This window comes from Hyperolius riggenbachi, chromosome 1 (assembly GCF_040937935.1).
Source record: "Hyperolius riggenbachi isolate aHypRig1 chromosome 1, aHypRig1.pri, whole genome shotgun sequence".
In the NCBI taxonomy this organism is placed as follows: domain Eukaryota; kingdom Metazoa; phylum Chordata; class Amphibia; order Anura; family Hyperoliidae; genus Hyperolius; species Hyperolius riggenbachi.
In genome coordinates, this window is record NC_090646.1 from 480,055,659 (window position 1) to 480,199,837 (window position 144,179).

Consider the following 144,179-nt stretch of genomic DNA (forward strand, 5'->3'; position numbering starts at 1 on the left):
CACGGACCCGAATTTGAATGTACTCAAATTCGAATTTGAGTACATTCGAGCAACCCTGCCTGCCAGAGGCTTACAATCTAAAGGGTGGGGGTAGAGAGAATAGGTGCGTCTACTGAGAGGGTGCCCAGCAGAATGTATTATGTTAGTACGCGAGCATGAAAAGGTGAGTCTTGAGGGCTTGTTTGAAGGTATTAAAAGTGCGGGTGAGTCTGACGGCTTATGGGAGCGCGTTCCAGAGAGTGGGGGCAGCCCTAGTGAAGTCCTGCAATAGTGCATGGGAATGAGATATACGCGGTGCAACTAGGCGCAGGTCGTTGGAGGATCGGAGGTGGCGGGCCGGCATGTGCCTGTGGATAAGATCGGAGATGTAAGTCGGGCAGGTCCTGTGCACTAATTTGTAGGCCAAGCACCAATCAAAAATAGAAGTGGAGGAGCACTCTTCCATAAGGAGGAACCACTGCGTGCCCAAGTCTCAGACTCCAGTATCCTCAGAGTCCATATGAAGTACTGTAGAAAAAAGGCTGGCACCGCACAAAAGTAGCAAAAATAAACGATTAGCTCTTTATTAGTTCGTCATTAAAATGACAAAGCCAACTTTTTTTGACAATGTTGTCATTTTAATGACAAACTAATAAAGAGCTAATCTTTTATTTTTGCTACTTTTGTGTGGTGCCAGCCTTTTTTCTACAGTAGGCCAAGCACAGAATTTTGAAATTGATCCTAAAGCGAATAGGGAACCAGTGGAGGGCTTTACAGAGGGGAGTCATAGAGGCGCTGCGATGAGAGGAGTTTATTAGTATGGCTGCCACATTCATTATCGATTGAAGTGGGGCAATATGGTTAGAGGGAAGGCTAGAAAAAAGAGAATTGTAATACTCTAGGTGGGAGATGACAAGGGCATGGATGAGGAGTTTGGTGGTGTCAGGGGACAGGTAGGAGCTGATCCTGGAGATGTTGCAGAGGTGGAAGTTGCAAGATCAGGCAATACTTTGTGGGGTGCAAAGGAAAGTGCAAAGTCCAGGATAACACCTAGACAGCGGGCTTAGGAGGTAGGGCGGATGGTAGTGTTTTCGACAGTGATATGTATATTTGGGAGGGGTGCAGCTGTGCGGGCCGGGAATATCAGAAGCTCAGTCTTGTCGAAATTAAGCTTCAGGAATCCTGCCACCATCCAGGAGGAAATGGATGCGAGGCAGGTGGAGACTTTGTCCATGGGGGAGGAGGAGAGATCTGGGGTGTGGAGGTATATCTGGGTGTCGTCGGCATACAAGTGGTAGTTGAAGCCCATGGAAAAGATGATTTTCCCAATTGAGGCAGTGTAGAGGGCGAACAGTAAAGGTCCAAGGACGGAACCTTGGGGAACACCAACTGAAAGGGGCGTGGGAGGGGATAAAAACCATTGAAAGATGTTGTGAAAGGGCCGTTGGAGAGGTAGGAAGAGATCCAGGCTAAGGCTAGGTCCTGAATACCCATTGACTGCAGGGAGTGGAGGAGGAGGGAGTGGTCCACAGTGTCAAATGCCGAGGAGAGGTCCACGAGGAGCAGGATGGAGTATTTACCTTCGGCTTTGGCAAGGGCAAGGTCATTGACCACTTTGGTGAGGGCAGTTTCTGTAGAATGGGCTGGATGAAAATCCGATTGCAGGGGATCGAGAAGGGAGTTAAAACTGAAGAAGTGGGTCAGGCATTGGTGGGCCAGGAGTTCGAGAATTTTTGAGGCAAAGGGGAGGAGGGAGATTGGGAGATAGTTGGATGGCAGTGCGGGATCGAGTGAAGATTTCTTCAGCAAGGGAAGCACAGTGGCCTGTTTGAATACGGAGGGAAAGGTGCTGGTGGACAAGGAGAGGTTCAACAGGTGGGTGAGGACAGGGGCCAGATCAGGAAAATGTGGGCGGATGGAATCGGATGGGATCGGATCTAGGGGGCAGGAAGTGGATGGTGAAATTGCCAACACCTGGTTAACTTCCTCCACCGTGACAGGAAGGAAGGAGGTAAGGTGGGGGAAAGAAGCATGAGAAGGGTGGGGTGAGGAGGAGGGGGCTTTAAATAGCGGTAGTAATTAACAAACCATTCTCCTCCCCTGCTTACACCTCTCTGACACTGCAGCTGCAGTTGCTGTCCTTGGAAGGGTTTGGTGCTCCATATCAGTTGTTATGTATAGAGTGCTTAAGGGGGGCCAATGTAAGATTTACACCAGGGCCCCATAGCTCCTTAGCTACACCACCGTAACCGATCGCTATTGCCTTACTTCTGTTTTCATCCTAATAAAGGATATGCACCCATATTTATTTGTTTCCTTCAACTTGTGAAAGAAAATACAACAGATAATAGATGAGAAAAGGTATTTAACCCTCTCCAATCCATTTTTTTGTTCATCCACAACTTTGCCACATCCCCTCTACCCCCCCACTTTTTACTTTTTTTTCCAATAAGGGGGACGGCAAACATGGGTGATCTCACTGTGCTGCTGTGGGGGGGGGGGGGGGGCGGTTCTCTACCTCCTCATTTTAGTAAGGGGGCAGAGCCGGCATCAGCCCTTGCGCTGTAGCTCTGACCCACAGTACATGCCCGCCAGCATATCTACATGGTGCAGCGTGGTGTCGAAAGGGATCAAAGGATGCTTTCCTGGGCTAGATCCAATAGCAGCACAGTCTTAGGGGAGCTCAAATGCACCCACGTAATATTTATATCAAGTGGGGCTGGAGGTGATCAAAGTGCCAGACTTAAGCCTGGTACACACTTTAAATTATGACTGGCCAATCACTGACCCATTTTACCACCTCATTTAGTTTGACGGTTTACCTTCTACTACATGAAGGTGGTACAATGATAGGCCAATCATAATAGAAAGTGTGTATTAGGCTTTTGTCCTCCACTTTGATTATATCCAACAGCGCAGGGTCGGACTGGGACACTAAGGGCCCACCAGGAAAGTTTCAGCCTGCCCCCCCCCACACACACACACACACACGCACGCAGCATGGGATTGCCCCCATACACAAAATACGCAGCATACACAAAATAAGTAGCGGTGCTATTGACAGAGAGTGGGTCTGACCAGATAAACTTTAGATAGAATAATCAAGTATTTACATGCCTCATGATAATTCATGAAGTAGTCAAATGCCGCTAAATAAAAATATTAAGTAGTCACACACCACCAGATAAAATAATTAAGTAGCCAGGTGCCTTACAATGAACAAAAATAGTCAGGCGTGTAAAAATAATAATAATAATAATTCAGTAGCCAAATGGGCCCTGTATACATAAATGAAGTAGCATGCCAGCAGATAATTCATCAAGTAATCACATGCCATGAGATAATTCATCAAGCAGTCTCATGCCATCAGATAATTTATCAAGCAGTCTCATGCCATCAGATAATTCATCAAGTCGTCGCATGCCATCAGATAATTCATCAAGAAGTCTCATGCTATCAGATAATTCATCAAGCAGTCTCAAGCCATCAGATAATTTATCAAGCAGTCTCATGCCATCAGATAATTTATCAAGCAGTCTCATGCCATCAGATAATTTATCAAGCATTCTCATGCCATCAGATAATTCATCAAGTCGTCGCATGCCATCAGATAATTCATCAAGAAGTCTCATGCTATCAGATAATTCATCAAGCAGTCTCAAGCCATCAGATAATTCATCAAGCAGTCTCATGCCATCAGATAATTCATCAAGTCGTCGCATGCCATCAGATAATTCATCAAGCGGGCTCATGCCATCAGATAATTCATCAAGTTGTCACATGCCATCAGATAATTCATCAAGCAGTTTCATGCCATCATATAATTCATCAAGCAGTCTCATGCCATCAGATAATTCATCAAGTCGTCGCATGCCATCAGATAATTCATCAAGTCGTCTCATGCTATCAGATAATTCATCAAGCAGTCTCATGCCATCAGATAATTCATCAAACAGTCTCATGCCATCAGATAATTCATCAAGTAGTCGCATGCCATCAGATAATTCATCAAGTAATCACATGCTGCCCAACAAAAATAAAGTTGTAACAGTCAACCAGATAAAATAATTAAGCAGCCAGGTGCCTCTCAATAAACAAATTACTGTAATGGATAGCGGAGATGCCGCCGCGGAGACGGGCGGCATGGCGGCTATCTCCGCTTGTCAGCCGGCGGCTTCAGCCGCGCAGTTGCATGTTGGTGCTCTGCCTGGTCCTTCTATTGCACATAGATTGAGGGCTACGCGCGCGCGCCCCAGGCGACAGGACCTTTATGCGAATGGAAGGGGAGTCGGCTGGTCTGTCAGGTCGGCTGACTCCAAAGGCTATCTCTGATTGGCTGAGTGACTGGGGCGGCGCTGCGGAGCTTCTATGTATATATAGTGGTAGTTTGTCAGTTGCTCCGTGTCTGCTGTTGCAAATGCTAACGTGTGAGCGCTCAGACCTAGTCAGATCCCAAAGTGTGCTAGAACCAGCCGGAGCTGGTGATCCACACTTGGCCAGATTCTGTTGATGGCTTGGGGTGCTGATTCGTTGTGTTGTCTGTTGTGACCTTCTGCTTCTGTTGACTGTTCTCCTGCTTGCTGGCTCCCTGCCTCTGCTCGTCTGGTTCGTGTTGCCGACCCTGCCTGAACCTGACACTGAATCGGTCTTCTGTCTTTGTGCCTTATTTGTCCGTACGTTGCCTACTCTGCTTGTCTGACCTTTCTTACCTCACCAGTGGGCCTAGCCACTGGCGTGGGATCTGTGGCATTTCACCTGCTCCTCAGGTGAAGCCCAACTGCAGCACTGTCTGTAACACCTGCTCCTCAGGTGTCCCTTGGCTGCAGTGTAGTCTTAATCACCTGCTCCTCAGGTGATCAGCCTTAGCAGCACTGTCTGTAACACCTGCTCCTCAGGTGTCCACTAGTTGCAGTATAGTCTTAATCGCCTGCTTCTCAGGTGATCATCCTTGCAGCACAGTCAGTGGTTCCTGCTCCTCAGGTGTCCACTAGCTGCAGTACAGTCTGTATCACCTGCTCCTCAGGTGATCACTGGCTGCAGTACAGTCACCCGCTCCTCGAGAGATCTCCTCTTACTCATTACTGTTGCACCAAACACTATATCACATTGGTTGTCCTGTGTCTGGCTATACTAGCATTATTGGTGATTCTGCAGATCACCATATAATCAGGTATAGCATCTGTATTATTGGTGATACTGCAGATCACCAATAATCGGAAAATCTGTTTTGCTGACACCAATCGTTGCAATTACATAGACAGATGCCTCAAGATAAAACAATTTAGTAGCCAAGTCCACTCTGGATACATCAATGAAACAGCCATGTTCACCAAATATAAGAATTAGATAGCTATGTGCCTATAGATGTCAGTATTAAGTAGAAAAATGTGCCCCTAGATATTAGGTAGCCACAGCGGACCCCCAATTGCTGGCTGGGTGCAGGGTGCTTGCTGGGTGCTGGTTAGGGCAGTGTGCAGGCTGGTGGCAGGGACAGGGTGCAGGTTAGGGCAGTGTGCAGGATGGGTGCAGGGACAGGGTGCAGGTTAGGGCAGTGTGCAGGATGGAGCAGGGTGCAAGGACAGGGTGCTGGTTAGGGCAGTTCAGGCTGGGGCAGGGTGCTGGGGCAGGGTGCAGTGCAGGGACAGGATGCTGGGGCAGGGTGCGCTGCAGGGACAGGGTGCTGGGGCAGGGTGCGGTGAGGGACAGGGACAGGGTGCTGTGGCAGGGTGCGGTGCAGGGACAGGGTGCTGTGGCAGGGTGTGGTGCAGGGACAGGGTGCGGTGCAGGGACAGGGTGCTGTGGCAGGGTGCAGTGCAGGGACAGGGTGCTGTGTCAGGGTGCAGTGCACCCTGTCCCTGCTGGTTAGGGCAGTTCAGGCTGGGGCAGGGTGCAGGGACAGGGTGCTGGGGCAGGGTGCAGTGCTGGGACAGGGTGCTGGGACAGGGTGCTGGGGCAGGGTGCAGTGCAGGGACAGGGTGCTGTGGCAGAGTGCAGTGCAGGGACAGGGTGCTGGGACAGGGTGCGGTGCCAGGGACAGGGTGCTAGTGCCTGGTGCTGGAGCAGGGTGCAGTGCAAGTTGCTGGGGCAAGTTGCAGTGCAGGGACAGGGTGCTGGGAGAGGGTGCAGTGCAGGGACAGGGTGCTAGTGCAGGGTGCTGGGGCAGGGTGCAGTCAGGGACAGGGTGCTGGGGCAGGGTGCAGTGCAGTGACAGGGTGCTGGGGCAGGGTGCAGTGCAGGGACAGGGTGCTGGGGCAGGGTGCAGTGCAGTGCAGGAACAGGGTGCTAATGCAGGGTGCAGTGCAGGGACAGGGTCCTGGGGCAGGGTGTAGTGCAGGGACAGGGTACTGGGGCAGGGTGCAGTGCTGGGGCAGGGCGCAGTGCAGTGCAGAGACAGGGTGCTGGGGCAGGGTGCAGTGCAGGGACAGGGTGCAGTGCTGGGGCAGCATGCAGTGCAGGGACAGGGGGCAGGGTGCAGTGCAGGGACAGGGTGCAGTGCTGGGGCAGGGCGCAGTGCAGGGACAGGGTGCTGGGGCAGGGTGCGGTGCAGGGACAGGGTGCTGGGGCAGTGTGCTAGGGCAGGGTGCAGTGTTGGGGCAGGGTGCGGTACAGGGGCAGGGTACTGGGGCAGGGAGCGGTGCAGGAAAAGGATGCTGGGGCAGGGTGCAGTGCAGGGACAGGGTGCTGTGGCAGAGTGCAGTGCAGGGACAGGGTGCTGGGACAGGGTGCGGTGCCAGGGACAGGGTGCTAGTGCCTGGTGCTGGAGCAGGGTGCAGTGCAAGTTGCTGGGGCAAGTTGCAGTGCAGGGACAGGGTGCTGGGAGAGGGTGCAGTGCAGGGACAGGGTGCTGGGGCAGGGTGCAGTCAGGGACAGGGTGCTGGGGCAGGGTGCAGTGCAGTGACAGGGTGCTGGGGCAGGGTGCAGTGCAGGGACAGGGTGCTGGGGCAGGGTGCAGTGCAGTGCAGGAACAGGGTGCTAATGCAGGGTGCAGTGCAGGGACAGGGTCCTGGGGCAGGGTGTAGTGCAGGGACAGGGTACTGGGGCAGGGTGCAGTGCTGGGGCAGGGCGCAGTGCAGAGACAGGGTGCTGGGGCAGGGTGCAGTGCAGGGACAGGGTGCAGTGCTGGGGCAGCATGCAGTGCAGGGACAGGGGGCAGGGTGCAGTGCAGGGACAGGGTGCAGTGCTGGGGCAGGGTGCAGTGCAGGGACAGGGTGCTGGGGCAGGGTGCGGTGCAGGGACAGGGTGCTGGGGCAGTGTGCTAGGGCAGGGTGCAGTGTTGGGGCAGGGTGCGGTACAGGGGCAGGGTACTGGGGCAGGGAGCGGTGCAGGAAAAGGATGCTGGGGCAGGGTGCAGTGCAGGGACAGGGTGCTGGGGCAGGATGCGGTACAGGTGCAGGGACAGCGTGCTGGGGCAGGGTGCAGGGACAGGGTGCAGTTACAGACCTCAGATCTTGCGGCGACCGGTCCCCGAATCTCTTCTTAGTGAAAGACCTCACTCAGATCGCGGCGACAGCAGAGTCACAGGCCGCACACGCTATCCGCGCTCAATGTACTCCAAATGCGGAAGTGACGTCAGAGGTCAATGACGTCACTTCCACATTTGGAATCTGTTGAGTACAGATAGCGTGCGCGGCCTGTCACTTTGCTGTCTCAGCGATCTGAGGTCTGTCACAGAAGGGATTCGGGCCAGGCTGCATGGAAGGGGAGCCCACAGGTGAGGGGGGGGGGAGACTACACCCCCCTCCCCGCTGCACCTCCTTCCTGCGCTGTGCCTGTGACCCTCCTGCAGTGCTCGGGGCCCCTAGGGACCTATAAATCAAGGGCCTACCGGGTAGAATCCTGAGCTCCCGCCAGCTCAGTCTGAGCCTGCAACAGCGCTACCCATAATGGCATCCATATTTGTCCTTGTTGGACTCAGGGGCGTAGCAATAGGGGGTGCAGAGGTAGCGACCGCATCGGGGCCCTTGGGCCAGAGGGGCCCCAAAGGGACCTCCCTCAACCACAGTATTAGCTCTCTATTGGTCCTGGCTCATAATAATCACTTCTATAGATACTTTGAATAGTGGTAATCATTAACATCCCCATCCCCTTCTTGCACCTCTGACACTGTAGTTTCCATTGGCAGGTTTTGGTGCGCCGTATTAATTGTCATGTATAGAGTGCTTGGGGGGGCCCCATTGTAAAACCTGCATCGGGGCCCACAGCTCCTTAGCTACGCCTGGTTGGACTATGTCCGACTTTGGAGCTGAAGAGGAAAACACCAATGCTGGACACAGTCTGACACAAGATCTGAAAGGATGTAACATAGGATATGATATACAGGATATATAACATAAACTTTATGGATGCACGAGATCCGAATCAGCCCGATTCATCCCGCGGAGAGAATGGAAGCCGCTGAGCAGGGCGCCACCTCAGCCCCCTTCACCTTCCATTGGCTAGACATCGCTATAGTGTTTATGTGACACGCTTGTTTTAGACCAGGACACATAAGTACAATTTCATTATGCGCAAAAGCTTCTCTCTTAAGGATTTATGATGTGTGCTTTGGTTTTATGTTTCATGTTTTGAGAATTTGCTTGGGAGGAAAGTGTTGTAATGACAGCAGTTAGGCCTAGTTCACATGGCGTTTTTTGACGCAATTTATATTTCCGATTCCCGGCGATTACTTGGGCGCTGTTTTTTTTGTGAACAACTTTTATAAGCGGTTTTGCCGAGCGATTGCATTTTTTCACTTCCTGAACTCTTTGATCCGGAAAAGAATAGATACAATGGGCTCGATTCACAAAGCGGTGCTAACACAGTTAGAGAATTTAGGCGTGATAACCATTGCACCACGCTAGTTTATATCGCGCGCAAAGTCCCGCACGCAAAGCAGCGCCATTAAACTCTATGCGAAGTGCACCAGACTTTGCTAACGCAAAACTTTTGATCAGCTGTGCACTGCGCTGCTAACCCAGTTGGTGCTTAAAGGATACCCGAACTGAAATGTGACATAATGAGATAGACATGTGTATGTGCAGTGCCTAGCACACAAATAACTATGCTGTGTTCCTTTTTTTCTTTCTCTGCCTGAAAGAGTTCAATATCAGGTATGTAAGTGGCTGACTCAGTCCTGACTTAGACAGGAAGTGACTACAGTGTGACCCTCACTGATAAGAAATTCCCCTTTTTTACCTCTTTCCTGCTCTCAGAGGCCATTTTCTGCTAGGAAAGTGTTTTATAGTTGGAATTTCTTATCAGTGAGGGTCACACTGTAGTCACTTCCTGTCTGAGTCAGGACTGAGTCAGCCACTTGCATACCTTATATTTAACTCATTCAGGCAGATAAATAAAAAAAGGAACACAGCATAGTTATTTGTGTGCTAGGCACTGTACATACACATGTCTATCTCATTATGTCACATTTCAGTTCGGGTATCCTTTAAACTTATCACGCCTAAACTGTGTTTAGGCGTGATAAAGGGCTTTTCACTGTTAGCACCGCTTTGTGAATCAGGCCCAATGTATTTATTCTTAAAAACGTGAATGCAATCGCTGCACAAAGAAATTTTGTGAGCGTTTGCGGTTTTTCTATATCTTCCTTTGAGGCAAAATCGCCTTGCCTCAAAAATGGCCCATGCACCGCTTTTCTGAGCGGATTGGAATCTAACCGCAGATGTGAACTGTCTCATAGTGGTGCAAGCGCTTTCGGGCAATTTTGAAAAATCACCAGCACTTAAAAAAAGCGAAAAACGCCTCTGGTGTGAATGAGCCCTCAAAAGTCCTGCTTTTTATCCTGGTGACTGCTCTAAAAACCTATGGTCCACCTGCAAACATACAGTGGGATGCGAAAGTTTGGGCAACCTTGTTAATCATCATGATTTTCCTGTATAAATCGTTGGTTGTTACGATAAAAAATGTCAGTTAAATATATCATATAAGAGACACACACAGTGATATTTGAGAAGTGAAATTAAGTTTATTGGATTTACAGAAAGTATGCAATAATTGTTTAAACTAAATTAGGCAGGTGCATAAATGTGGGCACCACAAAAAAGAAATGAAATCAATATTTAGTAGATCCTCCTTTTGCATAAATTACAGCCTCTAAATGCTTCTGGTTGAAGGTATTTTGGACCATTCCTCTTTACAAAACATCTCTAGTTCGTTCAGGTTTGATGGCTTCCGAGCATGGACAGCTCTCTTTAACTCACACCTGTAACGATCTTGTGTCGTAGCTCAGACGTCTGATTATGTGGTGATCTGCAGAATCACCAATAATTCAGACGCTATACCAGATTATGTGTGATCTGCAGAATCACCAATAATGCCAGTATAGCAAGACAAAGAGCTGAGTGTGTGGTGTTTGGTGCAACCGTAACTTTAATAGTTTGGCGAGACCTCACCAGAGGGGCTGGTGAGGTACTATCAGGGCACCGACTGTATAACAGAGTACTACCCCAGCAAGCTGGAGATACGGCAACTGAAGAGAGAGAATCTCCCGAGGAGCGGGTGACTCAGACGGTACTGCAGGCAAGGCGTAGAAAACGCAAACAGTACTGCATTAAAGAACAACTTCACCAGCGGAGCTGGTGGAGCTGGCACCTCGCCAGTGGCGAGGGCCCACTGGTGAGTAGAGTGGTCTGACAGGCAAGGTTCGGCAACAGAGAGGTAAGTATCGGTACAGTATAGTGAGACAAGAGAGTAAACGGTAATCAGGCAGAGGTTCAGCAACAGGAAGGTACGTATCGGTACAGAATCGTGAGACAAGAGAGTGATCGGGAATCAGGCAGGTTCATGAGGTTCAGCAACAGGTAGGCAGATAGGCAAAAGTACAGGATCAGAAAGCAGGATCAGATGCAGAGAAATCGCTAAGAGTCATACACAGGAGATCAATACATAAGCAATATCCTAGTCTGGGTGTGAAGTCCTTGGCATCAACACCCGGGAACTAGTCTAAACAATACAATAGTAACAAGGTAGCAAAATCCTAGACTAAGTGTGAAATCCTTAGCATCAACACCTGGGATCTAGTATAAGGTCTGAGCGCTAACACGCAGAGTATTCAGGACAACAGACAGTGAGAGAATGAAGCCCGCAGGCTTAAGAAGCAGAGGAGATCCCACTGGCACGCCCCTCCAGAATCAGACAATTCTGGGCGCCGTGGGACTCCTCTGACGTCAGCCGACCAGCAGGTCAGCTGACGGGCTTCCTCCCCGCATAAAGGTGCTGTCTGTGCGCGCGCCCGCGTGCTAAGGTAAACTCCGGCATGGGAGAAGGCTCCGTCCTCGGCGTCCTGGACGGCAGACGGACGGATGGCCGCATGGAGGCAGCTGCGGTGGCGGTGCTGTTCGCCGCAGCTGCCTCATCTCTTACAACACCGCAGATTTTCAATTATATTCAGGTCTGGAGACTGAGATGGCCATTCCAGAACGTTGTACTTGTTCCTCTGCATGAATGCCTTAGTGGATTTTGAGCAGTATTTAGGGTCGTTGTCTTGTTGAAAGATTCAGCCCCGGCGCAGCTTCAGCTTTGTCAGTGATTCCTGGACATTGGTCTCCAGAATCTGCTGATACTGAGCAGAATCCATGCGTCCCTCAACTTTGACAAGATTCCCAGTACCTGCACTGGCCACACAGCCCCACAGCATGATGAAACCACCACCATATTTTATTGTAGATAGCAGGTGTTTTTCTTGGAATGCTGTGTTCTTTTTCCTCCATGCATAACGTCCCTTGTTTTGCCCAAATAACTCAAGTTTTAGTTTCATCAGTCCACAGCACCTTATTCCAAAATAAAGCTAGCTTGTCCAAATGTGCTTTAGCATACCTCAAGCGGCTCTGTTTGTGCTGTGGGTGGAGAAAAGGCTTCCTCTGCATCACTCTCGTATACAGCATCTCCTTGTGTAAAGTGTGCCGAATGGTTGAGCGATGCACAGTGGTTCCATCTGCAGCAAGATGATGTTGTAGGTCTTTGGTGTTGGTCTGTGGGTTGACTCTGACTATTCTCACCATTCGTCACTTCTTTGAGCCTTAACTTTAACTGAGCCTGTGGTCTTCCATTTTCTCAATATGTTCCTAAGGCCCAGTGCACACCAAAACCTCTAGCTGATCTGCAAAACGCTAGAGGTTTTTGAAGCAGATTTTCAGAGCGATTCTAGGCATGTTTAGAGAGGTTTTCTAAACATGCCTAGTGTTTTTGGGAGCATTTGTGTTTAGCAAATTACAAATATTGTTGCAGTGAAGCTGTTACTGAACAGCTAATGTAACAAAAACGCCTGGAAAACAGCTCTGATCTAGCATTTTTCAGAGCGGTTTGAGTTTTTCCTATACTTTACATTGAGGCAGAAACGCATCTGCAAAGCGCAAAAGTGCTGCAGGACCCACGTTTGCGGTTTGCTAAAAACCTCAAACCGCTGGTGTGCACCATCCCATTGAAATACATTAGCCTAGCGTTTTCACAGGTGGAAGCGGTTTGCGGAACGCTTCAAAAACCGCTCGGTGTGCACGAGGCTTAACTGTGGAAACAGACAGCTGAGACCGTTTTCTGTACCCTTCCCCTAAACCATGATGGTGAGCAATCTTTGCCTTCAGGTCATTTGAGAGTTGTTTTGAGACCCCCATGTTGCTACTCTTCAGAGAAAATCAAAAGAGGAGGGAAACTTAAAATTGACCCCCTTAAATACACTTTCTCATAATTGGATACTCCTGCGTATGTAGGTCAGGGGTCACTGAGCTTACCAAGCCAATTTGAGGTCCAATAATTAGTTCTAAAGGTTTTGGAATTAATAAAATGACAACAGTGCCCAAATGTATGCATCCAGAGCCGGATTAAGGCCAAATGGGGCCCTAAGCAGACTTCCAGATTTGGGCCCCCCTCCCTCAACCACCCTTTAAAAATGTTATTAAAATTTTACTTTATTTAAAAAAAGGATGTGTTATGTGTGTATGGGGTGATGTGCAGACAGCCCCAGTATGTAGGCAGAAAGCCCCAGTATGTGGCCAGAGAGTTCCTGTTTATAGAAAGAGAGCCCCAGTATGTGGCCAGAGGGTTCCTGTTTATAGCAAGAGAGCCCCAGTCTGTGGTCAGAGAGTTCTTGTTTGTAGCCAGTGAGACCCAGTATGTGGCCAAAGAGTTCCTGTTTGTAGCCAGAGAGCCCCAGCATGTAGCCAGAGAGCCCCAGTATACAGCCAGAGAGCCCCAGTATACAGCCAGAGAGCCCCAGTATACAGCCAGAGAGCCCCAGCATACAGCCAGAGAGCCCCAATATACAGCCAGAGAGCCCCAATATACAGCCAGGGAGTCCCAGCATACAGCCAGAGAGCCCCAGCATACAGCCAGAGAGCCCCAGTATACAGCCGGAGAGCCCCAGTATGTAGCCAGAGAGCCCCAGTATGTGGCCAAAGAGTTCCTGTTTGTAGCCAGAGAGCCCCAGCATGTAGCCAGAGAGCCCCAGCATGTAGCCAGAGAGCCCCAGCATGTAGCCAGAGAGCCCCAGCATGTAGCCAGAGAGCCCCAATATACAGCCAGAGAGCCCCAATATACAGCCAGAGAGCCCAGAATACATCCAGGTTCAGTATACAGCCAGAGAGCCCCAGTATGTGGCCAAAGAGTTCCTGTTTGTAGCCAGAGAGCCCCAGTATGTAGCCAGAGAGCCCCAGTATGTAGCCAGAGAGCCCCAGTATACAGCCAGAGAGACCCAGTATGTAGCCAGAGAGACCCAGTATGTAGCCAGAGAGTTCCTGTTTGTAGCCAGAGGGCCCCAGCATGTAGCCAGAGAGCCCCAGTATACAGCCAGAGAGCCCCAGTATACAGCCAGAGAGCCCCAGTATACAGCCAGAGAGTCCTTGTATACAGCCAGAGAGCCCCAGAATACAGCCAGATCCAGTATACAGCCAGAGAGCCCCCCCCCCTCGGAGAAGAGCAGCCAGAAGGAATGCATGCAAAGCTCACCCAGTGTGTGCAGACTCTAGCACAGGGAAGCCCTGCACTGATGTTTGAGGAAGGAAGGGAGCAAGTGTCAGCCAGCCTGCCAGCGAGAAAAAGCGCAGCTAATCTAATGGCATCCAGCAAGTGAAGGAAGGAGAACGTGCTTATTATACAGTTACACCCTGCCTGGAAAGACTCTCATCCCTCCTGCAATTCACAGCTCACCGCCTGAGATATCCTTCAACTGTACCTGCAGCCAGGGGCGTAGCAATAGGGGGTGCAGAGGTAGCCACTGCATCGGGGCCCTTGGGCCAGAGGGGCCCAAAGGGCCTTCCCTCAACTACAGTATTAGCTCTCTATTGGTCCTGTGCTCATAATAATCACTTCTATAGATGCTTTGAATAGTAGTAATCATTAACAAACTGTTCCCCATCCCCTTCTTGCACCTCTGACACTGCCAATGCCATTGGCAGGTTTTGGTGCGCCGTATCAATTGTTATGTATAGAGTACTTGGGGGGCCCCATTGTAAAACTTGCATCGGGGCCCACAGCTCCTTAGCTACGCCACTGCCTGCAGCTGAAATTTCGCTATCTCCCTGGCTGGCAGAAGTGTGACTTTAGGCTGAAGCAGGAGAAACACTGCCACCCGCACGTCATTAGAGCTCTCTCCTCACTCGCTGGCCGGGATGGAGGCGGGGCTTGCTCGGCTGGCTGATTAGTTTGCTTTCATTGGCTGAAGAGAAGTGCCAGCCGAAAAATGAAAGCTACTGACTGGAGGGAGAGAGGGAGGGGGAGGCAACACTTACTAGCTGTAGTCACAGTGTGCCCTATGCGTGCGCACGAGAGTGCACTGCGGTGGGCAAAAATCGAATCAAATGGTCATCCAAGACTCTTGGCAACCCTGGCCTGGGGCCCCAAGAAAGTGCTTGAGTTGCCTGGTCGAAAATCCGGCCCTGTATGCATCTGCTTAATTGTATTTAAACAATTATTGCACACTTTCTGCAAATCCAATAAACTTCATTTCACTTCTCAAATATCACTGGGTGTGTCTCCTATATGATATATAGGAGACACACAGACACACGCCCAGACTGGTGCTGCTGCTCTCTAAGGCTGCTCCAGACATTACATCTCATTTCTGCTACTTTAAACCTCTTAATGGAAAGACTGGACCCAGATTTCAGAGGATTCTAATGCATTAGTTCTCCAGCAACACATATAACCTTTCAGAACACCTGGATTACTTGGGATGGCAAAGATTTAACCACTTAACGACCAGTTAACGCCCATGGGCGGCGCCTGGTCGTTAGTGGTATAGCATGGACTTTCCATGCCAGTTCACGGAGGGTGCCTCCGTGAACAGTGTGCGAGCCATCGATCGCGGCTTGCACACGTAATGTAAACACGCGGGGAAGAAATCCCCGCTGTTTACATCACACGGCGCTGCTGCGCAGCAGCACCATGACGTAGATCGGCGATCCCCGGCCTCTGATTGGCCGGGGATCGCCGGCATATGATAGGCTGAAGCCTATCCTACAATGCGCAGGACGGATATCCGTCCTGCGCCACCTAAGGAAAGAAGGGGAGGGAGATAAGCGGGGAGAGGGCGGAAAACGCTGCGGAGGGGGGCTTTGAGGAGCCCCCCCCGCAACTCACTAATGGCCGGCGGCGATCAGACCCCCCCAGCAGGACATCCCCCTAGTGGGGAAAAAAGGGGGGAAGTCTGATCGCCCTGGTGTAATCCTGATCGGTGCTGCGGGCTGTAGAGCCCACGCAGCACCGATCATTAGAAATTGGGCTGGTCCTTAAAGAGACACTGAAGCGAGACTAAATCTCGCTTCAGGTCTTATATATAGCAGGGGCACGTGTGCCCCTGCTAAAACGCCGCTATCCCGCGGCTTAACGGGGGTCCCTTCACCCCCAACCCACCCCCCGCAAAAGATGGTCGGAAAATGGTCGCTGGCTGTCTCTCTTCCTGGAGGCAGGGCTAACGGCTGCAGCCCTGCCTCCCAGCGCGTCTATCAGACGCGCATCGCCGCCTCTCCCCCGCCCCTCTCAGTGAAGGAAGACTGAGAGGGGCGGGGGAGAGGCGGAGATACGCGTCTGACAGACGCGCATGGGGCAGGGCTGCGGCGGTTAGCCCTGCCCCAACCAGGAAGCGCTCCCCTGCTGCACGGAGGGGGTTTGGGGGGACAGGGACCCCCGTTAAGCCGCGCTATAGCGGCGTTTTAGCAGGGGCACACGTGCCCCTGCTATATATGAGGTCTGAAGCGAGATCTATTCTCGCTTCAGACTCTCTTTAAGTGGTTAAGCTGGATTGGATCTTCCTTGGAATCACCCACTGCTGTACACTGCACACCTTCCTTGGAATTGACCTGAGACTTTAATGACTTTCGGCCTCTTTGTGCCCGCCCTCTCCCCATCCTGTGAGTAACTTTCATCGATTATCTACAGCATCTATGCTCAATAGACTATATTTTTCTACATATGTTATATATAATATCTTCAAACTCCTAAACAAGGGACTGTGTTTTCAAATCCATGCTGTCCATCCATACATCTCTGTGTAAGGACAATTCAGTCTACACAGGCGCTTTGATCTCTGCAGGATATCAAAGCTGGAGCTGAAAAAGTTCACACCTTGACTCTAAATAGGGGCCAGGGGCGTAACTAGAACTCACGGGGCCTCCCTGCGAAACTTTGGATGGGGCCCCCTCCCGCCTTTTCTCTGTGTCTAGACTTCTCCAGCATTACTACAGTACATAGCACTTGGGTAGGGTTGGAAAGGCTGGAGGTAGAACAGGCTGTACACAAGACCATGCTGCATACTGAATAGGGACTGTCTATAAATCTTGGTCTGCCAGGATGGGGCCCCCTGTGGCTTCTGGGCCCCCCTGCAGCTGCATCCCTTGCAGGGTCTATTGTTATGCCCCTGATAGGGCCTTTCTCAGAAGGAGCCCTGAGCTGTCTCTTTTGTCCATTCTAATGTGTAAACATCAATATTCAGCAGAGACACTTCTCGCTGTATACCATCAATAAATATTTATCCAATTGACAAATCAACAATAAATCTACTTAAGTCTGTTGGAATCCTCAAAAAGACTAAAAGAGGGTCCCGAGGACGCGGGAAAAGACATTCTTCACTGCAGAACCAAAATAACTCTGTGACAAAATCTACAGAGTACACCCAGGCAACAACCCTAATAGCTCCAGCACAATCCAGCAGATATGACAGCCAGACATCTGGAGACTGTTCTCTCCTGGAGTCCTCAATCTCAGACCTCAGCTCCCAGGGTAGCCCCATCAAGATTGTCCTCTGTAACGTCAGATCGATAAACAACAAAACAGCAATCATACATGATTTAATGGAGTCTTCTGATCTGGCCTGCCTGACTGAAACCTGGCTTTTCTGAACCAGTTGGCCCCACCCTGGAGGGCGCCGTGCCAACAAACTATTCCGTGATACACTGCAACAGGAAAGAACGCAGGGGTGGAGGGATTGCACTTTGCTTCAGATCAGCTTTGAAAATCAGACCACTTACTATAGGACCTAGCAATTCATTTGAATGCTTGGGGGCACAACTTTCAGCTGAGAAAAATATAAACATATTGCTGATCTACCGCCCACCAGGAAAGGACTCGGACATCCTTAAGGAACCTGTAGATCTCCTATGCAACCTAACACTGGAACACCCCAGATGGATTGTTCTTGGAGATTTCAATACATGGGTGGATGACTCCTCTTCACAATTTGGAATAGAGCTACCTCGTGCCTTATATGAATTGGGCTTCTTCCAATCAATCACCTCTGCTACACACAAGAAAGGTCACACTCTGGACCTTATATTCCATACTGGGCTGTCAATAGCCAGTGTGGAAATTAATCCTTTTGCCTGGTCAGACCATCACACTATCCACTTCTCCCTCTCAATACCAGCTGTCAAACACCAGTTCAAGAATCAAATAAAATATCGCCGCTTAAAAGGGCTAACACCACATCATATCCGAGATAACCTTAGCTTTGATGAATTGACTGACTCCAGCTTGGACCCTGATACTCTGGTGTTTAAGTACAAGAAATGTGTGTCCTCCACCTTTGAGACCATTGCTCCTCTGTGCACCAAATATCTTACTCCACACCATCATGCACAGTGGTTTGATAACTCTATAAAAGAGCTGAAAAGACAAGGCCGAAAACTTGAAAGACTGTGGCGCAAATCCAGAAGACAAACATGCCTTAATCCTCCACTTTAAGAACTACCAAAAGGTAATTACGGGGAAAAATCACCCTTTCTATCACAAGAGATTGCAAATGCAGTTAACAAACCAGCCCAACTGTTCCGCACAGTGGAAAAACTCTGCAGCCCGGCGTGTCAAAAACTTAATGTGGATCCGAGATGAACTTTTACTCATTGCATAATTGTGTTCCTTTCCTATTGTTTATAGGGCATTCCTCAAGCCAAATACTTTTTTGTTTTTGTTTTAATACTCTAATTTCCTATAAACTAAAGAAGCCACGCCCACAGGTTTTCAGAGAGCCAAGGCACTTTCAGACAGTAGCAAGGGCTCATGGGAGCTCAGCCTGGGCAGGAGGAGGGGGAGGTATTACTAGCCAGAGATTTCAGAGGCAGAGGGGAGGAGGGAGGAGGAGGGGGATTAGGTTTTTTTGCTCAAGATGCAGATAAGCCTGCTTCTGTGTAATGTTTACAAACAACATGGCTGCTGTCATTGTATGACAGAAATAATCTATCATATTCTATTAAAGCTGTTTGCAGCTAGATTTGCTGTGTAAACTATCTAAACTTTAGATAAGATATATAGACAAGTTACTTGTTATAGTTAGTTTTTCATCTCGGATCCGCTTTAATATCCTGTCTTCAAAGGACCTCTGTGACCAATTTGCCCATTTCTTCTCAGACAAAGTCTCCGCTAAAAGGTCCGCCATCCAACTTAGAGCTGGTCCACACTAGGTCCGGAAACGTATCCGTGGCTGCGTTTTTCACACCTGATGAAAAACGGAGTCCCGGATACTAATGTTCAAAATAGCAGCCAGCCTCACCCAAGTAAAAAACAAATCCGTCTGCGTTTGCGGGGATCCGTTTTCAAAACCTGAACGGAAGGTCCGGATCTGCTGCATTTTCACGCAACGGATCAGGACCACGGATACACGCAGGGGTAGTGAAAGTAATGAGAAAACGCATCTCCAGCTCCACAGGCAAAAAACGGATGATAAAACGGATAGCCTGAGCTTTATGATTGGCCCACTAAAATCCTCCAACTCCTTCCTAATGATGGAGACGTTTTCTGTCAGGGAAAAACCTGAACGGAAACTGATGCAAAACTGATGCACTTTCATCAGTTTGCAGTACGGTGGGTACTTCCCCTGATCCGGACTGCAGTGTCCGTCCTGCAACTGGGTCTAGTGTGGACCCACTCTTACAGCATCTGAGCCTAATATAGAGCCGAAGACCATTAGCAGAGACCGTAACGTAACACCTTGGTCACTTCAAAGAAATTGATGAAGAAGTCACATCAAGCATCCTCCTTCTACAGAGGCGCTCAGTGTGGTTTTGATGCTGTTAAGCTGTATGCTCCTTTTTGATTGGCCTGATGAAGCGGGATTGAGCCCGTGAAACGCGTTGCCTATTTTTACTGTGGAGTATAAATAAAATTGTTGTTTGACTGTTGATGCCACAGTCCTTCCTTTGTTTGCTTTGTCTGCATGGATGGGATAGGCCCACCACTGCCCCATCGGTTTTAAGCTCGTTTAAGTGACTTTTATTCTATTGGCGCCTCTGGAAAGCTTCGACATATTGCTAAGTCCACCCTTGGTGGAGGGTTGTACCCATCTTCTTCCCATCTACAGAGAGCGACTTTTAATCCTGAGTGGGGTCAGGTTAATCTCCCCACCTGCCTTCACAGTGGTTACCTAATGGTAACCCTGGTCTGTGAGTATTAAATTGTTATATTACTCATTATTAATTATCATCTATACAATATTACACTATTGGGCTCTTGGTGTCCCCACTCCCTTTATCCTCCTTCACCTCCGCCAAACTACCTGTGACCTGGATCCTGGCCCAACACAGTTATTATTATTATTATTATTTATTTATATAGCACTTACATATTCCACAGCGCTTTACGAAGCACAATAAGACAACAAGAGGAACATAGATACAACTAACAAATGTACAGCAGAGTACCAAGCAGCACAAATATTGTTACAAAAACAGCAAACATTAGGAGGATGACCCTGCCCTTGCGAGCTTACAGTCTAATCATGTTAAACTGTCCCGACCTGTTTGTACCGGTATTCCTCAAAATTGTGAACTGTTCCTTACAATCAGGGATATTTCCTGCTTTACTGAAGGAAGCAATCATCAGGCCTCTCCTCAAAACACCCTCCCTGGACCCAGATGCAATGACCAGCTACAGACCTGTCTCTAACCTTCCCTTTCTGGGTAAGCTAATTAAAAAAGCTGTTGTAATAAATATCACTAGGGCAGCTGCGGCGAACGGTGCCGCCGCCACAGCTGCCTCTGCGTCTCGGTCCAGTCACACTTTCGTACCTCGGGCGTCTAGCACGCCGAGGACGGGTCTTTCTGTTTTTCGTCATGTTGCCCTAGCGCGTGCGCGCGCTCAGCGGGGCGACCTTTATGCGGCGAGGAGGCGCTTCACCTGACCCACGGGTCGCGTCTCATCATAGTTCGCCACCGCCGCTCGGGATTGGCTGGGCTCCGGGAGGCGTGCCACTGGGTCACTGCGGCTTCTTAAGCAGCTGGTCTTCACTTGCAACTTGTCTGCGGTTGCGAATACAGACGTGTTAGCGCTCAGACCTTAGACTAGTAGCCGGTGTGCTTTGATCTAGGAGGAAACCAGGGATTTCACACAAGACTAGGATTATTATTATTACTGTATACTTGATACTCTGTGTATGACTCTGCTCTTGCTTATTGATTCTGTACCTCTGCCCATCTGATCTAGTTGCTGAAACACTGCCTGAATACTTACTACTCTCTTGCTTACTGATTCTGTACTGTATCTGTCTCTCAGTTGCCGAACCCAGCCTGTGTGACTTCTCTACTCACCAGTGGGCCCTTGCCACTGGTGAGGTGTTCCAACAGTTCCCACCAGCTTCTCTGGTGAGGTTCTGCCAAACTAGTCAGTAACTGTGTTCTAATAGTACCCACCAGCTCCTCTGGTGAGGTTCTGCCAAACTAGTGTAAAGGATTGCGTAGACGCCGCCGCGCGGTTTGGTGGCGAGGCGGCTGTCTCCGCTTTCAGACCAGCGGTTTCCGCACAGCAGCATGCGTCTGGTGTATCTGAGCCTTCTAGTGCACACAGATGGAGAGCTACGCGCGCGCGCGCGCTGGGAGGCAGGACCTTTATGCCAAGAGGAGAGAAATCAGCTGATCAGCTTGACCAGCTGATCCCAGCGCAGATCGTCATTGGCTGAGCAGTGCTGGGTGGCACCGAGGAGTGCTGCCCTATATATAGATCTAGCTGGTCAGTCTCAAGTTGTCTGCCATTGCGAATGCTTATGTGTTAGCACTCAGACCATAGTCAGATCCCACAGTGTGTTAGAACCAGGTGGACCTGGGAATTCACACTTAGCCAGATTACTGTGTTATTGCTGTGTTATACTGTAGACCAGTTTCTAAAGTGTTGTGACCACGGACCTCACACCCAAGCCTAGGGATACTGTGTCAGTACTGTGTTATACTTTAGACCAGTTCCAGGGTGTTGTGATCACGGACCTCACACCCAAGCTTAGGGATACTGTGTCAGTTCTGTGTTATTCTTTAGACCAGTTCCTGGGTGTTGAGACCACGGACCTCACACTCTAGACTAGGCCTCTGCTTGATATCTGTTATGACCTATTGCTCTCTTGACCTCTCTCCTGCTATCTGATTCGGTACCTATGCACATCTGATTACCTGTTGTCGACCCTGCCTGTACCTGGTTACCGAATCAGCCTTCTGTCTCTGTACCTTATCTGCTCGTGTGTTGCCGACCCGGCCTGGCCGACCCTTCTGGCTGTCACTCACTCCTTGGGTGATTAGCCTCTCTGTGCTACCTGTGACACCACCCGGTTAGGTGTCAGGTAGCTGCAGAGACTCCCTGCCTCTCAGAGGGGATTCTCTGCAGTTCAGTCAGGGACTCTATTCCATAGGAGTCCTTTGACTGCAGTAGAGTCTTATTCCCAGCAGTTCAGGGGATCACTGGCTCTCTGGTTATCTCCAGTCCTTACCAAGGAGATACTCCTCATACGGTCAACGGCTGCCTGCTCCTCAGGTGGTCCATGCTCATCTACTGTTGCACCAAACCCTTACACGTTATCAGGTGTCCAGAGGTTAGTTATACTTGTATTATTGGTGATTCTGCAGATCATCAATAATCGGGTATATATCTGCATTGTTGGTGATACTGCAGATCACCAATAATCATATTCTCTCTGTGTGCTGACACCAATCGTTACAGAATGGCAGACCTGAAAAACAAAATGGACGCACTCCACAGCCGCCTTGATGCACTCACCACATCGGTGGAAAATTTCATCAGAGTGCTGGACGGTCATCAAACCCAGATCACTGCCTTGTCTGGGTCCATGCAGGTCCTTCAGACGGCTGTGAATTCAGTGCGATCTCCTCCAGTTACAGATTTACGTATGTCTGTACCCAAAAGGTTTTCTGGTCATAGATCTGACTTTCAGAATTTTAAAAATCGTGTAATGTCGTATTTTGAATTGAGACCTAACTTGTCAGGAACTGAGGCACAGAGAATTACCTTTATTAAGACCCTGCTGTCAGGAGATTCCCAAACATGAGCATATAGCCTGCAGACAGGGCACGAGGCGCTGGCGTCAGTCGAGGAATTCTTTAAGGCCATGGCCATAATTTATGATGATCCGGACATTGCCTCCACTGCTGAGCGGAAGCTCAAAACTTTGCGTCAAGGCAAAGATCCAGTGGAGGTTTATGCAGCCGAGTTTAGGAAGTGGTCGGTGTGAGCTAGGTGGGGGACATTTGCACTATTGGACTGTTTCCTGTCAGGGTTGTCAGACGCAGTCTCAGATTTGATGTTGGGACACCCTGAACCGAAATCTATCGATGAAGCTATCACTTTAGCAGTACGGGTTGACCGGCGTTTACGCTATCAGAAACAGACCCGGGGTAAGAACACTGTGAGATATGTCTCCTATGCCTTTCCTCCACCCGTGTCGCCCCCGCCAGAGCCAATGCAGATTGGCCAGTCAAAGTTGACACAAGTGGAAAGGAATCGCAGGAAGACAGAACAGCTCTGTTTATACTGTGCAGAGGAGGGTCATAAGGTGCAGAATTGTCCCGGGAAACGCTGCCGCCTAGGTGTAGTCAGAGGTAATACCCTAGGCGTGCAGTTTTTACCTCTAAAAGATAATCGCCTGCTTCTTCCCTGTTCTGTCACAAGGGAAGGTCAGACAGTCTCCACGGAAGCTTTCTTAGACTCTGGCTCCGCAGCCAATTTTATGGATTACGAGTTTGCAAAAAAATTGGGGATTCCCATGCTTCCTTTGGACCAGCAGATTTTGGTCACTGCAGTAGATGACTCTCCTCTGCAAAGTACTCATCCCCTGTCTCAGACCCCGGAGTTGAGGTTTTATGTTGGGGTACTACATAGGTAGAGTCTACAGTTTTTGGTCTTGCGTATGACAACTTCCACCGCTATTCTTTGCAAGCCATGGTTACAACTTCACTCCCCTCAGACTGGGTTTCAGGTCAGCTTACGAGCTGGTCCACCCATTGTTATCATCACTGTTTAGCGAAAGTAACCGTGGGTAACACCAAGATTCAGGTGAAAGGTGTGCCAAGCCAATATGCAGAGTTTGCAGATGTGTTTTGTCCCAAATCAGCTGATAAACTTCCCCCCCACCGTACTTTTGACTGTCCCATCGATCTAAGATCTGGTTGTATGCCTCCCAGAGGTCATCTCTATAATCTATCTGGGCCTGAGAAACTGGCAATGCAGGAGTATATTAAAGAAAACTTGGCTAAAGGTTTCATCCGCCCCTCTCATTCTCCAGCAGGGGCAGGATTTTTTTTGTGAAGAAAAAAGATGGAGGCCTTCGCCCTTGCATTGATTACCGAGGGTTAAACAAGATTACAGTGAAAAATCGTTATCCTTTGCCTTTGATTGACTATTTGTTCACTCAGGTTACCAACGCCAAGATTTTCTCGAAATTAGTTTTAAGAGGTGCATACAATCTAGTCCGTATTAGCGATGGTGACGAATGGAAGACGGCCTTTAACACACCCGACGGGCACTACAAGTACCTGGTGATGCCCTTCGGGTTGTGTAACGCCCTGGCCGTCTTCCAGGAGTTGATTAATGAGGTGTTCAGGGAAGTGCTGGGGAAGTTTGTTCTGGTATATCTGGACGATTGTAATGAAGCGCGGAAGCGCAGCCGCTCGCTCTCAGAGCGGGGCGGCTGCTTCCGCATCCAGCATGGCGGCGCCGCATGGAGGAGCCGCCGCATGCCGTGTGAGCAGCGGTGAACGCGGAAAGGCCGCCGCGTGCAGTGCGGCAGCTCCCGCGGCAGACGCCAGGGAGAGTGCTGGTGTGGCTGGGACTCATAGTCCACCAGCATTGAGAGTGACGCGCGCGCGCGCACTGAGGCAGAGCATATATGACAGTCAGAAGTGAGTCAGCTGACCAGGCTGGTCAGCTGACTCTGGCTCCACTCCTCATTGGTCCAGCACTTAGGGAGGTGCTGGAGAGAGGCCTGTGTATATATACTGCCGGCTGTTCAGTTGCTGGTTGTCTGGCGTTGTCTCGCCCCTTACCAGTCTCACCAAAAAGGGGGCTGATACTTACCACTGGACAGCAGAAGCACATACTGCCTTTTCGACTCTGAAAAAACTGTTCTGTTCTGCACCCATATTGAGACATGTGGATGTCACCTTTCCCTTCATCGTGGAGGTAGATGCTTCCGAGGTGGGGGTGGGGGCTGTATTGTCTCAGCAATCAGGTTTACAAGGTAAACTCCACCCATGCGCCTACTTCTCTCGTAGGTTTTCACCTGCGGAAAGAAACTACGATATAGGCAACCGGGAGCTTTTGGTCATCAAGTTGGCCTTTGAGGAATGGCGACATTGGTTAGAAGGCGCAGAACACACTATTACAGTTTATACAGATCATAAAAATTTGGAGTACATAGAGGGTGCCAAGAGACTCAGCCCCCGTCAGGCCCGGTGGTCTTTGTTTTTCTCAAGATTCAGATTTGTAATTACGTATACCCCTGGCAGTAAAAACGTCAAGGCCGACGCCTTGTCCAGGTGTTTGGAGCCAGAGACGGTACAGCCCTAAGCCCCTGAGACCATTCTACCTCAGAAGGTGGTGTTGGCAGCCACTAAGACCTGGAAAGATTGGACAGTCACTTTGAGCCCCTACCAACAGGACGTTCCAGAGGGAAAGCCTGACGGGGTTATGTTTGTGCCACTACCTTTCCATCTACAATTATTACAGTTGTTCCATTCTCACAAGAATGCTGGTCATCCTGGGGCCACCAGAACTCAAGATCTTCTGGCCAGATGTGCTTGGTGGCCCACATTGGCAACAGACTTTAAGGAGTTTGTAAGGGAGTGTGCAGTGTGTGCTAGGAGTAAACCTTCTCGTCAGGCCCCCGTTGGTACTTTACAACCTTTACCAGTCCCGAGTGAACCCTGGACTCACTTGTCCATGGATTTTGTTGGTGAACTCCCCGGGTCTGAGGGCAAGACGGTCATTTGGGTGGTAGTGGACAGATTCAGTAAGATGGCTCACTTTGTCCCCTTGAAAGGACTCCCCTCGGCCCAGGAATTGGCTGATCTCTTCATCCAGCATATTTTCCAGCTGCATGGCATTCCGGAAAACATAGTGTCAGATCAGGGAGTCCAATTTGTGTCTAAATTCTGGAGAGCGTTTTGCCATCAACTAGACATGGATCTTGCATTCTCATCAGGCTACCACCCACAGACCAATGGCCAGACCGAGAGAGTTAACCAATCCCTGGAATAATTTCTTAGATGTTATGTGGCAGATACACAATCCAATTGGGTAACATTTTTGCCGGTTGCGGAATTTGCGCACAACAACCTGAAGAGTTCTTCTTCAGGGTTTTCTCCATTCCAGATAGTGTCGGGAAGATCTCCCAAGTTTGCCCCATTACCAGTGGCATCTACGCCATTCCCGGCCCTGGAGGATTGGCAGAGGGCTTTGAGGGAGATTTGGGGAATGGTTAAAAGAAACTTGGGGAAAGCCTTCCAAACCCAGAAAAAGCAGGCAGACAAAAGGCGGTCTGTAGAGTGGAAATTCTCCCCAGGAGACTTGGTGTGGGTATCCACTTGGCATTTGGCCTTGAAGCAACTGTCACCTAAATTAGGTCCTAGATTTATAGGACCTTTTCCAGTGACCAGAAAAATTAACAATGTCACATATGCGATTGATCTCCCAGCCAGCATGCGAGGTGTGAGATCATTCCATGTGTCTCTGTTAAAGCCAACAGTGCATGTGGATTCCTCGCCCCCCCCCCCCCCCCCCCCTGTGTTAGTTGATGACCAACCTGAATATGAGATTGAAAAGATTCTAGACTCTCGCTTAGTGCAGAATTCCATGCAGTACCTGGTTCACTGGAAGGGTTATGGTGTTGAGGAAAGAACTTAGGTGCCAGATTCTCGCACGCATGCGGATGAATTAAAGAAAGAGTTTCATGACTCACATCCTGGGAAACCTGGTGGGAAGTGTCCGGAGTCCACTCCTCAGGGGGGGGGGGGGGGGTGGTACTGTAAAGGATTGCGATCTGGCGGCGAGGCAGCTGTCTCCGCGTTCAGACCGGCGGTTTCCGCACAGCAGCATGCGTCTGGTGTATCTGAGCCTTCTAGTGCACACAGATGGAGAGCTACCCACGCGCGCGCGCGCGCTGGGAGGCAGGACCTTTATGCCAAGAGGAGAGGGATCAGCTGATCAGCTTGATCAGCTGATCCCAGCGCAGATCGTCATTGGCTGAGCAGCGCTGGGTGGCGCCGAGGAGTGCTGCCCTATATATAGATCTCACTGGTCAGTCTCAAGTTGTCTGCCGTTGCGAATGCTTATGTGTTAGCACTCAGACCATAGTCAGATCCCACAGTGTGTTAGAACCAGGTGGACCTGGGAATTCACACTTAGCCAGATTACTGTGTTATTGCTGTGTTATACTGTAGACCAGTTCCAAAGTGTTGTGACCACGGACCTCACACCCAAGCCTAGGGATACTGTGTCAGTACTGTGTTATACTTTAGACCAGTTCCAGGGTGTTGTGATCACGGACCTCACACCCAAGCTTAGGGATACTGTGTCAGTTCTGTGTTATTCTTTAGACCAGTTCCTGGGTGTTGAGACCACGGACCTCACACTCTAGACTAGGCCTCTGCTTGATATCTGTTATGACCTATTGCTCTCTTGACCTCTCTCCTGCTATCTGATTCGGTACCTATGCACATCTGATTACCTGTTGTCGACCCTGCCTGTACCTGGTTACCGAATCAGCCTTCTGTCTCTGTACCTTATCTGCTCGTGTGTTGCCGACCCGGCCTGGCCGACCCTTCTGGCTGTCACTCACTCCTTGGGTGATTAGCCTGTCTGTACTACCTGTGACACCACCCGGTTAGGTGTCAGGTAGCTGCAGAGACTCCCTGCCTCTCAGAGGGGATTCTCTGCAGTTCAGTCAGGGACTCTATTCCATAGGAGTCCTTTGACTGCAGTAGAGTCTGATTCCCGGCAGTTCAGGGGATCACTGGCTCTCTGGTTATCTCCAGCCCTTACCAAGGAGATACTCCTCATACGGTCAAGGGCCGCCTGCTCCTCAGGTGGTCCATGCTCATCTACTGTTGCACCAAACACTTACACGTTATCAGGTGTCCAAAGGTTAGTTATACTTGTATTATTGGTGATTCTGCAGATCATCAATAATCGGGTATATATCTGCATTGTTGGTGATACTGAAGATCACCAATAATCAGATTCTCTCTGTGTGCTGACACCAATCGTTACAACTAGTCAGTTACTGTGTTCTAACAGTACCCACCAGTCCTCTGGTGAGGTTTTACCAAACTAGTCAGTAACTGTGTTCTAATAGTACCCACCAGCTCCTCTGGTGAGGTTCTGCCAAACTAGCCAGTTACTGTATTCTAATAGTTCCTGTCACAGGAGCCCTAGTGACTGACCGCACTTAACCTTCTAAACGGTGCCAGCGCACAGATCGTGCAAACTCTGGTCGCAGTCAATGCGCAGGAACCGTTAAGAATTAGCCGCAGACAACTCAGAAGGGAGCCTGTGAGACACGGGTAATTACAACGTACACACGATTCCACGGTATCTGCCACCACCACTGGTATGGGCAAGTGGACCCGATTTACTGACTGACTAGTCCTGCGAATAAAACGGTTAAACACAGGGTATTCTGTCTAGCCAACAACAAACAAACAGTAGCGTATCTTCAGAGACCCGGGATCAGTTCTGTGTGTGCTGATAAGCAGGGTAGCGGAACAGTGAATGACTTGGAGGAAGTCTTTTATTCACAGCAATATAAATAATTAATATATACAGACAATTATTAAAATCAACAATTATTAAAACAGTAATAGCCAGTATAAAAAAATAAAAGAAGGGAGAAAAATACTTAGTTCCTGGAAAGATGTCCTTTTTGTGGGAAAAATCAGAGTTCTAGGTTTCAATCAAAGTTCAGAGTTCAGACCAGGTGGATGCCAGCATATCCTCAAGCTGGCACCGATGAGTTCAAGATGTTTTCAGGGTGGAGGACACTGAGTTTGGGTCCTCTGCCATTCTTATGCCCCTGATTCAGTAGGAGGGAGTGAGGGCGGGCCCACACATCCCCTTAGAACATGAGATGAGTCCTCCCCTTGTCCTGGGAACCAGAGATCATACCTTAACCATATATGGGCTCTATCTCACAGAACCGTACAGGTCAGGACAGATTTCCTAATATTTTCAGGTCTGCCTCGATGTACCCAGCAGCCTGATACCAAACATGAGGGGTGGGACCCTTGTGGTATCAGCAGGGCACTTTCGAACTGCCTAACTGGCAGTCTTTCCCTCAAGATGGTCTGAAATTTCTTCAGAACCAGCGCCAGATAGGGCCAAGCATGCTCTGTTAGTTTGGAGGGTCTGCCAGCCTGGCAACACAGAAAATATGATACATATAGCAGTTTATGGAATATGAGATACCCCTGGGATTGATGGCAGGTCATTCCCAGGCAAAGGCTCTTTGAAGTTTGGGGCAGCTAGCTAGGTGTCAGCTCCCCTGCTGGGAGGGAGCCGGAGGGTCTGGCTTTTCTCCCAACTAGATTGCTTCTGTCATGGTCTATACCTGATGGATGGGCCATCAGCACAGCTTGAAGCCAGGGACTCTCTGGGCCCAGGCTCATTAGCATATCAAAAGAGCCATCCTGCAGTTCGGCTGATGCTACCTCTCTGCTGGGAAAAGGACTTCAGCTGCCCCTACACACTCAACCCAGATTGTATCGATTTGAAGCGCAATCGATGCAGAGAATCGAGTGCGATCGCTTTTCTTCACGGGCGGTTACAGGACGCGCCTGCGGCCCCGCAACCGTCCGTGACAGTTCCCACCAGCTCCTCTGGTGAGGTTCTATCTATCTATCCGATACTGTGTTCTAATAGTGCTCACCAGCTCCTCTGGTGAGGCCTAGTTATTCTACTATAGTTACTGTTGCACCAAGCACTATAGACTATTGCATTATCTTGTTAGCTATACTTGCATTATTGGTGATTCTGCAGATCACCATATAATCAGGTATAGCGTCTGTATTATTGGTGAGTCTGCAGATCACACATAATCAGAAATCTGTGTTGCTACACCGATCGTTACAGCTGTATACCTCCAGCTAGAAGTCAAACGCCTACAAAACAACAGTTATGACCCATTCCAGTCTGGCTTCAGGAAACATCACAGCACTGAAACTGCCCTCATTCAAACATGCAACCACCTGCTCATGGCAAGAGACAGAAAAGAGTGCTCCATCCTCATACTGCTAGACCTCTCTGTAGCCTTTGATACAGTTGACCATGACATCTTGATAAACAGGCACTGCGGCATTGATAGCATAGTTCTTCAGTCTTTCCAATCCTTCTTGAGTGGCAGAACCCAAAAAGTGTCTATAGGGCCCTTCTTGTCCACCTCTCTACCATTTAAGTATGGGGTGCCCCAGGGCCCAATCCTTTCTCCCCTGCTTTTCACAATTTACATGTTACAGCTTAGAAAACTAATCCAAAAACACGGCCTGACATACCACTGCTATGCGGACAACACCCAACTATATCTTTCCTTCAAGCCTGGTGTGACAGACCCAACTCTAACTATAAACGCCTGCTTACGTGAACTACAGCAATGGATGAGTAACAACTGGCTGAAACTAAATGCAGACAAAACTGAAGTCCTTCTGATCTAGGGGCAGCACATGACAACAAAACAACTTAACTTGCAGTCTTCACCACTGGGAATAGGAGGCACGGATCTACACAGCTCTGATCATGTGCGTAGCCTGGGAATTCTAATTGATGGGGATTTAAACTTCAGAACTCACATCTCTGCTGTAGTGAAATCATCCTATTTTTACCTTAAGAACATCGCAAAAATCAAGCACCTCATCCCCCCAGAAGATCTACCAACCTTAGTTCATGCCTTCATTACCACCCGACTGGACTACTGCAATGCTCTCTACACTGGCCTTCCAAAAAAAGACTTGTACCGCCTACAGCTGATACAGAAGACTGCTGCCAGACTGCTAACCAACCAACCCCGTCACTGCCACATAACGCCAGTCCTGCACTCCCTTCACTGGCTACCTATAGAATGGAGGGTCCAATTCAAGATCGGCCTACTGACATTTAAATCACTGAATAATCTGGGCCCAGGATACATGAAAGAAATGTTGCAGCTGCGTAGCAATCCCCACATTCTCAGATCCACAGGTTCTAATAATCTATTCATACCCAGAGTCCACTTGGAAACTTTTGGTCCCAGAGCCTTCTGTCATGCTGCTCCGTTTTGGAACTCCTTACCTCAACAGATCAGGACAGCTCCATCCCTGGACGTGTTGAAATCCAGAGATTCCTGTGTACACTTTGACATTTTTTATCATAACAACCAATGATTTATACAGGAAAATCATGACGATTAACAAGGTTGCCCAAACTTTCGCATCCCACTGTAGATGGCTTCTATCCGGTGAGCAGTAACAGTGTGGGGGACCAAGGTATGGATTCACCTTATGTATTGAGCACCTGCACCAATTACACAGGGTGGCTGTGGTTTTGTCAGAAGATTGATCCAAATATTATTACTTTGTGTGGAAAGTCTTACTTATTGCAGAAAAACCTGATGTGATGTGACCCAAAGAGTAACATTCCTGTTTATCACTGAGCGCATGACCCACCTGAAAGCTGAGGTGGTGATTATCTGGTGAGCATTATATATAGAGAGGTGAAGTATGCAGCAATTCACTAAGAGTGGCGTTTTATAGTCATTGGGTTGTGTGCAGCCCCTGGCCGCCCAAGAGGCGGGGTGAGGCAGGTTCCTCAAGCGACAAAAGTGTGTGTGTGTGTGTGGGGGGGGGGGGGGGCGGCGCCCGCCTGGCTGTGAGTGGGGTGGAGGCCCCGAGCTGGAGGGGGTAGCAGCCAGGAAGGGTGGCACTCCCCTCCCTAACCTGGGTCCCCCCGTCTGCTCTCCCCTCCATAATTGCGCAGTGTGTGGTCAGGCAGTGGGTGGGGGAGCAATTACTCACCTCTTCCTTCCGCATTCCAGCGTGCATACCACCGTTCGTCACTTCCTGCAATGCCTCCCACTTGAGCCACATTGCAGGATGTGACAAGCGGTGGTACGCACGCTGGAAAGTGGAAGGAAGAAGTAATTGCTCCCCCACCCACTGCCTGACCACACACTGCGCAATTGGATGGAGGGGGAAAGTGGATGGGGGGGGGAGCAGGTGAGGGAGGGGGGTCTGACCCCCCTCCCCACTGCTGTGCCCTCTTGCCCCCCTTTCTGGATGCTACCCCCTCCAGACTACCTGGGGGGGGGGGGGGGGGTAGCATCCCCGGCTCTGGTTGTGTGGTTGGAGAGTATAGCTATTCAGGTATTACCCTATGTGCAGCTATTTTGCATCGCAGAGTTCAAGGTGGAGAGCGCAGCAGTAAACTTAAAAACCTGAGTCGAGTAAAAAAAAACAAAAAAAAACTTTTATACATACCTGGGGCTTCCTCCAAGGCTCCAACCCCCTTCAAGATGATTGGTACCTCGCTGTCCTCCTCCGCCTGGATCCCCCTCACCCAGTAACTTAGACTGCTCTTATCCTTCTTTCTGTTTTAGGAAAGCAAACTTTTGTTTTTCTTAACATCTTAGTAAGGGGGCTTTTAGGACCATTGTAGTCCCTTACACACTCCAATGAGTTCTGGGTCACCATGAGCTTGCTGGTTAGTCTGTGCCTCTCGGATTCACAAGCCCTACTCCATAGAGCCAAATTAATCCATGCCATGCACTGATGAGGATCAAACAATCCGAAACAGTCTGTATGCATGTTGGATTATTATGGCTCTGTACAAATTAACAAGCTGACACATCATTGCATTCCAGCGGTTCTGGAGGTGTGTTTAGCTTCTAAGGCCCGGTTCACATTAGTGTTCGCTATCCGGATTTTCCGGATCTGATCCGGACCGCATACTGTACAAACGGAACGTACGTTCCGCATAGCAATGTAAAGGCTATGCGGACGTTCACACGTGTCCGTTCCGTACAGTACGGAGCCGGATCGGATCCGGACTCTTTTCCAACATGCGCTATTTTTTGGGTCCGGCTCTCCGGCCCACGCACCCGGACCTGAGCCTGACAGCACCATCAGGAACACAGCACAGAAACCAATGGGGAACGGAAGGCCCAGAACACACTGCCTACAAAAACCTGACGTTCTACCCCACTTCCTATGCGTATCCAAGCAGCCATTTCGGATGGGGACACATGGGCCAAGCATGTCTGGAGTGGAGCAGCAATGACAGACGTGCTGGAGCTGTTTGGCAGTATGTCGGGAGGTGGAGGTGAGGCCTACAGCGGAGGAACCTGATTCTACACGTGCACCAGGTGCACCTTCTGCTGACACCAACATTTTTTTTTTAAATTTCGCTATTTTTTGCTCACGGTTCCGGATGGCAGCCTGATGCTTGCCTGATACAAACGGATCGGATCCGGATCGGAACCGTACAGTTCTGATCAGGATCAGGTCAGGATCCGGTCCGTTTACTTGCCAAAACGCAAGTGTGAACGGGGCCTAAGGGTACAATGGTTAATTTGCATATATTCAACAGTGTTGCACTGGGAGACATCTCAAGCTCACTCCAACCTGAATTATCGCAAATTCTTTCTGTTTTAGGAAAGCAAACTTTTGTTTCTCTTATCCTTCAGCAGTGACAAAAAAAAAATGATCTCCAGACGTTTTCTATAAAGCATAGTTTCAAAAATCATTGTCAGGTGGCTCCATAGCTCAGGGGTTAGAGCACTGGTCTTGTAAACCAGGGGTCGCGAGTTCAAATCTCGCTGGGGCCTTCTAAACACTTTTTCTGTGCTTAACTCACCCTTAAATCCTAGTGAATGTTCGGAGCTCCGTAGCATTTCGACTCTTACGTCGTCTGTTTTTTTACGTCAGTTTATCATCTGGGCACAATACACGTTTCCCTGCTGTAAAACAAGCACGCTGTGCATTAGGAGGTTTTCAGATTACAACTCCGCCTAATGTCACGTAGTTCAATACTTGCTCAGACATTACTGTTGCTATTGAGGGATTTCAATATTAAGCACTCGCACGAGTATTTATCTGAAATCGCATTATGACGCAAAATTACGTAGATGTAGGATGGACGGGTACATTTCCAATGGACGGGTACATTTCCAGCACAAATAATTGAGACGTTATGCAATGCTGCCCCCTGCTGGTTGTCTGCTGAACAGGTTCGGTGCATGATATGCTTCCGATACATGCATTTAGTTACTAGTTGGAAAGCTCGCACCGGTTACAGAGACAGGATAAGCTAGCTTAGGTTGAGCTCTAGAGTAAAAAGATTCTCCAAAACTGAAGCATGGTAAGCAAAAAAAACATTAGTCATTTCTTCTAACCTCCGTTGTTCAGCAGTACATTGCCACAGATAATAAGGCCTAATAACTTCTTTATAAGGGGCTGTAAACATAGTCACGTTGATAGTGATTATCTCAACAGAACATGGTGGAGATAGAGGCAGTGTCATAGCATTAGTGGATGCAGACAGGGGCGTAGCAATAGGGGGTGCAGAGGTAGCGACCGCATCGGGGCCCTTGGGCCAGAGGGGCCCCGGAGGACCCTCCCTCAACCACAGTATTAGCTCTCTATTGGTCCTGTGCTCATAATAATCACTTCTATAGATACTTTGAACAGTGGTAATCTTTAACAAACTACTTCCTATTCCCTTCTTGCACCTCTGACACTGTAGTTGCCATTGGCAGGTTTTTGTGCGCCGTATTAATTGTTATGTATTGATTGCTTGGGGGGGCCCCATTGTAAAACTTGCATCGGGGCCCACAGCTCCTCAGCTACGCCACTGGATGCAGAGGTTGCGTCCGCACCAGGGTCTTATGCCAGAGGGCCTCTTCCTGGTCGTCTGCTGGTAATAATCAATTCTATAGCTGCTTTGAATAGTAGTTAACAAACTGTTCCCCATGCCCCATCGCCTTCTTGCACCTCTGACACTGTGGTACTATAGTCCTTGGCCTGTTTTGGTGCACTGTATCAATTGTTATGTATGAAGTGCTTGGTGGACCCAATGTAAAACTTGCATTTGGGCCCATAGCTCCTTAGCTGTGCGACAGACAGAGGTGTGAAGTTGGTTGCAAGGCATGCCTGGTGAATTGAGTGCCGCTGTATGCCAGCTAGCAGTAATTCAGGAATGGGCTATATATAGCCGAGCGACTCTGGCATTAGTGAGCGTTTGAGTAAAGTATAGCTGCGCACTGGGTTAGTGTTAGATGTAGGTGGGGGTTGTGTCTAAAATCGACCGATCCTGCATGCTGGAAAGAGCTGGCTGAGCCCTTTTGAACAGGATTCAATTTCCCATCGGACCCCCGTCCGGTCTCCTCCCATGTGTAATGTGTATACCCCCAGTAGTGTAATGTGTACTCCCCACCCCCTGGCTCACCTTACCTTACCTCTATGTGACCTGACTGCATGTACGAGGTCACACGTGCCACTGGGTACAGGTGCCGCTGGTGGTCATAGATAAAAGATTCAGGAGGAGGTGCATCAGTGAATAGGTGAGCCCGTAGGGTACACATTACATTATCAGGGGTATACATTACATGGGGGAGACCTGGGGCCCAGCAGGCGAAGGCAGCGGCGCTAGTATGGACACTTTCCAATAGAAATAATGCGGAAATCTGTATGCAGTGTGTGGGCACGTAATGGATCCCTGTCTGATCAGATTTGATTATAGCGAGATCTATCTGATAGTCGATCTGGTGGCTTTCGCTAATATATGCCCGCCTTTAGCTGCATGCAACCCAATAAGACACAGCAAACAAAATAAAACAAAGAACCACAGTTAACTGAACTATTCAAGCATTGGATATGCAAAAAAAATCAATCATGCTAGAGTGGTTGGAGAAAAACTGCCTAATTATCACAGTATTAGGTTACAAGCCACCTAAACAGCATCACATGCAGGCAAACACACTTCCTCATACTACGCATGCTGGCTGGGCAGATACAGGTATCGCTGAGTCCATGTATGCAAAAGCTTATAAGATTCGGTTATCCAGTTAGTCTGAGTTGGATAAAGTGCTGTGCTTTGACCGAAGTACCTCGGCAGTGAGCTCATGTAAGAATAAGGCCCTTTTTTCACGAGAGACTGAAGGTTCTTCCTTCACTAGAAGGGCAGCCTCCCTATGGAGTCACATGTGAGCGCAGCTGCATCCATGCTTAGATGCGACTACAGTAGTCCCTTTTTTCCCACCAGGTAACACCACCATGTGTCAAACAATAACATGTGGTGTTACAGTTTCTGCCATCCTCGTGACCAGCAGCTAGGTAGCTGAACTGTTCAACAATCATCTGTGCAAAAGCAGTCTTACAGTTTTATACCACCTTCTCCAGGGAAAATAAGGTACAATGGTCGAGTGAATATTTACGACAGTTACCAACCAGGAAGGGATGCCGAGGGTTCCTTAAAGTTAGCAAGAACTCCCAGAATATCTTGGGTGAACACATGGGGCTTGATTCACAAAGCAGTGATAACTGTTATCACGCTGTGAAAAGTGCTTTGCGCGAAATTTAGCGTGAAAATGGACGTAATTTGGCAAAGCAGTACCTGAAATCTAGGTACAACACCTGAACAATTCCTCATACTTGGTGAAAAAACAAATAAGCAATTTTGCTTGGGGTATGTGTAAAAATACACCCCAAAACACATTGTACTACTTCTCCCGAGTACGGCGATACCACATGTGTAGCACATGTGTAGCACTTTTTTGCACCCTAACTGCGCTAAGGGGCCCAAAGTCCAATGAGTACCTTTAGGATTTCACAGGTCATTTTGCGGCATTTGATTTCCAGACTACTCCTCACGGTTTAGGGCCCCTAAAATGCCAGGGCAGTATAGGAACCCCACAAATGACTCCATTTTAGAAAGAAGACACCCCAAGGTATTCTGTTAGGAGTATGGTGAGTTCATAGAAGATTTTATTTTTTGTCACAAGTTAGCGGAAAGTGACACTTTGTGAAAAAAAACAATACAAATCAATTTCCGCTAACTTGTGACAAAAAATAAAATCTTCTATGAACTCACCATACTCCTAACGGAATACCTTGGTATGTCTTCTTTCTAAAATGGGGTCATTTGTGGGGTTCCTATACTGCCCTGGCATTTTAGGGGCCCTAAACCGTGAGGAGTGGTCTGGAAACCAAATGCCGCAAAATGACCCTTGAAATCCTAAAGGTACTCATTGGACTTTGGGCCCCTTAGCGCAGTTAGGGTGCAAAAAAGTGCCACACATGTGGTATTGCCGTACTCAGGAGAAGTAGTACAATGTGTTTTGGGGTATATTTTTACACATACCCATGCTGGGTGGGAGAAATATCTCTGTAAATGGACAATTGTGTGTAAAAAAAAAAATCAAAAGATCGTCATTTACAGAGGTATTTCTCCCACCCAGCATGGGTATGTGTAAAAATACACCCCAAAACACATTGTACTACTTCTCCCCAGTACAGCGATACCACGTGTGGCACTTTTTTGCACCCTAACTGCGCTAAGGGGCCCAGAGTCCAATGAGTACCTTTAGGCTTTACAGGGGTGCTCAAAATTTAGCACCCCACCCACTTGCCAGGACAGTTAACAAACTCCACAAATGACCCCATTTTGGAAAGAATACACAACAAGGTATTCCATGAGGGGAATGATGAGGTCATTGAAAATTTTATTTTTTGTCACAAGTTAACGGAAAATGACACTTTGTTAAAAAAAAAATAATTTTGCTAACTTGTGAAAAAAACTAAAATCTTCTATGAACTCACCGTGCACCTCACATAATACTTTTGGGTGTCCTCTTTCCAAAATGGGGTCATTTGTGGAGTCTGTCCTGGCATTTTAGGGTCTCTGCAATCATTACATGTATGGCCAGTATTAGGAGTTTCTGCTATACTCCTTATATTGGGTATACAGGTAATGCACTCTGGGCTGAAAGGAAAAATGAACTGCAAACATACCTTGCTGAACATCAATGGCAGATCTTCCTCCACATCAATGGCAGTGATAACCTCAGGAGAGAGACACCCCGTGCCACCCTGCACTCAGGGTGAGCCACCAACTTATGTGACTGGACCTCAGAACTTTAGTATACAGCATTATGCCTGTAGGATACAGCAATATGCCTGCCAATAGAGATGACTCTGTGTGGCATTAAAGCATCATCATAGGCCCAAATCACATATAAACCGGGGGTGTCCACACTCAAGGGAAATTCAAACATGCCATCTTATATCGCCAACCCAGGACAGATCAGCAATATCAAGCATGGAAACCGATCCTTCTTCCGACTTTTATGCTTACCTGTTTGGTTTTCAAGCTTACCTCTCCTCCCCCTGGGACAATGTGCGAAAGACCACTGAGTGTGTGCCTACTCCTGTGTCTGGAGTTCCCTAGGTTCTAATAGTGTACCTGCTCGTGGTACCTCTCAAAACACTCCCCTACGCATAGGCCAGGGTGGTCAGGACAGCGGGGACAATAATAAACAGTGTCAGTCCTTGTTCCAGCCCTGCTGCAGACACGGCAACATTTTCTTCGGATGCGTTGACCTGGGGCACACGGAAGCTGATAGGCGTAATGCCTTCCATGCAGTCGGCTAGTTGCATCTGGGGGGGGGGGCCTGGCACCTCCTGGATACAGGATGTCCAGAACGATCTGTTCCTGAAATTGAAGGAAAGATCCAGTTCTCCCAGCCTTACTGTAGAGAACAAAGCTGTTGTAAACTGCCAATTAAATCAGATAAAAAGACACTTTCTTATACCAGCGTCTTGTTTTCCGGGAAATTAGATAGGGCGCTAACCTCTGGTCATTGAAGTCCACCCCTCCCATATTGACATTATATTCGTGGACGACAAGGGGCTTTTCAATGACCTCAGTTGCCCGTTGAATTTGGACTGTCGTGTCTGTGTGAATGGTGGACAGAAAGTAAACGTCCCTCTTGTCCCTCCATTTCACCGCAAGCAGGTCGTCAGTACGCAAGGCAGCCCTCTGCCCCCGTTCAAGTCTGGTGGTAACGAGCCATTGGGGGAAGCCCTGGCGACTAGGCCGCGCAGTGCCACAGCATCGGATTCCTTCTAACTTTAAGTGCTGATAGAGGGCCACACTTGTGTAATAGTCGTCCACATAAAGATGGTACCCCTTCTGGAACAAGGGTGACACCAAGTCCCACACAACCTTTCCACTGCTCCCCAGGTAGTCAGGGCATCCGACCGGCTCCAATTTTGATTCTTTTCCCTCATAGACCCTAAAATAAGATGTATAGCCTGTGGCCCTTGCACAGAGCTTATACAGTTTCACCCCATACCGGGCGCGCTTGCTTGGGATGTACTGTTTGATGCCAAGGCGCCCGGTAAAGCGTAAGAGGGACTCGTCTACGCAGATGTTCTGTTCAGGGGTATAAGCATCTGCAAATGTTGATGACAGGTGGTCTATGAGGGGCCGAATTTTGTGGAGCCGGTCATAAGCAGGGTGGCCCTTTTCATGACAGGTTTTGTCGTCGTTGAAGTGCAGGAAGCGCAGGATTTACTCAAATTGTGTCCTGGACATGGCAGCAGGGTACAAGGGAACATGATGTACTGGGTTCGTAGACCAATACGACCGCAATACATTCTGTTTCATTAGTCCCAAGTGAAGGATAAGGGCCAAAAAGATTTTAATGTCGGAAACTTGGACTGGTTTCCACCGGAAAGGCTGGGCATAGCTGCTCTCCGGGTGCTCGGTGATGAATTGTGTGGCTTTACAGTTGGTCTCAACTACAATTAAGTCCAAGAGAACCTGGGTGATGAACAGCTGCAAAAAGTCTAGGGCCGTTCCTAGATAAGCTGTCGCCACCTGAACTCCAGACTGGGCGGTGAAAGGGGGCACTACGGGTGCGGCGGAATCAGGGGATTGCCAATCTGGATGTGCCAGCACCTCTGGGAGTCTATGGGTACTACGGGCCCGTCTTCTTCTTGGTGGCTGCGACGGGGGTACTACTGCACATGCCACCGTACCAGTTTCAACTTCCATGCTGGCGCTCACCACTTCACCAGGGTCTACGGAAGTACTGGTACTAAGTCCAGGAGATGCTGCGCTGCTGGTGCCTGCCTCACCAAGAAAACTCTCATCAGCGCTAGCACCACCCTGCTGCCCTTGAGGCGGATCCTGCGCCACCTGCGGTCTAACGACATGGGGTCAGGTACACCTGGCTCTAGCCGGGACCAAAACCTCGTCATCACTTTCGGTCCGAGAACCACTGCTTTCCACAGGTTCAAATTCGGACCCGGATGATTCGTCGGCTGAGTCTACCCAAATGCACTCATCCGACTGGTCCATGTACCTGTATACCTCCTCATCGGAAAGCCCCCTTCTTGCCATTGTGGACTGCTAAATTTATGGGGTTTTCCTCCGAGACTACCCAGAAAAAAAGAGCACCTACCTAGCAAAAGGGAGTATTGGAGAGGTATTGGGGGTGGTGGCGAGTGGGGTCTCAGAGGCAATCAAACAATCACAGGACAATCAAATACAATTACAGCACAATCGAATCCAATCACAGCACAAGCAAATCTGATGCACTCGGAAGGTGGTGGTTGGAGGTGGGGGGGGGGGGGGTGTTGGGGTTGGCGGGAAGTGGGGTCTCAGAGGCAATCAAACAATCACGGGACAATCGAAGCAGATCACGGGACAATCAAATACAATTTCAGCACAATCGAATACAATCACAGCACAGTCAAATACAATGCACTCGGACGGTGATTAGGGGGGTCTGAGGGCGATTTGAGGGGGTGGGGGGTTGATCAGGAGCCCGCACAGGGCAGACTGAGTCCTGATCTGATGAGAGGCAGACACAGGGGGTTACTGATCGAAGATCAGTTAGTGATTGCTGGGGAGGACAGATGTAAACAATGCGCAGAGGATGTAATCAGGAGGGGGGTATGAGGGCAATCGAGGGTCTGGGCAGGTGATCGGTTGTCCCCGCGGGGCAGTTAGTGTCTGCTCTGATGGGTGGGGGTGCTGAGGGGTGATAGACAGGTGATCAGAGGGGGATCAGGGGGTAAGGTAGCTGTATACAGATGTATACAGTATACAGGGGGGTAGTCTGGGATGGGGTCTGGGGGTGATCTAAAGGTAGGGGGGGATCAGGGGTGATTAGGAGGCAGTTAGGGACCTAAACTAAGGGATAGCGTTGATAGTTAGTGGCAGGTGGGGGGGGGGTTTAGAGGGGTGCAAGGGTGCTGGCAGGGGTCTGCTGAGGTGATCAGGGGGGGGGGGTCTGAAGGCTGGGGTGGGAGATCAGGGGGGCTAGGTACAAAAAAAACCAATGTGGCTTGTGCACTTAAAATGGCTTCCTCCTCGCTGGTGGTCTCTGGAACAATGAGACCACGAGGCGAGGAGGAAGCACGTATAAGGCACTTTGTTTACCTAACAAAGTGTCTTATACGCATTTGATTGGCGGATTTTTATATTCCTCCGCTCGCCGGCGCTGCTAAATGGCCGGCGAGCTGAGACTAAATTGCCGGCTATCGATCCCCGGCTGAGGATCGCGTCACGGATGACGCAATCACTCCGCCCATGCCCATACAAAGACCGCCGCCATTTGTACATGCGGCGGTCCTTGCGGGGTCCACTTCCCGGCCGCCATTTGTACATGCGGCGGTCGGGAAGTGGTTAAACCATTAACTAACAGGAAAATATTGTGTAGAAGAGGATGCCGACTGAATCTGAGAACGGACAGTATATAGATCAGAGTCCTGGCAGTAGAAGGCCCCCATTGGATCGCAATGAGAATCCTGCCTAGCAACAGGAAGGATTCTCATTGGTTCACCGAGTGGTGGACCAATGAGAATCCTCCCTGTTGCTAGGCAGGATTCTTATTGTGATCCGATGGGGGCCTGCTTTTGCCAGGACTCTAATCGACTTAATATACCAGCAAGTGTGCTCTGCAATGGAGCTGAGTGACAGTGGCTGCAGCGGTGCAGGACCCAGGCGGTAGCGGGGACCCAAACAGTGGTGGCGGCAGTGGAACGGATGCACAACGGTGAGTAGTGGAAACATGTTGGCGGACTTGCGACAGGACACAGTGTACCTGCTCAGGACGTGCAGTAAACCCACTGTTGTGCATCTGGCGTAGTCGGAACCAAGCCTAAAGGTCTCTGCAGTGTATACGGTAGAATTTAAATGACTGCATTCCACTGCCTCATGAAAGGGCAATGAATCTATAAAACAGGCAGTCAGCCTCACTACTAAAATGTTGTGACTAAGAACATAGAACCGTTCTGAAAGTAGTGGCTTGCACAAAAAATAGTGGCTTGCACAAATAAATACATTCATAAAATTAAGTAAAGAATCTTAAAAGTAAACTAGAACAACTAAATGTATTGACGTGTGATTTGACAAATGATAACTTTAATGAGTAAAGCAATTAGTTGAGTATTGAAAGCTGTAATTAATTGTGACACTCCTTTAATTGTGACATGGTGACAGATACAGAAATGTTCTTCCCTTCAGATCTGGCAGAGAAAGTAAGAGAATCACTTGGACATCACAAAGGCTATGCCCAGAAGGTAAGGATAAGTATACAGGAAGGCAAACTGCTTAGATTGATAGTAGCACCATTAAGGTGGCCATACACTGGTCGATGTGCCATTAGATCGACCAGCTGACAGATCCCTATCTGATCGAATCTGATCAGATAGGGATCGTATGGCTGCCTTTACTGCAAACAGATTGTGAATCGATTTCAGCCTGAAACCGATCACAATCTGTTCAGCTGCTCCTGCCGCCTGTCCCCCCCCCCCCCCCGTATACATTACCTGAGGCTGGCTCCCGGGCGTCTTCTCCGCACTGCACCGCACCGCTGTTCTTGCTCCATCCCGGCGCTTCCTGTGTTACTCCGTGACCAGGAAGTTCAAATAGAGCGCCCTCTATTTCAACTTCCTGGTCACCGGAGTGACACAGGAAGTATAAGCGTACACTGGGACATGCGGAAATGCGGTGCAGCGAGGAGAAGAGGACCCCGGAGCCAGCTTCAGGTAATGTATACATGCTCGGATCGGGCCCGAATCGTACGCCGCAAGCGACGCGCTCCTACCGCCGGGCGATCGAGGGTAATTTCCCGCACGGCGCGATCGACGGACCGATCCGATTTCGGGAGGAAATCGGATCGGCGGGTGCGTTTAGCGCAAGCGATTGGCAGCCGATCCGATCCCAGGATCGGATCTGCTGTCGAAACGGCCGTGAATCGAGCCAGTGTATGGCCTGCTTTAGCCTTTCTATTGTAACTCAAATGTCTCTTTAGATTAAATCACAAAATGGTAATGTAGAACATTTAAATGCAACTAGAGTAGAACTCGCACATTCCTTCAATTCATATGAGGCTCTTTCACTTGGAAATCTAATGTATACACAAGAATGGACTTCCCATAAATACCAGCTATTTAAAGGACAACTGTCTTGAGAAGAATATGGCGGCTGCCATATTTGATTCCTTTTAAACAATACCAGTTGCCTGGCAGCTCTGCTGGTCTATTTGGCTGTCAGTAGTGATTGAATCACATCAGAAACAAGCTTGCAGCTAATCCAGTCAGATCTGACAATAATGTCAGGAACATCAGATCTGCTGCATGCTTGTTCAGGGTCTATGGCTAATATTAGAAGCAGAGGATAATCAGGAAAGCCAGGCAGCTGGTATTGTTTGTAAAGAAATAAATATGGCAGCCTCCATATCTATCTCAGTACAGTTGTCCTTTAAAGAAAACCTGAACTGAAAATTAAAAGTCAAAATAAACATAAACAAGTCATACTTACCTCCCATGTAGTCTACTCCTCAATCTCTTTCTCCTCTCCCGCGTCCTGTTTGTCCGCTGTGATCGATGGAATGCTCTGTCCTCCATTTTGAAAATGGCCATTACCCCATAACAGCTTTCTGGTCAGCACACTGTTAAACTGTAACATCGCCCACTTGAGCAATAGGGAAACATGAACATTACCGGGCACATCAGTTGTCCACTCAGCTATAACTGACAGCAACTGATATATTTCATTTCTGACAAAATGTTGTCAGAACTAGAAGGGATTATTGTCAGAAGAAAATGATGAGCTTCTGAGAGGAACTGATGGCAAGGTAACTATTTAATGTTCATTTGAAGTTACCTCATGTGTTTATTTTAAATAATTGTACTCAGTACAGGTTCCCTTTAAAGGTGTGTCCTTTATTCTTGGCCTTGCGCTATTTAATTTTTATTTTGTCAAAAATATGTGAAGTTCCATAGGGGTGTACGCACTAAACTGCGGTAAGCAGAATAAGGGCTGGTGCACACCAAGAGTGATTCTGAGCATTTTTAAAAATGCTTGCACTTTGAAAAGCGATTGGCTAATGTATTTCAATGGGATAGTGCACACCAGAGCGATTTGTTTTTTCCCGAAAAGCGAACTCCGGTCCTGCAGCATTTTTGCTGATTTCTGAGGCGATTCAGCCTCAATGTTAAGTATAGGAAAGTGGAAAATTGCTCTGAAAAATGCTAAATCATTGCGATTTTCCAAGCGTGTTTGTTACAGAAGCTGTTCAGTTACAGCTCTACTGTAACAAAATATAAAAACCGCTACACCAAAACGCTCCATAAATTGTAGGCATGATTGGAAAATTGCGAGGCACATGCCTAGAATCACCTAGAAAAATCTCTTCAAAAAGCACTAAGTGTTTGCGAATAAGCTAGCACTCTTTGGTGTGCACTGGCCTTAACATGAGTAAAGTCTTACTGCACGATGAGAAGAGCCGAATGCAATACATTACATGCAGTGCATTGCTCTTGACTTGTCGTGCGTGCGGACATAATTCTGCTTAGCGCAGTTTAGTGCAAACAAGTGGTTACAGTTAGTCTGTCCATCAAGTGTAACCCAAAAAATTAAAAATGTCAATGCGAGCCAGCCAGGAGTCGAACCTGGAATCTTCTGATCCGTAGTCAGACGCGTTATCCATTGCGCCACTGGCCCCTTGACTATAAGGTCGCGGTTTAAAAAAAAGCATTAAAAAAAAAAAAAAAAAAATCCTCAACAAGAGTTTTGCTTGTTGCTAGTTTTCACTACTTTGGATATCTACTATTGCGATTAGTGGATAACATAATGTTTTACAGAAATACAGTACAAAATATAAATAAAACACAAAAAATATATTTGTTTCTGTGCTTAAGTACACAACCAAAATACTCATTTGCACCCCTTTTAAGTCACCCTGCCTCCTGAAGGCCCCAGTTTTAGCTGCCCATGTTCTCATCCATAGGTACAAAGAGGCCAGAACTCAGCAAAAGATACAATGTATTTACATACTGTGCTTCTACTCCAACTTGCTGCTAGGTGGCACTGTGGAGACGATAGGGGATGGCCACTCCATTTTAGTGGAGACATTGGGCTTGATTTACAAAACGATGCTAACATTTAGCACACTGTGAAAAGTGCTTTGTGCGAAATTTCACGTGATAACAGTTATCGCGCGTTAACGGTCGCGTTCATGCGATAAATTTGCGTTGACAAGCGAACGTTAACGTTAATTTGTGTTAACACAGTTTTTATTATTTTTTTTATTTTATTAAAAAAAATAATAATAAATATATATATATATATATATATATTATATTTATATATATAAATATATTATTTTAACTTTTAATGTTTGCTGTTATGGGCAGTAGTGCTGGCGATAGCTTTTTTTTTTTATTATTATTATTTTTTTTTTGAACTTTTTTTTTTATATTGAATGCAATATTCAAAGCTGCTCCTGCTTATATTACTTTTTTAGTGCATACCTTCTATAATTATATTGCTAGTTTGCCTGAAAAGCGATATTTATTTAACCAGAAATATTAAAATGTCATTTCGAGCCAGCCAGGAGTCGAACCTAGAATCTTCTGATCCGTAGTCAGACGCGTTATCCATTGCGCCACTGGCCCCTTGACTGAAAGGGAGTGGTTAAAAAATCTTTACAAAAAGAAAACTCAACGGGAGTTGTGCTTGTTGCTAGTTTTCACTATTTCGAGTCATCTACTATTGCCATTGGTAAATAAACTAATGTTTTACAGAAATACAGTACAACATATAAATAAAACTCAAAATATATTTCAGTTTCTGTGTTTATTAAGTACACAACCAAAATACTCCTCTGCGCCCCCTTAAGTCACCCTGCCTCCCGAAGGCCCCAGTTCTTGCTGCCCATGTTCTCATCCATAGGTACAAAGAGGCCAGAACTCAGCAAAAGATACAATTTATTTACATACTGTGCTTCTACTCCATCTGGCTGCTAGGTGGCACTGTGGAGACGATAGTGGATGGCCACTTCATTTTAGTGGAGCCATTGGCCTCAATTCACTAAACTTATCTCCTGTCTTTAATAACTCTTCTAGAGTTGTTACCATGGTGATAAGGCATGTAGTATTCAGGAAACATTTTACCTCAGGCAAACCTAAAGTTAACTCTTCTGTGTTTAAGTTAACTCTTCAATCCTTAAAATAACTCCAGAGTTAAAGACAGGCTGTTCATTAACTGCGTGTGAAAATAACTACAGAGGAGGTAAATTAACTACAGAGGAGGTAAAATAACTACAGAGGAGGTAACTTAACTACAGAGGAGGTAACTTAAGGAATGAAGAGATAAGATAACTCTCTCTTATGTGGAGGTAAGTTTTCTCTTGCCTTATTATCTCCAGCATGATCTTAGTGAATTGAGGCCATTGTCTTTGGGGGAAAGGGGCTCAGTTCTCTTGATCTCCCTGGCTTTAAATTTACACAAAATGTTTGTACCAAAAGAGGTACAATTTTCTGTAAGCGGTTTTTTATATTGTAAGCATTTTTGCAAACCGCCTGCAAGTTGCAGTCTTGCGACTTGTCCACAAGCACACGTACAATATAAAAAAAGCACATTTTGAAAAAAATGTTTATTCAAAAAAAATAAAAAATATATGTTATGGGCAGTCGTGCTGGCCATATTTTTTTTTTTTGAACTCTTACTTTTTTTTATATTGAATCCAATACAGATGTTTGTATTGCATTCAATGCTGCTCCTGCTTATATTACTTTTTTTTAGTGCATACCTTCTATAGTTATATAGCTAGTTTGGCTGAAAAGAGAAATTTATTTAACCAGAAATATTAAAATGTCATTTCGAGCCAGCCAGGAGTCGAACCTAGAATCTTCTGATCCGTAGTCAGACGCGTTATCCATTGCGCCACTGGCCCCTGGACTGAAAAATTTAGGTTAAAAATCAGTGCAAAAAAAAAAAAAAACCCCAACTAGAGATTGTTGCTGGCTTATGCTACTTTGGATCTACTGATGCCATTGGAGGATGATATAATTTTTTTGCGGAAATACAGTACAAAATATAAATAAAAACACACAAAAAAATCAGTTTCTTTTAATAAATGTGCTTACCAAAATACTCATCTGCACCACCTTAAGTAACCCTGCCACCCAAAGGCCCTAGTTCTAGTCGCCCACGGCCAGAACTCATAGTAAATCGTATAATTTATTTACATACTGTGCTTCTACTCCAACTGGCTGCTAGGTGGCACTGTGGAAACTATAGTGAATAGCCACTTGATTTATTTTAGTGGAGACATTGGGCTTGATTCAGTAAACCGTGCCAAGTGTTATCACACCTGTGAAAAGCCCTATAAAACTTTGAGTGCGCGCGTAACGGCGCATCGGGGTGCGTCAAAAACGGCGCACCCGATGCGCCTATAAGGTCGCAATCGGTGTGACCTTAACGTCTCACCATGCGCCTAAAAGGTCGCACCCAATGGGACCTTATAGGTGCATCGGGTGCACCGTTTTCGGCGCACCGCGATGCGCCATTTCGCGGGACATTGTGCGCGATGTGAATTTAGTAAACGGTGCTAATCCAGTTAGCACCCTAGTTATCACGCCCAAAGTCTTTAGGTGTGCTAAATGGGTTAGCACCGTTTACTGAATCAAGCCCATTTGGGTTCTTTTCACAAAACTTCTCATAAATGACTTATCACCTATTTGCTAAAAATAACCTTTCAGCAAATTTACAAGCAAAATAATCAATTAAAGTAAGTGATTCCTGATCAACTTCATTTCAATATTACTTTTCTTACCTCAATTATATTATATTTTTGCTCTTTAGGAGCTTAAAAAAGTAACACAGATAAGGTGGAAACAGAGGGAAAACAGGCAAAAAAGCTCTGTGAATCATGCCCACTGTCTTTGGGGGGAAAGGGGCTCAGTTCTCTTCACCTCCCTGGTGTTTAATTTAGGCACAATTTTTTGTACCAAAAGAGGTACCATTTTTTGTAAGTGGTTCTTTATATTGTAAGCATTTTTGCAGACCGCTTGCAAGTTGCAGTCTTGCAAGTTGTCCGCAAGCATGTGTACAATATAAAAACCGCACTTTTTTTTTTTTTAAATAAAAAAAAAAATGTTATGTGTATCAGGGGCAAACTGTAACGATTGGTGTAGCAACACAGACGTCTGATTATGTGTGATCTGCAGAATCACCGATAATACAGACGCTATTATGTGGTGATCTGCAGAATCACCAATAATACAAGTATAGCTAGCAGGATAGCAAGGTGTATAGTGCTTGGTGCAACAGTAACTGAATAGTTTAACTAGACCTCACCAGAGGAGCTGGTGGGCACTATTGGTACACAGTAGCTGAATAGTTTGGCTAAACCTCACCAGAGGAACTGGTGGGTACTATTTGTACACAGTAATAGAATAGTTAGACTAGACCTCACCAGGGGAGCTGATGAGTACTAGACAAGAGCACCTCACCAGTGACAAGGGCTCACTGGTGAGTAGAGTGGTCAGACAGGCTAGGATCAGTAACAGGCGGGCAGGTACAGTACAAAATCGACAGGCAAGAGAGTAGTTAGATGTCAGGCAGAGTTCAGCAGCAGAGCCAGATGGGCAGAAGTACAGAATCGATTTGCAAGAGCAGAGTCAGAGGATAGCCAGAGTCATACAAAGAATATCAAATATACAATAAACAATAATCCTAGTCTTGTGTGAAATCCCTGGTTTCCTCCCAGATCAAATTAAAAATTCGAAGAAGAGAAGTCTACCCCTCTATATGAGTATAATGAAAGAGCATATGATTGGACCAAGACACCAGGGAAGTATAATATATTCCTTTTTATTGAAGCCAAAAACTGAAAAATTAAAAACATTTAAAAACAAAAGCACGCCATAACCATGCCTGTAATGGGCCCCAATGGTAACAATAGTATAGTGGCCTAGCAAATACTAAAAAGCACAAAAATATATATATATAAAAATAGGACACAATACTGGCCTAATAGTGTGTTCCTCTCAACATGAATGTGAAAAATATATATCAACTCAGTGTTACAGAAAAATGTCAATGAATAAAAATAATAATGGTAGAACACTGAGTCACACTATATATGAAAAGGAACACACCTGTATAATGTGATGTTAATGCTGCTTACATAAGATCCCCATAATGCTCAAAACTAGAAAATTTGGTTATATATTATATCTAAACTCCAATATAACTGTACAGTACATGAAAAAGTCATAAAGTGCAAAAACGTGCATAACCAATGAGAGCAACTATATAATGCTCAATAAAAGTGCGAAGTGCTAATGATCATATGATTAAACAATGTTGAAAAACAATGTAATACTGGTGCTGGAGGGGAAGGGGAAGGTGAAGGTGGAGATAGGAGGACTGTGGAATCAACGGAGTAAGTAGAGGATAATGAGGCAAAGTAATGAGAGTAAATGGGGTATGCAAGGCTCACCAAGATAAGAAGGTCAAACAAGCATGGAGATGGCTGCGAGGGCGCTCCAGCGCCCGTCCGACTAGTTCCGCCGAAGCTGCTGAAGGGACGAGTGTTTGTTATGTTTGGCTCGATTTAAATAGGTCCATAGACGCGGCCGCGTCACTGGCATGGCCCCGCGCGCCGTCCTGACGTCAGCGCGCCGGGTCAGCCATGCGCACTAAGTTGTGCGTTCCAAGCGTAATGCGTACTAAATTATGCATTCCATGCGTAATGACGTATGTATGTGTTACGAAAATAAAGACGCATCGCCATCTTGTGGACAAAAATAAGAATATAAGTAAAAAGAATATATAGAAGGAGCAAGGATAAAACCTATATAGAGAAAAAAGAAGAAAAACACTCCATCTTGTGGCCAATATACTAAAGACACCAGTTTTCCATCTTTATACAGGAGGATAAAGAAGTAAAACTAGAACCATATTTCCTTACAACAAAAAGAAAAGAAAAAACTACATTGTTTCCATCGAGGAAAATTAATAAACATTAAATCCAGACGTTTTTCTTTCTTTTGGAGATGGATACTCAGCAAGGGATGTTGTTAAGTATTGGAGACTTCCAAATATTCATCGAGGATAGAACCAACCAAAGGCCCAAACATCTCCTAATTGAAAGCATAAAGAAATATGTATATCAATTCAACATATTAAAGGAGAAAAGGGATATTTATTACTATCAAACCAAGGAAGGTCACTCCACCCAAATCCAAAATAAAAGTGAACAACTCCATCTACCTGTATGATGGAGAAAGTTATTGGTGTTATATAAAAGATGTAGTTCAAGAACATGCATAAACACAGTCAATTAAGATAAAAGCCCTACAATTCTCCATCTACTCACAAAATGGAGCAAGTAATTAATCTGAGAATATGTAGCATAGAAAGAACCTAAGCAAAGAAACAGAGATAATTAGTCCAGCTTTCCTACCTCAAAGCTGTAGATGTAGAGACAGGAACAAGATAGTCCAGCTCCCTTACCTTAAGCTGTCGAAAGGCATTAGATGGAATAATAAAAGGAAAAAAGGTAATAAAACCAGGAGAATCCACATGCAACACCCATACAGTGGTAAGTAAAAGAGACTATTGTGGCAGATAGCACCCCAGGTTGAAATCCTCATTGAGCCCATAAGGGGCTCTCGTACCTAATCTATGAATCCAACGTAATTCCCACTGTAGCAGTTTGATCGTATGGTTGCCACCTCTATTGTTTGGATGTAATCGCTGTAGTCCATACACTTTCCAATTTTCGATCTTACTTTGCCTGCATGTCAAGGTATGTGCTGCCACTGTGGTTAACGTCTTATTTTCCATATAATCCCTTTGGGCAAGTTTCATCGTGGAGCGGTGTTTTTGAATTCTCTGTTTAAGTGGATTTTTTGTCTGTCCTATATACCTCTTGGTACATCCGCATTCAAGAAGATATATCACCCAAGGCGTTTGGCAATTAATAAAATCTAACAAGGTAATGGTCTGACTGTCCCTATAATCTACAATAAATTTGGTGGGTGGCATCAGTGGACAAACGGAACATCCACCACATGGGAAGCTACCCTTCAGACTCAATGATCTCTGTGGGGCTTGATAGTGACTATGGCAAAGCTTGTCTCTCAGGGTGGGGGCCCTTCTTGCAGTCACAGAAGGTTTAGTGGTAACAAATTGGCTAATTGTAGGTTCGCTCAATAAGATATTCCAATGTTTTTTAAGGACTTGATGGATATCACTCCATTTCTCATTGTAAGTGGTAATTAGTCGAACTGTATTGTTAATATTTCCATTTTTATTTTTGCTTGATAGCTGTAACAGCTGTTCTCTTGGGGAAAATCTAGCTCGTCTCCAAGCCATTCGTATGTATTTGTTAGGATACCCCCGATCTCTGAATCTATCTGCCAACTTACTTGCTTCCCTTTCAAATTCCTCACTTGTGGTACAGTTCCGTTTAATTCTTAGAAATTGTCCAATGGGTATACTCCGTCTAGTCGTAGGTGTGTGGTATGACGAGTAGTGTAAGAGGCTATTTACAGCTGTTTCCTTCCGATAGAGAGTTGTATGTAGTTGCCCATCTGTTTAGTAATCGTGATATCCAAAAAGTTGACTTCGTCCTGAGAGATGTTAAAGGTGAGAAAAATATTATTATATTCCTCCCAGATCAAAACACACCGGATACTATCTAAGGTCTGAGCGCTAACACATGAGTATTCGCAACAGCAGACAGGTTGCGAGTGAAGACTGAAGGCTTTTGAAGCAGAGGAGACCCCACGGCAGCGCCCACCACCAATCAGCCAATCCGGAGCGCCGTGAGTCTTCTCTGACGTCAGCCGACCGGCTGGTCAGCTGACGCGCCTCCTCCCCGCATAAAGGTCCTGTCTCCGCGCGCGCCGCGCGATACAGCAACCCTATGAGCAATAGACAACCCCGTCCTCAGTGTACTAGACGCCAGAGGAACGGGAGAAGTCCCAGAGCAGGCAAGCGAGGCGGCTGCGGAGACACCCTGCGTGCCCGCAGACGCTGCTTCCATAGGTGTCACACAAACCCAGGATTTTCAAGGGGGGGGGGGGCGGGGGAAGATTCCTGAAAGGTCTCCCTCAGCCATGCACAATACAGTATAATAATATGGTAAGAGATCATGCTGGGTACACAAAATGCAATTTTCCATCCGACTGACCGACAAAGGGATTGATCAGGTGCAGTTTGGATACAGATGAGGACAGCCGACATTGGTAATGAAGGGGAAAGTGAAGCATTCACCCAGCAGGGCACAGGGCTGTGCTCATCCCTGACTTAAATTCCCCAGAGCTGCTCGATGCTCTGTACACACGCTGCTGCTCCATGCTCTGTACACACTCTGCTGCTACATCCAAAGTCAACTGTAGCAGGGAAAGAAAGGGGCAGTGGTGTGAGCTGCAGAATGGCTGCAGATATTCTGGTGTCTCAACTTGTGCCTGTCCCCAGACACTGCATCTGCCCTGGTCTGAGGGGGGATTCTGGGCAGCTGTAATTAGCCCCCCCTCTGCTTTTGCCTATGAGTATATATTTAAAGGGACTCCAAGCAGTGCAGTAACTATAGAAAGATGCATGCCATTTTGAAGCTCTCTTGCTCTTCTCTCCAATGATATATAAACCGCCACCCTATGCCTTTTAGTTTTTGTTATTTTCTATTGAAATCGCGGCCGCCATCTTGGATTCCTTATTCAGCATTGTATTATGCAGGACAACACTTTCCCCAGTGTCTGCAGCTCCATTCAGTGCAATTCAATGAAATACAAGGAACCCAGGGGGATATAATTACAAACATCATGCCGGTAGGTGTGAGGATATAATTAATTAGTTGTGGGTATGCTTAAAGGCATACCCACAGGCACTGCTCGGAGTCCCTTTAACTGCAGTGTTTGTTGTTATGGGCAGTAGTGCTGCCCATTGCTTTTTTTTTTTTTTTTTTCATTTGACACTTACATTTTTATATTGAATCCAATACAGATGTTTGTATTGCATCCAATGCTGTTGCTGCATACATTATTTCCTCCCCGCCCCCCCTCCACACACACACACACACACACAAATACGATCTACTTACTCGTCATGCGTAAGGCTTTGCAGATGTAATTCTCCAGACTAAAAATCGACTTAGCAGCACTGAAAAGGCCTGGTGTTTCTTTAACAGTTTCACAGCATCAGAACTTTTCTCTTATACAAGCCTCATTTTTAGATGCACAGAAGAAAACTGCCCGGGCATTTTTCCCCTGATGCCGTGCAAAGCAGGATGGGATTTCTGATGTTGTTGCTCTTGTTCTGCTGTTTTGGTGCAAATTTTTTTTTCTTAGATTTTGAATTTGACATTTGAAGCCTAGGGTGCGCAGCTGGGAGGGGTGATCAGGACACAGGACATTCGAAACTGTGTCTCCTGCTCCCTGTCACCTCCTTTCAACCAAAAAGATGGCTACCCCCATGACAAAGATGGCAGCCCCCATGAATCACAAACATTTGCCTGTTCTTTTAAAACAGTGCGAGTAAGAGATTATATTACCAATCTATTCTAAAGACAAAGACAAACACTTATATAGCGCTTTTCTCCTGGCGGACTCAAAGCGCCAGAGCTGCAGCCACTAGGACGCGCTTTATAGGCAGTAGCAGTGTCAGGGAGACTTGCCTAAGGTCTCCTGCTGAATAGGTGCTGGCTTACTGAACAGGCAGAGCCGAGATTCTAACCCTGGTCTCCCATGTCCCTTAACCATTACACTATCCAGCCACCACTTAACATAACTAATTAACATAACTAATGTAAATTAAAGAGACACTGAAGCAAAAAATGTATATGATTTTATGAATTGGTTGTGTACTATGAATAATTACTAGAAGATTAGCAGCAAAGAAAATATTTTCATATTTTTATTTTCAGGTATATAGTGTTTTTTCTAACATTGCATCACTCTATAATATGTGCAGATTACACAACACTCAGCATTCAAAATGAGTCTTTCAGAGCAGTCTGTGAAGTAATGAACTCTCCTCTAGCAGAGGAAAAGTAAACAGTTCAATTACAGTTAAGATAATAAAAGTCAGACAACAGCCCTCTCCACGACTAAGTTAGTCGGAGAGCTTAATAGCTTTTTTGCATAGAGATAACAACTGGAGTTTCTCAACTCTTCCTGTACTGGAAACAATTAGACTGATGTATCTGATCTTAATGTTTTTTTTCTTAGCTGTACTACACATACAAATCATAGACTTTAGACAAGGTGAATACCGCTCATCCCACCACTCCTCTGACAGTGCTCGACCTGGCCCGCAAAACCAAGAAATCAAAGTGAAGGAAGAAGGGTCCGCACTTGTCACGAGAAGCGAACTTTATTGAAGGACGTATCCATGAACAGCCAAGGCAACATCTATGCAGCTAACATGTTTCGGACAACCTGTCCTTAATCATAGCTAACATGATTATGGCTAAGTGGCAAGATAAGTAGGAGTCCCAATGCATTGTAGACGCCCATCACTCCGCCTAAAAGAAAGAGGGAGGAGTGAAACAATGAAGATGGGCGAGTGCACTGGGATAACCAACAGTCATGCCAGATCAGCATATGTAAAAATATACAAATATACAAAAAATACAAAATTATTTTACATAAAATATATAAAATATGTAAGATCACAAAATACATAAGGAACACATATAACCCCATGAGCATAGACAGAAGTAACACTGTACATGATTGACAACAAAGAATGGTGGCTCTCAAAATAAGTGACATCGCACGGAGATGGGACATGATAAGAGAATGGACGAGGGGGGAGAGAAAGAGGGGGGGGGCGGGAAATGGGGGGGGGTTGGGAAAGACAGAGGGGGGGAAGGGGGGGAAAGAGGAGGGGAAGGAAGGCAAAAGGAGGGGAAAGGGGGGGGGCAAGGGAGAAAGGGGGGGGGGGGGGGGAAGGAGGAAAGGAAAGTGACCAAGGAATGAATACATACATACAAATCATAATATCATCATTTTGTTTTCGCTTCAGTGTCTCTTTAATGACAGTATGTTTGTTTAGGCTGAAGTTCCCCTTTAAGGCCTGAAACCAACTAGGAGTGTTTTTCTGAATGCTTTGTGATTTGAAAAACTCTTGCTAATGTAATGCTATGGGTGTGATCCCACTTGAGGAATGTGATTTTATAAAATTCCCCCATAGCATTGCATTAGTAAGAGCTTTTTCAAATCACTAGCACTTAGAAAAGGGTGCTTGTGGGTTTGAGCCCTAATACAGTTTCGTACATACTTCACATAGTTACATGGCTATTTTGGCTGAAAAAGCCATTTATTTAACCAGAAATATTAATAACATCATTTCAAGCCAGCCAGGACCTGGAATCTTCCGATTTGTAGGCAGATGCGTTATCCACTGCGTTACTGGTCCCTTGACTGGGTGGCAATGGTTAAAACTTCAGTACAAAACAAAAATTCCCCAACAAGAGTTTTGATTGTTGCTGGTTTATGCTTCATTACAGCAGTAGTGCTGACCATAGCTGTGTTTTATTTATTTTTTTTAACTCTTTCATTTTTTTATATTGAATCCAATACAGATGTTTGTATTGCATTCAATGCTGCTCCTGCTTATATTACTTTTTAGTGCATACCTTCTACAGTTACATTGCTAGTTTGGCTGAAAAGAGACATTTATTCAACCAGAAATATTAAAATGTCATTTCGAGCCAAATATAATAATAAATTATTATTATTATTATTTTTTTATTTATATAGCGCCAACATCTTCCGTAGCGCTGTACATAGTACAAACAAATAATGGGGAACAAATATACATAAGAAATACAAGACACTGTACAGTCATGACATTGAATAGAATAAATACAGATACATACATAGTTGATATGTAGTTGGTACATATACATATGTTAAAATTACAGCAGTATGAGAAACACTAGGAGGAGGTCCCTGCCCTTGCGAGCTTACAATCTAGAGGGTAGTGGGGAGGAAACAAAGGGGAAGGAAACACCAGGATTAGTGGGTGAGCCAGTGTGCCTTCAGTGCTGCCTATAGCAAATTATAGGCTTGTCTGAACAGGTGTGTTTTCAGAGTACGTTTGAAGGTTTCCAGACTCGTGGCATGACGAACCGGCTGAGGGAGAGAGTTCCAGAGGAGAGGGACCGCCCGTGAGAAGTCTTGGATGCGAGAGTGAGAGGAGGTGACTAGGCTGGAGGACAAAAGGGTCTCCTGTGAGGAACGGAGGGTCCGAGCGGGGAGGTATCTGGAGATTAAAGAGGAAATGTATGGAGGTGACAGCTTGTGTAGAGCTTTGTATGCAAGTGTGAGAAGTTTAAACTGGATCCTTTGGGCAACTGGTAACCAATGGAGGGATTGGCAGAGAGGGGCTGCCTCAGAGGATCTAGAAGAGAGGTGGATGAGACGGGCCGCAGAGTTTAGTAGGGATTGGAGGGGTGCCAGTCTGCTTTTTGGTAGACCACAGAGTAGGGTGTTGCAGTAGTCAAGACGGGAGATGATTAGGGCATGCACAAGCATTTTAGTTGCTTCTTGTGAAAGGAAGGGACGGATTCTGGAGATGTTTTTGAGATGGAAGTAGCAGGAGGTAGTTAAAGTGTTAATATGTGGTTTAAAGGAGAGCTCAGAGTCCAGAGTTACCCCTAGGCAACGAGCTTTGGGGGTTGATGCTATTGGGGTGTTCTCTTCATTGATTGTGACAATGGGAGGTGGAACAGAGAGCGAAGGTGGAAATATCACAATCTCCGTTTTGCTCATATTGAGTTTAAGGAAGCGGGATGACATAAATGTAGATACAGCGGATAGACATTTGGGGACTTTAGATAGTAGTGTGGAGAGGTCTGGGGCAGAACAATAAATTTGGGTGTCATCAGCATAGAGGTGGTATTGAAACCCAAAAGAGCTTATTATCTGTCCCAGGCCATGGGTGTAAATGGAAAAGAGGAGGGGTCCAAGGACGGACCCTTGTGGTACTCCCACAGACAGTGGGCGCGGAGAGGAGTTGGTATTGGCATAGGAGACCATGAAAGAACGTCCAGACAGGTAAGAGTTGAGCCAGGAGTGTGCTAGGCCCTTGATTCCCAGTGTTGAGAGGGTCTGGAGAAGCAGGGTATGATCAACAGTGTCGAAGGCAGAGGACAGATCTAGGAGTATTAGTACCGAAAATCTGCCTTTGGCTTTAGCAACTAGGAGGTCATTGGCAACCTTAGTGAGAACGGTTTCCGTAGAGTGTTGAGGGCGGAAGCCAGACTGGAAGGGGTCCAACAGGGAATTAGCAGAGAGAAAGTTAGACAACTCTGAGTAAATGTGGCGTTCCAGCAGTTTGGAGGCAAAGGGGAGGAGAGAGACTGGGCGGTAATTAGAAAGGGCAGTAGAGTCTAAGGAGGGTTTTTTGATTAGTGGTGTTATGATAGCTTGTTTAAATGAAGAAGGGAAAATGCCAGTTGAGATGGAAAGGTTAAACAGTGTTGTTAAAGCAGGAATGAGGGGGAGGAGAGCTGGGGGATAAGATGAGAGGGAATAGGGTCTGAGGCGCATGTAGTAAGATGAGCTTTAGAGATTAGTGAAGAAAGACGCTGTTCAGTTAAGGCAGAGAAGATGGTTAGCAGGGAGGGGGTTTGAGTGGGTGAGTGGTTATGTGGAGAGGGATAGTTAATAGTGGGGGAGCTTCCGGGAGGAGAGGAAAAAGGAAGAGGTGATGGACCGGTTAAGAGGGTTGCTTTTGAAAGCTGTTCTGTAGCGTTTCAATTTTGCTCACAAAATATGCTGCAAAGTCCTCTGCAGACAAGCTTGTGGTTGTAGGGGGAGGCGGGGGGTGGAGAAGAGAGTTGAAGGTGTTAAAAAGTTGTTTAGGGTTATGGGATTGTGAAGAAATAAGTATAGAGAAGTATGACTGCTTTGCAAGTGAGAGAGCGTCCCTGAGCTGCAGCAGCGTGTTTTTATAGTGGGCGAAGTCATCTGCGTTGGAGCTTTTCCACCACTGCCGTTCTGCTGCCCTGGACTGTCTTTTCAGTTGTTTGATGGGTTCAGTCAGCCAGGGCTGTCTGTTGATGCGGCGGGGGCTGAAGTTGGTGAGAGGGGCGGCTGTGTTCATGACAGCGGTGACTGTGGTGGAGTAGTAGATGGATGCTGACTCGGGGTCAGTGTAGGATGATAGGGAGCCCAGGGGTTTTAGAGAATCAGCTAGGGAGCAGAGGTCGAGGTTGCGATAATTCCTGCATAAGCGTGATGGCTGCACTACAGTAGCTGGAGGAGGCAGGGAGGGGCTGATTGTAAACGTTATGAGATTGTGATCTGAAAGGGGGAATAAAGAGTTATTAAATGTGGAAACTGGACAGAGCCGGGTAAAAACTAGGTCCAAAGTGTGGCCATTTTTGTGGGTGGAGGTTGAGGACCATTGGGAGAGGTCATAGGATGAGGTGAGTGAGAGGAATTTTGTGGTAGTGGAACAGTTAGTGTCTATAGGGATGTTAAATAAATAAATATATATATATATATATATAGATAGATTATTTTAACTTTTAATGTTTGCTGTTATGGGCAGTAGTGCTGGCCATAGCTTTTTTTTTTTTTTTTTGAAGTTTTTTTAATATATTGAATGCAATATTCAAAGCTGCTCCTGCTTATATTACTTTTTTAGTGCATACCTTCTATAATTATATTGCTAGTTTGCCTGAAAAGCGATATTTATTTAACCAGAAATATTAAAATGTCATTTCAAGCCAGCCAGGAGTCGAACCTAGAATCTTCTGATCCGTAGTCAGACGCGTTATCCATTGCGCCACTGGCCCCTTGACTGAAAGGGAGTGGTTAAAAAATCATTACAAAAAAAAAACTCAACGGGAGTTGTGCTTGTTGCTGGTTTTCACTACTTTGAGTCATCTACTATTGCCATTGGTGAATAACCTAATGTTTTACAGAAATACAGTACAACATATAAATAAAACTCAAAATATATTTCAGTTTCTGTGCTTATTAAGTACACAACCAAAATACTCCTTTGCGCCCCCTTAAGTCACCCTGCCTCCCGAAGGCCCCAGTTCTTGCTGCCCATGTTCTCATCCATAGGTACAAAGAGGCCAGAACTCAGCAAAAGATACAATTTATTTACATACTGTGCTTCTACTCCAACTGGCTGCTAGGTGGCACTGATGCGACTATTAGAGATGGGAAGTTCGGATCTTTTCAATGATCCGGATGATTCGAATCGGATCATTGAAGAGATCCGGATCTTTGATCCGAATCTCGGATCATTTTACTACCGGAAGCATTGGGGGTTAAATGAACAGCAGGACAGGTCTGTGGACAGGAGAAGGGGAGGGAGTGGACACACAGAGAAGGGGAGAAGATGGACAGAGGGCAGGGAGTGGACAGAGAAGGGAGGAGGGACGAGCAGAGAGCAGAAATGTTTGCACGTAATACCCACATGCTGCAAATCACATGCTTTACATATATTTCACCTATATGTTCATCTGTACACTTTGAAAGAAAAGGTCGCACAGTGAAAGAAAGCATTCCCAGAAGATAAGTGCAGCTGTTTAGTGCCGAGTGCAGGAGGATTATATTGCCTTTCAATCACACTGTCTGCAAAGTTACTGAGCTGTGCTGAGCCAAAAGCTTCCAATGTGTTCACTGTGCACAACTACGGAACAGACAGCCTATAATGGGCAGCACGTTATAGCCAGTATGTGTGCTCTACACATATCTGGCAGTGGCACCCATGTCCCCTCTCTCTCATCTACCTGTCTCCCTGCAAGGCTGGCTCCCATCCAACAGAGCGATCCATCTCAGCTCTGCTTCCAGGTCCCCCCTGCCTGCTGAGAGGGGGCGTGTCGCTCCTGGCCCGCCCCTTTTGCGATCCGAATCACTCATTTTGATGATTCGGATTATCGACTCATAAAATAGATTCGGATCAAAGATCCGAATCGTTCATGATCCGGACAACACTAGCGACTATAGGGGATGGCCACCTCATTTTAGTGGAGACATTGGCTTCAATTCATCAAGCATTACCGCATTCGGTAATGCTGAAAACAGCTGAGTTAACGGAGCACTTAAGAAAATGTTAATTCATCAAAGCTGTTACCGAATGAGAAGCTGAAATCACAGAGCAATGAGATAAATTACCGACTTGTGCTCAACACATGTCAGCAAATGTCAGTAAATGTTAATTCATCAAGGTTACCACATTCGCTAGCACATTCGGTGTTTATCTCGAGCTCTCCCCTGTCGTTACAGGCTTCGAAAGCCTTCTGTGTCAATGTTTTCATGATTAACAGGAGCAGGCAGCCAATAGAAACAGCCCCTGTTCTCCTGCAAGTGCTGCTGATAGGTCACACAGGCTTCTCCACACAAGCTTCCAGACCTCCCAGGCAGTGAGCAGAGATAACGGGACAAAAGATATCCCCAGATGTCCTTCGGTGGTTTAACCCTTTGAGTCCCTGTTTGAATATACAAAGATGCAAGTGGTGAAATCACCAAGCATGGCATTTGTAAAGTCTCCAGGAAGTTTATCTACGTTGTGGCAAATAAGTAAAATGTTAAGAAACACTGATGGACAGATTCAGAGCAGCAGAGGCAGTATAAGTAACAGTAAATATAACACACGTTTACATGTAAAGGGATGTCTGGATGCCTTCTATTGTTATCAGCTTGTAACAACACAGAGACATTCCAAGCTGCTCTGCACCACTCTGCTGTTATCTAACAGCCTTTGATGAACTGAAGCCGTAGTACTTTGGTAACTTAACGAACCTCTACCACACATGTGAAAATATTGATGAATTAGCACAGTGAAGTGTAAAATACCGAATGCGGTATTTTAAGGACTGGGGTTTTGTTATCGAACACCCTTTGATGAATTGAAGCCATAGTCTTTGGGGGGAAAGGGGCTCAGTTCTCTTGATCTTCCTGGCTTTAAATTTACACAAAATGTTTGTACCAAAAGAGGTACAATTTTCTGTAAGCGGTTTTTTATATTGTAAGCATTTTTGCAAACCGCCTGCAAGTTGCAGTCTTGCGAGTTGTCCACAAGCACACGTACAATATAAAAAAGCACATTTTGAAAAAAATGTTTATTCAAAAAATATATATATATATGTTATGGGCAGTAGTGCTGGCTATATTTTTTTTTTTTTTTTAACTCTTACTTTTTTTTTATATTGAATCCAATACAGATGTTTGTACTGCATTCAATGCTGCTCCTGCTTATATTACTTTTTTTTAGTGCATACCTTCTATAGTTATATAGCTAGTTTGGCTGAAAAGAGAAATTTATTTAACCACAAATATTAAAATGTCATTTCGAGCCAGCCAGGAGTCGAACCTAGAATCTTCTGATCCGTAGTCAGACGCGTTATCCATTGCGCCACTGGCCCCTTGACTGAAGTGGAATGGTTAAAAAATCATTGCAAAAAAAAAAAAAAAAAAAAAAAAAAAAAAGAGTTTTGATTGATGCTGGCTTATGCTACTTTGGATCTACTGATGCCATTGTTGGATGATATAATTTCTTGCTGAAATACAGTACAAAATATAAATAAATACACACAAAAAAAATCAGTTTCTTCTTAATAAATGTGCTTACCAAAATACTCATCTGCACCACCTTAACCTCTTGACGACCAGCTAACGCCGATTGGCGTAAACTGGTCGTCTGCGGGTTTCCAAACGAGCGGCCTTTCCATGTCCGTTCACGGAGGGTGTCTCCGTGAACAGCCAGAGAGCCGCCGATCGCGGCTCGCCAGCAAAATGTAAACACGCGGGGAAGAAATCCCCGCTGTTTACATCATACGGCGCTAGACGATCCCCGGCCTCTGATTGGCCGGGGATCGCCAGCCTATGATAGGCTGAAGCCTATCCTTCAATGCGCAGGACGGATATCCGTCCTGCGCAGCTCACAGGGGGAGGGAGAGAGAGGGACGGAGTGCAGAGAACGCTGCGGAGCGGGGCTTTGAAGAGCCCCCCCCCCCCCGCAAAGCGCAGCAAGCCGGCGGCGATCAGACCCCCCCCAGCAGGACATCCCCCTAGTGGGGAAAAAAGGGGGTAAGTCTGATCGCCCTGGCTCTATCCTGATCTGTGCTGCTGGCTGGAGAGCCCAGGCAGCACAGATCAGCCATAAATCCCCTGGTCGTCAAGTGGTTAAAGAGAATCTGTAATGTCAAAACGTCCCCTGGGGGGTACTCACCTCGGGTGGGGGAAGCCTCAGGATCCTAATGAGGCTTCCCACGCCGTCCTCCGTCCCTCGGGGGTCTCGCTGTGCTTCCACTCAAACTGGCTGCTAGGTGGCACTGTGGAGACTATAGTGAATAGCCACTTAATTTATTTTAGTGGAGACGTTGGGTTCTTTTCACAAAACTTCTCACCTATTTGATAAAAAAATAACCTTTCAGCAAATTTACAAGCAAAATAATCAATCAAAGTAAGTGATTCCTGATCAACTTCATTTCAATATTACTTTTCTTACTTTAATTATATTATATTTTTGCTCTGTGGGAGCTTAAAAAAGTAACATAGATAAGGTGGAAACAGAGGGAAAACAGGCGAAAAAGCTCTGTGAATCATGCCCACTGTCTTTGGGAGGAAAGGGTCTCAGTTCTCTTCACCTCCCTGGCGTTTAATTTAGGCACAATTTTTTGTACCAAAAGAGGTACCATTTTTTGTAAGCGGTTCTTTATATTGTAAGCATTTTTGCACACCGCTTGCAAGTTGCGGTCTTGCAAGTTGTCCGCAAGCATGCGTACAATATAAAAACAGCACTTTAAAAAAAAAATAAAAAAAAATGTTATATGTGTATCAGGGGCAAACCCAGGAATTTCAAGGGGGGGGGGGGGATTGGGGAATTCCTGAAAGGTCTCCCTCAACCACGCACAATACAGTATAATAATATTGTAGGATATCATGCTGGGTACACAAAATGCAGTTTCTAGCCGACCGACTGACTGAGAGATACAGATAATGAGGACAGCCGACATTGCTAATGAAGGGGAAAGTGAAGTTTTCACCCAGCAGGACACAGGGCTGTGCTCATCCTTGACTTAAATTCCCCAAAGCAGCTTGATGCTCTGTACACACGCTGCTGCTCCATGCTCTGTACACACTCTGCTGCTACATCCAAAGTCAACTGTAACAGGGAAAGAAAGGGGGCAGTGCTGTGATCTGCAGGATACCTGCAGGTATTCTGGTGTCTCAACTTGTGCCTGTCCCCAGACACAGCACCGGCCCTGGTCTGAGGGGGGATTCTGGGCAGCTGTAATTCCCCCTGCATTTGCCTATGTGTATATATTTAACTGCAGTGTCTGTTGTTATGGGCAGTAGTGCTGCCCGTTACTTTTTCTTTTCTTTTGACACTTACATTTTTATATTGAATCCAATACAGATGTTTGTATTGCATCCAACGCTGCTGCTGCTTGCTGCTGCAACATTATTTCCTGCCCCTCACCCCCCAAACCCCCCTCCCCCGGTTTTCTGCTAAAGTTTTTTTTTCTCCAGTATAGGTTAGCAAAGCATAAACAATCCCAATAAAAGGTATCTAGCTATAGATCAGGTAGTATAGTGACGTCACTGAGCTTCGTACTGTAATTACACAGAACACGAGACTTCAGCGATGGAGGAAGAGGGTGCCAATCGCGGCCGGCGCAGGAGACAGCCCTCGGGTGAGTAGTGTAGGGCTGGATACCGGGGTGGCTAGGAGAAAAGGGGAGGGGGGGGGGTGTACGGGGGGATGCACGTGGGATCGGGAGGGAGGAAGAGGGAAGAGCCACCCACAGCCCGCCCGCACAGAAGGGGACCCCCCCCCCTCGCACAGAAGCCACTAGCCCCCATAGAAGGGGGATCTCCCCCCTGCACAGAAGGGAGACACCTGGCCACTCGCCTGCATAGAAGGGTGATTACCCCCCCTACACAGAAGGGAGACACCCGGCCACCCCCTCCGCACAGAAGGGGGAATCCCTGCCCACACATTCTCTGCCTGCCAGCTGCACAGGGATTCCCCAGAGTGGCTGGATGCTAGTTCTGCACGCTGGGTTAGCACAGATCGCTACCCACAGAGTGCTGACAGGCATCCAGCCACTCTGGGGAATCCCTCTGATGAGGGAAAAGTGAAGGCGGCGGGGCAAAGAAACAGGAAATCTCCCTGGCAGTATTGACGAGCCTAGCTCGTAATTACCACTTTCAGCATGTTTCTGCTGGACGAGTCAGGCTCGTCATTACCGCCAGGGTGGTTAAAACCTCCCTGGCGGTGCATTTCTGTCTGGAATTTTGAGTCAAAAGCGGTACATTTATTTCAAGAATTTTAGGCCTTCAATTTTCAGTCATGACTCACCAAAATATGTCTGAATAATAGCCTGGTAGACATTCTGCAAATAAATAAAAGAATGGAACACAAATTTGTTGATTTCATAAAATTTATGAATAAACTTTAAAAATTGAGAAACTGTACAAATAAATCAGGCAGAGAGTAGTCAAAATCCAGACAAAAATCGGTAACTGTAATTGCATATACTGTCGTTCCATGTTTCAAATGAGCTTATCTGGCAGTCAGGTGACACGGGAGAGATCAAATTTTGAGACGTCACGCCGCCTCTCTGATTGCCCGCCGGGTCCCCGGAAGAAGAGCAGGGCTATAGGAATCCCGGCGTCCTGCAAAATACTGGGACAGGCCGGGAAGAGCCGGGGGAGTTGCTAGAGTCCCGTTGCGCACAGGGCCGGATTTGTACTTCTTACCGCCCAAGGCCGACTATTACCAGCCGCCCCAACCGAAACCGTATCCTACCACCTCTCTCCACACACACCCAAAAAACTTTGGGCCGATGGTGTCCACTATTGCGGCTAATGCCGAGGTCTCCATGGCAACCTGAAGTGAATCAATCACGTCACATGGGGGAACTGGTCAATAAAGCGATCTACAGGTGATGGGCGTGGTGGGAGCCATCCACCACACACACATAGTCAAAAGTGGGTCACAATTGGACATTAGGTGGGGTCAGCAACACGTAAAAGTGAGTCCTGTACCCACTGCTGTCTCCAGGGTAATAGCACTGGCCATCAATAATTAAGAAACGGGTACTGTGAGAGGCTGCTTTCTGTATTCTGTACTATTTGCTGGTGCTGCCCCTGGTCCTTTCATCCCCCACACCAAGTGCGTGAGACCCGGCCTTCTGTAACTGCCTGCAGCTGCTGCTATGTCATTGGACAAGGTCTGGCTTTTTGCTAGTCACACACTGTTCACAAACGTTTGGTTAACGGACTGCAGCTGCCTGTAGCACAGCACAGGCAAATGCCAGCTGGTACTAATAGTGCAGTTATCCTGATCACTATCATTTGTTTGGACACTTGCAAATAATGCCCTGCAAATAATGCCCACTGTCTGCAGGCCGCCCCTTGTTTATCTGGTGCCCTAGGCCATGGCCTATGTGGCCTAGCCAGAAATCCGGCCATGGTTGCGCAGCAGCGATCGCGGGCGGGAATCCTAAAAAGCAGAGAATTCCCTAGCCCAACCTGAGCTCGGGCTTACCCCTCACAGCTCATCTCTCCAAGCCCGGGCTCAGGTCGGGCTTACCGCCAGGGAGGTTAATGCAGTTTAGTGCAAAGACCCCATGGTTACATAGTCTGTCCATAAAAATGTCATTTTCAAGCAAGCCAGGAGTCGAACCTAGAATCTTCTGATCAGTAGTCAGACGCGTTATCCATTGCGCCATTGGCTTTGGGTCATCTTCTAATGCCATTGGATAGCAGAATGTTTTACAGAAATACATTACAAAATATAAATAATACTCAAAATATATTTCAGTTTCTTTTAATAAATGGGCTTATTAAGTACACAACCAAAATACTCCTCTGCGCCCCATTAAGCCACCCTGCCTTCCAAAGGCCCCAGTTTTAGCTGCCCACATCCTCATCCATAGGAACAAAGAGGTCAGCACATAGCAAATGATACAATTTATTTACATACTGTGCTTTTACTCCAACTGGCTGCTAGGTGGCACTGTGGAGACGATAGGGGATGGCCACCTTATTTTAGTGGAGACATTGTCTTTGGGGGGGAAAGGGGCTCAGTTCTCTTAACCTCCCTGGCAGGGGCGCCTCTAGCCATTTTGTCACTCCAGGCGAGAAAACCTGTGCCCCCCCCCCCCGTGGTGCCCCACGACGCCACCCTTCATTACCGCCCCCCACACCACCATGTACACAGACACACACTAATTCTATACGCTGTATTGATAAAGTTCCACATTTTAAAGGAGTTATCAGGCTTCTAGATGTAATATAAGGGCTACTTACCCGGGGCTTCATCCAGCCCCAAGCTCCCAGCATGTTCCTCGCCACAGCTCTGCATGCAGCCGTTCGCCTCCTCTGTTTCCCGGTCGGCGGTGATGACGTGTACTGCGCCTGCTTGAGCGGCGCTGTCAATCACCGCTACGTGGACTGGAGCATACTGCGCGGGCGCAGAACTACCACCTGCGCAGTCCGCTCCGGTCCACGTGGCGGTGATTGACAGCGCCGCTCGCACAAGCGAAGTACAGGCCAACCTCCAGGTCGGCCTGACATCACCGCGGACTGGGAAACAGAGGAGGCGAACGGCTGCATGCAGAGCTGCGGCGAGGAACATGCTGGTAGCTTGGGGCTGGATGAAGCCCCCGAGTAAGTAGCCCTTATTTTACATCTAGAAGCCTGATAACTCCTTTAAGGGGTTTTTATAACTGGTTCTGAAGAGGTTAAAGTGGACCTGAACGCACAGGACAGAAAGAAACAAAATCGAAAAAGAAATCCATGCACCCTGTATGTATTTGAGTTTAGCCCCCATCATTTGTGTCTATCACAAGGTGCAATTTTGGTCCCCTGGGTCACCTGACTGCCATGGCAGATAAGCTCATTTGAAAGCACAGGCTGTTAACAGTATATGTCTGCTTTCATCAGGGAGTAGAAACTGCAGATTTATAAATAAGACTTGTATCAGCTGCTGCTGCTGGCTGCTGCAACTAGATGTTTATGCTGCTTGTTATGCTTTGTGTATTTTACATGTAAGAGAGGATGATCAGAGGCTCAGAGCTGCAACTTCGTAAGACAGGCAGCCATCAGTGAGTCTAGGCTAGCAAGGATGCGGCTTACCTCTCACTAGAATCCAAGCTGCTTGCTTGCCTGACTCCTGGCTGGGTCACAGGTGTTTGAGGGGCCAGGGGGAACCAGGATGCTGCGTACACAAGCAGCGCCAGGGGGGCTCAGCAGGAGGGCAATTGGCATCCGGCGGCGGTGGCGAGTCACGCTTGCGGGGGGCGGAGTTAGAGGCGGCGCCGCGCATGAGGTAATCAGAGTACCCGTGCTGCTGCTATGAAGAGGGGGCCGGCCAGGCTAGAGGAGGAGGAAAAAGGGTGGGACTGGGAGCTGCCTAATGTCATGCCTATTGGCTGGGCCGCTGGGGGCGTGTATAGAGGCGGCAGCAGCGGCGGAGCACATTCCTCATGTAAACAAGCCACGGGCTCCACGTTTTCACAGACGGTGACTGACTGTAGCTGTGTAGTAGCGGCGAATCCCCCCCCCCCCCCCCGCGGCGGCGCTCCCCCCCATCTTGACGATCCAAGCCGTTGCCTGGATTGCCTCACGCTAGGAGCGCCCCTGCTCCCTGGCGTTAAATGTATGCATGATTTTTCGTACCAAAAGAGGTACAGTTTTCTGTAAGCGGTTCTTTATATTGTAAGCATTTTTGCAGACCGCCTGCAAGTTGCAGTCTTGCAAGCTGTCCGCAAGCACACGTATAATATATAGAATTTTTTCTACTATATAATATACTGTAAATATATATATATATATATATATATATATATATATATATATAACTTTTAATGTTTGCTCTTATGGGCAGTAGTGCTGGCCATAGCTTTTTTTTGTTAAACAGCTACACTTTTTATATCGACTTTTTTTTTTTTTTTTAGTGCGTACTTTCCATAGCTAGTTTGGCTGAAAAGAGAAATTTATTTAACCAGAAATATTAAAATATCATATCAAGCCAGCCAGAAGTCAAACCTAGAATCTTCTGATCCGTAGTGAGACGCGTTATCCATTGCGCCACTGGCCCCTTGACTGAAAGGGAGTGGTTAAAAAATCATTACAAAAAAAACAACTCAACAGGAGTTGTGCTTGTTGCTAGTTTTCACTACTTTGAGTCATCTACTATTGCCATTGGTGAATAACATAATGTTTTAAAAGAAATACAGTGCAAAATATAAATTAAAAAATATTTTAATTTAAAATATATTTAATTTTAAAATATATTTCAGTTTCTTTTAATAAATTTGCTCATTAAGCACACAACCAAAATACTCATTTGCACCCCCTTAAAGGGAACCTAAACTGAGAAGGATATGGATTTTTCCTTTTAAAGAGAACCCGAGGTGGGATTTACTTATGCTAGTGGGGCACAGAGGCTGGTTGTGCACACTAACACCAGCCTCTGTTGCCCCATGGTGTGCCTCCAAGACCCCCCTGCGCGCCGCTATACCCCCCGCAGTGCTGGCGACACGCAACGTGTCGCCAGCACAATGTTTACCTATGCTCTTTCTGTCAGCGCCGCTCCACCGCCTCCTCCGTATCGGCGCTACCCGCCCGCATCCCTTCCCTCCCGCTGATTGGAGGGAAGTGACGCAGGCGGGTAGCGCCGATACGGAGGAGGCGGGGGGAGCGGCGCTAACAGACAGGCAGAGGTAAACACAGCACTGCGGGGGGTATAGCGGCGCGCAGCGGGGTCTTGGAGGCACACCATGGGGCAACAGAGGCTGGTGTTGGTGTGCACAACCAGCCTTTGTGCCCCAAAAGCATAATTAAATCCCACCTCGGGTTCTCTTTAAAATAATACCAGTTGCCTGACTCTCCTGCTGATCCTGTGTCTCTAATACTTTCAGCTACAGACCCTCAACAAGCATGCAGATCAGGTGCTCTGACTGAAGGATTAGCTGCATGCTTTTTCAGGTGTGTGATTCAGCCACTACTCCAGCCAAATACAGCAGCAGGACTGCCAGGCAAATGGTATTGTTTAACAGGAAACATCCATATCTCTCTCAGTTTAGGTTCCCTTTAAAGAGGAGCTGTCAGCCATACTATGCCAGATAAAAAAAACGACATATATAAGTAGATAAATACTAGCTCTACTTACATAACATGTGTATTGCACGGTCCAAGTGTTGATTTCAGTGAACTTTATAAAATAAAAAAAGGTAAATGGAGAGAATTCTGTTCGCTGGCAGGGGCCATCTCTACTCCCTCCAGCTGAAGCCAATGGTGAGGTCATTTCCCCCCTTACTCCCCCCTTCTCCCCACACCAATAGCAAGCGTTGATTGTAAATGCAGGGAATCCCTAAGGAAATGGTAGCATGGACGGGGGTCCCCATGGATGCGATGCGATAGTGGCAGAGCCACTGCCCACATGAATCAGCGGAATGCCTGTCGGGCTGGAGTGTGGGGAGGGGGCAGACACGGACAGTCATGGGAGGCAGCCAATGAGAGGAAAAGGAGTGAGAGTGACACAGGCTGCAGCCAATCAGGCTGAACTAGCTGTGTCTGTGCAGAAACTCCTCCGCCCCAGCCTGCACTGCAACTTCTCTTTTGCGGCTGATTACTGGCTGCGTACTAAGGAGCTGGGGACATGAGGATTAATCTCTGTAATAAAAAAGTAAGATTGATTTTAAAGTTATGCATTGCCTTTTTAGCATTCCTTTTATATGATCAACAGATAGAAATAGAGAATTGATTTTGTTTTTCATGCCTAACAGTTACTAACAGTTACATGCCACTCTAGTTCCTCCCAAAAGACCCCAGTTCTAGCTTCCCACATCCTCATCCATAGGTAACAAGAGGTCAGAACTCCTAGCAAATGATACAATTTATTTACATACAGTGCTTCTACTGCAACTGGCTGCCAGGTGGCACTGTGGAGACCATAGTGGATAGCCACTTCATTCATTTTAGTGGAAACAGTCTTTGGGGAGAAAAGGGGTCAGTCACACTTTTCGGGTGCATTCCTATCTCAAAGCAATATAAAAGTGAATATGATTTAATTGGTTGGATTTGGACCAAATAATTAAATGTAACGGTTGGGTGTAGCAACTCAGACGTCTGATTATTGGTGATCTGCAGTATCACCAATAATACAGACACTATACCTGATTATGTGGCGATCTGCAGAATCACCAATAATGCAAGTATAGCTGACAAGATACTGTGTGAATGGTGCTTTGTGCAACAGTAAGAAATATTAGATAGGCCTTACCAGATGAGCTGGAAGGCCTATCAAGACTGTACTGAATAGATTTGACTGGACCTTACCAGAGGGGCTGGTAAGGTACTATCAGCACAGTTATACAAATAGTACAGCAAAACCTTACCAGAGGAGCTGGTAAAGTACTATCAGAACCAAGGAAATAGAACTTAGATAAAACCTTGTCAGTGGAGCTGGCAAGGTATGACAGAAGGAGTGACTGTATAGTTTGACCAGACCTTACCAGAGGAGCTGGTAAGGTAGTGGTACTATCAGTCACAGTACTAATATATACCGAAACCCGCACCAGAGGGGCTGGTGGGTAATCAGAAAGAGCACCTCACCAGTGGCAAGGGCCCACTGGTGAGTAGAGGGGTCAGACAGGCAAGGTTCGGTAGCAGAGAGACAATAGCAGTACAGAATTGTTAAGCAGGAGAGTAGAGAGTAATCAGGCAGAGGTTCAGCAACTATAGTCAGATAGGCAGAAGTACAGAATCGATGGACAAATGCAAGGTCAGAGTATAGCCAGAATCATACACAGGTAATCAATCACAATAATATACAATAGTCCTAGTCTTGTGTGAAATCCCTGGTTTCCTCCCAGATCAAAGCACACCGGATACTAGTCTAAGGTCTGAGCGCTAACACGAGTGTATTCACGACAGCAGACAGTTTGCGAATGAAGAGCGAAGGTTTATGAAGCAGAGGAAGACTCTCAGCTGTGCCCACCTCGGAACCAGCCAATCCGAGCGGCGAGAGTCACCTCTGACGTCAGCCGATCGGCAGGTCAGCTGACACGCCTTCTCCCAGCAGAAAGGTCCTGTCTCCGCGCGCGCGACAGCGATCCCATGAACAGATGACAGTACCGTTCCCGGCGTGCTAGACGCCGTTGGAACGGACGAGACCTGACAACACTGATCAAAGGCGGCTGCGAGTACCCCCTGCGTGTCCGCAGCCGTCCTTACTACAGATGTTACATTAAATAAAAATATAGTTATGTGAAACACATTGTTTAAGAAAAACTAAACCTATAGCCACAAAAAAGTGACTGTTAATATAAGCTGCTTGTGATGTGTGCCTATTGCATCTGAATACATATAAACTAAATAATAATTATTATAATAACTTTTCTGTTTTAATTTACAAAAAATGTATGACAACCTATAGAAATCTGAGATAAGTTGATTATGCCTGTTAGGGAAACTAAATAAGAATAAAATAATAATAACCTTTCTGTCTTAATTTGCATTGGTTTGCACTGTTTTAATTTGTATGGTTTGTGACCACCTTTAGAATAGAGAGATAAAATAGAGAGAACGTTAAAATATTGCAAGGCTTAGCCTTAGTGGATTCTGAGTGATAGTGTGTGTGTGTGTGTGTGTGTGGGGGGGGGGGGGGGGGGGGGGGAGCAGTTACAGTTATTATGTATTTATATAGCACTGACATCTTTCACACACAGAGTATATTGTCTTGTCACTTAACTATCCCTCAGAGGGGCTCATAATCTAATCATTCCATAGTCCTATGTCTATATCTTGTAGTCTAAGGCCAATTTTAGGGTGAAACTAATTTTATTGATCTGTATGTTTTTGGGATGTGGAAGGAAACCCACACAGACACAGGGATAACATGCAAACTCCTTGCAGATAGTGCCCTGGCTGGGATTCAAACCCAGGGCCGGATTTAGTCCAAGGCCACCTGGGCCGTGGCCTAGGGCACCACAGGAGCAACGGCACCAAAGCAGGCTAAACTGGTGCAGCATTTGCAAGCATGCAAATGCTGCAATGCAGGGAGATCAGACGAGTGCCTGACTGCGGTACTCTGCTGCTAGCCGCCTGTGCAGCAGCCACCTTGCTCTCTGTGCAAGTTTGCATTGTGGCCGGAGGCTATGGACTTGGGCAGCATTAGAGACGGAAAGGAAAAGGAAGCTTCTGCACTGGAGACGATCAGAAAAGTGAGTGACACTGATGGCTGCTGCGGTGTGAGGGCGAGCTAACTACCTATACTGAAAGGGGGGGGGGGGAGGAGGGATTAAGGGAGTCATCAGGCTACCTATACTGAAGGTAAAGGGGGGTGGGGTCATCTGGCTACCTATACTGGGGGGGGGGGGGGAGTTCATCTGGCTACCTATACTAGAGGGAAGGGGTGGAGGGGGGTCATCTGGCTAACTATACTGGAGGGAAGGGGTCATCTGGCTACCTATACTGAAGGGGGGTTGCAAGCGACAGTGACCTTGGGTGGTAAAGAGTACAAATCCGGCCCTGTTCAAACCAGGGACCCAGCGCTGCAAAGTGAGAACACTAATCACTACACCACCAGGCCTAATTAATAATTGTGACGACATTTCTGTACATTTTGCTAGGAGCTCTATTTACTAATTCATCTCTGGTCCAGAGATGCTTGGAGTTAATAAGGACTATTGCAAGCCATCTGCTACTCAGTTAAATAGGTTGGCAACCATCACCTGTAGAATAAAGTTTAGTACCTGTGCACACCAATAGTGAGAACCAGCTTTTAAAAACCCAAGCTATTTGTTGTTGTGGGCTTCTGTATGCAACTGCTAGTGCACAACTATATTTCACTGATATGGCTCATTCTGTTTGATGAATAGGGCATTATGTATCCAACAGCACTTTTGTCTAATGGCTTTGAAGAGTACACATTTATTGATTTATATTTATTTATTTTAGGCAGGTGATGTTGAAGAGAACTTCCTCTGATGCTACCTGCGTTTATTTTGACTTCCATGGGTATTGTGGCTTTCAGCACAGTAATGGCTCCATTTACTAACGCACTCATCATTGCTGTAAACCTCCTAGACAAGGAAAAGGGTAAGACCGTCAGCCCAACTGACCTCATCATAGTTACTCTCTGTCTATCTAACATTGCATTCCAGTTTATCATGTTGATTAATGACTACGTAATCTTCTTGGAAATTGACCTTTACTTCTCGGATGAAGTATACATAGTATTTACAGTTATGATCATCCTTACGGTTTATTCTAGCTTCTGGCTCACAGTTTGTCTCTCAGTGAATTATTACTTGCAGATTGTCATATTTTCTCACCCTTTTCTAATCAGACTTAAAGTATCCCAGTTAGTTCTATATATGTTCTATATATGTTGCTGGTATCATTCTTTATAGCAGTGACTCCTGGCATTCGTGCAGTCTGGAATTTTTACCAAGACCAGCAAGATTCAAACATGACATTGAAAAGTAACCTAAGTATGGACATCTCTGTTCCTAAACTGTATATTGCATACCTTCTGCCCAGTAATCTCATCAGTTGTTCCTTGCCATTAGTCTTGGTTGGAATTGCCAATGGATTGATCATTCAGTCACTTGTGACTCATAACCATAAATCAGACAAAAATGCTATTGGAGGACTCCGTGCTCTTGCAGAAGGTCGGGTGAGAGCAGCCAGGACCATAAGCTGCCTCCTAATCTTGTACTTATCTCTCTATATCTCGGAAATCTTGATGTTCATAGATGCTTTCCCTCCCAATAGTCCAGGCTTCTGCACATGCTTGATGACTATTTATAGTTATTCTCCTGCATAGTCCATTGTTCTTATTTCTGGGAGCCCTAAACTGAAGCAAGTATCCCTCAAAATATTCAGCTGTAAAAGCAAAGCAAAAGGAAAGATGCAGAAAGTACTGTTCATTAAAGCAGTCTAACACCCAGCATTACAACTTTGCTTTAAAAGATTGCTTACAGCATAATATTCAACTGGCCCGATCATGCTGCTAGACCCGCGCCCGATCAATTCCCACCGGCGGACAATGGCAGGGAATCGAGCGGTGATAAGGAAGCGCCGGCGGGGACGAGCGGCAATCGATACGCGTGGACGAGCGGGGATGCGCCGGCATCGAGCCGCTGGCTCGGTCCGGCACATAAAACGAAGACCATTTTAAACTTAGAAATATGAAGACAGTGAAGTTAGGTGAAAACCCCAAATGAATATTGAAACTGGCAATAGCAAGGTGATTCCTGACCAGCCAGCACAGAAGCCAGATAACTCTGCCTAGTTATGTTTAACCTCCCTAATGTTCTTGACGAGCTGAGCTCGTCCAGAGACGCTGGAGGTCACCGCTCAGGCCCCGCTGGGCCGGTTTGAATAATTTTTTGCTTGCTGCGTGTCCTACCCGCTCGCCGCCGATCCGCCGCGATACAAGGCCCCCCCCCCCCCGAGACCCCGTGCGCTGCCTGGCCAATCAGTGCCAGGCAGCGCTGAGGGGTGGATCGGGACTCCCTGTGACGTCACAATGTCGATGACGTCACTCCGTTCGTCGCCATGGCGACGGGGGAAGCCCTGAAGGAAATCCCTTTCAGAACGGGATTTCCGGACAGGTTTTTGCGCCGGCGGCGTTCGGAGGGGTGGGAGGGATGACGCAGGGAGGGGGGAAACATGTAGCTAGTGCTAGGCTAGCTACATGATAAAAAAAAAAGTGCACAAAAAAGTTCCCGCGGCCGCGGGAATCAGAACGCCAGGAAGGTTAAGTGACATTGCCTATTTATGTGATATCATATGCTGCATTTTTTTTTTATTTTTTTTAATTTTTTTTTTTGTTAATGGAGAGGTCAGGCTTCATCCAACATTTTGCAGGGCAGGCCCACTTAGACTGCTCTTAAGTTCATGTAAATGTGGCTCCACCCATGACCACACCCACATTCGGGTGCATTTTCCAGCTGGAGTGCCCAAAAGTGCCCCGAATCTCTTAGGATCCTAGCAACTCCCCTGTTTAGTGTGCAGCAAGTACTGAGCAATTGAGAGGAGAGAAAACATGAGGCTCATAGGCAGGGGCGTAACTAGGCCCCACCGGGCCCCCCTGCAAAATTTCAGAGCGGGCCGCCCCCCTCTCTCCCTGGGGCCCGTTCGGGGCCGTGGTGTGGGAGCTGGAGGGGTGGCAACATGAGGGGAAAGCCTTGGCCACAGTCGGCGGGGAGAGGGGAAGTTCCCCCCTCTCCCTCACCTCGGGGCTCTCCCCTCTGCGCTTCCCTCCAGCTAACGTTATACTGTGGGCAGCGGGCAGCGGCGGGCAGATACATACCTTTCTTGCGTTCCACCGCATAATCTTCGCTCTGGCGTCTGGCGTCACTTCCGGAAGTGACGTCACTTCCGGAAGTGACGTCATAGGCCAGAGCGAAGATTATGCGGTGGAACGCAAGGAAGGTATGTATCTGCCCGCCGCTGCCCGCTGCCCACAGTATAACGTTAGCTGGAGGGAAGCGCAGAGGGGACAGCCCCGAGGTGAGGGAGAGGGGGGAACTTCCCCTCTCCCCGCCGACTGTGGCCAAGGCTTTCCCCTCATGTTGCCACCCCTCCAGCTCCCACACCACGGCCCCGAGCGGGCCCCAGGGGGGGGGCGGGCCCCCGGGCCCCCCCGCAGGCGCAGGTGCTGCAGGGCCTATCGGTACGCCAGTGCTCATAGGTGAGTTGCATTGTGCAGTGGAGATAATAAGATAAGGCGCTCATTCATTGCTCATCATTTAGTAATCGGCATTTGTAATGTTTAAAAAATCTGACCACTGTATCACACACAAGTGTTCAAGTTTTCCCCAGTTATGAAAAAAGAGTTTGAAAACTCTGAAAAAACTGCTTGGGTCTAAACGTCAGGAAATTGACAATCTACCCTACACCATTCAATCTTCTGAAAAACTGTATAGAAATGTCTGCCTCTCCTGATCAAGTTTTATCAAAAGAAAAAAAGCCCTGGAAATTCAAATCGAGTTAAAAAAAAAAAAAAGTTTTACATTTTTCTGTACAACTAATTGATTTTATCGAATTGCCGTACAATCTGATCTTTTTATTGTATCATGTGTGGCGGCCTTTAGACTGAAAAAATATCACTGTACATATTCTTTAAACTTAGTCTATAATTACTTTATAGCACTTCATGCTGTGTTTTTAAATGTAATAAAAAAAAGTATGTAACCTGCTTTAGAAACTGTTGTACTGTATTATGTTATCATTAGCTACTGAAAAATCTTTCCTCTCAGCCGATATCTGGGCTAGTCTATTTAGATAACAAGAATGATTATGTAAGATTATGCTTCTTTAGATGATCATAGTCTATATGCTAGTGTTGTTGAGGTACATGTACAGATTTTCACGTATTTAGATAACATTTTAATAGTGTGATTCCAGTATGGCGATGTACTTTAGATAGCCACTATTGATTAATGTATATGAATGTAATGACAATATATGTATTTTGTGATCTTTTTCCAAATAACCGATAACTGAAACACGTATGCAGGTTGCTATTGTTACTCGGTGCCTTTAATTATAATAATCATTTTTTAAAAATGTAGAAAAAGAAAATTAGTTTTATATTTTCAGAATATATATCGCTAGTCTGCTTCCCCTGCAGCCAAGGTATTTAGCAGACTATGTACAGTGGGTTGCAAAAGTATTCGGCCCCTTTGAAGTTTTCCACATTTTGTCATATTACTGCCACAAACATGAATCAATTTTATTGGAATTCCACATAAAAGACCAACACAAAGTGGTGTACACATGAGAAGTGGAACGAAAATCATACATGATTCCAAACATTTTTTACAAATAACTGCAAAGTGGGGTGTGCATAATTATTCGGCCCCCTTTGATCTGAGTGCAGTCAGTTGCCTATAGACATTGCCTGATGAGTGCTAATGACTAAATAGAGTCCACCTGTGTGTAACCTAATGTCAGTACAAATACAGCTTCTCTGTGAGGGCCTCAGAGGTTGTCTAAGAGAATATTGGGAGCAACAACACCGTGAAGTCCAAAGAACACACAAGACAGGTCAGGGATCAAGTTATTGAGACATTTAAAGCAGGCTTAGGCTACAAAAAGATTTCCAAAGCCTTGAACATCCCACGGAGCACTGTTCAAGCGATCATTCAGAAATGGAAGGAGTATGGCACAACTGTAAACCTACCAAGACAAGGCCATCCACCTAAACTCACAGGCCAAGCAAGGAGAGCGCTGATCAGAAATGCAGTCAAGAGGCCCATGGTGACTCTGGACGAGCTGCAGAGATCTACAGCTCAGGTGGGAGACTCTGTCCATAGGACAACTATTAGTCATGCACTGTACAAAGTTGGCCTTTATGGAAGAGTGGCAAGAAGAAAGGCATTGTTAACAGAAAGCATAAGAAGTCCCGTCTGCAGTTTGCCACAAGCCATGTGGGGGACACAGCAACCATGTGGAAGAAGGTGCTCTGGTCAGATGAGACCAAAATGGAACTTTTTGGCCAAAATGCAAAACGCTATGTGTGGCGGAAAACTAACACTGCACATCACTCTGAACACACCATCCCCACTGTCAAATATGGTGGTGGCATCTCTTCAGCAGGGACAGGGAAGCTGGTCAGAGTTGATGGGGAAGATGGATGGAGCCAAATACAGGGCAAACTTGAAAGAAAACCTCTTGGAGACTGCAAAAGACTTGAGACTGGGGCGGAGGTTCACCTTCCAGCAGGACAATGACCCTAAACATAAAGCCAGGGCAACAATGGAATGGTTTAAAACAAAACATATCTATGTGTTAGAATGGCCCAGTCAAAGTCCAGATCTAAATCCAATCGAGAATCTGTGGCAAGATCTGGAAACTGCTGTTCACAAACGCTGTCCCTCTAATCTGACTGAGCTGGAGCTGTTTTGCAAAGAAGAATGGGCAAGGATTTCAGTCTCTAGATGTGCAAAGCTGGTAGAGACATACCCTAAAAGACTGGCAGCTGTAATTGCAGCAAAAGGTGGTTCTACAAAGTATTGACTCAGGGGGCCAAATAATTACGCACACCCCACTTTGCAGTTATTTGTAAAAAATGTTTGGAATGATGTATGATTTCCGTTCCACTTCTCACGTGTACACCACTTTGTATTGGGCTTTCACATGGAATTCCAATAAAATTGATGCATGTTTGTGGCAGTAATGTGACAAAATGTGGAAAACTTCAAGGGGGCCGAATACTTTTGCAACCCACTGTAAATGTAAAATTATTGATTAGAAAATGGAATCTAACAAATGTCCGATTTTTGCTTGTAATTTTAGCAGTAATTGTAGTCACATTATATGTTATTTGACCATAACATGTTATCATGTCCATCCATTAATTGCCTCCAGTGAACCGATGTAAAAACTACTTAGTAAGTTTTATGTATGGATAAAATGAGAACTCATGTTTTTGCACAACTATTGAAAATCTATTGCTTCACTTAAAGCAAACCTGAAGTGAAAAAAGTATGACATAATGAATTGTATGTGTAGTATGGATAATAAATAGAACATAAGTAGCAAAGAAAAGAGTCTCATGTTTTTATTTTCAGTTATACAGTTTTTTATAACATTGCATCATACTGTCACAGTTGCAGTTTTAAAACATGCTGTCTTTTAAGCTATAACACAAAACAGGAATAATGACCGTTTGAACTTTCCTGCAGTAAAACCTTATCGCAAGCTGTCTCTCACTATTTCTTGGCTGTTTAAGTGCTTCAGAAAACAGGACTGTATTCGACCCAAGTTGGGGCGAATAGCTCTGAGAAGCTCTTTTGCATAGATAACAAAAGTTTTTAACTCTTCCTGTATTGGAAAACAATATGAGACTCTTTTCTTTGCCACTAATGTTCTATTTCTTAGCTGTACTACACATACAATTCATTATCTCATAAGTTTATATTCGCTTCAGATTTGCTTTAACCGCTCTAGGACCACAGGCTTACACCCCCCTAGTGACCAGGCCATTTTTTACAATTCAGTGCTCTGCAGCTGAATAACAGTTTATTACTTGGCCATTCAACTTGGCACACAAATGAAACTTGCCTCCTTTTCTTGCTACCAAAAGAGCTTTCTGTTGGTGGCATCTGATTGCTGCTGCACTGTCCATTTTTTTTTTTTAAATAATTTAAAGTGATTTTTTTTTAAACTAAATTTTGCTTTTTTTTTTCTAACCCCCCCCACCCCCCCCAATCCAATCACTGATCGCCTCTCATAGGCATCAACCTGTGAGAGGGGATCACATTGTAAACCACTTGAGGGGACAGCTTTGTCACTGAACTGTCCCCTTTGCAGCGCTGCACTAGATCGCAGCGCTGTACAACCTAAATAAACAGATTTTTTTACTCTGCCAGCCGAGATCGGTGGTTAGCTGGCTGATATTGAAGCGGAGTTCAGTTACTCAGCGGGGATGTGCGATCCCCGCTAATCTCCGACCCCATGACTTGACACTGATCAATGTTTGGCAGGCCTGGGATAGCCACCTTCCCGACGCCAATCGGTGTTAGGCGGTCGGGAAGGGGTTAAAGAGGTAGTGAGATCACAGGTAACTATCATTTAAAGCCTGTATGTTAGGGATTATTGATAATATATCTTGTGGTAGACATAAGAAACTCTTGGGGCTTGATTCACAAAGCGGTGCTAACTGTTAGCACGCCTGTGAAAACCCCCTTAGCACGTCTAAACAAGCTTTTCGCACATAAAACTTTACGCGCGCAAAACTTTATGCGCGTAAAACTTTGCGTGCGTACTGCACAGAGCGCAGGGCGCTCCGCGCGAAGTGCCCATTAAAGCCTATGGGACTTAGCGCGCATAAAACTTTGCACGCGCAAAGTTAGCGCGCGATCTGATTGAGAAATCCGGTGCTAACCTACTTAGCACCCTGGTTAGCACGTCTAAAGACTTTAGACGTGCTAAGTAGGTTAGCACCGCTTTGTGAATCAAGCCCTTGGTGAGAATCCTATATTTCTGTGCAGAATATTGCTTGCTCCTTACATGGGAACTGAACAAAGTTCCTTCCTTAGAGGACTAGAAAACTATTATAAACCGGAGTTTGCCTCTGTATAACCTAATCTATTATTATTATTTATTGTATTTATAAAGCGCCAACATATTATGCAGCACTAACAGGTAAGATGACATCCGGAAAAATTTGATGCGGCTTGGGGCACCTGGGTGGACCTTTCCTGCTCAGTTATTTCACATATGGGTATAAACATAAGAGTTGCGGACTTGTAATCGTGTAACACATAGGTGGTACATATCCTATTCATATGTATTTTGGTTGTTTATTTCTAATGGCACATTCAATAAGAATGCTGGAGTATTGGTAATCGATGGATATGGTATTGTTAGCATTTTCAATGTAGATTATATTGATCTGCCATTGCCATTGTTCTACTTCTTTGGGGTATTTGGTGGGTGGTGGGGGGAGCAGGAAATTTAGGGGCCTGCTCAGGGGCGTAACTAGAAATCACTGGGCCCCCCTGCAAAACTTTGAATGGGGCGCTTCTCTCCCCCTCACTTTCTGCACAGGTAAACTGAAAACCATGTTATTCAATTGGCTAGTGCACACTTGAAGGTGTTTTCCCCATGCAGATAAATCAGACAGCAGTGAAGCACTGTCTGCATTTTCTCTATCAATTACATTAGCTTCTGTGATTAAACGTGCATGTTTTCACACCTACAGAAACACATGGGGCTTGATTCACTAAACCGGGATAGCGCATATCACCGCCGCGCTAGCGTTTTCACGCCACACTTTCGCATTTTGCATGCTCTTTTACATGCAATCGCAATTTTTTTTGCAGAAATTCGTGATTGCGCAAGAAAACGTGCACAAAATGCACACGAAACCGCTAGCGTGGCCGTGATAGGAGTTATCACGGTTTAGTGAATCAAGCCCATGGTGTACAGAAAACCAACAGACCAGTGTGCTCCCAGCCTCAGCTTATTACACTCACTCTGTGTCCTCAGATGGAGCAGAACTGGCTCTGCAGACTCCTCCAGCATCACTACAGTGTGAGAGGCTAGGGGCAGGGCGTTGTACGCAGGACCCTGCTGCACACTGAATAGGGACTGTCTGCAAATCTTGTATGATGCCTTATCAGTGGCTGAGCAGATGCAGTCTTTAGAACAAATGTGCAGAGAGCAGAAAGTTGTTTCTCTATCTCCATGCTCTTAGTTGTCAGTCTCTCAGGACAGGGAAAAAAAAACCTCTCTCCCCACTGCCCCCCCCCCCCCCCCGCAGCTTCTGGGCCCCCCTTCAGCTGCATCCCTTGCAGGGTCTATTGTTACGCCCCTGGGCATGCTGCTAATGGACCATTTGGGAGCCCTGTAGGGGCTAATGCAAATATTGGCTATTGGTTGTCAAAAGCAGAAATTTGTTGGGTACAGGGCCAGTCCAACCAAAATGATCATTTTGAAGTACACAGTTTTTATAATCTATCGTTTTTGAAATGTATCGTTCATGAAAGCCATTGTTTTTTAAATTAATAGTTTTTTTGTATTTGTTATTTGCGGCAGGGGTAGGGACGTGGGGGGGGGGGGGGGGGTTAAGGTTAGGCATCAGGAAGGGGGATTAAAGGTTAGGCGTCAGGAAGAGAGGTTTTAAGGTTAGGTGTCAGCATGAAATCTCTCGGCAAATGGCCACATGAAGACGCCTCCTTGGCCGTGTCACGTGCTATACACGGCAGCCGCGTGGGACGCAAATGGGGAAGCCGGAGCAGCTGGACACTCGCAGCAGCTGAAACGGGTGAGATTTGAATGCATTGGCACAGCGGGGGACAGTGACCAGGGGTCACGTCACTATCATTAGTCTTTGCAGTATTGCATGCCATTACCGGCGTGGACCCAATCAACCACGTCGCCCGACATTTCCCAGCATGCTTGATCGATACATTTCAGCCCAAAATTGGTCAAATCATCAATCAGGCATGCTTGTTTTGCCACTGATTTTCAGTCAATTCGATGAAATTATTGAATCGGATGGTTGATCAGGCTGCAAAATCGATAGTTGTATGGCCACCTTGAAGGTATTGATTAAGAATTTAATTTGTGGTGTTTCCTTGGATTGCAGGGTTCTATTTAAATTCTTCTTTGCTTTATTTCATTGCACTATGAGCCTTTACAATTTACAAATGAAGATAAGACAGAGAAGACGCTGGATGAAGGGACAGCACGGACCCAGGAACTCGTGCCGGCAGACAGGTAATATAATTGTTGCTGGCCTGGGGAGCCCAAAAGGAGGACTCGGGGCAGCGAGTCAGGGCAGCAGCGGCAGTTCCACAAGTTGTGAATCGATTTCATGATGAAATCTGTGCAGTTTATGGGCAGCCATTAGATCGCTCTCTGATCAGATTTGATAAAGAGGGATCTATCTGTTGGTCGATCTGGTGGCAATCGACCAGTGTATGGCCACCTTACGTTTTGGCTCTGGGTCATATTGATGATTTGGGTCAAACATTGTGTATTTCATTTATACCCATGCAAGTTATTTAAAACATTAGATCCATGTTATTTTAGCTGTCTTGTTATGGAAGAAAAGGTAAAGTAAAAAGTAAAAATTACTTTATACTGAGTTAGTGATGTGCCTGTGAATAAAGTAATCACTAACTGAGCAGCCTTTCTTGGGAGACAAAAGAACCTTATTCCTGTGATGTCAATGTGTCATCTTTAAACAATAAATCCAAAGGTCCATGTTTGACTCATAGAACGTTCAAAAGCTGGCCCAAAGCAAGAAGTTTGTGCCAGCCAATACCTATTTTATTGAGGCTACTGAGCCTCAGGGCCAGCATAAGGTTCACCAGCACCAGAGGCAGAGATTTCAAAGTGTGACACACACAACACACACACACACACACACACACACACACTTTCTGTTGTAGTCTAGAGCCCCCCCCCCCCCCCCCCCATCACTCACAGTATTTCCTGGTAGACTAGCTTCCCCCACCCCCACCCCCCGCAATATTCTCTAGTGGTCCCCCATTCTCCTCTCTAGTTTCTAGTTTCCGGTTCTCATATCAGAGAGGCAGAGTGGACAGCACTGCAGAAGACAGACTGGACTACAAGTGGTTGGCGACTGGAGGAGATGAGTCTCTATTGTAAAACCTGCCTGCGTCACATACCTCTGCATATAGGGGAAGCACAGGAAAGCAACCCAGGGAGAAGGAAGGAAAAAAGAAGTTAAGTTCCCCGCCTCACATCCCTTGCACTTTCAGCATTGCCAGCTCCTTATGGTAGTATCTGTTTTGGTGACCCTGGGATAATGGGAGGAGAGGAATGTGTCTTCACTGCTCTGTGACCGGAGGATCGTGACTAATATAGAATCAGCAATGAATCCTGGGCTAAGGAAATCCCGTCCTGATCTTGCCATAATACTTAAAGGGAACCTGAAATGAAAAGTATATTGTGGCTGCCATATTTATTTCCTTTTAAACCATACCAGTTGCCTGGCAGCCCTGCTTATCTGTTTGGCTGAAGTAGTGTCTGAATTCCACTAGAAACAAGCATGCAGCTAATCTTGTCAGATCTGACAATAATGTCAGAAACACCTGATTTGCTGCATGCTTGTTCTGGGTCTATGGCTAAAAGTATTAGAGGCTTGGGGATGGGCTGGAAAGCCAGGTAACTGGTATAGCTTAAATGCAAATAAATATGGCATCCTCCATATTCCTTTCACTTCAGCTTATATAATGTAGTGTTGAACTTATATTAGTAGTGGAACATATTTATTTTTTATTGCTTTTGAAATAAACTTCTTACTAAGCAAGAGGTGTTTCACAGCTTCACTATTACAAATTTTGCACACTTAAAGGGAATGTCCAAGCAAAATAAAAAAATGAGTTTCACTTACCTGGGGCTTCTACCAGCCCCATGCAGCCATCCTGTGCCCTCGTAGTCACTCACTGCTGCTCCGGTCCCCCGCTGGCAGCTTGCCGAACTCGGAGGTCGACGGGACGGATTGCGTACATTTTTACGCATACCCGCTAATGCAGGAACATTAACACATACATTTTTACGCATTACTGGTTCAATGCGTAAAAATGTACGCATTGAACCAGTAACGCGTAAAAATGTATGTGTTAATGTTCCTGCACTAGCGGGAATGCGTAAAAATGTACGCAATGTGCCCCGCCGACCTCCGAGGTCGGAAAGCTGCCAGCGGGGGACTGGAGCAGCAGTGAGTGACTACGAGGGCACAGGATGGCTGCATGGGGCTGGTAGAAGCCCCAGGTAAGTGAAACTCATTTTTTTATTTTGCTTGGACATTCCCTTTAAATATTTTGCTTACCTAATAGTACACTACAGTAATTGCTGCTAAGATCTACTGAAAAATGTTCAGTCTCAGCACCTGCAATTAACAAGCTATCATTTACAGGAGATATGGGAATTATGAAGACACTACAGTATTTAATTAGACCGAGAAGCAACCATTAATTATAGAGGCCTCACTTCTATATAAAGGCCTTCCCCTGTAGAAAAAAAATAAGTATAGATCTTATGGCCAATGATGGTATAGAGCGGGTGAGTATATGGAAAGCTTAGCAAAAATTCACTATAACACTAAACTGCCATCTATTTTATTTTACTCTTAGGGCCCATTCACACTAGAAGCGCTTTTCTGAGCGTTTTGCGATTAGTTAGCAGTTTTTAAAATCTCTCCCATTCACTTTCATTAAAATCGCGGTAAAATTCGCTGTGATTTTCGCGTACACGATCGCGAAATCGTGGCACTCAGAAAAGCGCTTTTAGTGTGAATGGGCCTTTAAGGGCTTTCAGCGGCATCCCTTTTGCCGGCGTCTCGTTCGGGGGCTTGCACGGGCTTTTGGCGACTCCCTGTCGCGATCGTCATTTTTCGTCCCCGCGGGGAGACACCGCGGTAATCGTCCCTGTACACCGCATGTAGCGTCCAGGGTTGCCTGGAACGACAGGGAAAATCGGGATCGGAACGCCGCTTTCGTGCAAACGCCGGTAAATGATAAATCCCGCCCAATACAAATGCTCCCATTCACTTAAATGGGAGAGTTTTAACGACAAGTCCTGAAGACTGGCGGAAAATGCCCGCCAAGCGTCCGTGTGAACCGGCCCTAACAGTAAATACAGGTGTTTCTAAACATAATAGTTGGACATCATTACGGTATTCAAATTTTTTATTTTTTTGTAGAAATAGAATTTGATGTTGAATACTACTACTATATCGATGTACATATGTATAGTTACTAAAAAGTACTAACACATTTATATTCAAATATGGGACAGGACACTATCTGCATGGACTTTATATATTCTCCCAGTGTGTGTACAGGTCTCCTCCCAGGACTTCATAGCTTGAAAAAAGATAGGTTAATTGCTCCCACCTTAACAATTGTTGTTACATTGCAAAAGGAACATAAATAATGACTGTGGTAGGGATTGGATTAAGCTCTCCCTTGAAGGACAGTTAGTGACATGACTATATATAAGCTGTGTAAAGTGCTGCAGAAGATGTGACTGCTGTATAAACACACAATAATATTATTAATAATAATACATAAACCACAAACTAATACAAACCTAGCAGGATACACATAGCAGTGATAAAAAACAAATGAGGGAAGATCTGGAGAATGTGGGGGAGAGGAAACACTAAGGGCCCTTTTCCACCAGCGCGTTTGCGCTGGCTGAATCGCAAAACCGCAAACCGCTAGCGATTTTACAATCGCTACGGTTTGCTTTTTAACATAGGAATCGCGGTAGGTCATTTCCACTACCGCGATTCGCTTTTGTCGGGAACGCGAACGCGCGGCGGAGCGATAATTGCCGCGATTTTGCTATGCAGTGCATAGCATAGCAAAATCGCGGCCGCAAACGTCGGGGGAATCGCCGGTTTTGCGATTCAGCAATCGCTAGCGTTCAGCATGAACGCTAGCGATTGCAGGTGGAAAAGGGCCCTGAGGGCCCGTTTCCACTGGAGCAGTTTCCGCTCCGAATACGCAGAGTTTCCCCGCACACAAATCGCACGGGGAAATTCTGCCATAGGAAACTATGGTGCCGCCGGCCGAATCGATTGCGCTAGCGATTCGGCCAAAACTGCCCACAGTTTTTGCTCAGGAGGCTGCGAATCCCATAGCCGTGCATGGCACGGCTTCTCGGATTCGCCTGCGATCCCGCACACCCGGAAGTGCTGCCGCGCGTCTCACTGACTCGTGTGGCACAAGTGGAAACGGGCCCTAAGTCAAATCAATGTTATATGAGTGCGGATGTTGAAAGATCCTCTTTATGGGAATGAACACACTAGGCAGAATTGCATATGCGTTTTCCATAGCACATGGTGAAAAATGTATATGCGGATCTGCCTAGTGTGTTCCTACCCTACATGTGCAGGTGTGCTTTTAGTGCAATCCAGATTAAGGCCTCTTTCACAGTGCGATGTTAAAGTCGCACGTTAAAACAACATTTAACGCAGAATAACTCACTGCAATGAAAAATCGATGCCCGATTCACATGGCACACGTTGCGTTAGTGCCTAACGCTGCACTTTCAGTGAAAGTACTGCATGCAGTGCATTATACACGTTATTAGCTACGTTGGACTGTTTGCACATGCTCAGTAATGACTTGGAAACATACTTTTCATTGCCTGTATGTGACGATAACGGGCATTAAGTTGCATTGTGACTTTTTTGGGGCATTGTGTTGTAATCTGCGTTGCGACTTTAAAGTCGCATCAAAATGCAACGTCCTACTGTGAAAGAGGCCTGAAGCACACCTGAACTGAGAGATGTGGAGGCTGACATAGTTATTTCCTTCTAAACAATGTAAATTGCCTGGCTATCCTCCTGATCCTGTGTCTCTAATGCTGGGAATACACGATGAGATTTTTCAGCAGATTTACTGTCCAATCGATTTTCTGATCGATTTTCTAATCATTTTTCCGATCGATTTCCATTCACTTCTATGAGAAATTGATCGGAAAAACGATCGAAAATCAGATCAAACATGTTGGAAGTTATCTATCAAACCATTTATCTGCCAAAAAATCTCATGGTGTATTCCCAGTATAATACATTTAGCCACAGACCCTGAACAAACATGCAGATCAAGTGCTCTGGCTGAAGCCTGACTGGATTTTCCACATGCTTGTTTCAGGTGTGATTCAGACACTACTTCAGACAAAGAGCTCAGCAGGACTGCCATGCAACTGGTATTATTTTAAAAGAAATAAATATGGCAGCCTCTCAGTTCAGGTGTACTTTAAAGAAGAAAGGTGGTAGAAGTCAGTGCATAGAGATTCATAAATGTTTATGCATGGCTTTTTACTATCTGCTGCAAGAGAGAAGGGAGTGCACAGCACATGCATTGTGTCAGGACTTGGTCATATCAAGATCTTAGCAAGGCATGCGGCTAGGATTGCTACCTCATCCCTTTAAATACCGGCACATCTAAGTTATACAGGTTATGGGGCTACTCGCACATAATCAGAGCCTAAACTGCATCTAACTAGCCACCAGGCATGTATAATTCATATGTGCCGGTATTTAAAGGGATAAGGGGGGGAGCCTTGCATGCAGTGGGGTAAATATCCATATCACAACAACACACTGTTTAACATAATTTGACATTCCTGCTCGGCCTGACTGATCCCAAGGGGCAGCTGTGAGAAATGAGTGAAAATGAAGCTTGCCTTTTGCTGCTGAAAGAGCATGATATATTCATGTGTATGTATGCAGAGAGAGACTGGTGGGAGAATTAAGTATTATTGGTTGCTACAGGTTACTATGCTTTGCATACAGCCATTTCCCTTTAGAATACATTATCAAACACATCCATGTAGAAGAGAGACGTCTGGGACCCACTAACAGCGACAAAGCGTTACAGCAGTGGAAACCTATGAATGTGGCTTCTCTGCAGCGCTTGTGGTTGATGATCATGCTTGGTCATCAGGCTGCAGCATTTTTGGAGTGATTTCTTAAATCACTAAAGTGCTGCTAGTGGGTGCCAGGCCTGAGGGACAGACTGCAACTTGGACAAACAGAGATGTAATATCCCATAGTGCTAACAGTGGATGGGAGATGAACAAGAGACAGTGGTCCTGATGCACTAAACTGCGGTAAGATTGCCATGTGCAAGCAGTACACCTCAATCACACTGTCACTACTGTGTGCGTTGCCTAGCTAATTAGGCAACACACGCTTGCACTTCCTGTGCATTGCAATCTTATCGCAGTTTAGTGCATTAGGTTCACAAGTTTGCATCAGGGTCAGAGTCACAAGTTTCCTGCCTTGTCTTCAAGTGCCAGTAGGCTAATTTGTTTTTACAGTGAATCAGTCTCCTGGTGCTTTGTTTGGCATGTTTTCACTACTGTTAGCCACAATAGGCGCTAACTTCTCATTAGTGTGCGTGTTTATGCCTGTAGCAATTTGTATATAAAATACAACATAAGGCCTGGAACCCACTAGCAGTATGTTATTAAGCCTTTTCTAAGCGCTTGTGATTTGAAGAGCTCTTGCTAATGTAATGCAATGGGTGTGATCCCACTTGAGTGATGAGATTTTATAATAAGCCCCCATAGCAATGCATTAGCAAGAGCTTTTCAAATCACCAGCGCTTAGAAAGCGCTGCTAGTGGGTTTCTGGCCTAAGGTAGGATTGAGTTTAACAATCACTGGGAAAACATAAAAAACAGATAATATGGATGTTGTTATCATTCAACTACAGATTACAGTAGCATATATAGAAATATACATTAGATGGATGCAGCGGGCCGTTGTAACACATACTGACAAAGGAGCAACCCAGCACAGAAATAAGCAGGCAGGTAGCATTCTATTTTATATATATCGCTGCTGATTTTCATGCAATGTAAATTCTTTTTTGTTGCTTTTCAAATAGCTGCAGCCTTTGTTAAAGGGGCACTATGGTGAAAAAATTTTAAATTTAAAATATGTGCAAACATATACAAATAAGAAGTATGTTTTTTTCCAGAGTAAAATGAGTCATACATTACTTTTCTCCTATGTTGCTGTCACTTACAGTAGGTAGTAGAAATCTGACAGAAGCGACAGGTTTTGGACTAGTCCATCTCTTCATAGAGGATTCTCAGGGATTTATTTATTTTCAAAAGCACTTAGTGAATGGCAGTTGCTCTGTCCAACTGCCAAAAAACTGTGTAGCGAGCAAGGAAACTGGCCAGCATCATTTTTAAAGCCTATTTAGGGAATATCTTTATAAAGAATAAAAGCCTTGCTGAGAATCCCCTATGAAGAGATGGACTAGTCCAAAACCTGTCGCTTCTGATTTCTACTACCTAATGTAAGTGACAGCAACATAGGAGAAAAGTAATTTATGGCTCATTTTACTCTGGTAAAAACGTACTTCATATTTGTCTGTTTGCACATATTTTAAATTTTACAATTTTTTGCCATAGTGCCCCTTTAAGCAATTCATTCATTTATCAAATAAGGAGAACGATGATACTGTCTACCTTTTTTATTTGCACTTTATAGATAGGAAAAGATTACAATGTTTCAAAAATAGTGACAAAATATTTTTCGCCATTTTCTTTCCCTTTTAGGAACGTATGTAAAATATTGGTATAGTCCCTAACGCTCATTAAAGTGACATTGAAGCAAAAAAAATCCTTATGATATAATGAATTGTATGTGTAGTACAGGTAATTAATAGAATCTTTAGTAGCAAAGAAAAGTCTCATTTTTATTTTCAGTTATATTGCTTTTTATTTATAACATTGCATCATTGTATCATGTCATATTTGCAATTACAAACTCCAATCTAAGGGCTCAGACACACTATGGGCTTGATTCACTAAACCGTGATAACTCATATCACGGCCGTTTTCGCGTTTGCGCGTGATCACAAATTCTCTCTTACAACCACGAATTTTCATGCAAAATCGCGCGTTTTTGCATGGAAATTCACGATAGCGTGTGATACGTCGTGATTGCGCGCAAATGAAAAAAATGCACTTGAAAACAGCCGTGATATGAGTTATCACGGTTTAGTGAATCAAGCCCCATAAGCACTACTCTGAGCGCTTTTTGGCCTCCACAGCTTTCTGAGAGCTTTTTAAAAACCGCTCCCATTGACTTGCATCAAAATTGTGGTAAGATCGCGATCACAATTTTACTACGATTTTAATATGTCAATGGGAGCAATTTTTAAAAAGCTCTCAGAATGCTCTGGAGGCCAAAAAGCGCTCAGAAAAGTGCTTATAGTGTGTCTGAGCCCTAAGGGCCCATTCACACTTAAAAGCGCAAAATCGCCGGCGTTTTGCGGGAGTAATTTTTTCCACGATTTCACTTGGAAAAATCACTGGACAGTGCAGCGATTTCTCCGCGATCACGTTTAGCGCTTCTATAGAACTGAAGCGCGATCGCCAGGAAATCGCCTAAAAATGGTGCAGGCTACACGTTTGCGTTTCGTGTTTTTGGGCGATTTTGCGGCAATTAGCCCAAATTGCCCAACTCAGAACAGGCCCATAGGGTTTTATTACACTAGCACTTTCAAAAGCGCTAGTGTTTGAGCGTTTTGCCGAAATCGCCGGTAAAACGATCAAGTGTGAATGGGGCCTAAGGGTGCATTCATCACACTGCATCCGTTGCATTGCAGAATAATAGCTTAAACCAACTAGAAGCCTTTTCTAAGTGCTAGTGCTTTGAAAAAGCTCTTGCTAATACAATGCTATGGGGGATCACACCCATAGCATTACATTAACAAGAGCTTTTCAAATCACACAAGCTCAGAAAAGCACTCCTGGTGGGTTCCAGGCCTAATTGTGTATGTCAACTCACCGCCCATACAATTCTATGGGCCTGTTCTCAGTACCGTGTTGTAACGGATTGCATTATTCTAACTCGCTGCATGCAGGCTTTGTATTATTGCATATGTCCAAATGCATGTAGTGTGCATTACAATTCACACACTATAACTCGTGCATTATGCAACACCTACAGTGTGAATCCAGCCTAATACTCTTTGCATAAAAGTGTGGCAACAATTCTATACTTATGATTCCCATTAACAATGCAATTTCTTGAACAATCGACCATCTTATTGAATCGTTGAGATCAATCTGAAACCATCATTAGGGCTCATTAAAGGGAAGGTTCAGGCAGTTTGAAAATAAAAATAAAAATCCATATCCACTTACTTGGGGCTTCCTCCAGCCCGTGGCAGGCAGGAGGTGCCCTCGCTGCCGCTCCAGAGGCTCCCGGTCGTCTCCGGTGGCCGACCCGACCTGGCCAGGCCGGCTGCCAGGTCGGGCTCTTCTCCGCTCCAACGACGGGCTCTTCTGCATCCCACGTGGCCGCGCTGACGTCATCGGACATCCTCTGGGCTGTACTGCGCAGGCGCAGAGCTACTGCGCCTGCGCAGTACAGCCCAGAGGACGTCCGATGACGTCAGCGCGCCCCCGATGATGATGATGAGGCAGTGCGTGGACACAGGATGGAGGAGATGGAAGAAAAATTCTTAGCCAGAGGTTATCCCAAAGATATATTACAGAGGTCACGTGCTAGGGTGACTGGACGTGCAGAGGGACGCAGACCCAGACAACAGTTGAGTAAACGCATACCTTTTGTTACGAAGTATAACACCAAGAGTGACACAATTGCGAAAATTGTTAGACGGCATTGGCATCTGTTGTCTGACACTTTCCCAGAAATTGAGTATTTTAGAAACCCTCCATTGATTTCATACAAACGTGCCCCAACCCTTCGAGATCGGTTGGTGCATGCAGAAATAGTGAGGGAGGCCCCTCAGAGAACTTATAGGAGAGGCACTTATCCATGTCTCAACTGTGTGCACTGTAGTGCAGTGATTAAGGGGGATGAAATCTGTCACCCCTACCGCGGTACTAAATTTAAGGTTAACGGTTGGCATACATGCGACTCTAAATATGTTGTTTATGCATTAAAATGTCCGTGTGGTTTGCTCTACATTGGACAAACCACGCAGAAACTAAAAAAGCGGCTATCGTCGCACAAGCATGCGATTCGTGAACGGTTAGTTGATCAGGCCGTAGCATCACATTTTGTACAGGCTAAGCACAGGGCAAGCCAGCTGAGGTTCATGGTCGTTGAACAAGTGGCTCCGTTGAGACGTGGAGGTGACCGTATTAAAAAATTACTTTGGAGAGAAGCATATTGGATTAAGAGGCTGGATACAATGGAGCCACGGGGTCTTAACAGAGAGTTGGATCTTATTCCATTTATATGATTGCCCGTCTCCATTGTACCCAGCCACTTATATATCTGTAATTGGGACTCATGTTATATTTTATTAATGTTTATTTAGTATCCCAATTTTTTTAGTACTCTAATTTTTGAACAATTTTGAGGTAGTGTGGGACCATCCAATTGATGGCTCTTATTTACCTTTGACAGCACATGCGTAGTAGCCCTATAAATTGTATGTCTGGGCGCTGTGTCCTAATGCATGTCTGGCGGCTTTGCACCTTGGCCTCTGTGAATCTACATGCTTCCCCTGTATATAGCCTTATATGCGTATGGCTCATTATATAATCTCAGCAGTATAGTTTAGTCATGGATATGTTCATTTGGATGATTAAATGATGTGTTCTGTTGTGACCAGTTGGTCACTGTATATAGTCTGCCTTATGTTATCTATATTATTCCTTGTGTGTATATGGGCTCTCCTCATGCTCTCCGCCTTTGCCCCGCCCTCTACCAGATGACAGACAGCGGCTTTGGCCGCTGACGTCATCGCGTCTCCCGTCCGGACGCCTGGCGGCTGCGCGCTTGCGCTGTCGCCGTGGCGTCATCCGGCATGGTCCCCTAGCTTGTCCGCATGCGCGGCCGGCGTGGTGAGATAGCCGGATAGGACGGGAGAAGGGGGCAGAGACGATGAGCATTGGAGATGTGTGTGGACGGGAGGGACACAAAGGAGGCGTCTACCTCAGCAGGTGAGCATTTCAGTCTCCTATCAGGTCCACTGGATTGTGGATGTTACTGATTGGTTTATAACATTTTGAAATGATTGGCTACTGCTGATGGGTGGCACTATATATGAGCAGGTGTATCATTGTATATTGTACATGCAGCAAGCTTGATAAAGAGGCGTATGCCTTGAAACGTCGCATTTAACTGCTGTCATGCTATGACAAAATAAAAGAGCAATCGATTATTCTTGATGGTGCCGGCTCTTCTCTATGCCTGCAAGATTGATCCGGAGTGCTGCTGGATCCGGGCCTGGGCACATCGTTTGAACGGCAACTTAGTGGATGCTCCACATCTCTTTTACTAATTGATGTCACACAGCATAGCGTGAGCATTCACGGTGCAATATGGAGGACGCCGATGTTGGGTCCCTGGTGTTCACATACACCCCAGAGGAGACTATGAGGATTATGGCACGTGTGTCTAAGGAGGTGACCTTTTTGAACATGGCAGACGAGATCCGCAAACAGATTTTGCGAGTCGCCAAAGCACATATCACTTTTGAACTCCATTCAAGAACACTAGCTGAGTATCATAGAGTCAAGCGCATACCTAGAGGAATGATATCAAATGTGGCACCAATCATGTTTCCCACAGATAAGGACTTTTGTGTAAAATGGAGCAGCATCTGGAACAAAGCGTCCTTTGACGCAATGGTACTGACTATTGAACGTATACAGGAAGAACTACCCAAATTGGAAACAACACGTGTAGAATTAAAAGCCAAACTTCAAGAAATCATCTGCCCAGGAGAATATGAGGGATTTCTTATTGAGTTGACCAACACCTTGGAGACTCATGAACGGCAGATACAGATCATTAAACGTCAAAAATTCCAAAGAGATGAGCACGATTATAAGATGGGATATGTCTATAATTGGCAAAGACCGATTTCACGGCCTCGTCCTCAACACCGACCAAGACAAGGAGGTAGACCAGGAGGCCGTCCTGTAGATAGCCAACAAGAATCGTCAGATGCCTTAACTTCATCTTCACAAGAGGGAGGGTCGGATTTACCCTCAGGCCCAGAAGGAAACGCAGGGGCGGGCGCAGGAGGAGGAGGAATCCGGGAGCGATTGCGACCCCGACGCAACCAACCATATCGGAGAATGTGATTGTGGTTAACATCTCCTCGGTCCAATTGACTCAGGCACAGCTCTCTGCGTTGAATCTGGGATTATCATTTGCTCCCACCCATTATCCAGATCCGCTTGAGGTGGATGTGGAACTCCAACGTTTTTTTCGAACAATTAAATTGAAATATTATTTCTCCATGCCCAGGACACTGGACCTTGCCTCTACACCTGTGGATGAAGGTGACCAATTGCAGCTAGGTCAGACGGGACTGCGATCTAAGAGCAAATTCCAGCCCCCGTCTTGTCAGATCATCGATATCTTCATTAAGAAAGTACAGTGTGAAATAGATCTGATGTTCAGAAGATCCAATTTCCTAGGTGTTTCAATAAGGAACAATATCACTAAAGCACAGCAGGAAGCCTTGAGAGAACTGTCTAACAACCCTCTTGTCACAGTTAAACCAGCTGACAAGGGTGGTGCGGTAGTAGTGATGGATACGTCGATGTACCGGGGAGAGGTCTTGCGACAGCTCTCCGATACGTTGACGTATCGGCTATTGGATCTAGACCCACTTCCGGGTATTCAACATATTATTTCTGATATAGTGTCCACAGCAGTGAGAGATGAAATTATTGATGATAAGTTAGCTAAGTATCTAATACAAGAATATCCAATCACTCCAGTGATGTATGTTTGCCCAAAAATACATAAGAGATTGGATAATCCGCCGGGCCGGCCCATCGTGGCAGGGGTCGACTCGGTGTTTGCTGACGGTGTAATGGTTAAGGGCTCTGCCTCTGACACAGGAGACCAGGGTTCGAATCTCGGCTCTGCCTGTTCAGTAAGCCAGCACTAATTCAGTAGGAGACCTTTGGCAAGTCTCCCTTACACTGCTACTGCCAATAGAGCGCGCCCTAGTGGCTGCTGCTCTGGCGCTTTGAGTCCGCCAGGAGAAAAGCGCAATATAAATGTTATTTGTCTTGTCTTGTCTTGTCTCCAATCGCAAAATATTTAGAACAACTATTGAGACCCTTTGTAGTGGCACTTAAATCATACTTACGGGATACCCAAATGTTTTTGAGTATTATACGGAACATGGACCCGGTGGAGGATCCATGTTTATTGGTTACCTTGGATGTGGAGAGCCTCTATACCTCCATCCCACATGATGGGGTATAGAGGCGGTTCAGCACATCCTGGAAACTGCCTCTGATTATGATGGTAAACAGATTAAGTTTATTTGTGATCTGTTGACTGTAGTGTTAAAATATAACTACTTTAGATTTGATCAATCATTCTATCTCCAGGTGAGGGGCACGGCTATGGGGTCGAATGTGGCCCCATCCTACGCAAACATCTTCATGGGAATATATGAAGAGATGTATGTATACACTAATGATCTATTTAAAAAATATGCTTTGCAGTGGTACCGTTATATAGATGATGTTTTTTACGTGTGGGCGGGGCCACATTCGACCCTCCAGATGTTCGTTGAAGAATTATCAGTTCGATGTGGTGATATTAAACTCACAATTCATAGCTCAGAGAAACAGGTAGCCTTTTTAGACACGTTGGTTACCAGAAGTGGAGATCGGTTGGTTACCGACCTCTATGTTAAGCCCACGGATGTGAACTCCCTATTGCATTTCGGGAGTTTCCATCCGTGGGCTACTAGGAGGTCGGTCCCAACGAGTCAGTTTCATAGGATATCTAATATTGTTGATGATGAGGCAGTGCGTGGACACAGGATGGAGGAGATGGAAGAAAAATTCTTAGCCAGAGGTTATCCCAAAGATATATTACAGAGGTCACGTGCTAGGGTGACTGGACGTGCAGAGGGACGCAGACCCAGACAACAGTTGAGTAAACGCATACCTTTTGTTACGAAGTATAACACCAAGAGTGACACAATTGCGAAAATTGTTAGATGGCATTGGCATCTGTTGTCTGACACTTTCCCAGAAATTGAGTATTTTAGAAACCCTCCATTGATTTCATACAAACGTGCCCCAACCCTTCGAGATCGGTTGGTGCATGCAGAAATAGTGAGGGAGGCCCCTCAGAGAACTTATAGGAGAGGCACTTATCCATGTCTCAACTGTGTGCACTGTAGTGCAGTGATTAAGGGGGATGAAATCTGTCACCCCTACCGCGGTACTAAATTTAAGGTTAACGGTTGGCATACATGCGACTCTAAATATGTTGTTTATGCATTAAAATGTCCGTGTGGTTTGCTCTACATTGGACAAACCACGCAGAAACTAAAAAAGCGGCTATCGTCGCACAAGCATGCGATTCGTGAACGGTTAGTTGATCAGGCCGTAGCATCACATTTTGTACAGGCTAAGCACAGGGCAAGCCAGCTGAGGTTCATGATCGTTGAACAAGTGGCTCCGTTGAGACGTGGAGGTGACCGTATTAAAAAATTACTTTGGAGAGAAGCATATTGGATTAAGAGGCTGGATACAATGGAGCCACGGGGTCTTAACAGAGAGTTGGATCTTATTCCATTTATATGATTGCCCGTCTCCATTGTACCCAGCCACTGATATATCTGTAATTGGGACTCATGTTATATTTTATTAATGTTTATTTAGTATCCCAATTTTTTTAGTACTCTAATTTTTGAACAATTTTGAGGTAGTGTGGGACCATCCAATTGATGGCTCTTATTTACCTTTGACAGCACATGCGTAGTAGCCCTATAAATTGTATGTCTGGGCGCTGTGTCCTAATGCATGTCTGGCGGCTTTGCACCTTGGCCTCTGTGAATCTACATGCTTCCCCTGTATATAGCCTTATATGCGTATGGCTCATTATATAATCTCAGCAGTATAGTTTAGTCATGGATATGTTCATTTGGATGATTAAATGATGTGTTCTGTTGTGACCAGTTGGTCACTGTATATAGTCTGCCTTATGTTATCTATATTATTCCTTGTGTGTATATGGGCTCTCCTCATGCTCTCCGCCTTTGCCCCGCCCTCTACCAGATGACAGACAGCGGCTTTGGCCGCTGACGTCATCGCGTCTCCCGTCCGGACGCCTGGTGGCTGCGCGCTTGCGCTGTCGCCGTGGCGTCATCCGGCATGGTCCCCTAGCTTGTCCGCATGCGCGACCGGCGTGGTGAGATAGCCGGATAGGACGGGAGAAGGGGGCAGAGACGGCGAGCATTGGAGATGTGTGTGGACGGGAGGGACACAAAGGAGGCGTCTACCTCAGCAGGTGAGCATTTCAGTCTCCTATCAGGTCCGCTGGATTGTGGATGTTACTGATTGGTTTATAACATTTTGAAATGATTGGCTACTGCTGATGGGTGGCACTATATATGAGCAGGTGTATCATTGTATATTGTACATGCAGCAAGCTTGATAAAGAGGCGTATGCCTTGAAACGTCGCATTTAACTGCTGTCATGCTATGACAAAATAAAAGAGCAATCGATTATTCTTGATGGTGCCGGCTCTTCTCTATGCCTGCAAGATTGATCCGGAGTGCTGCTGGATCCGGGCCTGGGCACATCGTTTGAACGGCAACTTAGTGGATGCTCCACATCTCTTTTACTAAAGGCATACCCACAGGCACTGCCCGGAGTCCCTTTAAGGGCTCTGCCTCTGACACAGGAGACCAGGGTTCGAATCTCGGCTTTGCCTGTTCAGTAAGCCAGCACCTATTCAGTAGGAGACCTTAGGCAAGTCTCTCTAACACTGCTACTGCCTATAGGGCGCGTCCTAGTGGCTGCAGCTCTGGCGCTTTGAGTCCGCCAGGAGAAAAGCGCAATATAAATGTTATTTGTCTTGTCAAATGATGCCGTGCGCTGCTGATTGTCTTCAGAGCCAGGCTCTCCTCCTAGGTCCCCCTCCTGCTACTGTGCGCTCTGCCACTGCCCACTCCTCCCTCCCTTCCCACAGAGAACCACAGCTGCAGCAAGAATGATAGCAGCAGATGGCAAACACTCACTCACCTATCCATGATCCAAGCGATAGAGATCTCGTCATCTGAAACCCATCTGTCTCTTCTACAGTGCAGTCGCTCGCTCTGAACTTCCTGATTCTCAGATCAGACAGGAAGTAGGAAGTAGTAACAGAGCAGCAGCACTCTAGAGGAGACAGATGGGCTCCGGATGACGGGACCTCTATTGCTTGGCTCGCAATAGGTGAATGTGAGTCATATGGTGCTGTCATTCTCCCCCGCTGCCTTCTCTGCTGGACTATCGTATTCACTGGGATGGAGGCTGCATGGTGGCTGTCTAGTTTGGGAGCAAATCTGTTGTTCGGTGGTGGGGGTGGTTATGTAATTCTGTCTGGGGAACGGCTTCTGGTTTGGCGGTGTCCAGAGCTTTCTGCTATTGCCAGGCTGGAGATGCAGGGGGAAAGTGCTGCTGCTGTGATATCTGGCACCCTCTTCACAGGGGTGCCCCAGCCCCTGAGTGCAAATGTCCCAGCCATTCATCTCTCACTCTGCATTTTGCTGCTGCTATTCCCTGGATTGTGCTCCCACAGAGGAAAGCAGGCTGTTGCCCATAGCAACCAGTAGCTCGGCTGCCCCGGTGTGTGCGGCATGTTGCTGTGCAGCTGCATCTTCTAAATCTATTACGACATGATGGGGGGCCCAAATCAGTTACTTTGCTTAGGGCACCATTTAGCCTTAATCCGGCTCTGCTTCCACCCTAGTGACTTCAATCTCCCTGGGGTCAACATTGCAGCCACCATAACAGGTGTCGCTACAATATCTGCACTGTAGGGGGGAGACTCACTGTTAGAGGCAGTGTTAGACGTTGGGGTTCCCATGTGACTGCAGGAGCTTTTTCCCTAGCAGTTATGACTATACAGCAAGGAGGAGGAGGTGGCAGCGCTTCCCCAGACATACTACATCATCTGACTGACTAACTGCATAGGTGTGCAGAGCCTAATCATTGGCAGGGTACACAACTTGCATACAAATCTGATGCAACTAAATGGAGGATGTTGTGGGCTTCCAAAAATAGTTTGCGCGCAGAGCGTTCCTGTATTAGACTCTTCCACCGTGTTGAAGGATCCTCATGGGAGAGACCCTAACCATTAATTAACAAAAAATATAGAGTGAACCTGGTGGCAACTGGCCACAAAATGGTTTACACATTTTCTTTAGGAACAGGGTGAAATTGGCAGTGCTCCTAATCGAGCTGCACCTGAAATTGCTACCAACAGAGGTGTGTAGAGCTCCCTAGAGGCTAAATATACACCTTGAATTCAAACCCGATGCATACTAAATAGCAAACACAATGCAAACTGAAATAGCAAATGGATGCAGCTAGGTATAAGTAAACTTATATTTCTATACACCAAGGAGGAGGAGGGGCAGCACGTCCCTAGACATACTACATCTGACTGACTAACTGCATAGATGTGCAGAGCCTAAACATAGGCAGGTTACACAACTTGCATACAAATCAGATGCAACAAAATGGATGTTGCCTTCCAAAAACAGTGTTCCTGTAATGCACACTTCCACTGAGTTGAAGGATCCTCATGGAAGAGACTAATGCACAAGACTAATACATATTTTTTATTAGAATGCTGGATTTCTGGGAAATGTAGTCTTGCATTTGTGTTTTCTACGTAGCAGCTGCAGCATGAGGAGGCAAAACAGCCTGTTTGCTGTGGCGGGGGAAAGGGGGGAGGGGGTGGTGTCTTGGGCAAATACCGTAAGTGTGGAAATAGACCCAAGTAAACCTTCTTTTCTCCAGTGTTCTTCAGTAATACCCAACCATAGTATGTCAACCACAATAACCAGCATCGGTTGGTAAACTATACTATATGCGGTTAGTTTTAAACATGATAACACCATACAATGCATACTATCAGTTTAAAGTAGTTCACTTCTCCTTTCTTTATCTCTCCTGTTTAGAACAGTATTGACAGGGTGCCAAACATCGGATCATCTCTGATGCTGCCTGTATTTCTTTTGTTTTCTATGACTGTACTGAGCATCAGTACATTGATGGGGTCATTCACCAATTCCATCATCATTGCAATGAACATCCTAGACAAAATAAAGGGTAAAGTTCTCAGTTCTTCAGACCTCATCCTGGTAGCAATGGCAATATCTAATGTTATTTTTCAGTTCATAATGCTTGCCAATGACTTCTTAAGCTTCCTTGACAGTGGTGTCTACTTTTCTAAAGAGGTGAACATTCTATTCTCCGTCATTCTGAATATCTCTATATATGTCAGCTTTTGGTTTACAGCATGCCTGTCCATCAATTATTATTTCCAGATTGTCATATTTACACACCCGTTTGCAATAAGGCTCAAGCATGCTCTTTCCCGACTTACTTCACAGCTACTAATGGCTACCACTATGGTGTCAGTGGCCATGTGTCTTCCTGCCATCTGGACTACTTACCTGAATTACCAAGACTTCACTATAACAAGTAATCAGACTATGGAGGACCTGTCTCCCGATCTAAGTATCATGTATGTTATCATCAGCTGTTCTGTGCCATTAACCCTGGTTGCCATTGCCAATGGACTGATCATCAAGTCTCTCATAAGTCACAATCAGAAGTCGGACAAAAATGCTAATGGAAATCTGAGTTCTCGAGCTGAGGGACGTTATAGAGCGGCTAGAACAATAAGTTGCCTGCTCTTTGTTTATATTTCATTCTACACATCAGAAATTCTCCTGTATGCCGGACTCTTTTCTCAAGGTAGTCCAGGATTTTGCACATGTTTGATGGTACTATACAGTTATTCACCCACACAATCTATTGTCCTGATTTTTGGCAGCCCCAAACTGAAACAGGCTTCTCTCCATATAATTCGTTGCACTGGGTGGGTTAGTGTTGAACCATCCAAAAACATAACGGTTTCATTCATTGATCTTAAAAATAGGGTAACAACGCAACTCTAAAAAGACTGCGGCAGCACACAGGAAGAAGTCCTTGGACGTCGTTTGAATGTAAAGTCTTGGGATCAATCTCAGCATCTACCGTCTACTGTTTAACATTTACATTATGTCCATGCAGCTATTGCTTGACTTTCATCAATTTTTTTCTAAACCATGCTGATTGCCTGTTCATCTGACCTTGTGCCTCTATAACTTACTGAATCACAAATCCAAAACCAATATGTTAATTAGATGCTCTGATTTCACTGGCGGTATGCTTGTTCCAGGTTTGTGACCCAGAATCCACTGGAGCTAAATCATCACTACCAGAGCCAGACAACTGGCAATCCTATATACTAAAGGAAGGATGTAATTATGCACGGATGTACCTGCGCGCGCACACCACAACCGCACCGCCACCCAAATCTTGTGCCTTGCGCACACCAATGCCTGTGTGTGCAGACTAAAACCACCGCAAACCACTCTGACTAAGCCACCACCCACAATGCAGACATCACCACTCAAGGTGAAAACTTCAGGCAGTGATGATGTGAAAGTTTGCACATTGCTGCCGCTCAGAATGCTAGAAAGACAGTGCCAGTAACTACTCCAATCCACAGTGCCAGAATTCAGTGTTCTGTACTCCACAGTGCCAGTAGATGTGCGATTCTTTTAAGAATCATGGTTTTACTGGTTATTTAAGACGAAACCAATATAACAGCTTTTGACCATGTTCACAGTGGGCATTGCGTTGCACTCCCTGTGACAGCAAAAATCCAATGCAACAGATCGGGACAACAGCGCCACATGCTATGCTTGCATTGTGTTGTATTACAGTGAAGCATACAGTCAATGAAAAGTATGCATCACTTCTACTGTTAATGCACACGTTTTATTGCAAACCGTTATACCGCAACGTTCCTGCCATACTGTGAATGGCCTGTAGGTGGTGCATTGCAGTGCAGCAAGTTGCTTCAGAAAGTGGCCACTGCACTGCAATGCACCACTGTGACCTTGGCTTTTATGTTGTTCCCCACACTTCATGTTTCCAAATCCAAGTTCTGAGATATTCCTGTTATGCATTCAGCAACAGAGATTGTGCATTTTTTGTGTAAGCTACTTGATTAGCTGATGCCACTTCCTGAAACACAGACTTTTACTGTCCCTTTTTTTTTATTAGAATATTCTATTTGAATTTTTCACAGTCCAACAGTCCACATCAAGAAAAAGATATGTGAAAACAGTAACTGCCCAACACAGGCCGCTTTACAATAACAACCGCGAAAGAAAGGCTATTTTCTCCCCAACCACTACCCACCCTACCCTAACCCAGACCCCCCCCCAACCCATCCCCTCATCATCCGGATCAGTGCATGGGAAGCAAACTAATTTTGGACAATTCTCAGTTGTCCCAGAGTCCCTGTAAGGTCAACCATTGTGTACCAGGAAGAATATTTGAAAGGTTCCATTAACACAATTTTCTCCTCTGTAGAATAAGTATTGACAATAAAGTGTTTCCAAGTGCGGAAGAAGGTTTTAGTGGATTTCTTTTTATGCAAAAGGAATTTAAGTTTATCCAAGTTCATAATTTGTAATAACTCCCATGTGGTGGGTGCCAATGTATAGATCAATTTATTATATATTATTTTCCTGGCTGCAAAGAAATTGAGATTAAACAAGCGGGACTTTCCTTTAGGTTCCGTGTTGATGTGCTCAGTCTCGGAGTCTGCTAGTTTAGTGAAGTTAAACAGACATACCTGTGGAGATAACTCAAGGTCTAAACCACATATATATGACATGTATTTAGCAACTTTAGCAAAGTAAATTTTTATGGAAGGTCAAGACCAAAGGCAATGAAACATATCAGCTTTGGTTAGAGAGCATTTAGGACAAAAAGGTCTATAATGAGGAGCTATCTGTTTAAAACTTTCAGGTTAAAAGCATATTTTGCTTTATGGATGATACGAAGATGTACGTTCCGTATTACAATGTTTTGTTGTATTATTTTATCACTAATGTTAGGATCAACAATATCTTTAGCCCAGGACTTAAAGCACAGTTATGCCCACTTTTTTCAGTGTTTAACCAGAAGGTCTGCTTAGATTTCGAACAGTGGCTTATTTAGCGTAGCTGGAGAGATACAATTATCAAAGCTGTTAATGCAAAGCACCTCTGACAGGTTTTGTAACTTAGAGTATACATAGGCTCTTATTTGAGTGAAGTATAAGAAATGAGACCGAACATTTGTCTAAGTTCGAGAAAGCTATGCCACCAATTGTTTCGTAGATGTGACAGATTGCCCAGCTTCATTATCCCTCTCTCTTCCAATTCCAAAAATCACTTTTGTGCTAAACTGGGCTGGAATCCTGGATGACGCCATATTGGCATGTATTTCGAGATCTGGACAGGAAGGCCAAACAGTTTGCGCATTTCCTTCAATGCTGCCCAAGTATCTTTTATCACTTTACTAAATTTAATTTAATAGAAAGGTCTTTGTATGGAGTACTGTCCCTCTTTTGAAAGCAAATCTCCCCGTCCCTCTTTCCTTGTCTGTTATCCTTTGTTTTGGCCTTATGTGAAGATCTATTCTATACAACCAATTGTTTTCATAAAATAAAAAGTGGTTACATCATAATACATTTTATGCATTTATGTCTGCTAATATTAAAGAAGATTGGTGATGTAAGAAAGGATGAATGTGATTTGAAAAATACATTTGTATTTTGCTAATAAATTTTTTTAGTAAATACCAGACTGGTGGTATGATGACGTTTTTGGTGTTTTTAGAGAAAATAGGGCAAGCATTCCTTTGAAAGATCAGACCTCCTGCTCTGTACACTCCCACTCACTGTCACTATAACTGTGTAAGGTGACTACAGTTGCATACAGTCTTTAGCCCAGCCAGCATTCATATGCCCCACTTGCTATCTCCTTGCCTCCATTTCTCTGCTCATGTCCACAGTTCTTTGGCTACCCCATTTTCTATCTTTTCAAAAGTGAAAACACGCTAATGACTCAATTAAATAATGGCACCAAAACACTAATAGCACACTTGTGAAATAATAGTTCTATTAGGTTTTTCAAGGTCCCTCAGTGTCCTCCCATTCCCTTGCTTTGATCTGCTGCTGTCAGCCCTGGCAAAGTTTTGAAATCTGGCTGGGTTGCACACTAATGCACATGCGCTGACCCAGTGGTGCATCTCCTTGAATCACACTTCTGCAGCCAGAAGTATTCTGCCCAAGTCAAGTTGGTCGAGACTCATAACTGTGCATGTGCAGAATGCTACTGGCCACCGGAGCACATTTAAGGAGGTGCACTGCCTGGTCAGTGAATGTGACGCAGTCGACTTGCAGACTTTGTGGGCTGACAGCAGATCAATGCAAGAGGACCGAGTAGACAGCAAAGGACCTTCAAGACTTTGGGGGGGAGAGGGAGCTCTGTGCCCCATGTTTGCCTGCTAAAGACTGAGACGTAACTGGGGGTAAGGGGCCACTCTGTTTTTGGGCAATGTGTTTAGATTTGTGATGGTGAGTTCATACTGATACTGATCATACTCTTTGACCTCCTCTACCAACATTCCACCCGACTCCCATTAGGAGCTCATTGAGAGTTGTCCGCTTCTCACGTTCTTTCGGATTCCAGACTAAGGACTCAATTCATCAAAGGCTGTATGATTAAAAAAAAGAGCAATTGAAGATGGTTTTCGACAGAGGAGAGCAGCCAGTAAATATCTAGTAGGTTACTGTGTTTTACATCATGCTGTAACCTTGATGAATTGACATATGTCAAGTGTCATAAATTTGGCATTTACTGACATCTGTTGAGGTATTTACCGCACGAGTCAGTAATTTACCTCACTGCTCGGTAATTTCAGCTTACCATGCGGTAACAGCTTTGATGAATTTACATTTTACTAAATGCCCAATAAACTCAGCTGTTTTCAGCATTACCTAATGTGGTAATGCTTAATGAATTGACGCCTAACTGTCTGCTGAAACCAAGGGGTCCCACCATCTCTGGGGGTGATGACACTTCCATAGCTTCTTGGTCTGTAGCAGTTTTTCTTTGGTTGAAAAACTGTTTGATGTTCATCTGCCTAACTCCTTTAAAGAGATCTACCTTAAAATCTTCAAAGTTAAAGTTTTGAACAGAGATGGGCATTTGAGTACAAAGCCACTCAAATTCATAATTGTAATGAAGCTTGATTAAGGCAGGTGTGAGAATGGTAATGAGCATGGTAGATGAGGGCTTATTTACCCTGAAGTCCGTTGTGCGTATCACTCCACTTACATGCGACCTATGGGACGCGTTCCATGACTCACTACCGCACTTCCTCCTTCCAGCTTGAAGGAGGAAGTGCATCCCATAGGTCGCGTGCGCGTGGAGCGGCACGCATAGGAGCCCGATGGACTTCTGGGTAAGTAACCCCTAGTCTCCCATGCTCACACCTGCCTTAATCAAGCTTCATTACAATTTGAATTTGAGTGGCTTTCTACTCAAAAGCCCAAGCCTGGTTTTGAACCGTGGAGAAATTGAATCCCTTCTGTACTAGGGAAATACAGTCTTTAATTAAGGGGACATCCGAGAGGTTAATAATGCCTGTTATTTCTTCAATTAATTCCTCCACTGCTGCCTGCGACTTGGTAATCTTGCCAGGAGATTCTCCTCTCTATTGGTTTTGTGCTTCCCCCTGCCCCTCGGCATTGATTTCCTAAAAGGGTGGCACATGTTGGTTGGTTTGAGGAGGGTAGTTATTTCTGCCCCTTCTCTCCCTTCTCCTCTGCTCCAACCCGACTGTTCGCCTCATCCTCACTAGCCTCAGAGTCCATGGTCCAGAAGCCTTTTGGCTCCTTGGGGGAAGGGGCGGGGGGTTTTGGGGTTTGATTTCCTGGTTTCCCTTTTGGATTGCTTTGCCACAAAAAATACCTCTGGGTGCGGTAGTCTTTGTTGGCTCTTAAAAATGTGCACAATTTTCTTACTTTTATCTTGTGCAAGGACTAATTTAGTTTTGTTTCGGGTAGGTTAAAGTTTCTTTGTACTGGTCCTCACCAACCAGATTTGGGTATTGGTCTTTAGCCACTCTGTGTTGTGTTCAAGTTTGGCATGTTCTAGGACTATGTCCTGTAGGCGTGCCACATGTTTAAGGTGTGTCTTTTGCCACTTCTCCTCTTCTCTATCAACTTGGGATTTTTCTTATGATTGTTCACTGTATCTCCGGAAGCCCCTGGCCACCATCTTAACTTCTTTGTGCTGGTGCAAGGTAGTAACTGTCCAGAGCAGCTTGATTTCCCTATTACTATTTCAACTTTTAACACCTTGGCACCCACTGTTCAATTGGCTTTTGTAGACAACGTTGGGTTCTTAAAGAGACTCTGTAACAAAATTTTCAGCCTTATTTCTTCTATCCTATAAGTTCCTATACCTGTTCTAATGTGGCCTGTCTTACTGCAGCCTTTCCTAGTTGCACAGTCGCTGTAATATCTCTGTTATCTAATCTAATCTTCTTTCCCTTGTCAGCTTTGTCGGCTCAGGCAAGAATGTTCTGCTCTGCTTGTGATAGGGAGAAGCTATACACACCCTCTCCACGCCCCCTGCAGGCTCTGTATGAGTCACAGACTGAGCTTCTCTGAGCCTATCACAAGCTGGTTAGCAGCCATATCTATTGTTTGTAAACACTGCCTAAAACTGGCAATTACAAGCCAGGATTGCAACAGGGAGTGGCAGAAACCGCACAGAGGGGCCCAGGAGAACATAATGGTATGCTTTTTTTTGTAAGAATTTTAGAGTACAGATTCTCTTTAAAGAAATTAGAAATATTCATTCGTCCTGCCAATGGTCGGGTTTCGGTGCTGTTTTGCAGTTCCTTCATCAGATTACTTAAAAGTAAGTCGATATCCACATCGTCCATGAATCTTTTGTTGAGCTCATCTGCGTGCTCCGACTCCATAGAACATAGACACAGTATACAAAAATGGAGGAGAGTGTTTCTGGAGGCGGAACTGTAGGTTAGTGGATACGTGTCAGTGGTTACCCAGTAACATACAGTTGTTGGTGTGCTCTGGGTCAAGTGTGGCAAAGCTATTCCAAATAGACAAGAGTGGTCCAGCATTGCCAACAGTATTTTGCCATCTGTAATTTGACATTTTATTTTGCAAGCTGACATCTGCTTTTTTTAAAAATCATTAAGTGGTTATATTCCACTGAAATAGTCAAGAACAGGTCAAACATTCAAACCTGAGAGGTCAGGCAATTTCGATACCCAATAGTAATTGTAGGTATATTAATCTTGCTCACACTGTGATAAGGCCAGAGTGCAGTGGACTGCCTGGATTAATAGAGGTGAATGTCACCTCTCCTCATCAAGCTAATAAGCAGTGTTGTTGTTCAAATTCAGCATAGCTGATTTTAAACACCCAAAGAATCCCGACTGCCACATTTTGGCACTGCAGTAGCAGCGCAACTTAGTGAATCAACCCCATTGTGTGGTACTGTATAGCATATAGATAAGACCCTTGGTTAACTTAATGCCTACTTTCTCAAACCTGTCCTCGTGACTCTCCAACGGTGCATGTTTTGCAGGAAACCTCACCTATGCACAGATGGGGTAATTAGTGTCTCAGCTAGGTGGATTCCATGTAGCGGAGACACTAATTACCCCTCCTGTGCATAGGTGAGGTTGCCTGCAAAACATGCACCATTGGGGAGTCACGAGGACAGGTTTGTGAAACACTGGCCTGCATAGACCTAGGCTGACAGAGAGAGTATATTAAAGACCCTATCCTGTTCACTATATGCTGCCTGAGCCTGGAAACAGCTGTATGTTACTGAGCGGGGGGGGACACCTTGATTTCCGGGGGGGGGGGGGGCAGTGCCCCAGTGTAGCGCTGCCCATGTGGCTTGTCCTGACAGCAGTGATGCCATTCAGTTTTGGGTCAACAGGATTGACATGTGTAATCAAGGTTCTTTAACCACTTGAGGACCCAGCCTTTACCCCTCTCACCCCCCCTTAAGGACCAGCGCTGTTTTTTGTGATCTGTGCTGGGTGGGCTCTGCAGCCCCCAGCACAAATCAGGTGGCATGCAGAGCGATCAGATTGCCCCCCTTTTTTTCCCCCTATGGGGATGATGTGCAGGGGGGGTCTGATCGCTCCGGTCGATAGGCATGTTGCGGGGGAGGGCACCTCAAAGCCCCCCTCCACGGCGGAATTCCCCCCTCCCCTCCCTCTCCTACCTGTCCCCCCTGGTGATCTGGGCTGCACAGGACGCTATCTGTCCTGTGCAGCCTGTGACAGGATGTCCTCTGTCACATGGCGGCGATCCCCGGCCGCTGATTGGCCGGGGATCGCCGATCTGCCTTACGGCGCTGCTGCGCAGCAGCGCTGTTCAATGTAAACAAAGGAGACATACGTCTCCTGCGTTTTCCATTAGTCTGCGAGCCGCGATCAGCGGCTCGCAGGCTATTCACGGAGATCCGCTCCGTGATCTAACAGGAAACTGCTGCTCGCGCGAGCGGCCTTTCCTGATTAATTAGGGAGGCACCTGGCGACGCAGATCTGCGTCGCTGGTCCTCCAGCTGCCACTTTTTCTGCCGCACGGTATGAGTATGCGGTCGGCAAGTGGTTAATGCTGGGAATCCACTGTTTTGTTCGAAAGGACCTTCTTGCTGGCAGAGTGGTCATGCACAACCGATTCCAACTGTTGCCTCACATTTTTGAAAATGTACAAAAGACAAATTACTTGCAATTAGTCCCCCCCCCCCCCCCCCCCCCAGCACAGATGTCATAGATTGACTGGCAAAAAGACTATGGTTAACCAAGATGCCTCTATGAACCCACACTGCTCCTAAGCTGAGTCTGTGGCAACCACCAACATCACAATATTCTATATTTTATCATTATCTTATATTTTGCCTAGCATGACTAGATTGAGTCCGGAATTGGGCTTGGCATGTACAGGGCTAAGTGTAGGGTAGAACACACAATACACATACAGCAATTTAGTGTAGGGTAGAACACACAATACACATACAGCAATTTCAGCATAAACAAATATACGATTTAACACAAGTTCGCTACCAATTTGTACAAATGTGCATTGGCTCAATCAAGTTCAATCCATCACATCCAGGCTTCTGCTTATTCAGTTGGCTCCTTAAGGGACATCGCCCTCGTTCACAGTCAGAGGAGGGAGGCATGGTTGAGGGACACCGGAAGCAGAGGAGGGAGCAGGTGGCTCTAGAGGTTCTACAGGTGCCCCATGGTTGTCGAAATACTGGCATACTGTCAGCTGTCTCTGCAAGTTATCACAATATAGAGGGGTGGCGTTCAGCACCAATGTCATGCAGGCCATCCCACCAGCTAGCAATCTACTTTCCATTTCTGCTGCTTCCAGGAGGCCGAGCAACTGCTACTGCAAACCCCCCCGCACCACCAAACAGAAAGGGACCATTGCTTATGCCTAATTTTTACACTAATTAGTAAGATTGATGGGTGGCATTCATTTCCTCCAGTTAATGATACAAACTAGCAATATTGTCTACCTTCCTACCGCTTCCTGGAGCACAGACTACAGGAGCAGTGCTGGCACACACCATTTTGGTTTAGCCCTCCTACTTTTAGTCTTATATTTTTGCTATTTGTATTTACACTTCTGTGTGGTATTTCTGATCTATTCCAATCAGGTCATTCTGCCAGCTAGCAAGGGAAACTTCCCTTGCGATAGATGGGCTGATGCCAAGTTCTACTACTGCTCTCACTGACCCACACTCCATCATGGGTCCACCTCCTTCTTTTACTGTTCTTGCCTTACAGTACTCTATTGATGCTACTTGCATGTACACTTCTGGGTGGCATTGCTGATGCAGACCTGGTCATGCTCCCAGCTAGCTATGGATCCTCCCTGGCTAAAGATAATAATATCAATATTTTATATTGTGCTTTTCTCCCTGGAGACTCAAAGTGCTGTGACCCTGTGTTCTGCAGTCTTAAAGAGGTGGGTTTTTGCCTTTTCTTAAAGCTGTCAGGTAAGTAGCCTCTCGCACTGATTGTGGAAGTGAGTTCAATAGAGTAGGGCCTGCATAGGAAAAGGTTACATAGTTATTTGGGTTGAAAAAAGACATACGTCCATCGAGTTTACCAGAGAACAATGTACAACACCAACCTGCTCCCTCACAAATCCCTGTTGATCCAGAGGAAGGCGAAAAACCCTTACAAGGCATGGTCCAATTAGCCCCAAAAGGGAAAACAATTCCTTCCTGACCAGATGGCAATCAGATAAAATCCCTGGATCAACATCATTAGGCATTACCTAGTAATTGTAGCCATGGATGTCTTTTAACACAAGGAAAGCATCTAAGTCCCCTTTAAATGCAGGTATAGAGTTTGCCATAACTACTTCCTGTCGCAATGCATTCCACATCTTAATCACTCTTACTGTAAAGAACCCTTTCCTAAATAAATGGCTAAAATGTTTTTCCTCCATGCGCAGATCATGTCCTTTAGTCCTTTGAGAAGGCCAATTGCCCTCTGATGTATTTATACATGTTAATTAGATCCCCTCTAAGGCGTCTTTTCTCTAGACTAAATAAACCCAGTTTATCTATCCTTTCTTGGTAAGTGAGACCTTCCATCCTACGTATCAATTTTGTTGCTCGTCTCTGCACCTGCTCTAAAATTGCAATATCTTTCCTGTAATGTGGTGCCCAGAACTGAATTCCATATTCCAGATGTGGCCTTACTAGACAGTTAAACGGACAATATTATGCTTGCATCTCGAGTTTTTATTTCCCTTTTAATGCATCCCAAAATTTTGTTAGCTTTAGCTGCAGTGGCTTGGCATTGAGTGCGATTATTTAACTTGTTGTCGATGAGTACTCCTAACTCCTTCTCCAAGTTTGATGTTCCCAACTGTATCTCATTTATTTTGTATGGTGCTAGACCATTGGTACGACCAAAATGCATGACTTTACATTTTTCAACATTGCATTTCATCTGCCATTTATGTGCCCATATAGCCATCCTATCCAGATCCTGTTGCAATATGTCCCTATCTTCCTGAGAGTTGATGATTCTGCAAAATGTTGTATCAACTGCAAAAATAGCAACATTGCTCACTACTGAAGGTCCGTGCAGCAAATGTTTTTAAGTGGATGCTGGGGATAACCAATTAATCTTATTGGCAGAGCAGAGGGTGGATGGAGAGACCTAAAGTTCCAATTGATCCGCTATGTATTTGAGTCCCATGTGGTTTAGAGCCTTGAATGTCAGCAGGCAGATATTAAAATTAATTCTTCATTTTACTGAGGGGGGGGGGGGGGGGCATTGGCTAAGAGTCTGGCTGCTGCATTCTGTACTAGTTGTGAGGAGCACAGTTCATTACAGGATCAGGACATTGTATGAAGATGCATGAACTCTAGGTAGGTCTTAAACTGCGATAAGGGGCTTGTTTCACAAAGCCGTGATAACTCATCACAGTCGTGCCAACGTTATAGCGCGCATAACATTTTTCTCGTGCAAAAGCAAATTTGCACGCAAAATTGCGCCCATTTTCACGTGAAAACACAAATTTTCGTACATGCATTATAGCGTGCGCAAAATGCTAGCGCGACCGTGATAACAGTTATCACGGCTTTGTGACTCAAGCCATAGGTGTTTCATTCTTGCTATATTCCTCAGATAGAAGACTGAGGATTTGACGACAGCTGATACCTGATGTTTGAGTGTTAGCTTTCCATCCAGGATCACCCCCAGGTTTTTCACAGAGTCTTTATACAGCACGTCATCTCACTTAATTGCTAGTTTGAAGTGGGGAGAGTTTTGGACTTTTTCCATCATGTGTGGATCACCTACCATCAACACCTCTGTTTTGCCAGAGTTCAGCCTCAACCAGCTGGTGTTCATTGAGTTTTGTAATTTCACTAGACAGGCATTGATAGATGCTGATATGAGCAAGGCTTGACGGACAGATATAGTTGTGTGCCGTCAGCATAACAATGGTATCCTAGGCCATAGTTCTGGGCTCTTTTGCCCACTGGGAGCATGTAGATTGCAAAAAGTAATGGTGATTGCACACAACCCTGTGGGACTCCATAAGCAAATGGCACTGGCTTAGAGTAGGTGCCCAGGCACCTATTTGGCCGCAGTATTTCTTAAATTGCTGGATTAATATTTCATGATCCACGATATCAAAAGCTGGAGACAAGTCAAGAAGATTCAGAGCTGAGCACTCACCCTTGTCTCTTGCTGTAAATAGAGCAACTATTACTTGAACTAATGCCATTTCAGTGCTGTGTTTTTCCTGAATCCTGACTCAAAGGTATCAAATATGTTGTTATCTGAAAGCCTGGCTTCTTGCTGGCTGGCAACTGCCTTCTCGATAACTTTTGACAAGAAGGGTAAGTTCGCCACAGGTCTGTATTTGGTTACAGAATCAGGATCCAGTGATGGTTTCTTCAGTAGGGGTTTTATGATTGCTTTCTTTACTGCCTTTGGGTATAGCCCACTTTGCAAGGAACACGGAGTTATTTTGTGTAGAGTTGTGTTAGTCTGATCAGATTACGCATTAAGGGACCAGTTGGGCCAGGATCCAGGTCACAGGTAGTAGAGACACCAATATATTCCTCACTCAGAGTCTCAAAGACTCGCCATGGTTGTATGGTAATAGGCACATGCAAAATCCTAGGGGCAACTGATGTTGTTGGTATAGTGTTGGCATCGGAGCAGCGGCATACCTAGAGAATTTGACACCCGGTTCTGATTATTTACAGACACCCCCAACAAAAACAAAAAACAAACAATTTTTTTGATGGGAGGGTTGTTGGGTTGGGGGCGAGCATATCGCTGCATATTGTGTGGGATTTTTGGGGAAAAGAAGTCATCAGGATGTGGACAGAGCTAACCATTATGAAACTCTGTACTCTATACAGTGCTGCAGAAGATGTCAGTGCTATATAAATACACAATAATAATATGGTAGGACATTAGACTATGACTATGCTAGGGCTAAATTGTGAGCTCCTCTGAGGACAGTCAGAATAGGAGGACAAATGAAAGTGGGGATGCATAGGAGAGCCTGGTAGGAGAGGAGAAATGGCAGGAAGGCCTATCTCCAGTACTGCAGACATCACTAGTGCTGTTTGGCAGGGACATGCTGTTAAAAGAAGCCACTAAAATCTGAAAAGAGGAAAGGGTCACATTCAGTACAGTCCCATGCACTGCATGCTGCTATGTTTCCAAAGGTTGCCCAAACTATGAAAAAAGGTCCCAGATGGAAGAACACAGGGGCTGAGCACCACAGCGGCACTCCTAGCCATGGTTCCATACGGTGCTGTGAGCACATGCAGCCTTATGGTAGGTACGCCGCTGTATGGGAGCAGCCACTTCGTTGAAGATGGCAGAGAATTCTTCACATTTTTTCCTGTAGAATGTGGTTAGGTAGATGGCTGACGCCACACTCTGGTACTGTTCTTGTTGACCCACACTCCATCTCGGGCCCACCTCCTCCTCCAACTGCTGCTGCCTTTCAGTACTCCATTGGCACTACTTGTATGTATATTTCTGGCGTTTATGACTTAGCAAAATGATGCAGTTTTTTGCAAACTAAAACATCTGCTTATAAATTAGCTGTAGGCATATTAGTAGTTCCTGAACACTTGGGTGACTGTGGTAGTATTTGCATGAAAGTGTGCAAAAGCTTCATTGATTTTGCCCTTTTTTCTTGTTATTTAAAATGTTATTTTTGCTTTTACAGAGGTCAAAAGTAAAAATACTTTATACTGAGTTAGTGATGTGCCTGTGAATAAAGTTATCATTGACTTAGCAGCTTTTGTAGGGAGATCATTTAGAGGCCTATGCTTGACCAAAGCAAGAAATGTGTGTCAGCCAAGACCTAGGGCTTGATTCACAAAGCCGTGATTACTCTTATCACGGTCGCGTTAGCGTTTTGCACACTCTATAATGTGCGTAACGTTTTTTGCGTGAAAAATGTTGCGCACGCTATAACGCTAGTGCGACCGTGATGAGAGTTATCACGGTTTTGTGAATCAAGCCCCTAATCCATTGAGACTACTGAGACTTCATTATGATTCACTGTTATCCTCAGTTTATGTGGCCTTTGGAGCAACTCACACTCCATGGGCTTGATTCACTGCTATCAATGCAATTAGCACGCCTAAAAGCTTTGCACGTGCAAACTAGCCTTCCTGGCGGTAAGCCCGAACTGAGTTCGGGCTATGCCGCCGGAAGGCACCGCTCAGGCCCCGCTGGGCCGATTTGCATAATTTTTTTTTTGCTGCACGCAGCTAGCACTTTGCTAGCTGCGTGCAGTGCCCGATCGCCGCCGCTACCCGCCGATCCGCCGCAATTCCTCTCGCCGCGGCCGCCCCCCCCCCCCCCAGACCCCGTGCGCTGCCTGGCCAATCAGTGCCAGGCAGCGCTATGGGGCAGATCGGAGTCCCCTCTGACGTCACGACGTCGATGACGTCGGTGACGTCATCCCGCCCGTCGCCATGGCGACGGGGGAAGCCCTCCAGGAGATCCCGTTCTTTGAACGGGATCTCCGGATCTCCGATCGCCGGCGGCGATCGGAGGGGCTGGGGGGATGCCGCTGAGCAGCGGCTATCATGTAGCGAGACTTTGTCTCGCTACATGAAAAAAAAAAAAAAAAATTTAAAAAAAAAGATTTGCTGCCCCCTGGCGATTTTTTTGCAAACCGCCAGGAGGGCTAGGGTGCTAAGTAGTTTGCACGGGCAAAGCTGTTACTGATCACACGCTATTTGGTGCGTGCGAAACGTTGCACCGTCCGCGTGCAAAGTACGCTTATCAGGCTATTTTGCACGTGGATGGTGCGACATTTCGCCCGCACCGCGCATCGCTAAACTTTGTGCGTGCAAATGTTTGCGCGCATATTAGCGCGTGTGAATCAGGTCCCATATCTTGTTATGCTCGGATGTCTGTCTGCATAAGTGCTCTTTCACACAAGTGGCTTGATTCACTAAACCGTGATAACTCAAATATCACACTTTATCAAAGATCACACCTTATGAAAAGATATCACACCTTATAAAAAGATATCACACCTTATCAAAGATATCACACCTTATCAAAGTTAACACACGTTATCAGAGCGAGCACTACGAACTTAGGCCTGCTAATTGGCAATGGCACTCGTCCTGACCTGAGCCCCTGCGGATTCGTAGCACTTGTTATGCTACTCTGATAAGGCGTGTTCATTTTGATAAGGTGTGATATCTTTGATAAGGTGTGATATTTGAGTTATCACGGTTTAGGGAATCAAGCCTAATATGTTTGGCCCACTTTAAAGGGAAGGTTCAGGGACGCCTTGAAAAAAATAAAAATCCATATCCACTTACCTGGGGCTTCCTCCAGCCCGTGGCAGGCAGGAGGTGCCCTCGCCGCCGCTCCAGAGGCTCCCGGTCGTCTTCGGTGGCCGACCCGACCTGGCCAGGCCGGCTGCCAGGTCGGGTTTTTCTGCGCTCCAAGGACGGGCTCTTCTGCGTCCCACGCGGGCGCGCTGACGTCATCGGACGTCCGCCGGGCTGTACTGCGCAGACGCATAACTACTGCGCCTGCGCAGTACAGCCCGGAGGACGTCCGATGACGTCAGCGCGCCCGCGTGAGACGCAGAAGAGCCCTTCCTTGGAGCACAGAAGAGCCCGACCTGGCAGCCGGCCTGACCAGGTCGGGTCGGCCACCGAAGACGACCGGAAGCCTCTGGAGCGGCGGCGAGGGCACCTCCTGCCTGCCACGGGCTGGAGGAAGCCCCAGGTAAGTGGATATGGATTTTTATTTTTTTCAAGGCGTCCCTGAACCTTCCCTTTAAAGGGTTATGACTGACTAGTATAGAATCAGTAATGAATTCTGGGCTAAGTGCTAGATAACTTTTTATTTTTTATTAGGATTAAACATCTTACTAAGCAATGGGTGTGATGTTCCACAACTTCACTTTCGTGTCATTATTTGCTTACGTAGTAGTGCACTACAGTAATTGCTCCTAAGAGCTACTGAAAAATGGTCAGTCACAGCACCTGCAATTACCGTAACAAGCTATCATTTACAGGAGATATGGGAATTATGAAGACACTAAAGTCTTTAATTAGACCAAGAAGCAACTATCAATTAGAGCGGCCTCACTTCTATATAAAGGCCTTCCCTAGCAGAAAAGAACAAGTGTAGATCTAATGGTCAGTGATGGTATAGAGAGGGTGAGTATAGGGAAAGCATAGCAAAGAATTATAGCCCACAGCTAAAACTACCATCTCATTTTATATTACTCTTGACTCTTAGTAAGTAGAGGTGTTTATAAATACTGGATATCAGTATTATTATTTTAATTTATTTTTGTAGAAATAGTAATAGACAGTATTCAGCATCAACTTCAAGGGCGATGTAGAATTATATATTTAATATGCAAAGTACAAACACATTCATGTTGATAGGGTCCCGATTCAAATATGGTACAGGACACTATCAACATGGAGTTTATATGTTCTCCCAGTTTAGTGCGGGTTTCCTTCAGGCACTCCAGTTTCCTCTCACAGCTCGAAACGATACAGACAGGTTAATTGGTTCATCTCAAAAATTTGACATTTTACTGCAATAGGAACATAGGACTATGAATGACCACTGTAGGGATTGGATTATGAGATCCTCTGAGGGACATATAATGAAATGGACTGTATTATTCACTTTGCAAAGTGCTGCAGAAGATGTGAGTGCTGTATAAACAGACAATATTAATAATGCGTTGGTAGAAACTATTGCATAGAGATCCATAAATGTTTATGCATGGCTTTTTACTATGTGCTGGAGGAGAGGAGGGAGTGCACAGCACATGCATTGTGTCAGGACTCTCAGGATTGCAGATCTCAGTATGGCTTGCAGTGGGGTTAACTATCCCTATCACACCAACACACTCAAATATCTTTTAACGTTGTGACTTCCAGTGACTTGTCTGCAGTTCAGCTCCCACTGGGGACACTACCTGCATGGGATCTGTATGTTTCCCAGAGCTTATGTGGCTTTCTTCCAAAATACCAAAATATAACTGGCATGTTAACTGCCTCCCATTATATGGAATACCGGCTCTGCCTGGCTCATCCCAAGGGGCAGCTGTGAGGAAGCGAGGTGTGAAAATGAGGCGTGCAAAATGCTGCTAAAACAGCGTGATAAATTCATACTAGAAGGTAGAAGGTGCGTGTGTATATATCTATATACAGTCTCTCTATCTCTCACCATAATTATTCATACCCCTGGCAAATGTTGACTTATAGTTACTTTTATTCAACCAGCAAGTAATTTTTTTTATGTGAAATGACATAGGTGTCTCCCAAAAGATAAGACGATGTACAAGAGGCATTATTGTGGACTAGTTGGAGAGAAGGTTGCTATGGGTTGCTATGCTTTGCATATAGCCATTTCTCTCTAGAACATGTTAGAAAATAAGTCCTTAGGGCTCATTCACACTAGTCAGTGAGTTGAAATGCATAAATAAAAAAACAAACAAAGAAACAAAAAAAGTGTGAATGGATTTGTGAGCTGCTGTGCATTTCCACAAGTTTTAACTCCCTACGAGTTAAAATGCACTACACAGCAACTCACTGTTGTAGTGTGAATGATAAAATGAAAGTCTATGAACTATCATGTTCCCTTGGAAAACCCAAACTACGTGCAGTGAGTCAAAACTCATTGCAACTGGCATGGGGCTTGATTCACAAAGCAGTGCTAATGCATAGCACATAATATGATGCGCGCAAAAGTTTGCGCACGTAAAGGTTAGCACGCGGATATGTGCGTGCGCTAACTGGGCGCACGTAAATCTTTATGCGCGTGAACCTTCGTATGTGTCACATTGCATTCTAAATGGGTAACACTGCCGTGCTATGCATTAGCTCTGCTTTGTAAATCAAGCCCATAGTGTGAATGAGCCCTTATGAAAGAATGAAAGACAGACTGCAACTTGGACAAATAGAGAGGCAATATTCCATAGTGCTAACCCTGGATGGGAGATAAACAATAGACAGTGTCTCAAGTCTTGTCATAAAGTGCCAGCGGACTGTTTATTATTATTTTTTTATATAGCGCCAATATATTGCGCAGCGCTTTACAAAGCACAATAAGACGACACGGGGAACATGGGTACAACCAAAAAATGTACAGCAGAGTCTCAAGCAGTACAAATATTGCAACAAAAGCAGTAAACATTAGGAGGATGACCCTGCCCTTGCGAGCTTACAATCTAAAGGGCAGTGAGCTTTTGCCTCTGATTACATTGTGAACACATAAGTAAACAGGGGCTAAAAAATGTTATAAGCTGAAAAGGTGTGTTTTAAGAGTGCGTTTGAAGATGTCCAGGTTTGGAGCATGACGTACAGGCTGTGGAAGAGAGTTCCAGATGAGGGGTGAAGCTCGTGTAAAGTCCTGGATGCGAGCATGAGAGGAGTTGATCAATTTAGAGGCCAGGAGAATTTCTTGGGAGGAGCAAAGGAGCCGGGACACTATCTAGAAATTAGTGAAGAGATATATGGAGGGGACAACTTGTGAAGGGCTTTGTATGTTGAGTCCGCAAGGAGAAAAGCGCAATATAAATGTTATTTGTTTTGTCTTTGTCTATGTTATATTCCAACACTTTGCTTGGCATGTTCTTGCTACTTTTGCCCACAGTATGTGCTAATTTCCCATCCAACCAAGCATTTTCAATGTTGTTCATCACTCAACTACAAATTACAGTGGCAGAAATAAGGAGTTTTACATTACATTACATTTTTCACTACACATGTATAAAATATTGTATGGCGCGACTCCTAAAACACAACACGTTACAGTGAAGTGCTAGATAGTTATTGCTAAGACTGTTAGAGGCAGAAACCTGTTGTGATTGTACTGCATATCGGGATTCCAAGCTTTGCATGAAAACCAGAATTTCACTGACTGCTGTCATTGTGTGGAGCAAAACCAACTGTTTTGGTGTGAGAAACACTGGAGAAATGTTGGTGCTGCCATAGGGGGCTGTAGGCGAAAATTTGGCTAAAAAAAATTGCAAGCACCTCTAGCGGCAGTAGAGTTTTGCAACAGCAGTGGCCGTGAGATTGTAAGCAGCTATATAGCTGTTCACTGGGAGCAGTAGTTAAAGAGTTTGGCTACTCTGTAGCCAAACTTGGCTTTTTAATTAAAATGCTGCCTGCGGCGGGGGTTGAACAGTTGTATCTGGAGGGTGGTTAGTGTAATGAGTAGGTGCGGGGTGGTTAGTGTTACGGGCAGGTGAGGGGTGGTTACTGTTAGGCATAGATAGGGTAGAGTTTGTGTGAGAACTAGGGTACAGACAGTAGAATGTTGGTATAATTAGAAATCGTCTACTATGGGGGTTAGTAGAATATCAGTATAAGTACCATTATAAATATATGCCAAGATATATTTATACATGAAAAAATGGGAAAGCGGAGAAGCGCTCCATAGTGTAAAAACAGATTTATTGAGATAAAATGCGCATAAAACAATTGCACTTACTAGAAAGCAGATGCATACAAGCATATCAGATGAGGGTGAAACCCTTTTCCTGGGACCCTGGGGTGCCGCCTTCTACGTCCTCCGTGGCCTGCGGAGGTCGTGGTCCGGATGGGACGGGGGTGGATAGCCCAGGGAACTTTTGCGTGCTGGCAGCGTCACCGAATGTACTGTATGTTGCGTGACGCTGCCAGCACGCAAAAGTTGCCTGGGCTATCCACCCCCTGTCCCTTCCATCCGGACCACGACCTCTGCAGGCTACGAAGGACGTAGAAGGCGGCGCCCCAGGGTCCCAGGAAAAGTGTTTCGCCCTCATCTGATATGCTTGTATGCATCTGCTTTCTAGTAAGTGCAATTGTTTTATGCGCATTTTATCTCAATAAATCTGATTTTACACTATGGAGCGCTCCTCCGCTTTCCCATTTTTTCTGTTTTTACACAGGAATGCCTTTCAGCTGGGCATGAAGGAGCTGCCAACTGTGTGAAACCATAATCTGCTTGCCCGCACATCCCCGGTGGCCAGAAGCGCAAGATTTCCCTTCACTCATATTTATACATGAGCCAGGGTTCTATCATTGTCATAATAAAGCAAATAAGGACATGCTCTTATTTGGCAATGACGTCACTAATCGTACACCAGAACATGGCTGCTAAGATCTTCATCCATTTGGCCCTGTCTTTGAAGATGGAAGACAGAGACTGGCAGTTTTTCATAAAAGACCTGCAGGGTATTTAACAACAATGGCAGAGAGCATAGCTCCCCTCCTTCTCCCATCCACAATAAGCTGCCCCACAGTGCTCTGTGCTGTCACCCTCCCCAAGTATGCACTGCTTGACTGTTGCTGAAGGAGGTGTGTGTGTATATTGGCCTGTTTCCCCGCAGTGTCGCCCACCATAGTGCATGTGTAATTGTATGCATGTTTAGATTTCAGCTCTTAAAATGAAAATAAGAATGAGAGACCCCAGGAAAATACAGATTAGCATTCATTCTACAGATACAATTATTCATGTGGTAAGTTTATCTTCACTTCAGGTATGCTAAGCTAAGCTTTTTTCCCTCCCTTCCTTTAATTATGACACCATGAACTCACATTAGAATTAACTTGTAGTCTATGGTGTCACCAAGACAAGAAACTAAGGGAAATCCTATCTACAGTAACACAGACAACATTACTGTCTATTCTGAATGATTTGTGGACTGTCATATCTCTGTTTCCTTACTACAGATGTATTCTTTCACCTTATTATATGACTTATCATATGACTTGGAAGTGTGGTAAATCAATGTGCCAATAATCTGAACATGTCTCTTTATGCCATTATTTATGTATAAACATGTTTATTTTTTATCTGTATCCTTTTTTTGATGTTTACTTAAAGTGATTTTTAGGAAGCATGGGTAAAAGCACATTAGGGTCGGTTTGCAGATCTAGGCCCGGATTAAATGACGGTAACTTTTTCTCTTGCTTTTTCTCTTTGATGATATTTTCACATGTTGACCCTTAATCAATTCACTTTTTCTTCTAAGTTTTCCCCTTACCAATGCCCTTTAAGTTACCAGCAATACCAGCAACCAAAATGCCCTTTAAGTTACCAGCAAGCAGGAAAATACTCAGTACAGTACTTTTCACCTACCATATTTTTTGGAATATATATATATATATATATATATATATATATATATATATATATATATATATATATATATATATAGAGAGAGAGAGAGAGAGATTATATGGTTGAAAAGTGGTGCAGGGTGCGCATGGAAGCACTTACCACATCCAGCTGCCGCGCTGCTCTACCCATTGGGGTCACCCAGTGAGGAAGTAGGAAGCTCACCAGGTAGGAGGACCAGAGCGTGTACATATAGTGGCAGGCAGCTGCAGTGTACTGTATATATCGGAAGCTTCAGACGGCAGAGAAGAGGAGAGGAATGCGGAAAGAAGCAAGACCGAAGAGAGCCGTAAAGGAGCGTGGCGGAAAGATGCAGTAAGAGCTAAAGTACTGAAGTAGCAGTGTAGTGTAGTAATAGTGTAGTGTAGTGTGTATTGTAGTGTAGCTGGTGGGGAAGCAGTGGTTAGTGTATTGTAGTGCAGTGTAACTGGTGGGGGCAGCAGTGGTTAGTGTAGTGTACTGCAGTGTAACGTGGGGGCAACAGGAGTTAGTGTAGTTTAGTGCAATGCAGTGTAACTGGTGGGGCAGCAGGGATTGGTGTAGTGCAATGCAGTGTAACTTGTGGGGCAGCAGGAGTTAGTGTAGCGCAGTGTAACTGGTGGGGGCAGCAGGGGTTAGTGTAGTGTAGTGCAGTGCAGTGTAACTGGTGGAGGCAGCAGGGGTTGTGTAGTGCAGTGCAGTGTGTATTGCAGTGTAGTTTAACTGGTAGGGAAGCAGAGGTTAGAGTAGTTAAGCTGGGCAATGTAACTTAGATACTGCTTGGGGGGAAAGGTACATAAAATGCCCCTGCACTATAGATGTACCAGGTCTTTACTATTCCCCCCACACCCCCACAATTTTTTACCTCTAAACCTAGGTACATCTTATAGCCCGGAGCGCCTTATAATCTGAAAAATACGGTACTATTTGGTTCTTTTTCTATTGCAGAGTACTGAAAAGTTATTTTAAACAGACAATTAAAACTGATCTTTTAGAAAACTTATAAATACAAGTAAATAAAATAATAAGGGCCCTTGTCAATATAAAGCCAAGTGTTAGTATGGAACCTACCAACAAATGGGTTGTTGGTAATGGGTTTGTGGAACGGGTCTGAAAAATCTGACCTATGCAATTGTATATGCTTTGCCATTGAGCTGGTATTCACATGTTAACAGACCCCATGAAAAACATGAAAAATAAATGCTTAATTAAAAATTCTGCTAGGATGTGCGGTAACAATTAACACCAGCTTCTTGCAGGCATAAAGTCAGTCCTTAAAAGACAACTGAAGTGAGAGGGATATGGAGGCTGCCATATTTATTTCCTTTTAAGCAATACCAGCTGCCTGGCTGTCCTGCTGCTCCTCTGCCTCTAATACTTATAGCCATAGACCCTGAACAAACATGTAGCAGGAGCTCGATTCACTAAAGCGTGATAACAAAGTTATTACGTGTTAAAGCTTTTTGCGCGCAAACCATTGTGCGCGTGTGTTGCGTGTGAAAAGTTTAGCGATCACGTGTTAATTTTTATCATGCATACGGCGTTGCGCTTCATGCGATAAGCGCGCTTTTCATGTGATAATTACGGCTCTTTGCGCGTTAAGCAGATAGCGTTTGGTACTGAAATCAGCGGTGCTATGCTGATCGCACGCAAAGTTTCAAGCGGATTGCGCTGGGCCTTAAAGCACATAGCTAACCTTCAAGGTACCTGAAGCCAGAACGGCTTCAGGTGCACTTTAGATATGTAACAAGCCCCCAGACGCTGCGCCCAGGGATAGACTACCCCTCTTGCCCCCCCCCCCAGCTACGCCACTGATTCCCCTGTGATCTCCAACCTCAGTAAAACGTCCTCAAATACACGATGATGATAAAAAATACTGTATGTGGGTAATGTAAAATATTGCAACAACATACAGTACATTCCATCAATTTAAAGTAGTCCACATCTCATTTCTCTATCTTTCCTCTATAGAACAGCATTGACTAGGTGCCAAACATCGGATCATCTCTGATGCTGCCTGTATTTCTTTTGTTTTCTATGACTGTACTGAGCATCAGTACATTGATGGGGTCTTTCACCAATTCCATCATCATTGCAATGAACATCCTAGACAAAGTAAAGGGTAAGGCTCTCAGCTCTTCAGACCTCATCCTGGTAGCAATGGCAATATCTAATGTGATTTTTCAGTTCATAATGCTTACCAATGACTTCTTAAACTTCCTTGCCAGTAATGTCTACTTTATTAAAGAGGTGAACATTCTATTCTCAGTCATTCTGAATATCTCTATATATGTCAGCTTTTGGTTTACAGCATGCCTGTCCATCAATTATTATTTCCAGATTGTCATATTTACACACCCATTTGCAATACGGCTCAAGCATGCTCTTTCCCGACTTACTTCCCAGCTATTAATGGCTACCACTATTGTGTCAGTGGCCATGTGTCTTCCTGCCATCTGGACTACTTACCTGAGTAACCAAGACTTCACTATAACAAGTAATCAGACTATGGTGGACATGTCTCCTGATCTCAGTTTCATGTATGTGATCATCAGCTGTTCTGTGCCATTAACCCTGGTTGCCATTGCCAATGGACTGATCATCAAGTCTCTCATAAGTCACACTCACAAGTCGGACAGAAATGGTAATGGAGATCTGAGTTCTCGAGCTGAAGGACGTTATAGAGCGGCTAGAACAATAAGTTGTCTGCTCTTTATTTATATTTCTTTCTACACATCAGAAATCCTCATGTACGCTGGACTCTTTAGTCAAGACAGTCCAGGAACTTGCATCTGTTTGATAGTAATATACAGTTATTCACCTGCACAATCTATTGTCCTGATTGTTGGCAGCCCCAAACTGAAACAGGCTTCTCTCCATATAATTCGTTGCATCGGGTGGGTTGCAGCTGAAAAATCAAAAAAAGTAACGGTTTCATTCATTGATGTTAAAATTAGGGAGACAACACAATGCTCAACAGGTTAGAGTGGCAGCACACAGGAAGAAGCCCACGGACATTGTGTGAATATAAAGCTTTGGGTCCAATCTCGAAATCTCCCTGCTACTGTGCAACATTTATATTATGTGTATAATAATGACAGTCGTCACCAGATTGGAGAAACACCCATGTAGCAAGACTTCAGCGTGCTCAAGTCTTGGCTCACAGTACCTTGTGGCCGAATAACAAGTGGTCCACGAGGCAGGCACCACCAGTGGTATAAAAATGCTCTTTTATTGAATCATCATTAAAATGACATCAAGTCAATAAGTATAGCTCTTCCAGAGCATTTTTATACCACTGGCGATGCCTGCCTCGTGGACTATGTGTATAATAATGACAAATGTAAGCAGTCCATGGAGCTTATTGCTTAAAGGGAACATGAAATATATATTTTTTTAAGTTTCACTTACCTGGGGCTTCTGCAGCCACCCTTTGCCCGCGCCGGTATTGAAGGATCATCCAGTTCACCAGCGGGACTCACTTACGGTTCCGGCAGTCGATGCCCACTGCACCTGCGCGACCCTGGCAGCGCACGTCCTTGTTCATGCTCTCGCAGCCAGAAGCATCCTGCGCAGGCGCAGCAGAGATCTTCTCATACTGCGCATGCGCAGGATACTACGGGAACGGGAGTGTGGACGAAAACACGCGCGGCCAGGGCTGTGCAGGCGCAGTGGGCATTGAACACAAGTCGACAATACCAAAACCGGAGGATCGTTCCAAGACGGAGTGGGCACAGGGTGGCTGCAGGGGGCTGATAAGTGAAAATATTTCAGATTTCCTTGAACTTTTTTTTAGTTTTATTTTTCTAAACCATGCTGCTTGTTGGTTCATCTGACTTTGTGCCTCTAAAACTTACTGAATCACAAAACAAAAAAGGAAATTAGATGTTCTAATTTCACTGGCTGCATGCTTGTTCCAGGTGTGTAACCCAGATTGTACTGGAGCCAAATCATAAGTACCAAAGGATGTAATTATGCGCGCGCAGACCACAGCCGGGCCGCCACCCAAGGCCTGTGCCTGCTCCCACTAATGCCTGTGCGTGCAGACTACAACCGCCGCAGACCACTTTGACTTAGCCGCTGCCCATAATGCAAACTTCAGGCAGTGGTGACGTGCCAACGCTTGCACGCCACTCCCTCTCAGAATGCCAGAAAGCAGTGCCAGCAGCTACTCCACAGTGCCAGCAGTCAATGTTCTTTACTCCACAGTGCCAGCAGATGTGCGATTCTTTTGAGAATGGGGAGTGTACTGGTTATTTAACTGCATCCAGACTGCGCTGATTGAAATCTATGCCCTGTTTGGCACCAGTTATCTCTGCCAGGGCGAAGATTTCAATTCTCCCCACCGCACGCTACTGCCGATCATGCCGCTCGCGCCGCTGCAGCCGCCTTGCCATTGGTATGTGTGGCAGAGCTCCCTGAGCCAGTCAGGAGCCGTTTTCATTGGCTCCTGACCCCATGATCACTGTGAGCAAATCACATTGGTACACATTGATGACAGGGTCAGGAGGCAATGAAATTGGCTCCTGACCAGCTCAGGGAGCTCTGCAGAGCAAGGAAGCCACAGTAAGGGGAGAGCAGCGTAAATGGTGGTAACGGCAGGTCAGTGCAGTGTGACATCAGTAAGCAACATTTTTTTTTTTAGTCCAGCTGTCCAGGGGAACTTCAGCCTAAACAAACATACTGTCATCAAGTTACATTAGTTATGTTAATTAGAATAGATAGGTAATATAATCTCTTACCCACCCTGATTTAAAAGAACAGGCAAATGTTTGTGAATCATGGGGGCTGCCATCTTTGTCATGGGGGCAGCCATCTTTTTGGTTGAAAGGAGGTGACAAGGAGCAGGACACACAGTTCCAACTATCCTGTGTCCTGATTACCCCTCCCAGCTGCATGCACTAGGCTTCAAATGTCAAATTCAAAATGTAAAAAAAAAAAAAAATTGCACCAAAACAGCAGAACGAGAACAACAAAATCAGAAATCCCTTCATGCTTTGCACAGCATCAGGGGAAAAAAATCCCGAACAGTTTTCTTCTGTGCAGCTAAAAATGAGGCTTGGATAAGAGAAACAAAGTTCTGATGCTGTGAAACTTTTAAACACAAAGCCTTTTCAGTGCTGCTGAGTCGATTTTTAGTCCGGAGGTTCACTTTAAGAGGCCAGAAACTGCTGGTTCAAAAGTGGTTAAGAAGAAACAATATTACAACTTTTAACCACCTCTACAGTGGCTGTTGCGTTGTGTTCCTTGTGACAGTAAGAATGCAATATAATGGCTTGGGCCAATGGTGCCACACGCTATGATCGCATTACGTTGGGTACAGTGAAGCATACAGTCAATTAAAATTATGCTTCACTTCTTCCGTTACCGCACGAGTTTTACTGCAACCCATTATACCGCAACGCTCCTGCCATACTGTGAATGGCCCATAGGTGGTGCATTGCAGTGTGGCAAGCTGCTTTACAAAGCCTCCCTTATGCTGGGAATACACGGGTTGCGGCCGCCGGATCGACTCCCGCCACGTCCCCGCTCGTCTGCGCGGATCGATTACCACTCCTCCCCGCCGGTGCTCCTTATCAGCTGCTCGATTCCCTGTCATTGTCCGCCGGCGGGGATCGAGCGGGCGGGGGTCGAGCAGTGCGATCGGACCAGCTGAATATTATCAGCTGGCCGGATCAGCTGCTCGATACATGGTACAGAAACATACCGTGTATCCCCAGCATAACACCACTGTGGCCTTTATGGTGCTCCCCACACTTTGTTTCCAAATCCAGGTTTTGATGTTTTCATGGTATGCATTCAGCAACAGACCTTGTGCTGCATGCCAAAAAAAAAGTGCATTTATCTGTGTAAGCTACTTGATTGGCTGATGCCACTTCCTGGAGCACAGACTTTTACTGTCCCTCCACCGCCCCCCCCCCCCCCCCACACCTTCCTCTTTCCTTGTCTCATATCCTTTGTTTTGGCCTTATGTACAGATCTATACAACCAAATGTTTTACCCAATAAAAAGTGGTTACATCATAATACATTTTATGCATTTATGTCTGCTAATGTTAAAGAGAATCGGTGATGTAAGAAAGGATGAATGCGATTTGAAAAATACATTTGTATTTTGCTAATAAATTATTTTATAGCATAGCAGACTGATGGTGCCTTCCTCATGAATACATTGGCCTGCCCACAGATCAGAGATGTAGCTGGGGGGGAAATGGGCCACTCTAACTACTCATCTTTCTTCTTTTGGGTCCCCCACTTAGCTGTTTCTGGGCAGTATAATTGAATTTGTCATGGTGAACTCACACTGCTTAATTGCATGTGGCGAGATTCTGACTAATTATATTTTGAGTTGAGGGAGGGGTACAATACTTAAAGTGACACTTAAGCCTAAAAAAAAATGAGTTTTACTCGCCTGGGGCTTCCCTCAGCCCCCTGCAGCTGATCGGTGCCCTCGCCGTGTCCCTCTGATCCTCCTGTCCCCGCCGGCAGCTACTTCCGGTTTCGCCGTCACCAGCCGTCAGGCCGGGAACGCGAGTGATTCTTCGCGTTCCCAACCGCAATATCTAAACCAAACATTTTTTTAATTAAAAATATTAAGTTGCACCACTCTGACACATACAAAGATAAATAAACACTCCTTTAAACCTATGATCATTTCAGTGCATGCTTTTCACCCTTCTCTTTACATAGCTAGGGTTATACAGGTGGCAGCCATTAGCAATTCCTCCATTGCCAGACACCATCTACTCCACCAGTTTGCCAGAAAAATCCCGGCAATTTGAAAGGAAGAGAGGGGCTCCTCCAATAAATGTAAAATATTTTATATTTGTCATCATGCAGCTGAAAAAAGGCTGCTATTTATTATTATAATTTAGAAAATAGATTTTATTTGTGAAATCTTGTATTTTTAATTTGGGTCCACTTTAAGGTTCACTTTAGAGTGAACCTGTGAGGAGAAATAAGGTAAAGGTTACTTATCTTAGTAGAGGGAAACCTCTGGATTATCCAGAAAAACAAGATTTTACCTGAACTGAACTGAATATTGATTTGTCAGAATTCTTGCGGTTTGTTTATGCAGGAAAAGCTGCCATATGTATATATTTTGGTTTATTATTTTTAAATGTACTTTGTAAAATTTCCATAAATAGCAGTCTGTGACTTTTTAACTAATGAAACTGTTCATTTGAGATGGGCTGATGCCATTTTATATTGCAGACAGATCAAATAATCCATAGCTGCTTATAAAGAGAGAAATATTGATTTTTTAAAAATAATTTTTAAATTAAGTTAATATTTAGTTACCAGATTTTTCATCATATAAGACACACCTTTTCTTCCCCAAAATGGGGAGAAAACTCCCTGCGTCTTATATGCCAAATACAGGAAGTCTCCGACTTACGAACCACTGACCCGCCGCAATGTCGGGGACTACCTGCCCTGTCCCCATGTGTCCTCCTTTGGTCCCCCGTTGTGTGCCTTCCACTCCCCGTGTATAGCTACAAGCAGCGGCTGCATGGCTCACCTCATCCACGGCTCCAGCGGTGATCACAGACCTCTCCCTCACTGCTCCCCTAGTGCCCACATCTGCTGATGTCACTGATGACTCTTTCCTTTTCTGTTGTCCTTATTTTTGGTCAGATGTTCAGATCAATACAAATGAATGTGTTTTCAAAGTGGTTACATTAGCCTCAATTCACTAAGCAGTTTAGACTAGTCTAGTGACGGTTTTTAGTCTACTGATGGTTTGGTCAGTTGCATCAAAGGGAAATTCACTATTACCAAATGTTTTAGATCTGTTTTTAGACCTGGTCTAAACCATTTTGTAATTAGGTCAGTAAAGTCGGGGAAATGATTAAAAGATGCAATTCACAAACAAGTAGCTATGACTGACATCCTTCTCCCTTGATGAGCTCTCCTCTGCATACAATTAAACTCCTACATAATTAATTCAAAAGGTTCCATCCTCACATCTAAAATACCTCACAAAATTACTTTACTAACAGAAATCAGCTGGTCTAATCTCGGTCAGAAAAAGTGGGCGTGGTTACTCCTTGTTTGCCTTTGTGAATTGTGTAATTACTGAATGTTAGACCAGGTCTAAAAACAGGTCTAAAACATTACACTAAACCACCAGTAGACTAAAAACCATCTGTAGACTAGTCTACACTGCTTAGTGAATTGAGGTGTGATAAATTGTACATCTGACTTCTGAATTACTGCCTAGTTTACCTTCAAATGCGCTATTTAGGAAGATCAGTGATGGAAGAGATAATGAGTGTGATTCAAAAATAAAAATATGTATTTTGCTGCTAATTTGTTTTTTATGCAGCACCAGAAGGTGCGATGAAGCAAGTGGTGTATCTAGAGAAAACAATGCCTCAGGCCAACATTGGCATTGCAGCCCAGGGGCGTGACAAAGCCACGATAATAGGTGTGACATTATGTCAGTCAGACAGTGACATATACAGGTCCTTCTCAAAAAATTAGCATATTGTGATAAAGTTCATTATTTTCTGTAATGTACTGATAAACTACTGCAATTCTCTTTTGTGACTACTGCAATTCTCTTCAGTCTGGCCTCCCCTCTAACCGTACTGCCCCACTTCAATTGGTAATGAATGCGGCAGCCAGACTGATACATTCTTCTCACCGCAGCGCCTCTACAACTCCGCTCTGTAAAGCACTACACTGGCTCCCCGTCAGCTTTAGGATCAATTTCAAAATCCTGTGCTTTGCCTACAAATCAGTGCACAAGACCTGCCCAACCTACATCTCTGATCTGGTCCACAGGCACATACCAGCCCCCCCCCCCCTCCGATCCTCCAATGACCTGCGCCTAGTTGCACCACGCATAACTCACATGCACGATTGCAGGACTTCACCAGGGCTGCCCCTACTCTCTTGAACTCGCTCCCACCAGCCGTCAGACTCGCCCCCACCTTTAATACCTTCAAACAGCTCTCAAGACTCACCTCTTCACGTTCGCATACCCCCCTACACCAGCACCATAATATGTTCTGTTAGACACCCTCTCAAAAGAGGCACCTATTGTCTCCACCCCACCCTTTAGATTGTAAGCCTCTGGCAGGGCCCTCCTCCCTAATGTATCCAGCTTGATTATGCAATCTTACTCACAACCACCCCTCTTGTAGACTTGAACAGTCTCTATTTTGACCTATGACACTGTATTGTTATCAAATCATTTGCATGATCTTGTTTTGTTGTGAGTTTACGTATGTTCTACCTGTATGTTAACCCATTTATCTATTGTGCAGCGCTGCGTAATATGTTGGCGCTTTATAAATACAATAAATAATAATAATAATAAACATTAGACTTTAATATATTTTAGATTCATTACACACAACTAGCCATTACACAAACGAGCTATTAACCTAATTATTTGAATCAACTTATTAACTCTAAACACCTGCAAAAGATTCCTGAGGCTTTTAAAAACTCCCAGCCTGGTTCATTACTCAAAACCGCAATCATGGGTAAGACTGCCGACCTGACTGCTGTCCAGAAGGCCATCATTGACACCCTCAAGCAAGAGGGTAAGACACAGAAAGAAATTTCTGAACGAATAGGCTGTTCCCAGAGTGCTGTATCAAGGCACCTCTGTGGGAAGGAAAAAGTGTGGCAGAAAACGCTGCACAACGAGAAGAGGTGACCGGATCCTGAATGAAGAAGATTGTGGAGAAGGACCGATTCCAGACCTTGGGGGGCCTGCGGAAGCAATGGACTGAGTCTGGAGTAGATACATCCAGAGCCACCGTGTACAGGCGTGTGCAGGAAATGGGCTACAGGTGCCGCATTCCCCAGGTCAAGCCACATTTGAACCAGAAACAGCGGCAGAAGCGCCTGACCTGGGCCACAGAGAAGCAGCACTGTTGCTCAGTGGTCCAAAGTACTTTTTTTTCGGATAAAAGCGACTTTTGCATGTCATTTGGAAATCAAGGTGCCAGAGTCTGGAGGAAAACTGGGGAGAGGGAAATGCCAAAATGCCTGAAGTCCAGTGTCAAGTACCCACAGTCAGTGATGGTCTGGAGTGCCATGTCAGCTGTTGGTGTTGGTCCACTGCGTCTTATCAAGGGCAGGGTCAATGCAGCTAGCTATCAGGAGATTTTGGAGCACTTCATGCTTCCATCTGCTGAAATTATTGTGTAGAGAAAGTTGAGAGACGCAAGACCCAACACTCTGGATGAGCTTAAGGCTGCTATCGAAGCATCCTGGGCCTCCATAACACCTAAGCAGTGCCACAGGCTGATTGCCTCCATGCCACGCCGCATTGAAGCAGTCATTTCTGCAAAAAGATTCCCGACCAAGTATTGAGTGCATAACTGAACATAATTATTTGAAGGATGACTTTTTTTGTTTTAAAAACACTTTTCTTTTATTGGTCGGATGAAATATGCTAATTTTTTGAGATAGGAATTTTGGGTTTTCATGAGCTGTATGCTAAAATCATCGATATTAAAGAGAACACGAGGTGTGTTTGAAGAATGTGATCTGAATACAGAGGCTGGATCTGCTTATACAGCCCAGCCTCTGTTGGTATTCCAAACCCCCCTAATGTCCCCCAGCACTCTGAAATCAGACATAGATCACAGCCGCGCTGTGCGGCTGTGTTTACATCTGTAGTGTCAGTCTCAGCTGCTCCCCCGCCTCCTGCAGAGCTCCGGTCCCTGCCCCCTCCCTTCCCTCTAATCAGCGAGGAGGGAAGGGGGGCAGGCGGGGACTGGAGTTCTGCAAGAGGTGGGGAGAGCAGCAGACTGACACTATAGAGAAAAACACAGCCGCTGCGACACGCTGTGTGTCGACAGCACTGCTGTGATTTATCAGGGATTGCAGAGTGCAGGGGGACCTTAGGGGGGGGTTGGAATACCAACAGAGGCTGGGCTGTATAGGCAGATCCAGCCTCACTATGCAGATCACATTGTTCAAACCCAGCTCGGGTTCTCTTTAAAACAATAAAAGGCTTGAACTACTTCAGTTGTGTGTAATGAATCTAAAATATATGAAAGTATAATGTTTATCAGTACATTACAGAAAATAATGAACTTTATCACAATATGCTATTTTTTTGAGAAGAGGACCTGTATATTGGTCAGCGTATACATGTCCCCAAAAAAACAATTAGACAGCAGCATATACACTAAATAACTATACATTCTCAACAAGACTGAGCAAGCATTTTTCTCAGATATTTCCATTTGGCATCATGCCAATGAAAGAGTAGACCCCCCATGATAGACCCCAGTAATAGACAAAATCTCATGACAGACCTCCAGTAACAAATAGTGCCCCATGAATGCTCCAAAGTCAAAGATAGCACCCCCGTGACAGCCCCCAGTAACAGGCAGTGCCCCAAGAGAGACCCCCAGTATGACACAGCACCTTATGAAAGTCTCTCAGTAATGCTGGGAATACACAGCTCAATTTTGAGCCATTTAGATGGCTCGATTGATAATTTCCAACATGTCCGGTCTCCTGACCGATTGTTTCCGCGCTCAATTTCGCGTTAAAGGGATACTTAAGTGAAAATAAAAAAATGATTTTTACTCACCTGGGGCTTCCCTCAGCCCCCTGCAGCTGTCCGGTGCCCTCGCAGCCTCGCTCCAATCCTTCTGTCCCCGCGGGCGGCGACTTCCGGTTTCGGCGACAGCCGCCGACAGGCTGGGAATGCGAGTGATTCTTCGCGTTCCCAGCCACAATATATCGCCCCCTATGCTGCTATTGCGGCAAGAAGGCAATAGCAGCATAGGGGGCGATATATTGTGGCTGGGAACGCGAAGAATCACTCGCGTTCCCAGCCTGTCGGCGGCTGTCGCCAAACCTGGAAGTAGCCACCCCGCGGGGACAGAAGGATCAGAGCGAGGCTGCGAGGGCACCGGACAGCTGCATGGGGCTGAGGGAAGCCCCAGGTGAGTAAAAATCATTTTTTTTATTTTCACTTAAAGGAATACTATCGATGTATGCATTTATTTTTAAATACTGTATGTTGTAGCACACATTGGGGCAAGTACTAGGAGCAATTTGATTCCTCACACAGCTGTTCCTCTCAGCTGGAAAATCCTCCGTCAGTTTTGGCGTCAGTGTTGGATACAAAATGTATCTAAATACTGAGGGCTCCCAGAGGGCTAGACCATATCTCTGCACAGGGGAGTTGCTATCAACTCCTCAGTTTATAGTTTAATTATCACCTTGCTGAAAGAATCTTGATGATATGGTGGTAAGGGGTTAAAGATTCTAGCAATGTGTGTTTATTATCTTTGCTTCTCTTGGCTGATAAAGATACTAATAATGCTAATTGTAGACAGTGGTCTGCCCCTCTCAGCAGCTTGTAAAGTGGATGCAGCCTGGAGTGAATCACCACAAGCAGGCAGCCTGTCTGAGTGTAAACACAGACTTGTGGTATAGCTAGTTATATTTCAGCAATATTACAGCTCATTTAGTTACCTGTTACCACCTCAGATCAGCCTATTTCTCCTCATGTCTCCTGCATGCTGTGAGTGACACAGTGAAATATATTTGTGAGCTGTGTGACAGAGTAACCAAGCAGCTCAGGGTGACCCAAACTACTATGAGCTGTGTGAGAAATGTATTTTTAAGCAGGGATAGCGAGAGAGAGACCTGGGTGAATAAATAAAGTGCCCCTAGCACTAGTGGTAATGTGTACACTAATATAGAGTATTAAAAAAAAAAGTAGTTTCATTCGATAGTATTCCTTTAAGTATCCCTTTAAGGACAATGGAAACAGATAAGAAAAACGAGCGAAAGATAAGTGCATTGAGCGCGGAATCGAGCACGGAAAACAATCGACCGCAAAATCGAGCGGCAAAATCGGGCCATTTATTCCCAGCATAACAGACAGCACCTTATTACACACTGCAGTATGTGAAAGCTCCCCAGTAATACATGGCATCCATGACAAACTCCAGTAACAAGCAACATTCTATGACCGTCCCTAGAAAAAAACCCCACCGAATAACAAACCCCAGAAATAGCACCCTAAGACAGTCCCAAAGTTATAGACAGCATCCTACTAAAAGGTCAGACCTCCTGCACTGTCACACCCTAAAAGCACCTGCTGGCGTGAGTGGAGGTGTGATGGGATTGTTCAACTATGTTCGCTGGAAAATGTGTCCCTCTTTCTTGTCACAGAACGTTGGGATGTACAGTATGTGTGTCTCATATCCTTGAAGTCTAAACTGTATGATAATAAAAGTCAAGCATTTGACTAATACAAGCCAAACATTATTTACCAGGCCTTTTCTTTTGTTTAAAACATCAGGTTTATTAAAAGTAAAAGAAAGCAAAAGAAGTCTAATATTGAAAATCACATGTTCATATCTTAGATCAATACAGGGTGGAAAAAGGAACCTGACATGTTAACAGTATAACCAGTTCGTAATATCACAGGAGAAAAACAATACATACATCTTGATAAGACATCTGCACAAATTCTAATACACTGTGAGAAAACGCGGAAAAGACGCCGCGAGTACTCAAGGTAAGGCGGCTGATTCCGCGTTCAACAAGGCGGCGGATTCCGCGTCTGACGTGGTGGTTTGCACGCATAGGCCTACATCTATCCGCATGGCTGAACGCGGAGAAACCGCCGCCGCGTGCTCGGATAGCGGTGCGGCTGGTTCCGCGTCCTGCACAGCGGATACATTGCAAAACAGGTCTGGTGTGGCTGGGACTGATAGTCCACACAGGTTCAGAAGGACGCGCGCGCGCGTTGAGAGGCAGAGCTTTTATGACAGCCAGAAGGGTGTCAGCTGACCAAGCCGGTCAGCTGACAATTTTACCACTTCCTATTGGTCCAGCACTTAGGGGAGGCGCTGGAGAGCGCTAGGGTATATATACTAGGTGCTGGTCATTTCTCTGGTGTCTGCCGTTGCGATCACTACGTCGTAGCACTCAGACCTTTTGCTAAAATCTGTGTTGTTATTTCTCTGTTATACTTCAGACTAGTTCCAGGGTGTTGATGATCAAGGAACTCACACCCAAGACTAGGGAACTGTATTATCATTCTGTTATACTTCAGACTAGTTCCAGGGTGTTGATGATCAAGGAACTCACACCCAAGACTAGGGAACTGTATTATCATTCTGTTATACTTCAGACTAGTTCCAGGGTGTTGATGATCAAGGAACTCACACCCAAGACTAGGGAACTGTATTACCACTCTGTTATATATCAGACTAGTTCCAGGGTGTTGATGATCATGGAGCTCACACCTAAAGAATAGGCATTGTTATTATTTGTTATGACTTCCTGCTTTCCTGACCACTCTCTTGATCTCTGAATTGGTACTTCGCTATATCTGATACTCTGTTGCCGAACTCTGCTTGTCCTTGGATTCCGATTCTGTCTCCTGTCTTTGTACCTGATCTGTCTGTCTATTGCCGACCTGGCCTGTTCGACCTCGAGAACTATTTCCCCAGTTGGGAGATAGTTCACAGACCTGTCAGTGACACTTCACCCCTGGTATCACTCACACTCTGGTCCTTCCCACTCTCAGCCTGGCTCCGCCCCTTGGGGAGCCTCAGGCCATTGGAAGGAATCTGTTCTTTAGGCAGTACCTCCTACTGCCTTGCACCCTCTGTACGGGTGCTCTCCTCAAAGTATTACTGTTGCACCAAACACTCAGCTATTACTCAGGTGTCCAGAGGTTAGAGATATATCTGATTATCGGTGATACTGCAGATCATCTATAATCGGGTATATATCTGTATTCTCGGTGATCACCGGTAATCAGACCCTCTCTGTGTTACACCGATCGTTACATACTAATTCTATAGAGGAGATACGCAAGCTATAGCTTAGTGAGGAGGACTGTTGCCATTCAGACCAAATCAGACCAAATCTTATTAAATCAACAACGAAAGGTGCGTGGTGAACAGCTATACAGGTCCCTGCGTACCTGTGTCTCTGCCGGTGCCCAGTCTCAGCCGGATTGCTCTAACGGCTTCAAAGATATCCAAACAAGAAAGAAGAGACGGCACACAACTGGCTGCAAAATCACTTGCTTTGTATTCAGCGAATAATAACACTACATGTTACGGATGTGAACCATCCTTCATCAGGTGTAAAACGTTTTACACCTGATAAAGGATGGTTCACATCCGTAACATGTAGTGTTCTTGTTCGCTGAATACAAAGCAAGTGATTTTGCAGCCAGTTGTGTGCCGTCTCTTCTTTCTTGTTTGCAGATCTTATTAAATCTATGATGTACACCCTTTGATTGGTATATTACCTCATGGTATGGGAGAGTCTTATGCTGAATACACACGGTGCGATCCCGCACTCGATTTCCCGCTCGATTCCTGTCGATTCGTTTATTTCTAACATGTCCGATTTTCAGTTCGATCAATCGTTAGGTCGATTTGGCATACTTTACATGCAAATCGACCTAACGATCCATCAAAATGAAAATCGGACATGTTGGAAATAAACGAAACGACGGGAATCGAGCGGGAAATCGAGTGTGGGAACGCACCGTGTGTATTCAGCATTAATCACCAGCCTAATCCAGTCTTCCACTGCAGGGACTAATGGTTGAATCCAAAATGTGTCATATAATTTACAGGCTAGATTCAGGTATACAAGAAGGAGTACATTGGTGGACTTACTAGTAACATCAGCAGGAAGGATATTTAATAAGAATAATCTGGGGTCTACAGTCACAGGACATCCCATACGGTCATGGAGGAAACTCATTATGTGGGTCCATTTACCAGGCAATTTCCATTCCAAAACAGTGCAGTAATCCCATCAGGGGCAATGTGTATATTAAAGAATGAATTTTTCATCTATTTAAAATGGCTCAACTGCTAGTTGTCCTATTTAGTCATTCAATAATTTTAAGTAAAATGCTTTGACCTGGCCTTAGGGACATTAAAAACAACGATTTAACCAGACCCATAGCGCTTTTAGCTACCCCATCTCCTTTTTATCCAAAACTCAAAACAAACAAATGACTCAGTTTAGTTGTGTCACCAAAGCGCTATTAGCATACTTGTACTCTTGGACCTCGAGGGTCAACTCCATTGATCAGCTAGAATCTATCATCTCTAAACTCGACAATCTCATTGAAAAACTGTAACGATCGGTGTAACACAGAGAGGATCTGATTATTGGTGATCTGCAGTATCACCAAAATACAGATATATACCTGATTATTGATGATCTGCAGTATCACCGATAATCAGATATATTACTAACCTTTGGACACCTGAGAGATATGAGTGTTTGGTGCAACAGTAATACTTTGAGAACAATACCAGGATGACAGGTACAAGGCAGTAAGGAATACTGCTAGAGTAAGTACCTTCCAGCAGCCTGAGACTCTCCCGCAGGGAGGAGTCAGACTGGGAGAGGGAAGAACCAGAGCGAGAGTGACACCAATAGAGGATGTCACTGACTGGTCTGTGAACTATCTCTTAACTGGGGAGATAGCTCTCAAGTTTGGACAAGCCAGGTCGGCAACACACGGACATACACAGTACAAAGACAGAAGGCTGATTTGGTAATCCAAAGGCAAGCAGGGTTTGGCAACAGAGTATCAGATATAGCGAAGTACCAAATCAGTGAACAGAAGAGTGGTCAGGAAAGCAGAAGGTCATAACAGATAATAAACAATGCCTAGTCTTGGGTGTGAGGTCCTTGATCATCAACACCCTGGAACTAGTCTGAGGTATAACAGAATGATAACACAAATCCCTAATCTTGGGTGTGAGGTCCTTGATCATCAACACCCTGGAACTAGTCTGAGGTATAACAGAATGATAACACAAGTCCCTAATCTTGGGTGTGAGGTCCTTGATCATCAACACCCTGGAACTAATATGAAGTATAACAGAATGATAACACAGATTCGGACAATAAGGTCTGAGTGCTTCCACGTAGTAATCGCAACGGCAGACAACCAGCGAATGACCAGCACCCAGTATATATAGCCCAGCGCCTCCCCTAAGTGCTGGACCAATGGGAACTGGTACAATCGTCAGCTGACCGGCTTGGTCAGCTGACTCCCTTCTGACTGTCATAAAAGTTCTGCCTCTCAATGCGCGCGCGTCCTTCTGAACCTGTGTGGACTATCAGTCCCAGCCACACCAGACATGTCCTGCGCACCACCCGCCGCGCTGGACGTGGAGCCAGCCGCACCGCTATCAAGGCATGCGGCGGTTTCTCCGCGTTCAGCCACACTGACAGATGTAGGCCCACGCGTGCAAACCGTCGCGTTGGACGCGGAATCAGCCGCCTTGTTCTGAGCGCATGCGGCGGCTTTTCCGCGTTTTCTCACAAAAACATAATGCAATCTGCACCCCAGGCCCCTCTTTCAGTTTGATGCAGGACACAGGGCTATAACATGCTTTCTACTCCCAGTCACCCTATTTATTCCAGCCCCAAGATCTACCTGTATATACTCGAATATAAACCATCCCGAATATAAACCAAGGTACTTTTTTTTCCTTGAGAAACCAGAACATTTTTTGACTTGAATTTAAACCTAGTCCACTACTTGTAACATCCCAATGTTGCTAATCTGGTGGTCCTGTGTCCCCCCCACATAAGTTCCCTGGTGGGCTCGTAGTGCCCCTCCCTCCCCATATAGCTTCCCTGGTGGTCTACTACACCCTCCCTCCCCAATATAGCTTATCTGGCAGTCTAGTGGTGCCCCTATCTTCCCCATATACAATTCCCTGGTAGTCTATTGGTTACCCCTCCCCTTAATAGATTTTATTGCTGCCTGGTCTCCTCCCTTTTTCATATAGGTTTCCCTGGTGTCTAGTGGTTGTCCCCTCTCTCTCTCAGATAGGTTTTCCTAGTTGTCTAGTGGTTCCTCACCCTCCCCTTTATAGGTTTCCCTGGTGTCTAGCGGTACACCCCTTCTTCCCCATGTACAGTCAGGTCCATAAATGTTGGGACATCGAACACAATTCTAAAATTCTTGGCTCTATACACAACCACAATGGATATGAAATGAACACAATGGGCTTGATTCACTAAGACAAATAGCATGCCTTATCAGAGTTAACACTCCTTATCAGAGTAGCATAGCAAGCTCTACAAGCGTATGCCTGCTAACTGGCAATGATGAGACTTCCACTCATCCTGCCCTAAGCCCCTGCGGGTCCAAACACTTTAATGGACATTATCCACGCACTTTGATTGATCCAAAAGGCTGCCTGTCACTTGACAGGAAACTTGCCAGGCAGCCTATTGGGCCAATGAAAGTGCGGGCATAATGTCCTTTAAAGTGATTGGAACTGCAGGGGCTCAGGGCAGGATGAGTGCCGTGCCAATTAGCAGGCATAAGTTCGTAGCGCTCGCTATGCTACTCTGCTAAGGCATGTTAACTCGGATAAGGTGTGTTAACCCTGATAAGATGTTAACTCTGATAAGGTATGCTATTTGTCTTAGTGAATCAAGTTTGCATATATGCCTCCCACCTGTTAAGGGAGCAAAAGTAATGGGACGGAATAATAATCATAAATCAACCTTTCACTTTTTAATACTTGGTTTAAAATCCTTTGCAGTCAATTACAGCCTGAAGTCTGGAACACATACACATCACCAGACGCTGGGTTTCATCTTAAATTTAGAAACAACCGCCACTCTTCAGAACTTTATGTCAAAAATAGTTTATTGGTAGAAAAATACGTAACAAACACCCCTCTGATACACCCTAACCCCTAAAAACAACAAGGACACGGGCATCCATTTACAGGAGTACTCCTGGTACACACAATCTGACACTCAATCCACATACACTTCAGATTTAGATCAAACGATCTGTTATACTGCATGTGCCTGTGATTTGCTGAATTGGAACAGGAATCTATTTCCACATCAAACTTAGGACAGTCCAGATATTGACAGATATATTTCTGCTCTAAAGCATATCCACAGTCCTAGATGAATTCATGTGCATAAGAATAGTCCTTGCTCCATACAAGCCCTCCGGCAACAAGTAGCTCCGCAGACAGCACTCAGTGCATATATCATTCCAATGTAACTAGATCTCTCCGGGCTACTGCCCCCTCAGATCATTGAAAGGTCAGGTTACCTTCTCCTCTTGGAAAAGAACTCCTCTCCAGGAATCAACTCACCATGGCATCCCGGGACTTGTTCTAAATCTGAAGTGTATGTGGATTGAGTGTCAGATTGTGTGTACCAGGAGTACTCCTGTAAATGGATGCCTGTGTCCTTGTTGTTTTTAGGGGTTAGGGTGTATCAGAGGGGTGTTTGTTACATATTTTTCTACCAATAAACTATTTTTGACATAAAGTTCTGAAGAGTGGTGGTTGTTCCTAAATTTAATAAGGTTTGTATTTTTCAACCTGCCTGTCTTTCAGGGACTTGTGCACCAGATCAATTAATTTTTCTTTTTTTTTTTTTGCTGTGTTTCATCTCTGGTGATGCTCTGCCAGGCCTTTACTGCAACAAGTTCCTGCTTGTTCTTGGGGCATTTTCCCTTCAGTTTTGTCTTAAGCAAGTAAAAAGCATGCTCAGTCGGATTTAGGTCAGGTGATAGACTTGGCCATTATCATAACAATCCACTTCTATCCTTTCAAAATCTCCTTGTTGCTTTTGCGGTTTGCTTTGGGTATTCTCCATCTGCACTGTGAAGCTCCTTCCAATGAGTTATGAAGCATTTAGTTGAATAGGAGCAGATGACATTGCCTGAAATGCTTCTGAATTCATCCTGCTGCTTCTGTCACACAGTCACATCATCTATAAATAGAAGAGAACCAGTTCCATTGGCAGCCATACATATCCACACCATGACACTACCACGACTATGCTTCACTGGTGAGGTGGTATGCTTAGGATAATGAGCAGTTCCTTTCCTTCTCCATATTCTTCTCTTCCCATCCCCCTGGTATAAGTTGATCTTGGTCTCATCTCTCCATAGGATGTTGTTCCAGAACTGTGAAGGCTTCTTTAGATGTCGTTTGGCAAACTCTAATCTGGCCTTCCTGTTTTTGAGGCTCACCAACAGCTTACATCTTGTGGTGAACCGTCTGTATTCACTCGGGTGAAGTCTTCTCTTGATTGTTGACTTTGAAACACATACAGTACATCTACTTCTGGAGAGTGTCCTGGATCTGGTCAACTGTTGTAAAGGGTGTTTTTTTTCACCAGGGAAAGAATTCTTTGGTCATCCACCACAGTTGATTTCCGTGGTCTTCCGGGTCTTTTGGTGTTGTTGAGCTCACCGGTGCGTTCCTTCTTTTTAAATTGTTCCAAACAGTTGTTTTGGCCACGCCCTATATTTTTACTATCTCTCTGATGGGTTTGTGTTGGGTTTTTTTTTCAGCCTAATGATAGCTTGCTTCACTGATAGTGACAGCTCTTTGGATCTCATCTTGAGAGTTGACAGCAACAGATTCCAAATGCAAATAGCACACTTGAAATTAACTCTGGAGCTTTTATCTGCTCATTGTAATTGTGATAATGAGGGACTAACACCCACCTGGCCATAGAACAACTAAGAAGCCAATGGTCCCATTACTTTTGCTCCCTTAACAAGTGGGAGGCACATATGCAAACGGTTGTAATTCCTACACCGTTCACCTGATTTGGATGTAAATACCATTAAATTAAAGCAGACAGTTTGCAGTTAAAGCACAATGGCCTCCAGGGGCGTAACAATAGGCCCTGCAGCGCCTGCGCCCGTGGGGGGGCCCGGCCCCCCCTCTGGGGCCCGCTCGGGGCCGTTTTTTGGGGGCTGGAGGGGTGGCAGCATGAGGGGAAAGCCTTGCCCACAGTCAGCGGGGAGAGGGGAAGTTCCCCCCTCTCCCTCACCTCGGGGCTTTCCCCTCTGCGCTCCCCTCCAGCTAGTGAACGTGTGTGGGCAGCGAGCAGCAGCGGCGGCAGGATACATACCTTCTTCCTTGCGTTCCATCGCCGCCTTCTCGCTCTAGCGGCTGACGTCACTTCCGCTTCCGGAAGTGACGTCAGCTGCTAGAGCGAGAAGGCGGCGATGGCCCTCTCTGAAATTCTGCAGGGGGGCCCGGTGGGGCTTAGTTACGCCCCTGATAGCCTTAATTCACTAAGATCATGCTGAAGATAATAAGGCAAGAGAAAACTTACCTCCACACAGTAAGAGAGTTATCTTATCTCTTCATTCCTTACGTTACCTCTTCTGTAGTTAAGTTACCTTCTCTGTAGTTAAGTTACCTCCTCTGTAGTTATTTTCCCAAGCAGTTAATGAACAGTCTGTCTTTAACTCTGGAGTTATTTTAAGGATTAAAGAGTTAACTTAAAGACAGAAGAGTTAACTTTAGGTTTGCCTGAGGTAAAATGTTTCCTGAATACTACATGCCTTATCACCATGGTAACAACTCTAGAAGAGTTATTAAAGACAAGAGATAAGCTTAGTGAATTGAGGCCATTGTGTTTGTTTCATTTTAAATCTATTGTGGTTGTGTAGAGAGCCAAAAATGTTAGAATTGTGTCGGTGTCCCAATATTTATGGAACTGACTATAGGTTTTCCTGCTGTTAAGTGGATCCACCGCTGGATAGTGCTGCCAGGCCTCCCATGTGATTGTTCTCTGGTGGCCGCAACTCACTCTCTACTTCCTGGTTCTGGTACCAGGAAGTAGAGAGCATGCTGTAGTGTTGGAGGATTGATGGGAGACCCAGTAGTACTGGATCAGTTAACATTGTTCTACAAGCACCTCTGTTGCCAATACTCTGCTGTAGGGGACATGGGGAGCAAGGAGGTCCTAGGAGAGGGTAAGAGGAAAGAAGTCAGGCTTCCCCTCCCCTGCTGACTGAGATTTGGCTTGGGTGGGCGCTTTTAGAGCAAAACAAATCTTGATATGTACTCAAGGATATATGATAGTGATTTTACTGGGCTCCTACTTCATTCTCAGTACCATAGTACTTTTATGCCCTTAGTCTTTCCTCTTACCTTCTTGAGTCAATGGGCTTGATTCTCTAAAGAGTGCTAACACAGTTAGCACGCCTAAAAGCTTTGCACGTGCAAACTAGGGTGCTAAGTAGTTTGCACAGCAAAGCTGTTACTGATCGCTTGCTTTTTTAGCGCGCATAAAAAGTTTGTGCGCGTAAAGTTTTGTGTGCACCGCTTCACGTGCAAAGTATGCTTATCACGCTACTTAGCACGCGAAGCAGCTGATTTTGCACACGAAGCGGTGCGCGCAAAACTTTACTAAACTTTATGCGCGCAAACTCTTACGTGCATATTAGCGGGTGCAGAGGCAGTTTGCACGTGCTAAGGGGCTTTTCACTGGCATGCTAACACTTAGCACGCTTTTGTGAATCAAGCCCCATGTGTGTAACTAGGGGTGCTCGGATACCCCTTTTTAAAATACGAATTGAATCAGATCCAGATACCCAGATATCTGGATCCTGATCGGCTATCCGAATCCAAACTTTTTGGTATCCGAATAGAATCGGATATCGAACCCCAGTATCCAGGATATCCGACCGGATTCGGATATCTGGATGGAAAACCAGAAGTGGCCTTTAAATTGCTTCCAAAACGTTTTTAAGGGTAAATGATGCATGTAGCATCATGGTTTTTTTTTAAAGAGAAACACTGATTATGTGGGGATTTAAAATACAAAAAAAAATGGCTGTAAATTAACATCAGGACTAGGTTCCAGACAGCAGTTGTGCAGCCCACACTGTGTCCAAAGTCCAACCACACAACTGGGACATGACAGTTTTCAACCCAGACACCTCCAGAAAAATTATGCAGCAATTGTGTTTTGGGTTAAATATAGGTAGTATCAGCATAGCAGCAGTGGCCTGTGGCACCCTGGTGGTTGGAGCAGCACAGGCAGCAGGAGCAGGGCAATGCAGCAGGTGTAACGTGTGCCAGGAGCATGCCGGACGTGGCAAGTGTAAGTGGCACGTGTACGTGGCAAGTGGCACGTGTACGTGGTACGTAGCTTGGTACCACGGCTGTTAAAAAAAATGTGAACATGGCGGCTTAGTTAATAATAGTTAACAATCAGGAGGAGCCAGGAGGTTGTGGTGGTGGTGGTAAGGCAGGCATAGTGATTCCCAGCCACTTCATGTCCACCTCTTGCCAACAAC

The 144,179-nt window shown here is 45.8% G+C and overlaps 2 protein-coding genes, 1 long non-coding RNA gene and 6 other non-coding genes across 9 annotated transcripts; 4 read left to right on the forward strand and 5 right to left on the reverse strand.

Annotated features, from left to right (window-relative positions):
- Nucleotides 1-33,438: 33,438 nt before the first annotated feature.
- TRNAT-UGU (transfer RNA threonine (anticodon UGU)) lies at nt 33,439-33,511 on the forward strand. Its single transcript has one exon. It is a non-coding gene; the product is annotated as a tRNA-Thr (tRNA).
- A 401-nt stretch (nt 33,512-33,912) lies between these two features.
- On the forward strand, nt 33,913-72,985 carry LOC137554828 (uncharacterized). The gene is made up of 3 exons (XR_011027550.1): nt 33,913-34,044; nt 42,196-42,275; nt 72,948-72,985. It is a non-coding gene; the product is annotated as an uncharacterized lncRNA (long non-coding RNA).
- TRNAR-ACG (transfer RNA arginine (anticodon ACG)) lies at nt 44,631-44,703 on the reverse strand. Its single transcript has one exon. It is a non-coding gene; the product is annotated as a tRNA-Arg (tRNA).
- Nucleotides 45,584-45,656, reverse strand: TRNAR-ACG (transfer RNA arginine (anticodon ACG)). The gene has a single exon. It is a non-coding gene; the product is annotated as a tRNA-Arg (tRNA).
- TRNAR-ACG (transfer RNA arginine (anticodon ACG)) lies at nt 46,864-46,936 on the reverse strand. The gene has a single exon. It is a non-coding gene; the product is annotated as a tRNA-Arg (tRNA).
- TRNAR-ACG (transfer RNA arginine (anticodon ACG)) lies at nt 58,735-58,807 on the reverse strand. The gene has a single exon. It is a non-coding gene; the product is annotated as a tRNA-Arg (tRNA).
- TRNAR-ACG (transfer RNA arginine (anticodon ACG)) lies at nt 61,321-61,393 on the reverse strand. The gene has a single exon. It is a non-coding gene; the product is annotated as a tRNA-Arg (tRNA).
- Nucleotides 72,986-99,979: 26,994 nt separating the features above from the next.
- Nucleotides 99,980-111,876, forward strand: LOC137529426 (taste receptor type 2 member 40-like). Its single transcript, XM_068251229.1, has 2 exons — nt 99,980-100,866; nt 111,657-111,876. The coding sequence occupies exons 1-2, from the start codon at nt 99,980-99,982 to the stop codon at nt 111,874-111,876; spliced, it is 1,107 nt and encodes a 368-aa protein (XP_068107330.1).
- Nucleotides 111,877-123,101: 11,225 nt separating this feature from the next.
- Nucleotides 123,102-124,076, forward strand: LOC137529583 (taste receptor type 2 member 40-like). The gene has a single exon (XM_068251242.1). It carries the CDS (start codon nt 123,102-123,104, stop codon nt 124,074-124,076), a length of 975 nt encoding a protein of 324 aa, XP_068107343.1.
- Nucleotides 124,077-144,179: the final 20,103 nt, after the last annotated feature.

What these genes read in the sequence shown, in the direction of transcription:
- LOC137529426 (XM_068251229.1), top strand. Translation starts at nt 99,980, where the DNA reads ATGCTGCCTGTATTTCTTTTGTTTTCTATGACTGTACTGAGCATCAGT. An exon ending in CATATAATTCGTTGCACTGG is followed by an intron (nt 100,867 to 111,656) that starts GTGGGTTAGTGT and finishes CTTTCCATCCAG; the next exon opens with GATCACCCCCAGGTTTTTCA.
- LOC137529583 (XM_068251242.1), top strand. Translation starts at nt 123,102, where the DNA reads ATGCTGCCTGTATTTCTTTTGTTTTCTATGACTGTACTGAGCATCAGT.